Source organism: Lissotriton helveticus, chromosome 12 (assembly GCF_964261635.1).
Source record: "Lissotriton helveticus chromosome 12, aLisHel1.1, whole genome shotgun sequence".
NCBI classification, from domain to species: Eukaryota; Metazoa; Chordata; class Amphibia; order Caudata; family Salamandridae; genus Lissotriton; species Lissotriton helveticus.
The window spans coordinates 98860580-99004758 of NC_136073.1; the positions used below are offsets into that span (position 1 = coordinate 98860580).

General features: G+C 43.9%; 1 protein-coding gene across 1 annotated transcript; it reads right to left on the bottom strand.

Annotated features, from left to right (window-relative positions):
• Window positions 1-2050: 2050 nt before the first annotated feature.
• On the bottom strand, window positions 2051-109034 carry LOC144798907 (vomeronasal type-2 receptor 26-like). The gene is made up of 5 exons (XM_078670008.1): window positions 108777-109034; window positions 33329-33417; window positions 18072-18303; window positions 13107-13230; window positions 2051-3396 (listed from the first exon to the last, which is right to left on the bottom strand). The coding sequence occupies exons 1-5, from the start codon at window positions 109032-109034 to the stop codon at window positions 2471-2473; spliced, it is 1629 nt and encodes a 542-aa protein (XP_078526134.1). The 3' UTR covers window positions 2051-2470.
• Between the last annotated feature and the right edge of the window lie 35145 nt (window positions 109035-144179).

Here is a 144179-nt window from a genome sequence, read left to right on the forward strand (position 1 = left end):
GTACGCCAGAGATACTTCCTGTGTGAAAGCACATATAGGTCATGAGGGAGCTTCCATTTTCTATTTATACTCAGTTGTGCCTTTGAAGTGGGAGAAACATCTAAACACATACCTTTCAAGTACACAGATGTCCTGCCTTCCCTGCCATGGCTCCATATTCACTACATGGGGTGTGTTGCCCTTCGTGGGGGAGGGGGGAGGCAGGACACAGCCTTTTCAGGTGTTAGTGAGGCTGGGGCCAGCTACTTTCGCGCATACTGCTAGCTATGGCACATTCATTCACACCTAAACTCTCATTGTGTGTGGCTGTTTAGGGAAAGTGCACAAAACCAACTGACAACTACACCCAGTCATGGGACCAGAAACAGGTTGCAGGTACTAAATTGCTAAAGCAAGAAAATGGCAAAAAAAAAATTAAGTGGAATTTGTAAATTGTAATGTAAAATCTGACTTCACCATAAGTTAGGATTTTAGATTAGAATTACAGCGACACCAAACTTGGACAAGGTATATCTTCCAATTTGAAAAGTACTCTTATAAAGTGTATTAAGGTAATCCCAGTATTATCCTCTAGCAAATATAAGCCTTGCAGTAGTAAAAAACAACTGCAATTGTTTTTCATTATCAAGACATGTAAAACTTTAAAATATAGACCCTGATTTTTGCACCCTCCTCTAGGGGTGACATATATATATTAAAAAAGAAGACTTGGTCCTGGTAAAATGTTTATTTAGCCAGTTTGAAATTACAGTTTAAACTATGCAGACAGGCTCTACAATGACAGCTATGAGACATGTTGAAAGTGCTACTTAAGTAGGTGGCACAACCAGTGCTGCAGCCCCACTAGTAGAATTTAATGTAAAGGATCTGGGCGCATGTAATGCCACTTTACTTGGGACTCAAAAATACAAATTAGGGCTAAGTCAATATTATCATGTTTAGAGGAGAGAGTACATGTTCTTTAGCACTGGTTAACAGTGGTAAAGTGTTTAGTGTCCCAAGGCCATTACACACAAATTCAGCAAAAATCAGTTGGTGGAAGGCAGAACATTCGGGGGAGACCCTGCAAAAAGGGCCATTTCCACCAATGTGGTTTCTTCTTACTGGTGAATGGCCAAGAAGAAGGTGTTCCTGCTCAACATTTTATTGTATCTGTATTGTTTCACCAATGTGTAACAAAGAAAAATAATTCTCACAAAAGTTGCTTTCCAGTCTTAAAAGCTGAACTTCAATTAAACAAGCTACAGTACTTTAAAAGTGGCAGAAAGGCTGAATCATAATTTCGGAAAGAAAACGATTAGCCTGGCCCCAGTGTAGAGATGTTTCTTTGAAGTTAAAGATATCTTCACCAGTCTACAGGAGAACACTGCTTCTGGATATTTCAGTGTAATGGTATTCTCTTTGGGGGACATAAATCTGGGGGTCTCAGCATCTCAGTGGAATACAGCTGGTGGCCTGATCCATTCCATCAACAGTCTAAAGCACAATCTAGAGTTGAACCAAGGATTCAGGTAGGCTTTTTTCTTCCTTTTATACTTCCTGATACTTCCAGATGTCTACCCTAGTCACCTATCTGGAGATTGTGATTTCCATAAGTGCAGTTCTTGTTCAGGACCAATCCCAAAATATGAGCAAATGTACAGGTTATAGGTTTGTATTCAGGGAATCAAAATATGAATCTCTAACCCGTTCCCTCGTGATCCTACAATTCTGACAAGGATCCAGCACTCATGAGCACCCCTCTATGCAGCAGAAGATAAGAGGTGGGCATAACCCACATAATTCCCTGTAGAGTAATCACACAGAATGACCTAACAATACAATAAGATTACACAGAATTACATGGGAAGAGTAAGTTTGCATTTAGCGCTGTTTTCCTAGTACCACAATGCCCAATCATGTCCACAATGGACAGAAGGAAGCAGTTTGCATTTCAAAATAGTGCAGAGAGTGAACAAGAACAGCAGCATGTGCAGCTGCTCATAATTGCTAAATGTGCACTTAGGGTAGAATTTACCACACAATTTACTCCAGGAAATTAGCACTTGTTTTTTAATATAAAATGCAGCCTTGCGTCTAAAATGTATTTTTTCCCTGCAATTACTCTTAATTTAATCTCGTTATTATTGGTATTTCTGCTAAAAAAGTAGTGCAACATTATCAATATTACTTTGATTACTCTGGTGTAATTAAAACCACTCCCAGGCCTTGAGAAGAACTTCAGAAGACCGATTTGCATTATTCTACTCAATGGCTCTACTGCATTTTAAGTTAATGGTTCTCAGGACAAACCATCCTTTTTATTTCTCCTTGCAAAAGCATCAGATGCATACATTTGTTTTAAACATATTTATGTGTTGAAATGTAATGACTTTTCCCAATAGCGAAATCGCTGCGGTTTGTCAGATCTCAGCGTATTTTTGAAAGCAGCCCTAACATTCAATATTATATCAGGTAATAGCCCAAATCTTTAGGATGATTTCATCTTATTACCTGTTGTCCTTTTCCCAAGTAACTGTTCCCTTGTATTCAGATCTGGTCTGATTAATATAATGTAACATTTTGGGAAGAATATGCAAAACAGTAACCCAGCACTTGAACATATAATTGCGAATATCTCCACCGCCACCATGTATTTTCCCTGATTGCTTAGATAGCCAAGAATGAAATACATCCAAACACTAAGGAAGAGAAACATACTAAACGTGATCCACTTGGCTTCATTAAAGCTGTCAGGTAATGTCCGTGCTAGAAAAGCTACCAGAAAGCTGACACAAGCCAATAACCCGATGTATCCCAGCATGCACCAGAAGGCAATCTCTGAACATTCATTGCACAGTAAGATGATTGTCCCAATCTTTAGTTTCATGTTCTTCTGGGGAAAGGGAGGGCAGAGCAGAATCCAAGAGACACAGATGAGGACTTGACCAAGTGTGCAAAGGGACACTGTAGCAATGGGAACCTTGGGGCCCAGCCACCTTCTCATGTTACTGTCTGGTTTTGTGGCTCTAAAAGCAATGACCACCATGATGGTTTTGGCCAACACGCAGGACACAGAGAAGACAAAAATAATGCCAAAGGCTGGTTGGCGGAGCAGGCAGATTATTGTCCGAGGCACTCCAATGAAGAGAAGGCTAGAGAGAAAACCCAGCACTAGCCCTACCAAAAGAAAGTAAGTGAGCTCCCGGTTGTTGGCTTTCACAATTGGTGTTCCTCGATATTTGATGAAGACACACAAAATTGCAGCTGTTAAAGTAGATGATAAAGAGGCAAGGCCAGCCAGGATTGCTCCCAAAGAGTCCTCATAGGAAAGATATTCTATTATCTTTGGGACACATTTACTTCTTCCCTCATTGGGCCACAGTTCATCTGGACACTGCCAACAGGCACTGGAATCTAAAAGAGAGAAATAAAGAGTTGCCATACAGAAGACATGCAACCAGTACTCAGGTCTATAAAGGCAAATTACAATTTACCCATCCTAGCCATTGTCCGAGAACTATTTTGAATACAATAACACCATGTATCAGCAGTGCCATGGAACTTTTATGGGCAGCACTTTTGCCCCAAGCGTATCCGGGCTCTATGTAAGTGATTTCGAAGAAACCCATATACAAAGTATAACAAACCCTTAACAACAGAAGATTCTTTTTTGGAAAGCTACATTGACAATATCATTGTAATATTGGAAGGTGACAAAACAAGCTTGGAAGAATTCCACAGGTGGCTGAATACCAGAGATGAATGACTCAAATTCACCTACACAGCTGACAACAAAAGTCTAGATTTCCTGGACATAACCATCTATGCAGAGAACGGCACCTTACAGACTACAGTCTTCTTTAAGTCAACAGCAAAGAATAGCCTGCTTTCTTATAAAAGCTTCCATCCTCGTCCATTAAGGGAAAATCTACGATACAGCCAATTTTTGCACCTGAGGCGCAACTGCAGTAACATACATGACTATAAGGGAAAAGTGCAAGACCTGTGTACCAAACTGAGAGCCCGAGAATACCCAGAGAGGATAATCAAAAAAAAGCAAGAAGAGGGCGATAAATCAACCAAGAGAATGCCTTCTAGACACCACTCCAAGGGCACCAGAAAAAGACATAGTAACCTGCGTAACCACTTACAATGTAACATCAAACAAAGTGAAGAAAATTGTCAAGAAGAACTGGAGAATCATCACATCAGGAAGTATCACCTGGCCTAAACCGAGGTTCGCAAACAGGAGAACATGAAACCTTAAAGACATACTGGTACACACCAGACCACCACCACCAAAAAGAGGAGACCTCACCTCTCAACTATGGAATAACCCTCCAGTTATGGGTCATTACCCTTGTGGCTCCTGCTCTGTGTGTGAATTAACCACAACAACAAAGACATTACAACTTCTCCCAAACTTCCAATGGACCATCAGATATCACACCAATTGCAACACTACCCATGCAATTTACATGATTACCTGCCTCTGTAACTTACGTTACATCTGGATGACCTGTCGAAAAGTAAAACAGAGAATAATAGAACACAGGAGTAACATCAAGTGCAAGAGGAATACAACAAAAATGAGCAACTATTACATAGAGACCCAACACACAGTGCATGACTTACGATGGGTCATTCTGGAAACCCTAGCTACAAAAAACCACAATGCAGAGAAGGTCCTATTCGAGAAGGAACAAAGATGGGTCCACCGTCTGCAAACAAATATTTGTGGGCTCAATGATAACATTCCGTGGCTCAGCCTCAACCACTGAACAGACCTAATCTGACACAAATATGAACACTAAACACGCTAAGAGGAACCTAATAACGACTAAGCTCTAACGGCCCCGGGGACTCCTTAGAAACCATGGATTAGAGAGCATCACTATCTCAACCCTTGTCAAACTCAATGAATCATACCCTAACAGTACGATTGTCTACTTAATGAAGCAGTCTCTAACAGTATCAATACCATATTTGAAATACAGTGCTCACTGGACTGGTTGATCTATGAACAGGATGGAAATTATATACCTTATTCACGAAACCAACCATTATGAGTACCCTATACTGAATTAAGTTTCCTACCATTGATCGCCACACCCCCATCAGGTTCCACAATAGCAGTAATACTCGTGGCAGAGCCAGCACAAGCAGCCTGACCTTGTCACAAGCCAACACTCATCTATAAGTATGTAGCACTTATTAATTTACAAAGAGACTCCATTGAGTGGCTGGTAATAAAGAATAAGATCTTCTGCCCCCAACTTGTAAATTATACCAGGCTCATTTTTTCGCCTCATTTCAGTCGCTCCAATAAGCATAGTCTTTTTTCCATTGCTAACAACATCACCATAAGGAGACAGGAAACAATCTCCTTTCTAATCCGGGTTCAGAGAGGCAGAGCAAGCACAAGTCGTGCACCCCATGTGCAAGAGGTAGAACCTACACCAGCGAGAAACGACCCGACAGAACCGTAACGTATCATTGTTGTGACAGTTTGTAATGCGTTAAGTTTAAATGTGGTTTCCCCAGCAGGTGCTACCATCTCTGGACACCCGATGAAGTCTTAAACAAACAATATTAAGGTACGCAAAAGAGGGGATAAGCGGGGAAAGACTGCGTGCACCACAGCTGAGACCACAAGCCAGCTGCCTCCGCCACAACGCTTTATTCAAGTAAGGTGCCTGTGGCGGTCCTAACCTCAAAAATATTGGAGACATGTAAACGAGTAATAAAAAGCGCGCACCACACGCCTCGATATGGTCGATGCCGATAAAATCACACAAGCTGCCTTAACTGTACTGAGCTGAGACTATTAGTACTTCCATGATGACCCAGCCACCTCCGCCACGATAAACGCTTTATTCAAGCAATGTGCCCATGGCGGCTCAAACCTCAAACATAGTGGAGACATGTAAACGAGTAATAAAAACCACGCACAACACGCCACGACATGGGCGATGCCAATAATATCACTCAAGCTGCCTTAATTGATCGCCACACCCCCATCAGGTTCCACAATAGCAGTAATACTCGTGGCAGAGCCAGCACAAGCAGCCTGACCTTGTCACAAGCCAACACTCATCTATAAGTATGTAGCACTTATTAATTTACAAAGAGACTCCATTGAGTGGCTGGTAATAAAGAATAAGATCTTCTGCCCCCAACTTGTAAATTATACCAGGCTCATTTTTTCGCCTCATTTCAGTCGCTCCAATAAGCATAGTCTTTTTTCCATTGCTAACAACATCACCATAAGGAGACAGGAAACAATCTCCTTTCTAATCCGGGTTCAGAGAGGCAGAGCAAGCACAAGTCGTGCACCCCATGTGCAAGAGGTAGAACCTACACCAGCGAGAAACGACCCGACAGAACCGTAACGTATCATTGTTGTGACAGTTTGTAATGCGTTAAGTTTAAATGTGGTTTCCACAGCAGGTGCTACCATCTCTGGACACCCGATGAAGTCTTAAACAAACAATATTAAGGTACGCAAAAGAGGGGATAAGCGGGGAAAGACTGCGTGCACCACAGCTGAGACCACAAGCCAGCTGCCTCCGCCACAACGCTTTATTCAAGTAATGTGCCTGTGGCGGTCCTAACCTCAAAAATATTGGAGACATGTAAACGAGTAATAAAAAGCGCGCACCACACGCCTCGATATGGTCGATGCCGATAAAATCACACAAGCTGCCTTAACTGTACTGAGCTGAGACTATTAGTACTTCCATGATGACCCAGCCACCTCCGCCACGATAAACGCTTTATTCAAGCAATGTGCCCATGGCGGCTCAAACCTCAAACATAGTGGAGACATGTAAACGAGTAATAAAAACCACGCACAACACGCCACGACATGGGCGATGCCAATAATATCACTCAAGCTGCCTTAATTGTCGTCCCTATCTGTACAATGTGCTTGAGGTAGGAATTAGAGAATACTCACCTTTAACAACTCGCGCAACACACACCCGGAAGATACACATATATCCACACATAATGCAACACTCATCGAACTCTTAACTTTAAAGGCCAATTCTAGTCAACAGATAGCACTGTGAGATCAAAAAACAAGAGGCGAATGCTTCTATCTTAAACTGCGTCGCTCAGTGTGTCACTGCCAAATAATCAGCATAGGCCCGCTATCACATTACCCTTTTTTTTTTTTCTTTTTTTTGTAGAGTTTTATATAGCGCGAACTAGACCCGAACCGAATCAGGTATCAGAGCGCTTTACATAGCACCAGTTACGTTACATGAGGACGGACACACATTCATTTTAGGCACGGGGAGATTAAGTGATTTGCCCAGAATCACAGGAGGTTTTGGCGTCGTTACCGAGACTCGAACCCCGATCCCCAGGTCCGAGGTCGAGCACCTTAGCCGTTAGGCCAACTCCTCTCCCAACCTTCACCAAATGAGTTGTCAGGTTGATGTATTATATGAAGAATGAACAATGAGAGAACCTTTGCCATATGGGACTGAGTGAATTTTGATATTGTGTGAAAAGAATTGCCATTTTTTAGTTTCTTTCAATTTCTCCTATACTACGGTACATGGGCAGCACCCATCATAGATATTGCGCATATTGACGCTATCCATATATGTTTGTCTGTCTTGCCTTCCCCTTCTTTAACAGGTGCTAACAGACCTTATCAGAGTCAGGACAATATGCCTAGACCTACCCTTAAATAAAAGGTTACTTTTTCACTACAGTTTCTAGGTCCTGAAGAAATCCTACCAGACCCCTCCTGGGCTAACTAAGGCTGAAACATGTCGACCTTTTTATGGACATTAAACAGTGCGGAAGCCTCCTAACTCCCCTTCCTACGCACGCCAAAATATTTTTAACCAAGCCTGGTTTCCAGACCCAATAACATTTCGCTTTGTCTGGTCACCCAAGCTTTTTTAAAGAATCTTTTTCACTCACACTTTTATCACTAATCACTACTGCACTAACCAGTGGTTCACCTCCAGGTGGAGGAAGCATGCAGACTAACCCGATGATGATGCTGTCACGTAGCTAAAAAAAGAGGCAGAAAACCAAGATATACTGCCATTCAAGCCTTAGTACGTCAATGAGTTTTTTTTTATCAGTATCCGAAATGAATAACAAACAAACCCTGGTTACTCAGGACAAGTGATACTTTCCACCATTGATTTTTTGTCTTTAAGAATAAGGAAGCTGAATGGATCACAAACTCATCCTTCTCCCCCTTTTGATTTAACGCAATTACTCTAAAGACATATGTGCACAGTTCAATGCATTTATTGGAGAACGTGCACCTGAGAATCAGAGTCTTCACGTATACCAGACTTGGCAGTGAATGCTATGCCAGAGGCCAATCTGGAGAGATTTTTCCAAAATACATTTTTTCATTAGAAGGACAGAATGGAATGGGAATAGATGATTCTCGGAGGAATTTTTGTAGGTGTATTACAATATGTTTTATTTAGAAAAATGTAGTTGTACCTCATATTCATGCCACGTATACTGCCTCCTGCAAATGAACTTCACATAGACACCACATGTACTGTCTACATATCATGCAATGTCAGTGCATGACACAGACAAGAGAAAATAAGGCAAATGTTTTTGTAAACAATGGAAAAAATCTGCTAGCGTCTTTTTTGAACAGGGCAAAAAACTGTAAACAATGGCAACCACTAATTTTCAAAAGTTTTTAAAACACTCAAAATAAACCATAACAAAAATACGTCTTGGTTCAAAGGGGTATCCTTTGAAGCCCCCAATTCCGAAACCTCACTTCAGTATAGGTATTAGGTGCCACCCAACCACAAGGGAGAGATCTGCTTGTGGGGACGCAGACCCGGAGAACCATGGTCTGTGTGGTGTATATTGCCAGGGAAAGCTGTTGCTCACAGGGAGGTTTAGTGCCATTGGAAAGGACCAAGTGACTACATGAATTGTGGCTGGCCTGGGATGCTGGCCTGCGTAAGTGTGGCATCCTGAAGTGTACTCCCCAAGGACCGATTGGCTGGTCATATGTTCTCTCAGAGATCTAAAGGACATCAAAGATCTCCTTTAAGGGTCCCAGGCCATATACTGGTGACATCTGGAGAGAGGTGCCATCATAAGTTCCCACATTGCCTGCTGAATTTCATCGGACAGCTCGGTGTGAGCTTGGAACTAAGTATAGTGACTGGAGACCAGAGTGCCCAGTGCAGAGCTACAAACTATTGACCTCATCAAAGGCACAGTGGCCCCCATACTGTGGGGACCTCAGCATACATAAGCGTCTTGGTGGTGTATGGATCCACTGGTTGTGGGATGCGAAGTGGCCAGTTTTGTTAGTCAGCTCAGTTCAGTTCAAATATACTTTTATTTAATTTCATTAAAAAAAAATCATAAAAGGGTGGGATGACCTCCATGGATAAAACATGCAAAGATGTACATTGTTATTATATTTAGAAAATATATAAAAAGGTGATATTTTTTAAAAGTATGTACACATAAACGAGACTGTCGAAGGATTTCGGAGCCAAATGTTGTTACACTGCAGTGCACCTTATCTGTCGGGGACCTGGTTTCCTAGCCTATATTCAAGTCGGATTTGAACTTGCGAAATGTGACGGGGGATTGTAAACAATTTCTTGAAAAGAATTGATTGTTCCAGATTCAGGCCTGTAGCATCTTTGCCGTTCAAGATTTCTGTGCCATATGAGATGGAGGGCAGGAATTTTGCTGCTATAACATTTAATAGGTGACCAGTGGAACAACCTGCAAGCTTGTTTTTTAAGATTTTGAAGGCAAACTGCAACTGTTTAGATTTCTTGCGACCTTGGGACAGGTGAATCGTGAAGGTAAGTTCGCGATCAATTTGAAAGCCTAAGTATTTGTATGAATCCACCTTGGTCAAAGGTCGCTTGTCCAATTTCCAAATGAATTTGCGGTCGGCTTTATGGAGTTTGTTGAAGCAAATCACCTTTGCTTTCTGGTGATTGATGGTTAGTTGGACCGAGGTGGTATAAACGCCTAGTGATTAGCTGTTGCAAACCAACTGGGGTTTGCGCTAGTAAAACAATGTCGTCCGCATATTTAAGGCTGGGTGTGGGAATTGTGCCAAGTTTCGGAGGGTCAGATTGGATTGACCAAAGTTGCTCGTCCAGATCAGCGGTGTAAATGTTGAAGAGGCCGGGAGCCAGCACACACCCTTGTTTTAGCCCATTGAGTTTGTGGATCTTCTTAGTAATGCTGAGCCCATCTCCTTTCCTGATCTGGACCCACGTCTGAGAGTACAGGTTGATTATGACCTCCAGCAACTTAGCTGGGACCCCCAGTTGTACATTTTTGCCCATAGCTGGCTTTTGGGACCTTGTCGAAGGCCGCTTTAAGGCTGATGAAACATGCATACAGTGGCCTTGATTTTACGAGGGCTTGATTGGCCAGAGTGAAATGTTTGTCAGAGTGCCCATCCCGGCCCTGAAACCAGTTTGCATGTGAGGAATAAGGTTTATTCGCGCCGCCCAGTCCTCTAATTCTACCAGCAGGTTTGATGCATATATTTTGGCCTTCACATCGATTAACACGATCAATCTATATTTTGAAGGATCAGAACGAGAACCCGATTTGTATATTGAGCTTAGAATGCTTCCCCTCCAGTTTTGTCCGTCATGCCGCGTCGATCCTGTGCAGCATGCCAACTGCATGCTCATTCCGTACAGAGTCCAATTTACAGGTTGTGACCCTCGGAGGTGGGGGTGGTACCCACTGCAGTGTCTCATTCAACCTCATTGAGATATTGCTGAACTTCTGCCTTGGTGTGTGACCGGAATAGTTCAGTGGAAGCTACATCAACCTGCACCAGAAAAAGTACCTAATTTCCAGGGCAGTACAAAATTTGCACCTCTATCTTCTGTTACTCGAAGTATCTGATCCGACTCATCTCATCGTGCACCAGAACCTAGTGCTCCGATTGCCTAGGCAAGACTCTGATCAACATGTACCAGACAGGGTATCTCCTCAAGCGGAGAGGTTCCTGTTTGTGTTATTCCCCATTCACTGTTTGTTCCCTTGCTGGCCCATCATGGTCGGACAACTGCCCTCTTCCCCTCAGGCCACCCCAATGACTTCTTGGTGCCAGGTAGGAGTGGAGGTAATTGACTAGACTGGAGGAACACTTCACAGAAAGTTCAGGACCAGGTCAAGAGACTGTGTGACCCCACCCTGTGTTTCACAGAACTGGGTGGTGCCTGGAGGGTCTGATGGAACCCTGTCTGTAACAGATTGTTGCCAACAGTCTGCTGCTGGTTCTGAAGTTACTGGGGAACTTCCCAAGTGGCACTAAGTCCCCCTTGTTTACGTCTGCATGTTGTTTATTCCTGCTACCTATCTCCACCTGACCCAGACTATGTGTTTCCTCTGCTGCCTGTGATCTCGTATCCGGACGGAGGTGCTGGTGATCCTCCATCTGGGTGTATAGGACAGTAAGGGTGAATTGAAGGGTGGCGGGATAGTTGGAACCACAGGGTCTGCAGTTTGGTTTCCATTGACCAACTGGGGATCAGTTTCACTACATTAGGGTATTGTGTACTTATGTGAGACAGGGTGTCCCGTGTGGACTGGGCTGGTACCTGTGGCATCGAGTAGCAGTGCAGAGTGTGTGTGTGCATGTAGGAGTGACAGTCTGTGGACTGCATGTGATTTATGACACTGGTCAGCGGTATGGTTTCATACGCTGATATCTTGCCAAACACACTTTAAATTACCATTGGTTTTACCCACGTGGCCCTGACCTGTGGTGCTGCTAAAAAGTGTTATAATTCCATGTAATTACATATTTATGATGTCGTTGTGACCCAGTGTTCACCCTATAACTATGTGATATTGTAGAATAAGAATTGTGGTAGTGGGCCTGGGCCTGACAACTTGTTGCACCACATAAGGGTGTTGTGAGGGGTTCATGTTAGGAATTTTACCATATGTGCATACTATTGATATCTTATCAACACTGTTGGGCCTAGTACTGCAAGTGATATTACTGAGTGTAATTTATGCCCAGAAAGACATGTAATTCATGTTGCATTGATTAATGTGTGTGTTGAATACAAACTACATTCATGAACATCTTGTGTGAAATTTCTATTTTGTGTCCCACAGTGTACTTACCCTGATTGTGTGCTGTGCCTTTGCTTTACACATTGCCTCTCTATTAAGCCTGACTGTTCAGTGCCAAGCTACCTATGGGTGAGCGTGGGTTGTACAGTGTGTGTAATCACCTGCCCTTGACAGGGACGGTGGGTTCTTCCAGACTGGGGCATCCCTCAACCAACTAAAAAATGTAAATCTCCGCCAACTGTGATTAATGATAAGGTTAAACATTCGTTGTCTAAGATTCAGTTCTTAATATTATTGCACATTGACTCTTATGGTACACAATTCATTTATATTGACGAAAACAACGGTTTACAACTTCTTTCTTAGCCTTTCTGTAATTGGCAGTATGATTTATAATCTACATTGATAGTGTCTCTTATTTTCATAGTCATAGCTCTTGCAATTATTGTGATTTTTTTAGGTCTCTCTGCCTTTTCAAAAGGACAGAATGTAAAATGTTGGGTGTGGGCAATTGTTTGAGACAAACAAGTCGCAGTATAAAGTGAGAGGGTATTTTACAGTTACTATAGTCTTGCTCTTGTGTGCATATATGTGTAGGTATTTATACAGTGCAAAATAGGCTACTGAACAGCAGAGCAGTGTACAACATTAAATACCTACACAGTCACATCATATTTCGCCTATTTACACTTGTTTTCCACAGATTTCTATTCAGGGCACAGGCAGATTTTGCAATTTCCCAGAATCATGATTTTCTACTAAGTTTCAAAGTCAACATTTGAAAACCAATGAATCAAATTCCAAATCCGATGAACCGGGTCCAAGTCTCGGTGTCAACTCAACATCATGTGATCCTGTAATTCTGGCAAACCGCGTAATCTACCCATGCCCCCGTGCCTAAAAACATGAATGTGATCTTGTGTAATATAGCTGGGGCTCATGTAAAGCGCTCAAATATGTTTGGGTCAGGTTTGTGCTAAATTTGCACCCAAAAAATGATAATAATCAATTTTGTGACAAGACCACATCCCCACCTGTCTCATTGGAAACCTCTCCTTCAGCACAGGGGACACAGTCAAAGCAGCAGATAGGTCGACCTTTCTGAGCAGCTTTCCTGAACCCGGGAGGGCAGCTCTCACTGCACACAGACCTTGGAACCTGCAGACAAAAACAAGAAAAAGTACATGACCTTGAGTAATCACTTCATCACATTTTCCCGGAAAAATAATACTAGGTTACTAAGTAGGAAGAATTGTATTAGAGATTCGGGAGAAAATGACCCGTATGTTGATTCAAGCGTTTAATAAAAAGGGGGTGCTGGAGAACTGGAACAATTGTGAGGGATTACCCTCTTTTATAATTTGGTGAGTGAAATTGTGGGAAAATTAAATGTTTTTCTTACGTATGAAGCTAAACCTGGGAAAAATGTTATACACCCATTACATTTGTGAAATCTGTGAATTTCACATGCGCAATTTGTGCAATGTTGTAAATTCTACAACTGTGTCATTGTGCATTTATTTAGCTGAAGACTTGCTCTTATGGAAAATGACTTGCAAGAGATATCAGCACCAATGAGGGCTTACTACGCCTGGAAACATTGTGAGTTTTATGGCAGTTTGCTCATAGTCAGTTCAACCATAGACTTACTGACTCCTTTACCTTCATGGTTTGCCTCCTTCCTTTACCACAGCTTGAAGAGGATAGCCTCTTCAAGTAAGGTTGAGCCTACTAGATAGCACATGTTCTGTCTGTCACAAGGCATGTTGTTGCTTACCATGAAAATAGAGAAGTTTGGAGACTGCCCATTGTTTACCATTAGTTGGCTTTCCTTGTCACTCTAATTTGCCTGCTTCATATTCGGGCACCCGCTTGTCAATGTTGTGTTTGTCCCTCTCCTAGATATTGTCATCTTTACCAGTTCTTTCATAGGCTGGCCGTTCGGTTTCCATTGCTTGCTTCTCAAGCACAATGTTTTAGGTTTTGCCAGCACAACACTTGTGCTGTGCTTGTGAAATCTCTTGCATTTAAAAAATAATCAAAAAGGGACTTAGAGCCAACCCATTACTTTCCTTTATTTACCACTGGCTGGTTGACACGTGCGTTCAACATCACATTACTTAACCTTGGCTGGCTCCCACATGGATTTCATTGGTCAGCACCTCCTCCTAACCTCCGTCTTCTACTGGGCTTGGAGATGAGTCACTGCCATCCTGCCTTGGAGCCAGGCACAAATACTGCTTCCACTAGGCAGTGACTTTACATTTCAGGCTCCTGCAGTTCAGGGACTCTTTATTTACTTTTTGACATGCACTCTTTGAGTGCATGTCTCAGCAGTCCCTCTTGTTCAGCCCGCTTATAATGCAGTGTATGCTAACTCATACACTCGGTTGCACGTACATTGGTTGCTCCATCACCCAATTTTATCTCACTTTTTTCACTACATACACGCACTGCAGTCCCATCACCTATTATTAGATCACTACCTTACCACCGTACGTTGACCGAACTACGGGCTATTTGGGTTATGAAGGATTTTCCAACTTTGCCTCATATAGTACCTATAGTTGTTAGCCGGTCTATGAGGAGTCCCAAATGATGAAAGGCGGTACAGAGTGGTGACTGATGGGTATACTCATTAGTTGAGGGTAACCTAGGATTGTTAAGAGTACACTTTCCTCCTGTTTATTGTTTTGGATTGGCCTATGGGAGGGCCATAAGGTGGAAACTGCGCAATGTAAACATAGCTCTTAAAGAACAGTGCTCGCTTTCTGTTTCTAGCACTGCCACTTCTACCAGTAGGCTGGCTCCACAAAAGCAGTGTTAGGGTAGCAGCAACCATATCTGGCAACACACTGTTGAAGTCTGACAGCATGCACAGTAGGGTAAGTATTGATACTTAGCCCCTGATGCAGTGGGGTGTGGTTTTGAAGCTCCCTATGCAACTGATCCCCTGGACTCACTGAGCTGAAGATTCACCTCATCTCATGTGTACAGCATTATTAATCACAGCACACAGACAGCCTCACCCATGCATTGCACTCACTTTTCACAGGTGTGGCTGCCAGATGTCAACCCACTACTGAGACTCTTGCCTTTTTCATCCCTACCATCAGACGTCTAAATGTCATGTACCCATCAACTAATCAAAGCCAGCCCTGTTTGACCATCTCATTATAGTGATAGACCATATCCTTCTCACTGCTGTTGATCACAGCTATTTTCTTCTGGGCCCACTTACCATCCACTTGACTGACCAGAGCAGTTTTGAAATTTGGATGGTTATCATATTTGCAATACACACTCAGGCCCAGACTCATCAAGCATTTGTGTGGCCCTTGCCTTGCACAAAGTGTTGCAAGGGCAATGCGAAGGGTTCACTGATATTTACAAAGCCACGGACCGGGCGATTTGCACTGCCGTGCATTGCTTTATAAAGAAATGGAATGCAACACGAGTGTTTGCTGTACGTTATGTTACATTTTCAAGCTGGAAGGCATTCCATGGGTGAAGTACATGTGTTCTCATTTATCCACCCATTGATTTTGGTGCATTCTCAAATTTACTAAACTAGTAAACCTGGAAATGCATCAAAATGCTACGCTATCCCCAGGGAGATGCACATATATTTATTTAGCCTTGTTATTTCCTCTTTCCACATGTGCAGCACACATAGAATGAAGAAAATGCTTCTAAGGATTTTTTTGTGTTTCTTCCTTCACAAAAACAATCCTGGCTATAACGCAGGCACCCTTGCACTGAGGTTTAAGGGAACCTACTTTGGTGCTAGGTTGCACATAGTGCATCAGCGCAAAGAAACAGCAGCAGTGCTCCATAACTTTGTAATTATGGGGCATTTGAGCTTTTTCCCTTTCCTGCAACGCTGCAAAGCACCTTTGCTTGCCACCCTGTGTTGAGTAAAATATTAGTAAATGTGACCCTCAATTTCCTTTCGCTTCTTCACCCTTATCACTGTAGAGAAATCACAAAATGTTTAAATCTTCGGAAGTCGTAAGTGCAATATGTACATAAATGGGAATTGGTTTTTTTGGGTTCAAAGCAGAATCTTAATTTTTTCACATTTTAAGTTACATAGATGGTACTCCGAGATGATTTTCTGAATTGTGCAAATAGGACATGGTAAATTAGCAAGGTGACTTTGTTAGTAATGGAAACCACCATGTTATGCAGGCTGGTCACACATTGCTTAGGTCATTTTGTACATTACAATATGTGATCCCCCCTCATCAAGCACTTACATATAAACTTACACTGACAGCAATGTTTTGGTTATAAAGTATGACTATATTTTTGTGAGGTACTTTGTTCTAGTTTTGTATTATTAGATACTGTTATATACAATTTGGCAACTCGTTTTGAATAGGTTCAATATCTTTCCCGATGTCCATTACAATCGTGCAGTTGCTGTTGTATTCTCAAACGCACTCCAGTGATGTGTATTAGCAGCATTTGACTGGCCTACAGGGCAATCAGGCAATGCCCAATAGGCTAATCTGACAAGTCAGTGTGTGGGTTATTTTTTTTAGCAGTTTGTGGACCTCTTCTATGGCCAATTGGGCTGGTTTTGACTTTTGGCTTCCCTGATATTACCACAAGTACTGCCTACAGCAAACATAAATCCAAATAGTATCCCAAGGCTTGCAAAATACCATACAGTGTGTCTTTACAAGTACAAAACTGGCCTGGTTTGCCTGGTTTGCAAACCTGGACCTCTTTTTTAGCAACCTTGTTTTTGTCCCAGACCGACACTGGTATTTAGTTGTGTGAAACCAAGAAGTACAATGTGGTATTTGAGACAAAAGTGAAAGTTGTGATGCTACATGATGACACTTCAATAAAGTTGCAAAACCAGTATAAATGTTGGATCTTTTGATTGTTTTATATCCAATAATACGATATCCTATTTATATAGGACACATCACAGACGGTATTGCCTCACGACACCTAAAAAATTAGCTATTAGTATATTGGGATGTTTAGGGTTCGATTGAAGACGAAGAAGTACCATCTGCCCCAACGTCCCAACGCTTGTCTTTTGTCTTTCTCCTTTTTGATTGCAGAACATTTTACCCTCAGTGGTGGAATATTCTAATAGCATCATAGACCTTCTAACTCAGGCTATACCAGTTCTTAAAGGTCCTGTAACTTGGACTTATAACTCAGGGAGTGGGCCTGTGACAACCAGTGGCAGAGGACCATGAGGCTGTGTTAGAATATTTAACGGATGTGTGTTTGATTTAACATAAAAAATGACAGAGGGCTATTGTTAGCTGGTGCAAGCCATCTCCGTGCATTTTATGTTTTCTCTTTTTGTTTTTCCATCTTTAATTTAGAATGCTATGTCGTCTGTTGCTGGAATGTTTCAGCAGCATTAATTGAGCTTCCTCATAGCACATACCTAGAACTTGGAGAGAGGGAATTTGACAACTGGTGTAGTTCTCGGCAGTGGTACATAATGCTATAAGATGATAACAACTCGCAGTGATTCAACCTCAGAAAGATGAAAGACAGACTTGGTTTGCTCGCCTGAGGTATCATTTGCGACTTACAGGTTACAAAAATACCTTTACGTTGTGTGTGTAACTCACTGTGATAACTTTCTGGTTTTTGACTACTGATGGGAATATTGAGAACCAATCTTAACACCTCCACCCTGGACCGCTGATCCCAAAAGAGTGAAGTTGTATTAGGTTTCTGGCTTTTTTGGAAATTGATCTTATAATATTTCAAATCCACTTTAAACCTGAATATTTTCCACAGTTTTTGAGTGTGATCATCAAACTGTGTACCTGTCCATATGTGCCTATTTGTTAGCATATAAAGTACTTTTCGAAGGTTCCCCAACCTTGCAAGAAGGCGAATAAAGACATGTGTTCTAGCTGGTGAGTGGAAGGTTTTGTGCCAATTGGTCTTTTATAAGAACATGAACCCTGGGTTAGGGAGCAGGAAAGTCTGTGATTCTTTCATGCATTTCTTACTTCAGTTCTTTCCAGGTTCCACTGGATGGCTTTGGCACTGAAGTACAGCTTTTGCTCAGTAGGTAAACTGGAGTCAAATTTCCCAACCTTCACATAGTGAATATTGCCATCTTCCTTCAACTGCCAGTTGATGATGTCGTAAGTGGCTGGAGGATCACCATTTTGGTCGAAGTACATCTCCTCTCCAAGTTTGTTCTTAAATCGCACGTTCTTCAGGTAATGGAGAAGCTGGAACATGGAAAGGACATAAGAAGGACAGAAATAACACACAGGTTTATGAAGATGTTCCTTAAAGTTGAATATCTTGAATATGTTTATGGGATATTCTGAATCAGATGAATATGTTTATGGAGTCATTTGTGCTGTGGCCTATCTGCAAGGGAGTTACTGCCACGGGTGGACAGAAGACACTACGGGCCATATTATCAAGCAAGGGCGATACATTATCGCCAGTTTTATCGGCAGGAAACTGCAGCTAAAGCGGTGATAATGGGCTTGATAATATGCCCTTGTGAATTCCCATAGAAGCCCAGGTTCTGGTGTTAACATGGGCTTCTATTCACAAGGGCATATTATCAAGCCCATTATCGCCGCTTTAGCGGCAGTTTCCTGCCGATAAAACTGGCGATAATATATCGCCCTTGCTTGATAATATGGCCCTACCTTTTCTGCATTAGGAGGTCCAATCTATATAAATTTTCTATCCTGTGGTGTACCATGTGAGGCTTGGCAAACCAGAACAGGGAAAATCAATTATTTCCCTCACACACAGCCCCCAATTGGAAGGGAAGGAGTAAAAAGATGGCGACCCATTCAAAATGATCCCTGCTGAAACAGCAAGGATCGCTTAATTAGGCAGACATTCCTGTGCCAGGAGGGTTTATGTGGGATCTCTCCTAATCCAGCAGACCCAGTTGATCTCCAGACCTGACTGAGGAACCAAAAGCAGCCCTGGAAAAAACACTGAAACCAGACCAGCTCACTTCATGTCCTTGCACAGCCTCTCTCTCTTTCCATCCATCATTTCTCTCTTTTTCTCTCCTCTTTCTCTTCTCCCTCTCTAATTACTTTCTCTGTACCTTCCCCCTCTTCCTCACCCCCACTTTTTCCCTCTTTCTATAAGCCTCCCAGTGCCTACTGCAATTATCCTTGGGGAGCTTGGGAATTTGAGAGAGGTGCCCTGGACTTTCAATAGTGCCTGGAATTTCCCTGGTATGTTGCAGTCCAGGGCCCCTGTCTCAGATTCCCAGGCTCCCCTAACTGAATGGCCTCTTTAATCATCCTATTTACCCTTTCCACAAGGTCGTCAACCTTAGGGCAATAGAGGGGTGCCTTTACACGACTGATAGAGACATTTTCCAAAAACAGTGTCATCTCTGTGAATGTAGAAATACAATCAGAAAAAAATGTTTCTGCCTGTGTAAATAATCAAGAGTGCTAAACATCACTAATATAGGTGCCGCCAACACGAAATACTGGCCTACCAGAATATAATACAAAAGTACACTAGATACAAAAAATATCAAATTTATTCAATAAATATAACATTGCAATTATATGAAAACAAGATATGTAACACACCATAAAAACCCAAGCACATCCTACACTACACACACACAATCGTTCATACAACCAAGTACATACCCACACATACTCGTACGTCCTACAAAATGATGGTTCAAAACTTTCAGTGTATCAATATATACATGGAGACAGCCCCCCCCCCCTTTTTTTACATGCTACTATCCGGGAATACTGCCATTACCATGTTGGACTACCGTACCAGCCTCAGGAGTTGGACGGGAGTTTGATTTTTCTGCACCCGACCCTAGGGTCCATCAGCACCCTACTCATTGATTATTAGCCTACCTATCTTTTCCTCCCATCCAGGAGAGGGCAAGCGGCCACTACATGGTATCATCTATGTCCCTGGACCCCCTAGTGCCTTATTTGGTGTTTTGCTCCAGATGACTTTGATATTATCACCACCAGACCCAGGGATTCCATTAACACATTTTAGCGGATCTACCCACGAGCCTATTCATCGCCCTTTGACCCTCGAAGTTGGTTGCCATGTTTTGTGCTTTAACCAGGCGCTTCCTCCCTTGCTTGTAATTGACCACTGTGCCCTGAAGAAGGTGAAGACCCATATCGGAGTCACCCACCAAAACGCGCATCGGCGCTGGAGCTTCTGTGTTAATCTGTTTTTTCTCTCCCAATATTCACCATTTGCTAATAAGGAATTGAATTTCAACTATGAATTGTATCATTTTTTGCCCATCATTTATTGATCAACTCTGGAAATGGCTTATTTGTACCATCTTAAGGGTTCTGACAAAGTCATTTATTGCCTCATGTAAAAAAGGGGGTTTTTGTCTTCATGTATATATTGATACACTGAAAGTTTTGAACCCTCATTTTGTAGGATGTATGAGTATGAGTGGGTATGTACTTGGTTGTATGAAGGATTGTGTGTGAGTAGTGTAGGATGTGCTTGGGTTTTTTATGGTGTATTACATATCTTGTTTTCATATAATTGTGATGGTATATTTATTGAATACATTTGATATTTTTTATATCTAATATACTTGTGTATTATATTCTGGTAGGCCAGTATTTCATGCTGCCGCACCTATATTAGTGACGATTAGCACTCTTTAATATTTACACAGGCAGAGAAATATTGTTCTGATTGTATTTCTAAGTTTCCCCTTTTTCCTCTGCCTGTTATAGTTTCAGGGGCACCCTTCTGTGTGAGTGGTTTATCTCTGTGAAAGTAAACTGTACCCCGTTACCAGAGATTATAGTACAGGGATGCATTCCTTGGAGAATATAGCATATAGATATTCTATCAATGTGGTGATATACACTTAGTAGTTACCCAATGAGAGTGATAATCCACTAATGCAAACTTGTATTTGAGATGTACATTAAAAAAATGTATTGATCCTATGATGTCCAAACCTAGATTTTCCCAAGGTTTGGTGGGGACCTCGACTCGTATAAGGGCACATTTATCTATGATCTGAGATTTGTCACTGGCACAGCAGGCTAAGCAGTCCTTAACTTTTTCTTCTACCATGGAGTCCATGTATATTACCCGGTAATCATTCCAGATCTTGCTTTTGGTCATACTACGTCCCAGGTGACTCTCATGGGCAACATCAATAATGCAATCCTTCATGTTGCTAGGGAGTACAATTTTTGGGAATCTTAGGATCATATTTCTAGCCTAGAAACACACCAGTGCATCCTTGAGAGTCCTTGATGCAAATGATATGATCCGTTCCATCAATAATTTGAGTAAGAGACACGCTTAAACCTCTCCTACTAGCATCCATAGTCAAGAAGTTCTTAGCTTTTACCTCAAACATGCCGTAATGAGGGGCACTAGAGATTGCTTCTTTTATTTGGTCAAAATCAAATTTGCATTGACTGCTCCACTCAAAAGGAACTCCTTATTTTTGGTAAGGCTATCATAGAGTGGACCTGCTCTGAAAAGTTAGGGATATCTTTGGACATATAGTCTACTAACCCCAAGAAAGATTTGAGTTCCTCCTTGTAAGATGCTGTAGGTGCTAGTTTGATAGGGTTTTCCAGTCTAAACTTAGGCTTAAAGGCTTCTTCAGAAATGTTGTGTTCCAGGTATTCAATCGATTCAGCCCCAATCTTGCATTTTTCTAGCTGTATGGTGTTGGACTTGGGCCTTTTTGGCAGGTTCACCCCTGAACTTTTTGCCTTTAGCCTCTGGCATAGTGGTAGTGATTTTAGGCCCCTCACACTTTAGCACTGTTGCCCAGTGTAAAGTGCGTGCGCACTCTGAGTACGTGTGGTGAGATCGGCCTGCCCTCCCATAGGAATGCATGGGGGATATGGGTGTCCATGGTAATTCCTGATATGAGAGGAGTGCAGGGTCAAGTTGAGTATGTGCGAACTTGTGAGAATAAATTCTGCGCAATATTGTGTGCAGATTTATTGTGGTTAGTTTAGAAATGCCACTTTTAAAAGTTGGTATTTCTGTGTGCTGTGTGATGTGAATTGCCTGTCTGGCTTGTGAGTGACAGGTGCTGGATGATGTGGCTGGCTCCAGGATGAGTCTGCCCAGTGGTGAATAGGGAGATCTGCATGTAGATGGGAGGGAGGATTTGCACCTGGGACCTGAATAGGGCTGGGCCTTCCCTCCACAATACTGGCTCCACCTCCTGTGGTGCGTCTGATGTCCCTGGCCAGTCCTGTGAAAAGGAGAGAGGAGCTGAGCAAAACAAAGTGCTCCTGAACCAGTTGTATCTGGTTCGCCCATGCCCTGCACTCTTAAGACAAAGGATTTTGTGGTATAAATATAGGGGCTGTGACCTCATCTAAATGTTCACGTTTTTGGACTTGAATCTGCCAGAGGTGTGCTGCTGCTGGGGCCCAGGGGAGGGCTTGCCTCCTAGGGCTCTGCCCTGCCCCTGGATGCCTAGAGGACTTCTTTTTGGGACCTTTCTGCCCTGCTTTGATTCCAGGACCCTAAAGAGATTTTGGCAACCCTTTTGCGCCCTGGGAGCGCTGTGCTCATTTACTTTGTTAGCCCTGTAGGAGGGAATCCCCAGCCTAGGGATTCCCCCTCGAAACCTGCAATGCAGGTGCCCCCCCCCGCTTATTTTTGGGATTTCAGTGCGCAGGTGCCCTCCTTGCGTCTTCATTTTTTTGTAACTTTTTTTGAGTCTAATGCGGGTGCCCACTCTGCTTATTTGATTTGCAATGCGGGTGCCCACCCTGCTAGCTAGGGGGCCGCTCCAACGTGGCCACCATTTGTTTAAAGTCCCCGTGAGGCATATTTACTTTAAGGGCCATAATTGCTTAAAGGGCCATGACTGTTAAAAGGGCCAGAGGGGCCTATGTTCTTTCCCACGTTTGCCCTCATCATTCCAGAGCCTCCGTGGCTTCAAAAGGGGCATAGTGGTTTCAGAGCCTAGATGGCTCCAACGTTTCGGCCCCATCATTTCTAGAGCCCGTGCATGGCTCTAACGTCTTGCATATTGTTTCAAGGGCCATTGAGAGCCCATGCCGTATTTTTACCTGCCACAGCTGCACAGCAAGTAGTGGGCAGCTGCATCGTTTAGGTCTTTCTTTCTTTAGGGGGACATGATGAAGTTAGGAGTGAGACGCACTCCTTCGCCCCCATCTATTCACAGCTGCGCAGCACTAAGTGCCAGCTGCAACGTTTAGGTTTGCACAAAGTGCGCACCCTTGAATGTCACTGCATTGGCAGCGTGCCCTGACTTTGGACAGAGGGCATTTGAGCCCCTTAGAGATGGCCAGTTGGCCAGGGGGACTATTAGGTTTATAGGGCGCCAGGCCCTAGTGTGATTTATATAGGTGCTGGAAAATGCAATGTCTACAGTATGTTTTATGCACCCTGATTTATGCTTATAGATGTGATTGTGTGATTATTAGGTTTTACCTACTGTCATATGTTTTATTTGATTCTCTACTGTGGTCTAGGTTTGATTTATTCCCTACTACGGTTTATGTTAGTGAGTTTATTTCCTAATGTGAGTTATGTTTTGGAGATTATGGTCTACTATGTTTAGGCTTATGAGGTTGGCACAGAATAGATTTCTCGCCTTATTTGATACTGTGCATGATATGATTTATGTTACAGGTTGACTCTGAGTATAGTGTCTGCCAGTGATTACTGGTTGTGTTCTGACTGTTACTTTTTTTACCAAGTGATGATTCTGACAGTGGCCCACGTGGCCCTGTCATGTGTAAATAATCCCCTGTAAATATTGCCCGTGCCAGTTGGCACAGTGTATATTGTGTGATTACCATCTAATGTGTTTTATGATAATACAAAGGCTATTTTTATATATAACCTTGTGTGGAGTTCCTTTTGTGGTGTGCCTAGTATGTTGTTACTGTGTGTGTTGTGCAAATGCTTTACACATCGCCACCGGGATAAGTCTAACTGCTCATGCCAAGCTACCAAGGGGGTGAGCAGGGGTTATCTTTGGCGTGTAACTCCCTTCCCCTGGCTAGAGTGGTGGTCTCTGCCTGGCTTTGGTGCAAGCCTTAGCCAACCAGAGATCCCCATTTCTAACATATGGTGAATCAAAATGTACTTAGTGTGCCTAGCACTTCTTCTAGGATTTCATTGTGTTCCTCTTGGCAATTGACATAAATGTAAATGTCATCCTGAAAACAGAGGACCTTATGGGTCCCCTGCAGTATGTGCTGCATTATTTTCTGGAACAGAGCAGCGGATACTAACCCAAATGGCATTCGCCAGAATTGGTATGCGCCAAGGGGAGTTGAAAACAACATTAAGGTCTTAGAATCTCTGTGAAGAGCTACCTTGGGGTAGGCAGACGAAGGTTCTATTACACAGAAATAGCTTGCTCCTTGAATGATGCTCCACATTTCATTATTGTTTGGTAGAGGGTGCCTGTATATCCAAATATTTGTGTTTAGATCTCTTCAATCAATGCATAAACACATATTCTCACCCCCTTCTTTAGAGGGGATTACAATAGGGGCCAACCATTCAGCAGATAAAATCTTCCAAATCACCCCTGAATTTTTTAATTTGTCTAATTCTATTTTGAGAGGGTCCCTCATGACTAAAGGAATCGGACACACTTTATTTATAAATGGCATTCGTTTTAAGCTTCATCTTGTGGAGAAAATTTTTGAGTAATACTAACTTACTTGTGAAGACATCTGGAAATGTCTTACATATTGGTAAACATAAACAAGAACTTCTCCAAAACACTTCATATATTGGAATTAACCCTGGGCAAAGCACTCCTCTATCCTAGCATAGTTTGCGAAGTTTGCACTATTTTGCACTACGCGAACTGCACGTGGCACAGTGCAAACACGCGAAGCATAGCGTAGCGTAGCTTAGTGCAGTGGTCATTTTTTGCTTGCTTGCGGTCCTCAACGTCAAGTTGGCCACTGCGAGCAAGCAAAATGACATCCCGGCGAGACTTATTCCTCGTTCGCAATCAGCAACATCAAGTTGCAGATCGCAAGCATGGAAAATAAACCTCCAAGCGAGATTCTCAACGCGGAGAGGTCAGGTTTCTCATTGCGAGTGGTCGCGTATGCTCGCGACCGCTCATGATGAGAAACTACCAGTCCGCGTTGAGAAAGCTGCCGCCTGACTAAAAATCTACTCGAGCGGCAGAAAACTACAGCTCGCACTGTGCAAGATGTCGTTTTCAATGATTACACAGTGCTTGATGCTTGTCCGCACTGTGCAATCATTGAAAACAGCATCTTGCACAGTGCGAACAGGGTACTCGCAGTTCGTGTAGTGTTACATGTAGCTCGCATAGTGCGAAGTGCACTTTGCGTAGCTTCGCGTATCGCTACTTCGCGAACTACGCCCAGCCCTAGGAATACAACATGTCTATAACATTCAAAAGGCCATGAACCAGACCGGTGGTTTTTGAAAATTAGTTATCTAACATATAAAAATGTTATCATAATTTATTCATCTTTTTTTAATAAGAACATCATAATGTTTTTTTAAAACATGGGAAATAGTGCATACAATAGAATAGTTGTATGCATTCAATTGGTGAGCACCGGCAAGTAAATGACAACAATACAATAATGCACATACATATGAAGCACATAATATATTGCAGTGCAAAAATAACCTACATTAATCAAAAGACTATACAAAACAATTATACAGACAAAAAACATTTAGCATACAGAAAAAAACATCAACATGAGACAAAATGATTGCTCATTGTATAGATGTATACGGTGTGATAAATACCATATTTAATGAACAGAAATGCCAGACGTGCATTTCAGAGGTAAACAGTAGATGGAATAAACCTTCATCAGGGTGCTGTCTGTTGGATAAGTTCAGTGGCAGGAGGCCATCCACTCAAAGTATAATCACACTGAGCTGAAGACTATACAAGGGGCTCACAAGGTTCACAACCACTGGTTGTGAATAGGAGATCACAGGGATGGAAGAACACTGTGCTACAAACAAATTAATGGTGTGGCATCCACATCTCTAATGTGTATAACTAGAGTGCCACCGGAACTATAAAACGTTTAGTCATACTGAGAAAAAGGAAAGAGCAACAATTTCTCAAAAAGCCGATATACTAGATCAGCCGAGAGTGATCCCAACAGATATGATCAATTGAGGCTGAGTTTAGAAAGGTCCGAGTCTGGAGACCTGATGATAAATGGAAACTCCTCCTGGCCTAACAGGGGCCTGTGAAATGTTTTACATATTTCCATGCCCATGACGAACCTGTCAACTAAACTGGCTTGCTCAATGGTATTGGGATCCAACGTGATCCCTAAGTCTTTCCGATGATTCCAACCTAGGAGATTGGACCCATGTTTGGAAATGAACACTTTACCCACAGTGGTCCTGTCTTTGACGGTTATACACATAAATAAGATCACTGCCAACGGAATGGCATCTTTATTGTAAGCTTCAGGGTTCACATTGGAGGGAAGGAAGGTGTATTTCTTAATAGGGAATTTCTCTTTAAACAAAGAATCATTTATGAAGATGTAAGGGGAGAAGGAATCTGCAAAAACCCTGAATGCAACTCCATCTAGAGCTTTGTCACACACAAGATATCTTAAGTCAGCATTTGAAATTCCATCACAAACTTGAAATGCAATACTTTTCTTTTCTACAATTTAATCATTGACAATGCGAGTGACTTTTTTACTAATATATTTACAAACTTTTGTAAAGTGTCCTTTCTTGTTGCACTTTCTACATGTTGCCCCTTTTACTGGATACCTGGTTTATTTGCTTTGTAGCTGGTGTTCCCACATCTATAACATCTCAATCTTTCATCCTCCAATTTCTGTTTAGGTACAACAGAAGAGCTTACTTTAGTTTTCTCTCCTTTCTCTACAATGTTACGTTGTTGTCCATTACTAACTTTGTATCTAGAGATTCTCTCACCTCTTTCATACAGAATCTATATGTTCTATACTTTTAACTATAATTATGTCTTGGTTAAAAGCTGGATTTTCAGCTAGCAGTTTCTCTTGAACCTTGTTATCCCTTGTGCACTTCGTGCATCTTACTAGTTGGTCTCTTATAAGTGAATCAGTTAGTGACCCAAATTCATATATAACAGATAACCCTCTAAGAGCAGCAATGTCATTGATCACCTTATCATTCTTCCCTTGTGATCTAGAAAATGATTTGTCTTTCTAAAAGAATGTTAATTTTTTCTCCAAATTGATCTTCCAGTTTCTTAAGCGTAATTTCTCCTCCAATGGTAATCAGATAAGACTCGAATAACAGTAACCACCTCTTCCACAGGATATAGGAATGGTGGAGGTTGAGACATTGCAAAGCAAGCCATGAAACAATTATATTAGAACAATGGAGTAACTGACAAAACAGACCAATAATTCTTGTAATACTAAGAAGGAGAAGAAGATGCAAAGTCACATATATTAGTATGATCAGTGAATAAAGTTTGTATGGCAAATATAGATCAGGCTAATTTCGAGGTACAAAATTAGTTATCAAATGGGGGGGTGATGAATCAACTGATCCTTTCATACCTTCTCTTCCTGTCTCAAAGGGCAAAGTAAGCTCACTCTACCCCAACAAAAGAACATTTACAACTCGGACTCTGAGTGATCATATTTTAATGATCTTGTTACATTATGTTTTTGTGTTCATTTTTAACATGTCCATGTACTTTTCATTTAAAAAACACAAGATTGAATGTCTATCAGATGTTCAGTAATTTAGCATTTTTAACACTCAATGACCCAGCTATTGACAGACTCTCTGAAAAATCATGCTCCTGCGCATAGCACTTAAAAAAAAACATGAGCACAGACAGACTCTCTTCACAAACACACTTTAAAAACTCAAGCGAAAAAGTTTACAGGATCTTCTGTCGCTTTAACATTTGAGATCGTTTTTTACTTACAGACTCTTAACCAAATATGTCCTAGATTTAAGTACTTAAAGGGATAATCAGAAAAGAATCATATGATTTTCCACATTTAAACACTTTCAATATCAGCATTTTAATATAAGCATTTAAAAAAAACACAATAGAGAAAGTCCACATGATCTTCCGTACTTGAGCAACTTTAGCATTCCATGACCTCTTGGCACTGACAGACCAGTGTTTACTTTATAAAAAAAAATATACACGTTCAAGGGCCCTCGTCAGGAGGCCACTGCAGCTTGCACCACCCATTGCCCCTGATAGCACTGCCAAAAATGGTCCCCACACAACAACTAACCCTCATACTCTTACAAGTGTGAACATTCTGACTATTTCAGGCCCCCCCAAAGCTATAAGAATGGCTTGGGCGGCATGTATTAGTCATTTTTATTGTATATTGAATTAATAAACTACTATTCTATTGCTTACCTCTAAATTAGACAAACAGCATCACCATGTTTCACAAGTGGCAGTGTTTACAATTAATTGCTAATGTTGATTACCGGGAACTACTGGCTCAACTTAAGCACTGTGACAGACTCCTTGCAAAAATATGTCCCAGAACCAAGCACTTCTTTTTCTACGAATCAGTTATTCCTTTAATTATATATCAGTGACACTTTGTTTTGTTTTCTTTTTCTGAATGCATGTAACAGTCTTTAGTGACTCTGCATGAATAATTAATAAACTTGAACTTAAACTTGGGGAAAGATATTTGTTTTTCCAACAAGTTGGGAACCTATGGAGTATATCATCTTGCTTGACCTCAGTGCCACTTGTGACACTGTTGATCATAACATCCTTTTTTCAGGATATTATTCTTGTTCTGGACACTATACCAAGAGGTAGAGCCCCAGGACAGGATAGCATACCAGCTGATATTTTCTTGGAGGATAAGAAAAAATGGTTTAAGTACTTCCTTAGATTGGCAAACGCCATATCACTCACAGCCCCCATCCCTGAATCTTGGAAGGTAGCTGAAGTAATTACTATCTATAAAAAAGTGACAGAGACCTGTCTGCTTACTATAGGCCTATCAGCTTGATTGACAGTGCCCAAACAAATCTTTGCGTGACTGGTCTTGGCCAAGACTCAGGAGTGGATGAATGAAAAAAAATATCCTAAGACCATCGCAAGCTGGGTTCCATAGGAAAATAAGCACGATAGACCAGGCCTCTTGCCTTCTGCTTTTATATTCGAGGACAGTGGTGATAGGAGGAAGAGTTATGCACAATGCCGGGGTCAATCTAAAATCAGCTTTGAACTTGTCCCCCACAAGAAACTAAGGCAGGTATTATATGAAATTGATTTGCTGATGGATTTGCTAAACCTGTTGATTTGCTTGCATGAGAGAAATGTTGCTGAGTTTGTTGGGGGATTCATCAACAAAGGTGATCACTAAGTGTATGTGTTGGCCCCCACACTCTTTTCTTTATTTCTTAATGATATTGCCCTTTTCCTATCTTCTGTTACTACAGATGTACCTACATTGGCCAGTTTACAAATGCCCATATTGTTGTTCGGGGGCTACACTTTGATAACCTCTAAGGCACATAGTGACTTACCAGCGCTACTCCACTTTGAGGGCTTTTGTAACTCTCGCAGATTAGAGATGAACACTGCAAAGACCAAGCTTATGTTGTTCAACCAACACAGATCTTTCAAAGGTAGAGTAATGTTGGGTGGTATCCCACTTGAGAGGGCAGGGGTCCTCAGATATGTGGGTGTTACTCTAGCTGCATCAATGTTGTGGAAATTTCATTTGGACTTATTATCCCTCAAGCATAGGCATTTAATGGTAGCCATACCTAAAGAACAGAATAGTTCATTTAGCCAATCAACTGCCCCAGCCTTACAGATGTATGATGCAAAAGCTTTGGGTTCAGACATATATGGCTCTGAATTATGGGGATTTCAGGTTTCAATGATCTATCCAAATAAAGGAACAAGTTCCCAAGTAGCCTAGTCTGTCTCACCCCCAGTATCCTGACTAAACCATGGATGTACGATATGGATAGGAAGGCAATAGTTAACAAAGTAATATTGTACCTGTTCTTATTTTTGGAGAAGGTCATGGGCAAATCCAGAACTAGTCCATTATGCTGATGCGCTGGAGAATGTAGTGAGTGCAGATTGTTATATTGTGTGACTCCAGCAAATCAAAAAATTGTGACCAGCCATTGGATTAGGAAAGCTATAATAATAATTCATATTTATAAAGCACAACTATATCACTCCTCAAGGTGCTGTGGGCCATCGGGGATATTGAGTGAGCTATTGCCCAGAGTCACATGATGCTGAGTTGCCACAAGGGATCAAACTGCAGGCCCCTGTCTCCAGAGTCAGCTGCTCAAGCGGCTGCGTCACCTCTCTCTCAGTATGGAAAGATCATTCTGGTGAACAATTACCTTCAGCATAATTTCTGAAAACTAAATACTGGTCTTGACTTACCCAGATGAGTTCCCGGAGACAGTAAGCTCTTCACTGACTGGGAGATTTCTTGATTTAAAAAACTGTAGACTCTTGGAACCATATTGGAGCATTATTACCCTGCCCTTGGACAGGAAACTATACTTTCAATTCCACTAAAATTGTTCACTAGCAAATGGACCTTGACTAAGAGCCTGTTGTGCCCTGCCTGCATGCCTTCAGAAAAAACAACTGCAGTAGTCATGTTTGTCTGATCGGGCTATGATAACTTGGTCAGAAATGGATAAAGCCAATATGTCAGCTATTGGGCACACAAAGCAGTTGTACAGCACTTAGGATCTTAAGATCAGATCCCCGCCCACGGTATGCCTGCTCTATAGCCAAGTTTTTAGGTCGCATTTGGATACCAAGATCCAAGTTGCCTACTTTATAGCACACTCAGATTGACTGCGATTTACCCCCCCCCCCCAATTATTTCCTCCTTAGCAGCATTGAGGCATTTACATGTTCCCTTAGATCTCAGCCCCAGGATTATTCTTTTACTAAGGTGTCACATTGTCTGTTAAAAGCTCATAGATCCTGTCTTGCGCCATGTAATGTGCTTGATTTATGACGGATTATATTATATGTACTTTGTACTTATACATATATGTTGGTTTAATCATTCATATTTGTATTACTGTGTAGCATCATACATTTATACATTTATTAAATGTTTTAGGTCGGTGTTAGATGATGTAATTTGAAATGTATATTCTAACACCTCCTTTTTTCCATGTTGTGATGCTTTGTTCTTTTAAGTGACTTTATTGCCAATTGTATTCTTGTTGGTATTAGTATTGCTTTTATATGTTTTATGTATGTCTGTATTCTCTGCTTTTATGCCCTAGTACAGAAATAAAGCTATTTTGAAATGAAATGAATTTTAGTTATAAGGTAAAAAAATAAATAAGTAAAAGTGCTAATTGGGCATGTAATACTGTAATGTTAATGTAGAATGCTAAGGAAATACATGTAGTGCTCAAATATCTGTGTACGTATCTCCCTTTCAACATTTAAATAAAGGAAGTCCTATGACAAGCATAGAAAATGTGAGGAATAATGAGGAGATTGTAATTAAATTGACGTTGCAGAGGCTCGACACTTCTCTGAGAAGAGATACCAAGAACTGCTCACCACAGGTTCTAAATACAAAGTCACAGATGAAATGAAGCCATCAAAGTCAATATATTTCTCTGCTGAGGTCTCTTCATAAAAAGTAGAATGCAGAGCAACATGCCAGGACTCTCCTGGGTTATGTGAGGAGATGGGTCCTCGCCGGTCAATTCTTCATGATATGCATGTAAGGAGGCGTAGAACTTGACAGATTCCCCGACCAAAGGCAAGAAACACCACCCCTCACGAAGAGAAAGCAACCCTTGCCAATGGGCCCATTGACACCTGACCCCACCTCCTTCCAACTCCTCCTCATGTGGGCGGACCTAACACTGCACTCTGAAGTGGAAAGCATACATCAGTGGCTCTGATGAGCCTGTTTCCACCTCTCCCTCATCAAGGCATGCCTCAGAAAACCGGAACCACAAGGCTCACTACCCAGTGAAAGAGACGGATACAAAGGCAGGGAGCTGGACTCCAATCCGGAGGTAGCTGTGTATGCGTTATAGCAGACACAAGGATGTCAGAGGACTGCAACAATGAAGGGTAAGGGCAATCCTTCACAAAGTATAGTTAGTCTGTCAATAGCATAGAATGAAGTGCGCAAAGGAATCCAGTTCTTTGTAAGGATTCGGCAGTAGAAGTGAGCATAAACAGATGGGAGAACTCCAGACTGCCCCCAGCCCAGCTATCTCCTACTCTTTGCCAATTTGTTAAAGGAAATCCACAAGGAGAAGATATAGCTTTGAGTCTTTATTATAAAACAGACATCTCCGACACAACGGTAACTGCCTACCTTTCGCCCTTCACCAACATTCTTATGTGAGCTTCACATCAACATTCTGAACTGTGAATGGAACACAACAGAGGAAGGTAGAATAGAGGGGGATAAAATGGGGGAAAGAGGCACAAGGAAATGTCCCATTCCAGAAAAGGATTACAACAGATCTTACCTGCCAGGGTTTAATATTCTGGAGGGCAACACATGTGCTGTTGGCAAAAAGACCTTCTCCAGGCACACATGACTGCATGCGAAGTAGTGCATGAGCCACTGCATAGACGGCATTGTAAACGTTGTAAGTAAACCTCAGGTCTGAGTCATCTGGGTATTGGCTGTTTGATGGCTCCATCTTTTCATAACCTGAGCAGAGGAATTTTCCTGTAATGTTTGTGGTATTATCCATAGTTAATGTATTTCCTGGATTAGGCCATTGGCAACCAAATGCTGCTTCCCAAAACCGTTGCACAAACATATCATTTGGTGAATTAAGAGGATTAACCTTCAAGAGGTGCTCTGTAAATCCTGGCATGTGTCCCTCATGAATGGCAAATCCAAGGGTGCCACTAAAAGAGCTGGCAATCTCCTTAGGTATGTAAGTAGGCATGGACCAGGCTTCACTGCCTATCCATGTCTTCCCGCTAATCTCTAGCCTTGCATACTCAATCATTAAGTACTTCAGGAATGTTGCAGATGTGAAACTAAGAACAACTTTAGCTGATGAGCCTTTGATCACTTCCAAGATGCGGTTGATTTTCAGGATTGATGTGAAGTTAGGATCCGGTAGGGTCTCATGGAAAGCAATACAGATTCCAGCTGTTTCAAGGTCCTTCTTCAGGATATGGGAAGCCTGGAATCCATAGTCATCATCGCTGATCAATATACCCACCCAGGTCCAACCAAAGTGTAATAAGAGCTGGGCAATCCCATGAGCCTGATAATCATTGCTTGGAATAGTCCTGAGAAAAGATGGAAACTGTTTTTTGTCACTGAACTGGGAATTGGAAGTAGAATAGCTGACCTGCAAAAATACGTTTTTTATTATTATTTGGTATAAAGCATAACTTTAGAAGTTTCCTAGTGCCCCTATTTGTTGTGTCAAAGGAAAATCATAGTGATGTCAATTAAGCTTTACCTGGTTGCCCTTGTACCTGCAATTGCACCCATAGGACTCTTGTATCTCTCATGAAATTTTACTCTCAAATCTAAGGACTCTGTTATGCTCCACACTTCACTTGCCATAAAAAGCAATGTACCTATGGTTGGAATTCTGCTGCACAGTAATTGTTTACAGAGACACCATCTAGGAGTTTCAAAAAACGTAACTGTGTCCTTTCTTCTCCTCTTTCCAAATGTTCTCTTTCTCTATTGAATTGCAAACTGCTATTACAGGCAGTTCCCCAGCACGTTGGCCAGCACACAAACAGTTTGCACAAACAGCTTGCACAGCATTCAAGTGCTTGTGCGTGCACAGTTTTATTTGTAGCACCTAAGAATATTGGGCCAGATTCACAGAACTAACTCACTACAAAATCCTAAACTTACTACCATTTTGGTATTCACAGAATGCACTTACTCATTTTGGTATTCACAGAAGGCACTTACTCATTGATGAGTAAGTGCCTTCTGTGGATCCCAAAATGAGTAAGTTACTCAAAATGAGTAAGTTACTCAAAATGAGTAGGTCACTCATTTTGGTATTCACAGAAGGCACTTACTCATTAATGAGTAAGTGCCTTTCGGTATAATACCAAAATGAGTAAGTGCATTCTGTGAATACCAAAATAAATAGGTGCAATATGTGAATACCAAAATGGTAGTAAGTTTAGGATTGTGTAGTAAGTTAGTTCTGTGAATCGGGCCGGCCCATTATGTGCTATCTTTCATTATGGTGCATTATTAAGTTTGAGATGAATTGGTGATTAAACGGGGAAGTGAATATTACTGAGATCTTCTATTGTAATTCATTTTACACTAGTATGGGTTATTACATTCAAATTAATCTGATGTAAATCTAATATATATACTTTTAGATCTTTTATTATTGTGCCATCGTTCTACTATTATTAACCATTCATTTATTTAAAGGGGACCTTGAATTATTTCAATAATGTTATTATTGTTTTTTATTAACCATGCCCTTTCCACTCTGTTATTTACCTTTACACTTCCGTATAATGTACCTTCAAGTTTACCTTACCTATATTCATCTATATTTAATAGGGGTGGGTGATAAATTCTGCTTTGCCTGTAGGGTGTGTGGAGGTTTGCTCACTGCTTGTTACATTTGTAACACAGAGTTATGGAAAAGCTCCACCAACAACCGCATGGCAGAATTTTTTCATGTGCGTGGCTCTCCAATAGTAAATTGGCAGGCAAGAATTGGTGTTCCATAGAGATATATCCTCAACGTGGGGTGTTGCGACCGTTCCCAATGAGAAGGCTCCTGCTGAGTAGAAAATGTACTTGATCAGTAACAAAGAAGCAGCGCCTACTGGTGCTTCGTGTGGTGCCAATTGCATTAATTGTGCAGTGCAGTGCGGAACAAGCTCCCGACACTGAAAATCAACGCAATCAACATGGCGTAGAATCTCACAGAGTTTAGGAGTGGGTGTAATTTATGTAATTTCACTCCGCTGTATTCCATGGAGCTACAATAAAACTCCAAGAGATTCTGTGGAGTTACATGATCATGCTGAATCGGTTTGTCTTGCTGCACATGCTGATTTTTAGCTGCAGGAGCTTGTTCTGTGCTGCATAATCAGCACAGACTGCATTACGTGGCATGCCAGAGGGCACTCCGTCTTTGAGCTTTCTCACACAAATAGTCGCAACCACCCATGATCGCCCATGTTGGAAAAAATCTTACTCTGAGATGCCAATTCTCACTCGCCAACTTTCGGAAGCCGAACGCAAAACTCCTCTAACCCCACAGGCGGAGCAGAAATTATTGCCCACCCCTGGTTGACATGAAACTCATTGGAACTCCACCCCTAAATTCAGAAGCCCCTTCCTGGTATTGCAGGAAGCGTTTTGCTGTCTTGAGCACCTCAAGCTACTTGAGAGTCACCATTCAGAACTAAACATTTTCTTACTTGCCCTATGATCTGTGTTACTTTGTTGTGACAGTGGTCCCTTTAATATGCTACACAATGGCCTTGACTATGAGTTTGGTGGTAAATACAACCAAAGTTGCACATACTTGTGATACCACAGGTTTCGATAAATAACATGCTGCAAACAGCACTGATTATGAGCTCTTACTGTGTACACTGGAATCACTATTTAGTGCATGTGTTAAACAGCGAATGTGTGTTATTTAGCGCATATGGTAACTACTCAATGTGTTATATAGGGCATGTGCTAAATGCCTTACCCATTGAAGAGTACATGCATAACACATTGAGAAGTGGCCATTTTCAGGCACTGAAAGCTACTGGAGTATGGAAATGAAATCCTAGAGAACAGAAACACGCAAAAGAACCTGAGGACACTGCAAAAGTAGACCAACAACTCCTTCCTGTGTGGGAGTATACAGACATTCATTTTAAGTGTACAAAGCACCTTGAAACAAGACAAACAGAATCCACTATCATCCTCTGATAACACTCATTCACCACTCATTAGAAACATGCAAATTCTTCTATCATGGACTCAGGGAAAAGTGCCTGTTTATGGATCCTGAGCTGGAGGTCCTGGCCAAAGAGGTGGTAAACATGACTGTATAATGTGCCCTACCATGCAGAAGATGCCACCAAAAACAAACAAAAATATGCATGTAGGAGATAATGACCAAAATCAATACTGAATCAAAATATCCACAGTATGTTGAGAATATTAAAAACAGGTTCTAAACCTTTAACTTCTATGTACTTAAGCGAGTGTACTTATGTACGTTTCCAGGCACTAAAGCTTGGCCTGGCAGGGCAACTGGTGGCAGTTCTCCACCTCAGCTCAACTCAAGCTGTAAGAAACAATTATAATGATCCTCTATGTCAAGAGTGGAAGACATTAGAGGATGTCCCCAGGTTTGGGGGGTTCCAATGTAACATTCATGACAGTGTAAATGTAAATACTGTGGTTGTTAAAAAGTTGACTTGGCTGAGAATCATTATCATTATGAAAAGTGCTGATGTAATTTGTTACACAAAAACTGGCCTTTGACTGGTGAGGAGCTCAAGAAGGAGCTCTGAGGCTCGGGATTGCAGTTAGTACAGAATCCCATGTTAGGTCATGCACTTGTTGCCCATCGGTAGCCACAGAAGATCAGAAAATCACTTTGAAGGGCCGGCCTAATCTGGAGTGAATCCCCACATTGGGAGATAATACACGAGTCTCGGGATCCCAGACAGGCAGCCGAGCTTGCGTCGCCTGAGGGGAGGAGTCTGGCGGATTGCGGCCAGAGCACGATATTGGTAATCTCGGGATCCCAGACTGGCAGCCGAGTTTACGTCACCTGAGGGAAGGATTCAGGCGTATTTCAGCCAGAACGAGATATCGGTATTTTGAATATATAATTAAAAATATATATTAAATGATACAGAAGCAACTGGTCGGACTGGGATCTCAGTAGGGGGTAGGAGAGGTAGCCCCGATAATATGCATCCCTGGAGTGAAGGTGGACTGCCCTGCTGCTATGTACGCTATGTGACAAAGGAAGTCTCCCTCTCCAGAGCCATGAGGATGTCTCAGAGGCCGCCTCTCCACCAGCAGCTGAATTCTGCTACTATGAGGTGAAGTGAGATGTGGTGTCCTTGAGGAGAGGCTGCATTCTGGAGCTGGGGCGCTGCCCGACCAAAAGTCTATGGGGAGCGTTGGGTAAGCCTTTTTTTAACTGTTGTGGGCTGTTGCCACGCTCTCTGCCTGGAGTTTATCGAAGCTGGCCGCATGGTGGATTTCCCCAGCCATCTTGAGCACATTATTTCTCTACTACACCATACAAAATGGCAGATGTCCGATCACCTAGCTAAACATAGGCAATGGAAAGAGGACTACGTTGTTAGCACAAACGAAATGAACAATGGACTACATTTGCCAACTGAGATCTTCTCTGCTAAGGGGGGGGCATCTTGGAATGGCTTAGACCAGTTATTTTTCTCACTGAAATAATTGATGGCTTTGGAATAAGTACAGGCAATATATTAACTCTACTCTCTAGACAATTCTTTGGTGAGTTTTTTCTCTGAAAGTATTGTCCTAACTGGTCACATGAATACAGGAAATTCAGGATAGTGAAGACACTTACACGGGACTCCCTCAAGGCTCGTAGTTTGTGCAAGGCCTGCTGAAAAAGGTATTGAATTACAGGATCCCTCACATTGGGTGACACTTTTGTAAGACCACCCACTGAGTGCTGTATATCGCTGTCTTTAAATATGGCCGGAATCAATTTGAAATCAGCAGGCAGTAATTCCTACACCATAATATACCCTATCCATGAACACAGCCCAAAACTTCAAACAAAAATGTATTACAAAACCCCTAAATACACTGATCTTTGACCCATCCTTCAATTTAAAAAAAGGCATTATTGTAAATGACCTGATTTTTTTCACAAGATAAATTGTGAAATAGCTCACTGCCATTATGAAGTTGCTCAATATACAAAACATATGTAATATCCCACATGGTACTAAATTATTGATCCCTCACTAAGATTATGAGATGAACACTGTATAACCACCTATAAGAATAGTAATGTGCTTATATGAGCATCCAATAATGATTTGAAGAAATTTGACTACTATTTTGCAACCCTAAAAGATTGTGTGGGTAAAAATGCTATCACAAGTCCCCAACAACACTTAGTTTGACAAGCAGACACCCAGGTCACCACAAACTCAACTAGTATAGACTTCTTATTGTCAGAAGACTCCCAACAGACAGACCCTATATTAATGACAATTCAAACCCAAGACATTAGCTCAACAGGTTTAGAATACGAATCGCTACACTACGCTAATATCGTGCCTACGCTATTTCCTGTGGAAAGATCTGCACCTCTTCTGCAGGATATGGTTACTTGCACAAAAGTACAAGCAGACAGTGTGTCACAGGACATTCTAAATGTGTTACACGAAATTAAGAACATTTTACAACTAACAGCAAGTACTCACTCCAAAATCAGGTTTATTCAAAAATCAGTATAGGACTTCAGGAGAGCGTAAATGGATAACCATGCCACTGTCAAATAGACAAAACCGACCACGCAAACATTTTAAATATCTATTGATGATTAAACCCATGCCTTACTTCTTTCCTATGAGAGTGCATCCAATCTCCCATTAGAGATGAGTGAATTAGATCAGTCCCAATCTATGCAAATAGAACTACTTTGCCCTATAACAGAAAACTCAACCTTAATAATCAGAAAGAAGTACCTTTAACAACCATTAATCAAGTGATACATTTTGGAAATTCAGGGAAACTGCTATTATGCCTACTTCTCAACTGTTGATCAGCAGTGAAACATGCCTCAGACATTGCTGCCCTCAACCAATAGGCATGATGTTGACATGACAGTCTTAACCAAATCGTTGCTTGCTGAGTCTTCTTCCCCTTACATGGATGTAATGGTGCCTCCGAAATATAACATTTTGAGGCTAAACAGTCTAAAAAAAGCAGGGGGTGGTATTGCTTGCATACATTGCTATGTTACCCAACTACGTTCTGACCCCCTTGAAGCTTGTGAATACCTCGGTCTTGCTATCAGAACCGTAGATTAACCCTGGGCGCAAGACTACGCTCTGCCCACAGAGTGTACGTAGTGTTGCCTACTTTGCTTTTTGCAAAGTAGGCGTAGTAGGCAACACTACGCACGCTCCGTGGACGGAGAAAAGTTGCCCGCCACCCGCCTCCCTCCCGCCCTCTTCTACATACATAATTTTAAGTAACAAGTACAATAAAAGTACATAAAAGCACTTACCTGGTCCGCAGCGTCCCGGGGCTCCCTCTTCTATTTTGCGCAGACTTCTCTCATCGAAATGCGCATGCGCGGGCGGCCGCGCATGCACATTTCTCACATGAAATGCGCATGCGCGGGCAGCCGCGCATGCGCATTTCGATGGGAGAAGTCGGCGCAAAATAGAAGAGGGAGCCCCGGGACGCCGCGGACCAGGTAGGTGCTTTTATGTACTTTTATTGTACTCGCTACTTAAAATTATGTATGTAGAAGAGGGCGGGTGGCGCGTAGTGGGGCTACACGAAGCGCGTGAGCAGGCGTAGCATCATGCCCACTTCACGTAGCTTCGCGTAGCCCCACTACGCATACTACGCCCAGGGTTACCGTAGATAATCAAATGTGCAAATTGCACGCATTCTACCATCCAGCAGGTAACAATTCCCCTTTCATAGACCAGTTAATGGATATCATCACTGCTAAGTCTAACATTCACACCAGTGTTATATTCCTTGTTGACTTTAATTTACATAGGGACAACAGTAATGATAAACAGGTCAACATACTCAAAGATTTCCTAGCAGACCAAAATCTTACTCAAGCCTGCACACTGCTGACACGCTTGGAAGGGTCAACATTAGATTGGGTCATTTCTAGAAATAAGGCTGCTCTAATACACTCAGTTGATCCATGCGATTGGTCCGATCACCATGCAATAACCTTTCAAGTATCTATCATAAAAAAGTAAAATACCACGCAACCCATCAAACTTAAACAGTGGGTTCGGTACACTGGAGACTTAAATGATGAGCAATTAGTGGCACAATCTGAGAAGGATTTAAACCTGCCTAACAAAATGGTGAACATTATTGCATTCATGGAACACTATAAATCAAGGATTACAAATACAATCAACACCACCGTGGCTTTAAGACTGAAAAGGATTTCAGAGAAAGATAAAAATCCCTGGTTTAATAGGACACTAAATGAAGAAAGGCAGAATCTTAGACTAGCGTAAAGGAAGTGAAGACAGCACCCATCATCCCCCCAGCTAAAAACTCTCAGGAAAGCTAGAAACTATTGCAATAAAAGCATTCTCAGATCCAAAAAGGAATTCTTTATGTCTAAACTGGAAATGCCAAAAAAATACCTCGTAAACTATTGATATGTTAAAACAACAATCTAATAAATTGGCCAGATACGCTCAAGAATCAATAATATCCCAACTGAGCTGTGAGGAATTCTCAGCCTTCTTTACATCCTAAGCCAACTCTTTAGAAAGGGAGCTTTAATAGCAGCAGACAACCTCTCTAGCTCATTGTCATCCCAGAATGATCTTCCCACCCACACCACGCAAAATATGACTAAGAATAAAGCACAATGGTCGTCCTTCAAGCTAAATGACCAGAACGCCATTGCCAAAATTCTCTCGACTATAAAACTGAATAACCACTACAATGATCCTCTCCCCTCAAAATGCTCGAAAATTGTCAACCACATCGTCATTCCTCTAGGTAGACTCTCTATCTCAGGGCTCCTTACCAGACTGCCTAAAAATAGGACAAGTCCTCCTGATCATAAAAAAACCTACAGAGCACCCGTCTGATCCAAACAATTTTCGTCCAGTGACCAATATTCCATTATTGGCCAAACTATTAGAAAAATGGTGCAACAACAGCACATTGCTAAATTTAGTCTGCTTGATGGCTGCCAATCTTTATTCAGGCCAGGCAACAGTACAGACACAGCATAACTATATATAGTGGATGATGTCCTAGGGTGTTCCTCTTGGCCTGTCTTCTGCTTTTGACATGGTAACTCATCAAAACTTGCTAGCCCGTCTTGAAAACAGGATGGGATTATTGGGAAATGTCCTTAAATGGTTTAAATCCTTCCTACAGAAAAGAACACAAAGATTCAAGGTCAACCAGGCTCTGACACCACCATCCCCTAATTCACTTGGAGTTCTGCAAGGCTCAACATTATCTACATCACTATCCATCCTATATGTCGAACCCCTTACAGAAATTTTCCAGCAAAACCAACTTCTCCTATCCCATATATGAAGGCAAGACCCAGATTTACATTAAGATCTCTTCACTGGAGGAGATCAAGATCATGAATAATGCCTTAAAGGTGTTATTACATTGGTTAACTAGCAATCATCTTAAACTAAACTCTCAAAAAATGGAATTCCTATTAATATCCTCCCCAAAAAGCTCCTCGGATGTTAAGGAATGGACCAAACTGATCATGGCGCTAAATTTCACCCTGGTTTTAGTTGACTCAACCAACTCACTTGGTATCACACTTGATAAGGATCTAAACATGCAAGCCCACATCAAATCAATGGTGAAAAGTGCCCGTTTTCACCTAAACTCCCTTAGAAAATTTAAACCAATCATTGCTACATCAGACCTCAAATTGGCAGTTCAGTCCTTAGTCATCATGAGGATTGAATACGGCTGTACGACATTAACAGGACTACCCAATATCTTCACAGTATCACTAAAAGCTTGTCTCAATGCAGACAACCGATTCATAACTGGTTCTAGAAAATACTACCACATTTCCCCACACTTGAAGGCTCTAAACTGGCTGCCATATAAAGCAAGAATTCATCTTAAACTGGCATGTATTACCCTCAAAGCGCTCCACTACAAAACACCAATGTGCCTAGCCCAGAAAATTGAGTTATATGGAGGAGGTAGACCATCCCAGAGTGCCAGAGACCTGATATTCAAACCTACTATCTTTCAGTAGAAGAAAACGTACAACAGAGCTTTCCGCGGAGCTGCCCCCAGAATTTGGAACTTGATTCTTCCAACATTAGAAGAATACCAAACACGTCAACATTCAAGAGGGAAGCGAAGATCTTTCTAATGAGCAATTCCTACCATAACCAACTACTGATCATCTACATTGCTGTCAGTTGCTAGTTGTTGCCTAGTCCTTTTCAGGTATGGATTCAGCTTACTCCTGAAGTATCCCAGAGGTACCATAACAGACCTCGCCACTGATCAGGGAGTTAGTGACAATTAGATCTGGCAGAGACGTTTGCCACAACTGCACAGTATATAACGGTAAACTCTCTACATCGCAATGAGTGCACTTAGGCTGTACATTAGCATACTAAGTCATTCCTACTGTTGTTATTTTCATACCCTGGTACAACACGTTCTAATTGTTACTGTGTTTTGATATTTTTTCTTTCTGTTGTGTTCTAAATGATTGATGACATGTAACTGTAAAGTGCTCTGAAACCCAAGGGTCATGTTCGAGCTAGATAGATAAACTCTGAATAAATGAATAAATGAAACGCATATTCACATTGATCCACGTATATGTCATACAGGCTAACAACTCTCCAATGATACTGCTGACAGATTGAGATTGGACTAAAACAATCATAATGCACTGTAATCTTGGTGATGAAGGACTTATGTCTCTGCCCAGTACCTTAAGGGTGATATGTTATCACAGAATGACTAATGTGGCTTCTTGTTAGGATCATAACTTTGTGGTTTCATCCTGTACACCTAACACACCAGTTCAGTTCAGAATACACAGATCCACTTCACACAGCTTTTGCAAATAAATAGTGTGTTTCATTTCATAGTTTCATCACACCACATGAGTGCAGTCAGTTGACCCCAGGGTATCAGGAAATCCCACTGTAGCACATATGTTTGCTTTGCTGGCATTAGCTGTGTGGGTGACCAAGGTGAACAGTATATGCTGCTCACTCCCTCTCTGGAAAGCATCCATCACTTAGCAGAGTATTTTGTTAAACAGAGACTGAGTAAGCCATGCACCAAATCTACTGTCCCCTGCGTAGTACCTGTTGCAAAGAAGTATAGCAACTCTAGCCTTTTCAGCAAGGGATGGGGGTACAGTGGATCCCTATTTTGGACTCCAGGGTATCAGTAATAATGGACATATGTTTTGTATGGTGCTGTGTCAAGCCTGTGTATCTTCTGGGCCTCAAGCTGACTAATTTTGATGAGTTTCAGCCACAATCTGTCAAACATTCTACGTTGCAGCACCAGTCCGGGTCATTTATTGGTGGCCTGGTTTCCATCCTCATGCTGCATGGTTTGTTGGAGTCGAACATGGAACTGGCATGCCATGATATGGTGGCCTAACAGTGCTGCATCCATAGGGGCAGATTTATGAAGGCCTTGCGCCGCCGGTGCGTCATTTTTAACATGGGAAAAAGTGACGCACCGGCGGCGCAAGGCCTTCATAAATCTGCCCCATAGTGTTGTACTGCAGAATGTAAGTATGAGCTGCTGCAATCAACTTGATAGGGCTTCACCTGCACCTATCCCTGGATGTTAATGTAGGTCTGGCTATGTGTACTCGTGTGTGTTTCAGACTTAATTATGTGCAGCTTAATCAGTGCATGTACCATAGCGCTTTTTGGGGGGTTTGTTTTGCATTATTGTGTTGGTCATCTTTTCTTTCATTCCTTACACTTTCATGAATTTTTACCACCTGCTTTTGACTGTTGGTATTTTAAGGTGAAATTTTCCACTGGTTTTTAATGTTCTCTCATATTTGTATTTGGGTGCTATTTACCACATGCTTTATTTTTCCTATCTGGTAAATAGTACATGTGTTAATTAGCACATGAATTAAATACCGAACATTAACTTGAGACGTGCTATTTAGCACGTGTGCTAAATAACACATGCATTTTTGTAACCTGTGATCATACAATTCCTTAAATTCATATGCTATTTTCATTTGCATGCAGTGATTACCACTAGGCATAACTCATAATCAGGGTGAAAAAGTACTATTAACATCTTAGGCTCTGTTACTGTTGCATTCTCGATGCCTTTAACTTTCAGCCTGTGTCCATCCCACACCAATCTCTAGCCTCCTCCTTTGTTTGTTTGCACCTTTTCAGCCAGCATCCAAACTGCACCTAACTCTGTATGCACCTTTCCCTAGCTGCACCTTTATTACCCTGCACTTTTCTCAGCACAGTCCCCTTCTAGCTTGCAGCTCTGTAGTATCCTTTAGGGTGAAGTTTGGACAATGAACTATCCCACTTGCAATTCACGCATGGCTAATCAGAATATCAATATGAATATTAGTCCACTGCTATCTTTTTGGCCTACAGGAACTGATTTATGTATGAAAAGGCTAGAATAGAAGGCATATTTTAAAAACTATGTAGCTACAATTGAGGAAAAGAACACATTATCTGCAGAAAAAAATGAATATTTTTTACACTCTATTGGGCCTACTGGTTTAAACACATATAATGACATTTTAAAACAGGATGGTGAAGAGGATGGGAATGTTTTTGTTAAGGCCTAAAATGAATTGGACAGTTATTTTGCTCCAAAAGTGTTTATTGGGGTAACAAGTTACACATTTTTACAGAGGAAACAGGATAAAGAATTATTGATTGTTAGCATTTAGCTGCACTTATGAAACTAACATAAGAGTGTAGGTTTTGTCAGATCCTGCAATTCAGGAGTGACTGTGGATTAATGGTGATAGTGACTTAACCCCTTCACTTATTAGGCCTCCCCGCTAAACTTCTCATGACTATTTGGGTTAGTTTGTGCTTAGGCCCCCATACCTTTTTGTTCACATAAGATATCCACACCAAATTTGTTTCCCTTTTTTTCAAAATGTTGGGGGTCAGAGTTTGTGGATTCTACTGGAGGGGACTGAGAAATGAGCCAAAATACAGCTACATTTTGTTTTTGGGGGGGAACATTTTGAAAAAAAGTGCTGCAGAAGACGGTGCCTGTTTTTTTCCCTGCAAATTGTATCAACAAAGTGTTTGTGGTGATAACATTTCCATTTTCCCAATATCTACATCTGTGAGTACCCAAACTAGCATGAGAATTAGAGCATTTTTGTCAAACAGACCTTTTTTACACACTGTCTAACATTTGGAAGGCACAAATGCAGAGAAAGAGGATTAGTAATAACACATGTTTTACTATTCTGTGTTCCCCGAAATCTCCCGACTAAAATGGCATAGTGCCCATAATACAAAACAACCCAAACCACAACATGGACACATCACATTTTTCACTGAAAACTGACCCTATTTTGCAAAGTTACTAGGTGTGGAAATGGGCCCTACCTCATCCAGCACCTAGGGAAACCTAGCAAACTTGTATAATTTTCAAAAACAGACATCCAGGGGGATCCAGGATGCGGTGACTTGTGTGGCCTTCACCAGGTTTCGTTACCCAGAATCCCTTGCAAACCTCACAATGTGTCTACAAAAGCACATATTCGTCAAATTTCTATGATGGAATGTTTTGGAATCTGAGGGGAGCCACACAATTTTAACCACCCAGCATTCCCTCAAGTCTCCCGATAAAAATAGTACCTCCCTTGTGGCAGTGGGCCTAGTGCGCATGACAAGAAACGCCCCAATGTCCTATATGGACACATCACATTTTTCCACTTAAAACTGACTCTTTTTTGGGAATGTGCCTAGCTGTGGATTTTGGGCCCTAGCTCAGCCGGCAATTAGTTAAACCTACCAAACCTGTACCTTTTTTAAAAATCTAGGATGAGCTTACATGTGTGACTCTCTCTCTACTGTTTTGTTTTTCCCAGAATCCTTTGCAAACCATAACATGTGACTAAAGAAACACATTTTCCTAACATTTCTGTGATGGAAAGTTCTGGAATCTGAGAGAAGCCACAAATTTCTTCCACCCAGCATTTCCCCAATTCACCCTATTAAAATGGTACCTCAATTGTGTGGGTAGGCCATGCTGCCGCAATAGGAAATGGCCCAAAACGTAACATGGACACATCACATTTTTCCTCCGAAACCTGACTCTTTTTTTGCCGTGTGCCTAACCGTGGAATTGGGCCCTAGATCAGCCGGCATCTAAGGAAACCTAGCAAACCTGTATATTTTTTTAAATCGAGACACCTAGGTGTATCCAGGGTGGGCTGACCTACATTGCTCTCACCACATTTTGTTTACCCAGAATCCTTTGCAAACCTCAAACCTTGACAAAAAAAACACATATTCCTCACATTTCTATGATGGAAAGTTCTGGAATCTGCGAGGAGCCACAAACCTCCATACACCTGGCATTCCTTCAAGTCTCTCAATAAAAATGGTACTGCACTTGTATTTGTAGGCCTAATTCCCACAACAGGAAACAGCCCAAAACATATTGTGGAGACTTCAAAATTATCTATAACAAATGACCTGGTTTTGCAAGTAGGTAATCTCCTTTTTTGGTCCCGGGGTCAGTAGCCATTTAGGAATGTTGGAAAGTGGGTTTTTGGTAGTGGTATATATGTACCTACCACTGGAAATAAGGCCACTATCACAGTGTAGGGCTCAGTAAAGGTCTCAATAAATTATTCCTGAGCTCAACCCTGGTTAGCTTGGCTGCAAGCACGCAGGATTAACTTAGAAGACAGGTATGTAAAGCGTTTAAAAACACCAATTCATTAAATACCTAAGACACAACATTGAATAAAAATCTAACACAAATATGTTTATCTTCAAAACAAAAAAGATGCAATGGAGAGAACCATTCATATGATTTTTTTAAAGAATAAACAGCTTTATAGCACTTAGAAACTTATAGTGCCACCCTGGGACAACTGGTTGCACTTGAACGGGACAAAGTCAAACTTTCAGGCTGACCATAATGGAGGCCTGTGCGGATACACTGAGTGGGAAGCCCCCGTCAAAATCGTACTTAGAAACTTTTCTGGAGCTTTATCCTCCGGGGTCCCTCGATGCTCTTCATCAGTCAGGATTTGGCTTGACTTTCAGGGAGCTCCCGGTCACAATCTGGAAATCGGACCTACGGAGCTCCTCAGCTGGATGAAGTAGGAATCTGGGCCAGGTCGCGGTTTAAGGTAGCCAGCTTGTCTTTCGCGATTGAGTCGTTCACCCTATGGAGCTTTTTTCCGAAGTTGCTCCAAACATCTGGAACTTCTTCCTGAAGTTCCTCTTGAGGGTTCAAAGGGCCCAAAATACAATTGAATGGTCTGGAAGCTCTAAGATGGTCCTAAAATGTTTGGGACGACAATTCCCAAATTGCACCTGATCAAAACCATATATATTACACTGGACGCACTCCAGGCAGCGGACTTCTGGGGGTGATGATGCAGGTGAGCTTCTTTAACCTGTAGCTTGCAAGAAGTCTACTCTTTAATCCTTTAGAATCAAGATACATCCACAGGGCTGTATTTCCAGATGATGCAGCAGGCAAGTCAGTCAGAATGCAGGGCCTAATGGTGCAAATCAAGTTTCCAGCATGGCAATCCTTCTTCTTCTCTTCGTTTCAAACAGCGGATCCGAGGGGCTCTGCATCTGTCACATATTTATTCAGTGTTATCTGGGATCAAGCAGGAGAGCACTCCTGTCCAATGAGGTGCAAGGGAACACCTACCGAGCATGACCACTTCCTCCACAGTATGGTATATTCTTCTCCCAGAAAGCACTATTCCCCCTAAATTCAACATGGCTGAAATCTCAGCAGAGGAGTAAGAACTAGTTAAAGTAAAATCCAGTATGGCTTATTTCCATAGCTCTCCATTCAATAACATCTGCAGAGTCCTGCCGTAACCCCTTGGCCGTGGGGGTAATTCCCCCGCTTTGCTGGGGGGCGCGCACAACGCCCCGGTGCTCGAGACTAACTCAGCTTGTCATGAGCCACGGTGGCCGTGTGCTCATGATGAGCTGAGCTCGTTACGGCCACACCCGTTTTCTTAGAATGCTCAGCACAGCGAGAGAACTAGCCCCGCATGCGAGCGATGGAGCTGTTATGACGAGCTCAGCCCATCATGAGCATGGGAGGGGTTAAGTGCCCTATCTGGCTGGGTCAGACGGGATGGGTAGATGGACCTGGAATTCCCCACCAGTTCTGTTCATCCTTTGAAGCTTCATGCTTTACGATCCCTCCCCCCTGCTCTGGCATTTCTGTTTAGCAGAGCCATCTCCACTAGATAGCCTCTCCCTGGGTGAGCCACTTATCACTTCATTAAACAACCTTTCTAATCCTGTTAACTCTGACCAATCAGATAGGACAGCAGGACGGCAGAATTTTTGGCTTACAAATCAGACAGTCATATAACTTATTTCATGCATATGTTAGGATAAATTCAACAATGGCATTTTGTTGGATTCATCAATACCATTCTCCTAAGTCCTTGAATGATAATTCATAGAATTTCTAGCAATATTTATGCTAGGAATTTACAATGGGTAAACTGCAATGTGCAATTTCTCCTTCACCAGGACACATACAGCATCTTTTATAAGGCCCTTCTTATAGTTACATGACCCCCCGCCCCTGGAACACCTAAGGGAGACCTTGGGGTTTCCGAATATGCAACAATAATGTAGATCCACACTCCATAGTGCTTCTACCACCAACGTTGATTAAGGAGGCACTTAACTACAGAGGGGAAAGTGAAATGTGCAATTTTTCTCCCATGGGCATGTACAACATATTTTATTAGGGCCCTCCTTAAAATGTCATGACCTCAACCCTGAAACACCTAGGGGAGAACCTAGGGGTACCTAATATACCAAAATATTGGAGATTATCACTTTTTAAGTGCCCCAACCACCAAAGTAGATTTTGCAGTGTCTTTACTTTTAAAAGCAGTGCTTGAACATTGGCTGCTTTTAAAAGTACCTCTGGCACTCAGCAGTGTGTCCATGCAAGTGCAGAAAGGGGTGCTGGCTTCTAAACTGCTCTATTATATGCTAAGGTCGCATAGTTAGTTTTAATCCCCCTGCCCTATTATCTACTAGGGACATATTGGGTAGGTCATGCCAACTGTAAATGTATCCTAATATATAGTGTACCCTAAAGCATGTGCATGTTTTTAACATAGCACTGCCCCTGAGCCTGGTTATACAGAGCCCAGGGATAGTCAGAGTCATTTACCACCAGTACCAGTAAGCAAACATGAGGGTGCACAAGGCACACAGGATGACTTTGCAATAGGAAACATACGAAACACAGACATTTCTGAAAACTAGACACCTGGGGAGTCCCGGAAGGTGTGGTTTGCATGGATCCCTTAACTTGTTCTTACCCAGAATCCCCTGCAAAGCTCAAATGTAGTCAAATAAATCCCGTTTTCCTCATGTTTCTGTGTGAAAAAGTTGTTGGATCACCCCGCCGGCACACATTTCCTTCCACCTTGTGTTCTCCCATGTCTCCTGATAAAAAAGCTACTTCACTTGTGTGGATTGGCCAAGTTCCCGTCACAGGGAGGGCCCAAAATGTATTGCGGAAACATCAAAATTATCTATCAAAAAATGACCTGGTTTAGCAGAGGGGGTTTTTGGTCCCGGGCTCAGTGGCCGTCTCGTCAAATCTACCAAACCCAGACATTTGTGAACACTAGACACCTGTCTGGTCTGTTACTGCCACTGTTATTGGTTACTGTTGGTGCTGCTGTGTTGGTGCCTTGCTTCTGCCCTGGTGGGACTCGCTTACCCAGGGCCCACCTTGCCTGCCAATCAACCACACCTGCAGACAGGGGGAGGCACATTGACATTGTGCTACATAGCACAGCTTTCCCCCCACAGCACTGGACTCTGTTGGATGCTTTACATCTGCCCTTGTGGGACTCACTGTTCCAGGGCCCACCTCGCCTGTCCAACTGACCACAGCATCAAACAGGGGAAGGCACATAGATTTTGCGCTACATTGCGCTGCCACTCCCCCCACAGTGCAGGATATGCAAAGGCCGCACCCGGGCAAAACCTATGCCATTGTTGGGCTCGTCTGTGCCGGATGAGGCTGAGCTGGGCCCCATCTCTTGGCTCGGCGACATTCCGTTTTGTATATCGAGCTCAGTCTGTCTGAAGAAGGAAAATAGTCACAACTAAGATTAGTAAGTAGATTTATTCCTACAATTTCCACTGGGATTGAGCTCTTTTGATGGGATTTTCCTCTTTGTCTCTGCGCAATTCTACATTCTGCTTTCCACCTGTTGGTACCTGTTGGTATCAGAAAAGTGCTATAATGGGCAAAAAGAGGGTAACTTGTAATAGGGTAATTAGGGGAAAAACCCATGACAATAGACTCATTTCTGGTAAGAATGGTAAATGTAGTTTTGAAACAAATTGACCTAGCAGATAGGTGTTTGTCATTGGGGTATACTGGAACAGTCCCTCTCTCTGTTGTAGACTTATTTGACATGGAAGAGCTGAGGTCTGAACCCACTGTTAAGGCCAGCTCTGCCCCTGTAACCAGAATTCAGGTTGAACCCTCAGTGGATATTGTTGTGCCCAAGCCCGGTGAAGATATGTTGGTTATTACATCATGAGCACACCCACCAGCAGCAAAGCATAAGCAAAAGAATAGGCAGGCCGTAGATTTGACTTCTCCTTCTTTAACTTCAGGCTTGGCTGTTAGGAACTGTATGGGTGGTAATGTTATTAGTGACTTATAACCACTACCCCAAAGGGTTTCCTGGCCCAAGGCAAGCACAAATTCAATGTCCCGGAGCAGCAACCTGGAATAACCATGTCTTAAGGTTTAAATAAAAGGTAAAAAATGACTTTAGAGTTTCTAAGCGCGAACGGTAAAGAGTTGCACAGCATTGGAGCCAGGTTGGCAAAGGAATGGCCTTTCGTACATGTTAAATAAAACCTTGGTACAGTTAACAAAGCTTGCTTTGAGGATCTCAAAGACCTAGTAAGCTGATAAAGAACTACCAGTTCTTTATCAGCGTGGTGCCGGACCCAATTTGGCCTTAAACATATAACGCAATGATTTGAACTCAATACGTTTGGAAACCATAAGCCAATGTTTCCACCTGGATTCCTCCTGGGACACAGCATTTAAAAAATTCTTAGCAACCTTGAGAGAGTGTTTGGACCCTTTAAGAAAGAGACTTGACAAGTTGTTGTCAGAAGTTTGGAAATGTTTTGACCGTGTGCCACGAGCAGCAGATAATACTACAAAAGGAGGCTATGATCACGCCCAGGAGTGTCAATATGGCTGCACTTAGTTGTCTTCAGCCACATGGACTTCTTCTACTGCAATTAGTACCTATGCATCATCATTGAAAGGTAAAGACACATGAGGCCTGGAATGATTCCACAGTCTGATATGCACCCAGTTGTCTCTGCTCATGTACTTAATCCATATAGTACTGCTGCCCTTCTGGGGGGATCGCCCACCACATCACATGAGCCCCAGTCTGTGACTCACCATTCCCAGTTATCAGTGATTAACCTTCCACCTGCTTGCTGTCCATATGTTGTTGTTTTATCACGTGTCCCCTCATTGTTAAATTATTCTCCAGAGTCATCTGCTCAGCTTCAAAAAAAGGTGTGTCACTGGCTGGCTAACCAGTCAAATGTGATTGAGCAGGACTATAAAAACATTGTATTGGTGTAGTGTGTGGCTTTGGCTGGCCCTTCTACTAAGGCCATCCAAGTGGACTGCATAATTGTGAACTTTAGGCATCCAGGGCACACAGGGGAAATGTTCTCCTGAAATTCCCAGCACTTCGTGAAGAAGGGTGCTATTCTTCCTCTTGCTTTCTTTTATAGGTCTCACTAGCTTGAGCGACATGTAGTCCTGCCTCAGGGCCCAAAAGCTTATACAATTCCTGACAATTTCAATATCAGGTGTACTAACAGATTTGACTTCTCCTTCTTTAACTTCAGGCTTGGCTGTTAGGAACTGTATGGGTGGTAATGTTATTAGTGACTTATAACCACTACCCCAAAGGATTTCCTGGCCCAAGGCAAGCACAAATTCAATGTCCCAGAGCAGCAATTTGGAATAACCATGTCTTAAGGTTTATACAAAAGGTAAAAAATGACTTTAGAGTTTCTAAGCGCGAACGGTAAAGAGTTGCACAGCATTGGAGCCAGGTTGGCAAAGGAATGGCCTTTCGTACATGTTAAATAAAACCTTGGTACAGTTAACAAAGCTTACTTTGAGGATCTCAAAGACCTAGTAAGCTGATAAAGAACTAACAGTTCTTTATCAGCTTGGTGCTGGGCCCAATTTGGCCTTAAACATATAACACAATGATTTGAACTCAATACCTTTGGAAACCATAAGCCAATGTTTCCACCTGGATTCCTCCTGGGACACAGCATTAAAAAAATTCTTAGCAACCTTGAGAGAGTGTTTGGACCCTTTAAGAGAGAGACTTGACAAGTTGTTGTCAGAAGTTTGGACATTTTTTGACCGTGTGCCACGAGCAGCAGATAATACTACAAAAGGAGGCTATGATCACGCGCAGGAGTGCCAATATGGCTGCACTTAGTTGTCTTCAGCCACGTGGACTTCTTCTACTGCAATTAGTATCTATGCATCATCATTGAAAGGTAAAGAACACATGAGGCCTGGAATGATTCCACAGTCTGATATGCACCCAGTTGTCTCTGCTCATGTACTTAATCCATATAGTACTGCTGCCCTTCCACGGGGATCGCCCACCACATCACGTGAGCCCCAGTCTGTGACTCACCATTCCCAGTTATCAGTGATTAACCTTCCACCTGCTTGCTGTCCATATGTTGTTGTTTTAGCACGTGTCCCCTCATTGTTAAATTCTTCTGAAGAGTCATCTGCTCAGCTTCAAAAAAAGGTGCGTCACTGGCTGGCTAACCAGTCAAATGTGATTGAGCAGGACTATAAAAACATTGTATTGGTGTACTGTGTGGCTTTGGCTGGCCCTTCTACTAAGTCCATCCAAGTGGACTGCATAATTGTGAACTTTAGGCATCCAGGGCACACAAGGGAAATGTTCTCCTGAAATTCCCAGCACTTCGTGAAGAAGGGTGCTATTCTTCCTCTTGGTTTCTTTTATAGGTCTCACTAGCTTGAGCGACATGTAGTCCTGCCTAAAGGCCCAAAAGCTTATACAATTCCTGACAATTTCAATATCAGGTGTACTAACCGATTTGCACCATTAGTCAATCTTGATGATCAGGATTGACAGCCCACAGGCTCCCAGAATCTGCATGCATGTGGGTCCCGAGAATCAATTCTGAGATATCCTGGTGTAGACAATCAGCAAGTGAATAGTGATGAGACCACTTGTGTTTCTGTAATTATGGTCAATACAGCTAATAATCAGTTATTATTATCTCGTATAATTCTCCTGGTGGAGATTTAGGGAGGTACCAGTTTGTGGAAAATATAAGTGGCTACAATAAATTTGCTCTGATTAGCTGGAATGTGGCAAGCTCAAAAGCATGATCTACAACCCAGACTGGACTTCTTTATAAACAATTATGGTCTAGTTGTTTTTCAGGAAACTTGGACCTTATCACCTATTGTATGTAATGGTTTCTCGTAGTATACCTGCCTGGCTGTTTCTTCCCCTCACGGAAGAGCCAAAGGTGGCCTCGCTTTTTAGGTTAAGCTCAATCGTAGGCTTAAAGTATCAATTATGAACACGGTTAGCCCCCCTTATCAGGCTTTGCTTATTCATGATTGTAAGAGCTCTTTTAGTTTTTATTTAGTTAATTTTTATAACAATGATTGAGTCGGTCACCATACAAGTCCGATAGTAGTCTGTTTCATGAGCTATTTAAATTTATTGCAACCATGATCCCCTTCGGAAAGGGCATCCCCTCCCAACTGCAAACCTAATTTGTGGGGGTTGCAATGCAAAGATGGCAGGTGAATCTATAAATCTGGGCTCTCGAATCTTTGGTTTGGACACTGTAGTGTGGGATACCTGGGTTTGTAATTTAGTGATTTAGTTGCCCAACTGGACCTTGAGGATGTCGTTAACTATTTTCAGGGTCACTGCCTGTATAAGGCAACATACAGAGACAGGAGCCAAGCATCAATTATTGATTATATATTTGCTTCTAAAATCTTCCTGCAGTGGTGCGTATATGGCCAGTGATAGAAACCCAATTGAGTGATCAGAATGCCCTATTAGTTGAAGGAACTCTTCCGTTTGACAGGGATAAAAGACAGTCAATGTTTTATGGTATTAGTAAGCACATCAAAGATGGCTACAGGGTAGTGTGACATCTTAAAGATCCTACAGCTGCATTAAAATGTCTTCTAAAAAGAACCACCAAGTATTTTTGGTAGTTTAGTTGATGGGTCTAGGGATGAGCTATTTTTCAACTACCAGCAACTGTGAGATATTGTAAATAATTCTTTATTGAAACACTCTTAAAACTGTCTGACCACCTACATACGTTCGATTGGAATTGCTCAGCAGCTAATCAACACCTGAGCAGGGCACTAGCTGGGTCTCCTAGGCAATTCAGAAAAGGGGGTGGTGATGAACAGAGTGTCTGAATTAAGCAGACCACTCTTACCCAGTCCAAAGATCAGGGCTTGATCCATCACCATTATTTAGCTCACTGCCCCATCCCAGCTCAGAACCTGGCTATATGCAAATTAGTCTGTCCCTGGCCCAGTGCATCATGGGAACAGGGCAGACCAAACTACCAAGCCAATTCTTCACCAGAAAGGAGACAAGCTTCCGGGGACCGGTTTCTGGCATTTCAGCCTCGTCGGCCCGGCTTGCTTGAATCCTGATGGAGCAGTGAGCAAGGGACTCATGTCTGAGTATACCCTGCCACACCTATAGTGGCCAAAGACGATTCAGAAAAGGGGGTGGTGATGAACAGAGTGTCTGAATTAAGCAGAGCACTCTTACCCAGTCCAAAGATCAGGGCTTGATCCATCACCGTTATTTAGCTCACTGCCCCATCCCAGCTCAGAACCTGGCTATATGCAAATTAGTCTGTCCCTGGCCCAGTGCATTGTGGGAACAGGGCAGACCAAACTACCAAGCCAATTCTTCACCAGAAAGGAGACAAGCTTCCGGGGACCGGTTTCTGGCATTTCAGCCGTCGTCGGCCCGGATTGCTTGAATCCTGATGGAGCAGTGAGCAAGGGACTCATGTCTGAGTATACCCTGCCACACCTATAGTGGCCAAAACGATTCAGAAAAGGGGGTGGTGATGAACAGAGTGTCTGAATAAAGCAGACCACTCTAACCAGTCCAAAGATCAGGGCTTGATCCATCACCGTTATTTAGCTCACTGCCCCATCCCAGCTCAGAACCTGGCTATATGCAAATTAGTCTGTCCCTGGCCCAGTGCATCATGGGAACAGGGCAGACCAAACTACCAAGCCAATTCTTCACCAGAAAGGAAACAAGCTTCCGGGGACCGGTTTCTGGCATTACAGCCGTCGTCGGCCCGGCTTGCTTGAATCCTGATGGAGCAGTGAGCAAGGGACTCATGTCTGAGTATACCCTGCCACACCTATAGTGGCCAAAAACTATTCAGAAAAGGGGGTGGTGATGAACAGAGTGTCTGAATTTAGCAGACCACTCTTACCCAGTACAAAGATCAGGGCTTGATCCATCACCGTTATTTAGCTCACTGCCCCATCCCAGCTCAGAACCTGACTATATTCAAATTAGTCTGTCCCTGGCCCAGTGCATCATGGGAACAGGGCAGACCAAACTACCAAGCCAATTCTTCACCAGAAAGGAGACAAGCTTCCGGGGACCGGTTTCTGGCATTTCAGCCGTCGTCGGCCCGGCTTGCTTGAATCCTGATGGAGCAGTGAGCAAGGGACTCATGTCTGAGTATACCCTGCCACACCTATAGTGGCCAAAAACGATTCAGAAAAGGGGGTGGTGATGAACAGAGTGTCTGAATTAAGCAGACCACTCTTACCCAGTCCAAAGATCAGGGCTTGATCCATCACCGTTATTTAGCTCACTGCCCCATCCCAGCTCAGAACCTGGCTATATGCAAATTAGTCTGTCCCTGGCCCAGTGCATTATGGGAACAGGGCAGACCAAACTACCAAGCCAATTCTTCACCAGAAAGGAGACAAGCTTCCGGGGACCGGTTTCCGGCATTTCAGCCGTCGTCGGCCCGGCTTGCTTGAATCCTGATGGAGCAGTGAGCAAGGGACTCATGTCTGAGTATACCCTGCCACACCTATAGTGGCCAAAAACGATTCAGAAAAGGGGGTGGTGATGAACAGAGTGTCTGAATTAAGCAGACCACTCTTACCCAGTCCAAAGATCAGGGCTTGATCCATCACCGTTTTTTAGCTCACTGGCCCATCCCAGCTCAGAACCTGGCTATATGCAAATTAGTCTGTCCCTGGCCCAGTGCATCATGGGAACAGGGCAGACCAAACTACCAAGCCAATTCTTCACCAGAAAGGAGACAAGCTTCCGGGGACCGGTTTCTGGCATTTCAGCCGTCGTCGGCCCGGCTTGCTTGAATCCTGATGGAGCAGTGAGCAAGGGACTCATGTCTGAGTATACCCTGCCACACCTGTAGTGGCCAAAAACGATTCAGAAAAGGGGGTGGTGATGAACAGAGTGTCTGAATTAAGCAGACCACTCTTACCCAGTCCAAAGATCAGGGCTTGATCCATCACCGTTATTTAGCTCACTGCCCCATCCCAGCTCAGAACCTGGCTATATGCAAATGAGTCTGTCCCTTGCCCAGTGCATCATGGGAACAGGGCAGACCAAACTACCAAGCCAATTCTTCACCAGAAAGGAGACAAGCTTCCGGGGACCGGTTTCTGGCATTTCAGCCGTCGTCGGCCCGGCTTGCTTGAATCCTGATGGAGCAGTGAGCAAGGGACTCATGTCTGAGTATACCCTGCCACACCTATAGTGGCCAAAAACGATTCAGAAAAGGGGGTGGTGATGAACAGAGTGTCTGAATTAAGCAGACCACTCTTACCCAGTCCAAAGATCAGGGCTTGATCCATCACCGTTATTTAGCTCACTGCCCCATCCCAGCTCAGAACCTGGCTATATGCAAATTAGTCTGTCCCTGGCCCAGTGCATCATGGGAACAGGGCAGACCAAACTACCAAGCCAATTCTTCACCAGAAAGGAGACAAGCTTCCGGGGACCGGTTTCTGGCATTTCAGCCATCGTCGGCCAGGCTTGCTTGAATCCTGATGGAGCAGTGAGCAAGGGACTCATGTCTGAGTATACCCTGCCACACCTATAGTGGCCAAAAACGATTCAGAAAAGGGGGTGGTGATGAACAGAGTGTCTGAATTAAGCAGACCACTCTACCCAGTCCAAAGATCAGGGCTTGATCCATCACCGTTATTTAGCTCACTGCCCCATCCCAGCTCAGATCCTGGCTATATGCAAATTAGTCTGTCCCTGGCCCAGTGCATCATGGGAACAGGGCAGACCAAACTACCAAGCCAATTCTTCACCAGAAAGGAGACCCCCCTTTTTATGAATCGTTTTGGCCACCATAAGTGTGGTAGGGTATACTCAGATGTGAGTCCCTTGCTCACTGCACCATCAGGATTCAAGCAAGCCGGGCCGAAGACGGCTGCAATGCCAGAAACCGGTCCCCGGAAGCTTGTTTCCTTTCCAGCACAGAATTGGCTTGGTAGTTTGGTCTGCCCTGTTCCCATGATGCACTGGGCCAGGGCCAGACTAATTTGCATGTAGCCAGGTTCTGAACTGGGATGGTGCAGTGAGCTAAAAACGGTGATGGATCAAGCCCTGATATTTTGACTGGGTAGGAGTGTTCTGCTTAATTCAGATACTCTGTCCATCACCACCCCCCCCTTTTTATGAATCGTTTTGGCCACCATAAGTGTGGTAGGGTATACTCAGATGTGAGTCCCTTGCTCACTGCACCATCAGGATTCAAGCAAGCCGGGCCGAAGACGGCTGCAATGCCAGAAACCGGTCCCCGGAAGCTTGTTTCCTTTCCATCAAAGAATTGGCTTGGTAGTTTGGTCTGCCCTGTTCCCCTGATGCACTGGGCCAGGGCCAGACTAATTTGCATGTAGCCAGGTTCTGAACTGGGATGGTGCAGTGAGCTAAAAAACGGTGATGGATCAAGCCCTGATCTTTTGACTGGGTAGGAGTGTTCTGCTTAATTCAGATACTCTGTCCATCACCACCCCCCTTTTTATGAATCGTTTTGGCCACCATAAGTGTGGTAGGGTATACTCAGATGGGAGTCCCTTGCTCACTGCACCATCAGGATTCAAGCAAGCCGGGCCGAAGACGGCTGCAATGCCAGAAACCGGTCCCCGGAAGCTTGTTTCCTTTCCAGCAAAGAATGGGCTTGGTAGTTTGGTCTGCCCTGTTCCCATGATGCACTGGGCCAGGGCCAGACTAATTTGCATGTAGCCAGGTTCTGAACTGGGATGGTGCAGTGAGCTAAACAACGGTGATGGATCCAGCCCTGATCTTTTGACTGGGTAGGAGTGTTCTGCTTAATTCAGATACTCTGTCCATCACCACCCTCCTTTTTATGAATCGTTTTGGCCACCATAAGTGTGGTAGGGTATACTCAGATGTGAGTCCCTTGCTCACTGCACCATCAGGATTCAAGCAAGCCGGGCCGAAGATGGCTGCAATGCCAGAAACCGGTCCCCGGAAGCTTGTTTCCTTTCCAGCAAAGAATTGGCTTGGTAGTTTGGTCTGCCCTGTTCCCATGATGCACTGGGCCAGGGCCAGACTAATTTGCATGTAGCCAGGTTCTGAACTGGGATGGTGCAGTGAGCTAAAAAACGGTGATGGATCAAGCCCTGATCTTTTGACTGGGTAGGAGTGTTCTGCTTAATTCAGATACTCTGTCCATCACCACCCCCCTTTTTATGAATCGTTTTGGCCACCATAAGTGTGGTAGGGTATACTCAGATGTGAGTCCCTTGCTCACTGCACCATCAGGATTCAAGCAAGCCGGGCCGAAGATGGCTGCAATGCCAGAAACCGGTCCCCGGAAGCTTGTTTCCTTTCCAGCAAAGAATTGGCTTGGTAGTTTGGTCTGCCCTGTTCCATGATGCACTGGGCCAGGGCCAGACTAATTTGCATGTAGCCAAGTTCTGAACTGGGATGGTGCAGTGAGCTAAACAACGGTGATGGACCAAGCCCTGATCTTTTGACTGGGTAGGAGTGTTCTGCTTAATTCAGATACTCTGTCCATCACCACCCCCCTTTTTATGAATCGTTTTGGCCACCATAAGTGTGGTAGGGTATACTCAGATGTGAGTCCCTTGCTCACTGCACCATCAGGATTCAAGCAAGCCGGCCGAAGACGGCTGCAATGCCAGAAACCAGTCCCCGGAAGCTTGTTTCCTTTCCAGCAAAGAATTGGCTTGGTAGTTTGGGTCTGCCCTGTTCCCATGACGCACTGGGCCAGGGCCAGACTAATTTGCATGTAGCCAGGTTCTGAACTGGGATGGTGCAGTGAGCTAAAAATGGTGATGGATCAAGCCCTGATCTTTTGACTGGGTAGGAGTGTTCTGCTAAATTCAGATACTCTGTCCATCACCACCCCCCTTTTTATGAATCGTTTTGGCCACCATAAGTGTGGTAGGGTATACTCAGATGTGAGTCCCTTGCTCACTGCACCATCAGGATTCAAGCAAGCCGGGCCCAAGACGGCTGCAATGCCAGAAACCAGTCCCCGGAAGCTTGTTTCCTTTCCAGCAAAGAATTGGCTTGGTAGTTTGGTCTGCCCTGTTCCCATGACGCACTGGGCCAGGGCCAGACTAATTTGCATGTAGCCAGGTTCTGAACTGGGATGGTGCAGTGAGCTAAAAATGGTGATGGATCAAGCCCTGATCTTTTGACTGGGTAGGAGTGTTCTGCTAAATTCAGATACTCTGTCCATCACCACCCCCCTTTTTATGAATCGTTTTGGCCACCATAAGTGTGGTAGGGTATACTCAGATGTGAGTCCCTTGCTCACTGCACCATCAGGATTCAAGCAAGCCGGGCCGAAGACGGCTTCAATGCCAGAAACCGGTCCGCGGAAGCTTGTTTCCTTTCCAGCAAAGAATTGGCTTGGTAGTTTGGTCTGCCCTGTTCCCATGATGCACTGGGCCAGGGCCAGACTAATTTGCATGTAGCCAGGTTCTGAACTGGGATGGTGCAGTGAGCTAAAAAACGGTGATGGATCAAGCCCTGATCTTTTGACTGGGTAGGAGTGTTCTGCTTAATTCAGATACTCTGTCCATCACCACCCCCCTTTTTATGAATCGTTTTGGCCACCATAAGTGTGGTAGGGTATACTCAGATGTGAGTCCCTTGCTCACTGCACCATCAGGATTCAAGCAAGCCGGGCCGAATACGGCTGCAATGCCAGAAACCGGTCCCCGGAAGCATGTTTCCTTTCCAGCAAAGAATTGGCTTGGTAGTTTGGTCTGCCCTGTTCCCATGATGCACTGGGCCAGGGCCAGACTACTTTGCATGTAGCCAGGTTCTGAACTGGGATGGTGCAGTGAGCTAAAAAACGGTGATGGATCAAGCCCTGATCTTTTGACTGGGTAGGAGTGTTCTGCTTAATTCAGATACTCTGTCCATCACCACCCCCCTTTTTATGAATCGTTTTGGCCACCATAAGTGTGGTAGGGTATACTCAGATGTGAGTCCCTTGCTCACTGCACCATCAGGATTCAAGCAAGCCGGGCCGAAGACGGCTGCAATGCCAGAAACCGGTCCCCGGAAGCTTGTTTCCTTTCCAGCAAAGAATTGGCTTGGTAGTTTGGTCTTCCCTGTTCCCATGATGCACTGGGCCAGGGCCAGACTAATTTGCATGTAGCCAGGTTCTGAACTGGGATGGTGCAGTGAGCTAAAAAACGGTGATGGATCAAGCCCTGATCTTTTGACTGGGTAGGAGTGTTCTGCTTAATTCAGATACTCTGTCCATCACCACCCCCCTTTTTATGAATCGGGTCTCCTAGGCATGCAGTGACAATTCGGGATGCCAGAAGAATGTATAAATTGATCATTGAAGAAAGGAAGTGCGCATTGTTTTATACAGGTTGAGAAATGCTCCCAATGGCTGCTGCACACAACAGCAGTAAGATAGTTTGGAGAACAGTAAGCAGGCTTTCTCACAGAGATTCCCCCTGAATCCACATCTAAATAGCAATTTTTCTGGGCCGGAATAGTTTAAGCATTTTACTAGTATATGCCATCTGGAGTGGGATAGAGAGTATGAGGATGCACCGCAATAGTTCACCCAAACCCCCTACAAATCACTGTGCAGGAAGTTGAAGCTGCTGTTTGGGCTAGTCCCAGTGGTAAAGCGCCGGACCCAGATGGGATCCGTATGGATTTTTTTAGTGTACTTCTGACCTATGGGGACCCTTATTCGTGAATTTATTTAACTGTTCCCTATGTTATAAGATCCCAAAGTCTTGGTCTCTCCCTACGATTGTGCTGATTTTTAATAAAGGTGACAGGGGGTCACCTGAATGTTATTGGCCAATTTGTCTTGTGAACAGCTCCGTTCAGATAAGTCCCTTGAAGAATAAGTCACAAATACCCAACACTGTGTAAAATAGGTAATAAACAAAGTGTGGCTTTATCAAACGGAAACTAAATCTACTGGTAGTCTGAAAGGAAAAGTTAAATAATACAAAACACACAAAGACCTGTATTTAAAAAAAACCTTACCACTCACTTGCCAGAGACAGCTAGTCTCACCAGCACATACACTGCACAGACACAGCAGTCACTAACGGTATCCCACTAGAAAGGAAAAACAAAAGAAAATTACACACAAGACAACACAATACACATTGTACACACATACAAGGAGAATTTCACATACAATGAAACAGAAGCTAAATGTGCTGCTATTATTACACCATTTTCAAAAAATTCATTCATGCAAGGCAATGATACTCATTTGGAATAAACAGTGCAAACAACTGGTACTTCCCAAACTAATGCAACTACACAAACTGCAGATCAACTAGAAATGCAACCGCAAGCAGGAGATGCAAAGGAAAACAAAACCTTTGCACCAGAATAAAAAGGAGAAATAAAACATCACGAACACAAATGCAAATGAAGACAAGAAATAAAACAGTTAACATTATAAAACACTATGAAGTCTGCCCATCACCATCCACATTCCAGCCACACACATCGCCAGCAAGAAGCCAGTCAAAACACACCATCAGCCAAAAGCTGGTTGGCACACACCAACAGTCAAATACCAGCTCACATACACCAACAGCCAAACGTCAGTCTATGCACACTGGCAGCCATGCACCAGTCCTCGCACACTACCAGCTAAGCATCACTCCAAGCACACCGCCAGCCAAGCGCCAGTTCATGAACACCGCCAGCCAACTGCCAATCCATGTACTCCACCAGCCACGCTAGGCCAGGCCGGCAAATTCTATTCCGTTCACGGAATTTGCGGAATTTTGGTAATTTCGCGTTCAGCGTAGAACGCGAAATTGCCCGAAATTCTGCATTCCGCGACTTCGAGGAATTTTTTGCTTGTCCGCGTTCACAAAATGCGTGATCGCAAGATATTTCCCCTCGAGCATGCAAACAGCGATTGCGAACAGTAAAAAAACTTTGCGAACAAGCAATTCCGCATGTTCACGGAATTTCTGTGTGTTCGCGGAGATTATTTTCCGTTTTGTGGAGATTTGCGTAACGCGATTACGCAAATTCCACCCACCTCTACTCCACGCACACCGCCAGCCAAGTGCCAGTACATGCAGACCAGCAGCCAAACTATAGAACACATACAAACACACAGACTCTTTCCCTGCTGTCTAGTGGCTTCTGCTAACCTTGTGGGCAGGTGGACCTGAAAGTATAATGGCCAAACATTCAGCCAAAAAAGGGAGCGACCCTTGTCCAAGGGACCACTCAACAAAACATTATGCACCATTAATTATAAAATCCCTAGTGGTCTAGTGGCTTCTGCCTTCCCTGGGGCTAATGGGGGCAGAAATGGGCTGAATATTTTTCCCCAAAGGGGAGCAGCCCTTGGCCAAAGGGCTGCTCCCCAAAGCATTCTGCACCATATTCAATACAATCCCTGGTGGTCCAGTGGTCCAGTGGCTTCTGCCCCCCTTGAGGGTAGATGGGCTTCAAAATATGAAGCCCATCTGCCCCTAAAGGGGGGCTGAAATGGCCAAAGCATTCACCATTCAAAAGAGGAGCAACTCTTGCCCAAGGGATCGCTCCCCAAAACATTATTTGTAACATAAAAAGCCCACCTTGGTGGTCTAGGTGCTTCTCCCCCCTCTGAGGGCAGATTGGCCTAAACATATAGGCCGATCGGCCCCCAAGGGAGGCAGAAATGGTCAAAATATGAACCCTCAGAAGTGGAGCAACCTGTGCCCGAGGGTCACTCTCTGTAATCATTATAAACATAAAATCTCTGGCTTCTAGTAAGTTTTAACCGCTGTGAGCTAGATCGGCTGAAAAAATGGCCTATCTAGCCCCGGGGAAAAACATTTTTCTCCTAGGGCAGGGCAGCAACATTTGCATAATGGGTTGCTCCCTTCACAATGCACCAAAAAGTAATCTCTGGGGCCTGGCAGGTTCCAACCCACTCCAGGGGGCAGAGGGATAACAAATCAGCCAATCTAGCCCTCAGGGGCACCGAATAATGCATGTAAAATGCCCCCAGGTAGCCTAAGGTGTCGCTTCCCTAAATCCACAAAGAAAAATCCCTAGTGATCTAGTGGCTGGATTTATGCTCCATGATTGTGGGCCTCAACCACGATCATGGAGCAGGAATCCATTCAAAACATGCACAGGGGAAATGCAACTCTCTTTCCTTACCCCCTGTGTCTATTTCCACAAAACAATTCCTCCCTCGCCAAGGAGAAGGACTCACAGCAAGCGTCCTCTGTGAGAAGTTGGCCTGGTATATGATGTCCACAGTTCTGTGGGCACCTTGTATCAGTCCAAACAATCCCTTATGGTGATGGTTGTAAGTCAACCTTATAGAAAAGCTATCCTAGGGGTAGCATGGACTAAGCAGCCTTAAAGGCTTAACTCAAGAGGGCATGTGAAGCCAGCTGTTTTACCACATGTAATCCTGTAATACCAAATGAAAGGACACCACACAAGTTATATATTATAAAAATATATGTATTTATTCTCAGAATAATCCCCACTACTCTTTAAGAGCAATGAAGCACAAGCGTTTAAACAAAAGCACAATATAACATATACAAGTTGCACGTTTTTGGATGAGGCCGGTGGCCACTCAAACCATATATCAAAAAAGTGGTATAACAATCACTAATCGATCGGGGGTAAGGCCTAGGGCCTTAGGAATCGCTTGGACTACACTGGACTAACCACAGTTAGGACGGGAGTAGCCCGCGGGATTCGGGTGCAGTGCAGAAAGCACACGCATGCACCAATGCAAAGTCAATGGTGCGTAAAAGTTATCGCTTTACAGATTAAAGAGTCTTCCGACAGGACTAGGACTACCAAACTTTAGAGTTAGGCACTAGAGGTGTGTACCAGTGTAAAAACACCGGCGCTAGTAAGTTACCTCACCCACAGGAAGCGGGTGCATAGGTGCCAAAGTGTGTGGGGTTTCGTCACGCAGTTCGATGGTGCCTGAAGATGAAGATGCTGCAGGCGTCCAGAAGAGAAGTGTCCAGTGCGATCCAAGGGTGGATTGAAGTTGAAGGGTACCTGAAAGCAGAGGGGACAGAGTCTGGGTCACTGGGCAGTGACCAGGAAGGAACCAGGAAGGAACCAGGCAATGTCGGGCGCAATCAGGTCGTTGTCGGGTGCCTTGTCTTCACTGCCACGTGAACTCTGGGGCACCGAGGATGTCCTGGAGTGATTCACGAGCTGTACCACAAAGGCTCTCGCTGTCGGCGGTGTCGGCTTCACGATCGGAGTCAACAAGCCTTGGAAAAGGCAACCCACGCAGGATTCAAAGATGGCTTATCACTCTGACCAGCAAGGTCTGAGCGGGTGCTCCTTTTCAGGGGAGCGAGTGCCAATCTGGAGCAAGCAGATCAGTTGTTCAAATTCAAAGGTTCGTTGGTTCTGGGGTCTCTAGCCAACGGGCAAGCGACCGGACCAACGCGTTGAGCAGGAAAATGCAGAAGGGCCCCACGCAGCACTCGTCAAGTGTGGAGGGGTGAGCTTCAGTGCAAAAGCTGGTCGGGGCTGGAGCTTCTCAGGCTCCAATGCACAGCTTTGAGGGATCCTCGGGGGCTGCACGGTCAGCGCTTCGTAGTTACTTCAACATGGCCGCTCCCACACTTCAGGTCACCTCCACGGGTCCCAGCTCTGCATGGACTGTGGATCGGGCTGTTGGAAGTCAGGATAGCTGGCTCTTGTTGGTCTCTGTTGCTCGAGTTCCGGCGGGAACTGCAACAAAGCAAACGTTGAGGTGCTGGATGGTGCCTGTTTGCACAGGGTGGTCACTCCTTGACCACAAGGGAGATTCTTCAGTCTTCTGCGTCGAGTGGGATGTCGAAGGGTCCAGAGTTTCTTTTCATAAGTTTCAGTCAGGATAATCTGATGTGCATTGGCACTGCTCCCACCTATATTCCAAATCTGGGGGCTGGATTACCTGCTAGGTCCCTCCTATGGGTGGGACCCAGGAAGGGGGTGGTTACACCCCTTTCCTTTGTCCAGTTTGCCGCCAGGACTGGCGCTGGAGTCCCCCAGAACCGGGTTGACTGGAATCTGCACAGGGACACCTTGTGCGCCCCAGGCAGTGTCTAGTTTCATTCAACCCTCCCTGCTACAATCCACTATCTCCTGTCTGGGGTGGTGTAACACCTCCCTGTGACAGGAGATCCTTTGATCAAGCCTCTTCTGTCGAGTTTCGGTCAGCAGCAGGAGGCTAGACTAGTGTCTGTGGCAGCAGCATCCATTTTATGATGCTGGGGCTCTGGTTATGATTAACCGAATTTGCAGTAAGTAACATGTCTTCCCCTCCTGGAGGGTTGGGACGCTGCCCCCACTGTCAGAATCGTCGAGGGGGTAGCATTCCACGTTGTACGACACCAAACACGACATGTTTTGATAAAGCCAAACCGGAGTTGCAATAACCGTAAGGATTATTATGCACTTAAGAGTATATGGTATGGCAGTATCACTGGAACAGCTATAGGGAATTGGTCCCGCAAGCTGCAGACAGGCTCAGCTCATGCCAGAGCACTATCTCACATAAAACCAAGCACTCTGCCTCCAGGATTGTTAAGGCCTGCTATAGGAGTGGCTGATAGGTATATATGTGTCCAGATATAGGTTTAGACATAGGTATACTATATATAAGCAAGTGATCAGCCAGTTGTGTCAATTTAAGAACCAGCCAGGGATGGCAAAAGCTATGCTTCAGCCCCTGGTAGGCCTTGGATGCCCCTATGCCCTGGGCACCCATAGTGCACTGTACAGGGCTGACAAGGAGTTCAGTACCAATATGGTTATGTACCTATAGTACATGTCTGTGAATTTAGAGAGAGAACAGCAGACTGTGGGTCTGATTAGCAGGCCCACAGCCACATTAAGTCAAAAACCAGTGAAGCAAAATGCAAAAATTGGGGTTACCATAGGATAGCAGACCCTACTCTCCTACACAACCCCCCCCCCCCCAAACGCAGGGACATTAAACTTAACCTTGACCAGATAAGTCTTCATGTTCTAAGTGGAAATACCTGGAGAGACCATCTGCATTGCCATGGTCAGTTCCTGGTCTGTGCTCCACTGTAAGGTCCATCCCCTGTAGGGAAATGGACCACCTGAGCAGTTTGGGATTTTCACCCTTCATCTGATTAAGCCATAAGAGGGGCTTATGGTCTGTCTGAATTAGGAAGTGAGTGCCAAACAAGTATGGTCTCAACTTCTTCAGGGCCCAAACCACAGCAAAGGCCTCCCTCTCAATAGCTGACCAACGTTTCTCTCTAGGGGTCAGCCTTCTGCTAATAAAAGCAATGGGCTGGTCTTGACCATCTACATTGAGTTGTGAAAGCACAGCTCCCACCCCCAACTCAGAAGCATCCGTTTGAACAATGAACTGTTTGGAGTAGTCAGGACTCTTCAGGATAGGTGCAGAGCACATGGCCTTCTTCAGGTCATCAAATGCCTTTTGACAGCTAACTATCCACTGAACCTTTTTGGGCATCTTCTTGGATGTCAAATCATTTAATGGTGTCACAATGGACCCATAGTTCTTTACAAAGTTCCTGTAATACCCAGTCAGGCCCAAGAACTCTGACTTGTGTCTGGGTAGTTGGAGGAGCCCAGTCCTGTATGGCCTGGATCTTGCTCTCCAATGGTTGAACTTGACCCCCACCTACTAGGTGGCCCAAGTACACAACCTTGCTCTGCCCTATCTGGCACTTGGTAGCCTTGATAGTCAGGCCTGCCTTTTGCAGGGCCTCCAGAACCTTCTTCAGGTGGATCAGGTGATCCTCCCAGTGTAGTGTAGTTCCTATAGTCCCAATAGGCTCTGCGCATTGGAATAATATATTCAGCAGTGTAGACGTAGGACTGAGGTTAACTGGGTCTCTACTGACTATATTAGACTTAAGTTTTTGCCAGCTAGCTCAGAGTTCACTAGAAACATTCTCGAATACGCGAGGAGGAGTTTAACCTCCCTGGATAGACAAGAAGGGATTTAGGGCCAGATGTAGGTAAAAAATATTTACCGATTCTTATTTACCGATTTTTACCGAATCGGTAAATAAGAATCGGTAAATAAGAAGGGGGGTATGTAGGAACATCCAGATGTTCCATTTACCGATTTGTTAAGAATCGGTAAATAAGAATCGGTAAATACAGTTTCAGTATTTACCGATCTGTATTTACCGATCGGTATGTCCAATGCATTTCTATGGGCCAAAAGTCCCATAGGAATGCATTGGAAATACCGATCGGTAAATACCGATCGGAAAATACAGATCGGTAAATACCGATCGGTATTTCCCGCTTCGGCCAGCAAACAAAAGTGAAACTTAACACAACAGCCAATCAGGTGCAACCACCCTCCCCCTTCCTGGCAGGAAGTGTGCACACAGGCAGCTGCAACTAATTAGAAGGTTCTGGAAAGGCAGTTGGAGCAGAGAGACTGGGAGCAGCAGCAGGCAGAGCTTGTGAATTGAGAAAACTTTAAAATGGAAAGCAGCAGGGAAACTGAGCAGTCAGAAAGGAAATGGAAACTTAAATTCAGTAGTACTGAGCTACAGGTGCTTGTTGAGGAGGTGGTCAAGGTACACCACAGACTTTTTGGGAAACTGTCCCTCACTGTGGCAGAATCAACCAAAAGGAAAATATGGCTGGACATCCTAGATAAAGTTAATGCTGTGGGAGTGACCACCAGAGTGACTGAAGATTTAAAGAAGAGGTTCTATGACCTAAGGAGCCTCACAAAGAAAAAATTGGCTGATCGCCACAAACAGTCACAGAAAACAGGTGGAGGAAAGAACACTGCACCCCCACTCACCGAGCTGGAGGAGCTGGTAGCCACAACCCTGGAGTCAGAAAGTGTCCATGGACTGGGAGAAGTGAACAGCTCGGCTAAATCTGCACAAAAAAAAGGTAAGATGCATGCACAGCAATCCCCCTCCCACCCCCATCCATCCCTCACCCCTTGCAGCTAAGTTACCCCAGTCCCATGGTGTGTGTGCAAAACTGTAGCAATGCATCAAGGTACACGTAGTCAGTCATTGAAAGAACAGGTGACATAGCACTGTAACCAACAAGTGATTTAAATGATTGCAGACAAAATGAAGGGCAGGCAGCATGTTCAAAGTGCAATGTGATATGTTTAATTGTAGTGGCTGTGACACATTTGCACCTAGCTGATATGTGCTCATATGTCCACAGGTCACACATCCAGAAGGCAGTCTGAGGAGGCAGAAGGCACGGCACCCCAGAGGGATGACAGTCAGGATCCAGGGCCCAGTGCATCCCAGGACACAGGGGTTCCGAGTGGGCAGCCACCCTCCCAAGAAACAGACATCAGCGAGGAAATGCAGGGATCACCAAATCGCTCACAGTCACCACTATTGGTCTCATCACCTGAAATGCCTGCATCCCTTGAATTGGTAACACCTGTTGCACACCCTAGCAGGAGGCATGTTGTTTCCCCACTGCTGGAAATGGAGATAGGTGCTGAGGAAATGGTGGGTGTAGAGTCACATGACTTGTCTGAGGCTGACATCACTGCCACACTGCAGCCTGGCACAGAGCCTGTACCACCTACCACTAGAAGGCGCACAGTACAAGGAAGGGGTGTAGGTGCACGTTGGGAGGGGTCCAGTGTCTTCCAAGGCCTGGAGGGATCCATGGTCAGGATCCAGAGGATGCAGGGCAAGGGCATCATGGCCTGTCAGAGACAAATGAGAAACATGAACATTAACATTCATGAAATTGGCAAGGGCATACAAGAGCTTGTGGAAGTGAACAAGTGCATGGCAACAGGCATACATCAACTGTGCACTAAACTTGACTCAGAAATTTCGGCAAGGCGCAGGGACACGCAGCGCGCACAGAGAGCTGAGAAATCCTTACACCGCCTGGCAACAGCCACATCCCTGCTATGCAGGCGTAGCATCAATAGTCAGAAAGTCCTGACTAATAATAGCAACCACTTAACAAGGGGCATAGCTGGAATGACTGGTGCGCTGGAGGCCCTACTCAATGCACAAAGTGCACAAAGTTCTGCTCTTGACGTGCTGGAGAGTGAACCTAGCACCAGTAGGAGCAGCACAGCTAGCCCACATGGTGTTGAGCCAAGGAGGAGCAGCAGGTGACAGGGTGAGGCTACAGGCCAAACGCCCAGTGAACAGGCAGAGCCACAGACACCTGCCAGTGCAAAGCGTGGCCGCAAATGAACAGTTTTTACTATGGCCTACTGAGTTTGGACATTTGTTTCATAGTTTTAAAAGTTTCTTTTGCACATTTGTGCCATTTAAACCTGCCTAGTGACAATCTGCAGCTACGGTGGGTGGGTTCAAGACCTGTCTGAGTGTGTTTGCTCACTGTGAGCATTGATGGCAAATGCTTACTGTGCCGCTTTTGTTCTTTTCCATCTCTTTAAGAAATCTAATTAAACAGAAGCTTGTGCTTTGACTATAGCTCAGTGTCTTCACTTACTCAGAAATAGTTGCGTGTAATCTCCTCACGTCGGTATCTGCCATCACTTGGTGTTGACACTCCTGCAGGATGTCTTTCAGGCACAGCATTGTCGTCGTCGTGATCCTCAAAGTCACTTAACTCCACCTCAGTCCCCTTCTTAACAGCCAGATTGTGCAACATGGCACAGGCAGCAATGATCTTACAGCATGTGATGGGGGTATACTGCCTTGCACCTCCACTCTTGTGCAAGCATCTAAACCTGCTTTTCCAGATGCCAAATGTTCTCTCAACAACATTGCGTGTGCGCTTGTGTGCCCGGTTGTATCTCCTTTGGCTGGGGGTTGAGGGGTTGAGGTAGGGGGTCAGTATGAATGAGCGGAGGGCATATGCACTGTCTCCTGAAATGAAAAGGGAATAATTTACTCACATGCATACATGTACTGCTAATTGCAATAGGTCTGATAGGTGTTGCACACTGTGTCTTACCTAGGAGGTAGCCTTCACCAAATTCCCCTGCAGTCAGCCGTGCATAGATGCCACTGTTCTGAAATATATATGAATCATGGGTACTTCCCGGGAATTTAGCAACAAGGTCTGTGATGTAGTGCTTAGCATTGCAAATCACCTGCACGTTGATGGTGTGGGTTGATTTCCTATTGCGGTAAATGTATTCAGTGGCAGCAAGGGGACAAATGGAGATGTGTGTGCCATCAATGCATCCGATGATATGGGGAAATCCTGCCATCTGGTAGAAGTCCGATTTAGTTTGTACCAGTTCAGCATGGGTGGATGGAAAAGAAATGTAATGGTCCATCCTGTGCAACATGGCGTCAAGGAATTTGTGAAAAAACCTTGAGAGGCTGCTCTGGGTCACCCCTCCCACCGCAGCAACCACGCTCTGGTAGCTCCCTGACGCCAGCAGGTGGATGCTGCACAGCACCTGTACATGTGTTGGAATTGCATGGGCCCTTAGGGTGGGGGGCTCCAACAGTGGTTTGAGGTCCCTGATGAGCTCCAAGATGGTGTCTGGAACCAACCTGTACCTTTGTAGTATCTCTTCCTCTGTGAGCATGAACAGGGTCACCCTCTGCCTGTAAACCTGCTCCTGTCTCAGCCATTCCCTCTCTCCTTCCTCCTGTAGCCTTAGCCGTCTTGCAATGACATAAAATGCCGCCATTTTGCAAACAGCATTGCATTTTGGGTCCATTTTTATAGGCTGTACCTGGTTAACACCTGATTTGAATCCATGGTAAATACCGACTCTTAAATACCGATTTTGGGCCAAAATCGGTATTTCAGAGCCTCCCTACATCTCAAAGTTCAATTTTACCTATTCTTAATTACCGATCGGTAACTTTACCGATCGGTAACTTTACCGAGCGGTAACTTTACCGATCGGTAACTTTTCCGATCGGTAATTTTACCGATTCGGCCTATTGTCTGTCACCTACATGCCGATCGCCAAATACCGGTCGGTAACGGCCGAATTCGGCCGTTACCGACCGGTATTTGGCTACCTACATCTGGCACGTTGTTTCTGACAACCATAAAACATGACAACTTTGCTCTCCCTGATTAAGAGTATATCTCTAGAGTCGTATGAAAACAAAAGACAGCTATTTCACTCAGTCAAAAGGTGCGTACTTAGTTTCACCAGATTGCAGAGAAAAGAGAGACGGGCGTTTTCAATAAAAGGTATTATTTATTGAGCAGTCTCCCTTCTCATACAAGAGAAATGAATTGCTACAATTGCAATGCTTATAGTAAAGTAAAGTGCATACAGTAGAAGCAGGATTATAAAATAATACTGTAAAAGCATTGATATGGTTTCTTAGCCATATGATACTTTAAAATAGATAAAAGATATACATACATACATATATACAGTGACTAATCATACTCAACTGGTGCTTCTAAATACGCCTACCCCGGTGTACCTGGCCTAAGCCTAATACGTGGGAAGGAGTAAGTAAGTAGCAGTTTAAGTTAAGTTTGTTTTGCCAAGAATCTGACTCAAGAACTCTCTGTAAGGGTTTAGTCAGTTCAGTACCTGGGTATTAGAAGGCAGGAGGGCTGGTATCTCTCTCTCTGGACTCGATATCCCAGTCACCCGCAAGGGTAAGCTGGAAGCGCCGGAGCTGGATTTTCTCGGCAGGAGAAAAGACAGCGTCTTTCTCAGCGCGTCAACAGGGAGGGGCAGCGTCCGTGGGCTCTCGCATCAGCTGGGCTCAAGGGCAAGTAGATAGCTGCTCCAGATTCACCACCACCGTGTCTTTGCTTAAGGCAGCGTTGGTATATGTATACCTGAAAGGTGCCGGGTTTGACGTAAGGCTGGACATAAGACGTCAATAAAGATGTCACTAAGAACTGGTCGTTCTTACAGTGCTTTACAGGAGTTCTCGGACGAAATCAAAACAAAGGCAATGGGGATTTCCCAGGTTGCCGGAGGCTTGGTTTGTTTAGAGAACTCGGTGTGCCTTCTAGGGGGCTGGAGGAGTAGGCTTGCTTAATGTGACAGCATGTGCTACGACTGAATTATGAATAGGGTTTTTATGCCGTTGTAGGGATATTATTGATTTACAACCGAACAAGGGCGTAAAATAGAAATATCGATTCCGGTCCCTAGATAAACACACTACACCAGGTAGAGCTAAAGACACCAATATCGTCTAGATATGCTGCACAAAAGTCATCCAACCCAGAAAGGACTTGATTCACCAACCTTTGGAAGGTGGCAGGTGCATTCTTCAAACCAAAGGGCATCACCACAAACTGATAATGCCCACTGGGGGTAGAGAATGCTGTCTTGGCCTTTGACTCCTCAGCTAACCTGATTTGCCAATAGCCAGCTGTCAGATCAAATGTGCTCAGAAACTTGGCAGAATCCAATTTGTCAATGAGCTCATCTGCCCTTGGAATGGGATGAGCATCTGTCCTAGTGACAGCATCGAGACCTCTATAGTCCACACAAAATCTCGTTTCTTTCTTTCCATCTTGGGTATGAGATTTTGGCACAAGGATTACTGGGCTGGCCCAGGGGCTCCCTGATGGCTCAATCACTCCAAGTTCTAACATTTTCTGCACCTCAGCCTTGATACAATCTCTGACATGGTCAGGTTGCCTGTAAATTTTATTCTTCACAGGTAGGCTATCACAAGTGTCCACCACATGGGTGCACCAGTTAGTCTGACTGGGTGTGAGTGAAAACATGTGTCTATGGGCTTGCAAAACTTGTCTGCAGTTCATCTGTTGCTGGTCAGTGAGGCTGCCTGCCAAGGCTACTCCATCAACTGAGCCATCATCAGGGTTTTGGGAAAGCAGGTCTGGGAGAGGGCCACTCTCTTCCTCCTGTTCCCCATCTGTAGCCATGAGCAAGCCCATGCTTTCCCTGTCAACAAATGCTTTCAATCTGTTCACATGGATCACCCTGTGGCGGTTCCTAGGGGTTTCAAAGTCCACCATGTAGGTGACTTCCCCCTTCTTTTCCAGTATGGTGTAGGGTCCAGACCATTTGTCCTGGAGAGCTGCTGGGGCCACTGGCTCCAACACCCACACCTTATGCCCTGCCTGGTACTCAGTCAGAACAGCCTTTTGGTCAATTCCAAGCTTTCTGTAATTCTTGGCTGGCCTCCAGGTTTTTGGATGCTTTCTCCATGTACTCAGCCATCCTGGAGCAGAGACCAAGTACATAGTCCACAATGTCAAGTTTAGGCTTTTTGAGAGGTAACTCCCATCCTTCCCTCACAAGACACAATGGACCCCTCACAGGGTGGACAAACAAAAGTTCAAAGGGGATGTAGTCAACCCCCTTCTGTGGGACCTCTCTGTAAGCAAACAGTAAGCAGGGTAAAAGGATGTCCCATCTACGCCTGAGCTTTTTAGGAAATCCTTTTATCATTCCCTTTAGGGTCTTGTTGAACTTTTCAACAAGCCCATTGCACTGTGGGTGATAGGGTGTGGTGAACTTGTAGTTCACTCCACTCTCCTTCCACATTGCCTTTAAGTATCCAGACATAAAGTTTGTACCTCTGTCTGAAAGTACCTCCTTTGGAAAGCCCACTCTGGAGAAAACTCCAAGTAGGGCCCTTGCCACAACAGGAGCTGTTGTGGTCCTCAGGGGAATTTCCTCTGGGTACCTGGTGGCATGATCCACTACCACCAGGATAAATCTGTGCCCAGAGGCTGTTTGGGGATCCATTGGTCCAACAATGTCAATCCCAACTCTCTCAAAGGGCACCCCCACCACAGGTAGTGGTATAAGGGGGGCCTTTGTTGTGCCACCTGATTTGCCACTGGCTTGGCAGGTGACACAGGAGCGACAAAACTCCTTTGTATCCTCTGACATATGAGGCCAGTGAAAGTGAGGGACAAGCCTGTCCAAAGTCTTGTTCTGGCCTAAGTGTCCTGCAAGGGGAATATCATGGGCCAAGGTTAGAAGGAAGCCCCTATATTGCTACGGTATGACCAACCTCCTGGTTGTGCCAGGCTTGGGGTCTCTAGCCTCTGAATAAAGGAGCCCATCATCCCAATACACTGAATGGGTACCTTGATCATTCCCTGCAGCCTCAACAGCAGTTTGCTGTCTGAGGGGTTCAAGTGAAGGGCAAGTCAACTGAGCCTGCCCCAGGTCTGCCCTTGAGGGTCCCCCTGTCCCCAGAAACTCAACCTGATCAGGTTCAAGCTCTTCAGAGACAGTCTCCTCTTGGATCACAGAATCACCCTCCTGTGAGGTCTGATCCTCAACCTGGGGCAAGTGGGAAGGCTCTGCCTTCACCCTCTTGCTCCTCCTCTTGGGTTGTGGTTGGTCTATTGTTTCAAGATCCACCACACGTTCAGGTAGGCACTTCTTGGCCTGGGACCTGGTTATAGCAAGGACATGTGCTGAAATCCCTAGCATTTCTGCATGAGTCCTGTACTCCACTTCTGACCATACTGATTCCTCCAGATCATTGCCCAACAAACAGTCAACTGGGAGGTCTGCACTAACAACAACTCTTTTGAGGTCAGTTACCCCTCCCCAGGAGAAATTACCAACAGCAACACTATTTATAGTAGTGGTGTTGCTAGCATTGGTCACTAGGTAATTCTCACCTAGTATCATCTGTTCAGGGTCCACAAAGTTAGGTGTCACCATAGTGACACTGGCACAAGTATCCCTGTAGGCCTGAGACAGTTTCTCATTAATTAAAGGCGTCTGCCTGTACTTGCCCAGGTTACTAGGACTCACAGTAGAGGACATAGCTATGTTCCCCTCACAGATCAGAACTGCCTGAGTAGGGATCCTGACTAGGCCAGTCTCCATCTCAGTACCCAGGGTTAACCCCACTATAGCCTTGGGTTGTGTACTACTACTGCTAACTGTACTAGGGGGTGCAGGTGTCTTAGGGACTGCAGTAGTAGCAACTGGATTTCTCTTAGTGCATTCAATTCCCCAATGTGAAGTGGACTTGCAAAAGTTGCACCAAGGTTTCTTTGGGCCATCATTCTTCTTTTTCTTGTTCCCATTTTGGGAACCACCCTCCTTACTATTAGTTTGGGGGCCTGTAGAAGACTTCTGGTCTTTATCTTTCTAATTACCACCCTTTTGATCTGCTTTCTTCTGATCACCTCCTTGGTTCTGGGGTTTCTGCTTAACCCTTGTTCTTACCCATTTGTCTGCCTTCTTTCCCAATTCTTGGGGAGAGGTCAGATCAGAGTCTACAAGGTGTTGATGCAATAGCTGCTTTTGACAGTTATTAAGGATCTGCTCCCTCATTATAAGATTGTACAATCCTGTATAGTCTGAAACTTGACTTCCCTGCAACCAACCCTCCAGAGCCTTAGTGGCACAATCAACAAAATCAGTCCAGTCTTGAGTCTGTGCTTTTTGGGTGTCTCTGAACAACAACCTGTATTGCTCAGTGGTTAGGCCAAACCCTTCAATAAGAGCACTCTTCAAGACAGAGTAGTTTTTAGCATCCTCAGGTCTAACTGTGAGGAGCTTATCTCGCCCTTTCTCAGAAAAGGAGAGCCACAAGATTGCTGCCCACTGATCTGAAGGAACCTGCTGTACCATGCAGGCCCTCTCCAGAGCAGTTATCCACTTGTGGATGTCATCCCCATCTCTGTAGGGGGGCACAATCTTACTGAGGTTTCTATTGTCATAGGACCTGTCCTTATCTCTTGGGATAATGCAGCCACCAGTGGGAGTCTCCCCACTTAACTTTTGCTCTCTTGCAAGAGCTAGTCTAGCCTGGGCCAGGGCTAATTCCTCTCTTTCTATTTGGAGATTAACTGCTCTCATCCTGGCCCTATGCTCTTTTCTTTGAGGGGAAGTCATTCCTCTCTGTGATTCCCTTGAGGCACTAGAAATGTGAGAATCCCTGGAAGGGCTTCTCTCTCTCCTATTGCCTGGGAGAATCCTGTTATGTACTCTGGGGAAGTGCTGGCCCTCTCCATTTCCATGTAGGTCCAAGTTGGCTTGGCTAAGCCTTCCAACTGGTACCTGGCTCACCCTTTGATCCACATCTGAATCTTCACCATTTGAATCTGGGTTCACCTCCTCATCTTCTACATCTGGGGGGGTGTTCTCAGTATCTGGGGGTTCACTCCTTCTCCTGATCCTGAGGGAACTACTATAACTCTCTCAAGGTCATCCTTCTCCAGGATGGCTATCATGATAGGAATGGTAGGGTTGTGACCCTTTCTCAGCTTCCTTGCAGTGCACAAGGCACTCTAGTCTTTGTATCTGAATTTGTCATAGCTGGAGGTTGCCTGTGGAGGGTCAACCTTCACAGGTAGAGAGCCTGTAGCTTCACCTGTGCCAGACATGACTCTAGTGTGGTGTAAGTGATGCACCTGCCTACACTAAGTGTTTTCCTACTGTACCTTACTAGTGAGTTGTAGTCAGGGTGTGCTAATCCCTTTTCTCTACAACTACTAAATTCAGTAGAACTTAATATGCTAAGCTTTGTTTATATGTACCTAGGTACTTAATGTGATCTTTCAATTTGATATAAAGATTGCAATGGTAAAACAAAAGCAAGCTCAAATCCGCACCGCTGCTCACCAATGTGAGAAGTTGGCCTGGTATATGATGTCCACAGTTCTGTGGGCACCTTGTATCAGTCCAAAAAATCCCTTATGGTGATGGTTGTAAGTCAACCTTATAGACAAGCTATCCTAGGGGTAGCATGGACTAAGCAGCCTTGAAGGCTTAACTCAAGAGGGCATGTGAAGCCAGCTGTTTTACCATATGCAATCCTATAATACCAAATGAAAGGACACCACACAAGTTATATATTATAAAAATATATGTATTTATTCTCAGAATAATCCCCACTACTCTTTATGAGCAATGAAGCACAAGCGTTTAAACAAAAGCACAATATAACATATACAAGTTGCACGTTTTTGGATGAGGCCGGTGGCCACTCAAACCATATATCAAAAAAGTGGTATAACAATCACTAATCGATCGGGGGTAAGGACTAGGGCCTTGGGAATCGCTTGGACTACACTGGACTAACCACAGTTAGGACGGGAGTAGCCCGCGGGATTCGGGTGCAGTGCAGAAAGCACACGCATGCACCAATGCAAAGTCAATGGTGCGTAAAAGTTATAGTTTTACAGATTAAAGAGTCTTCTGACTGGACTAGGACTACCAAACTTAAGAGTTAGGCACTAGAGGTGTGTACCAGTGTAAGAACACCGGCGCTAGTAAGTTACCTCACCCACAGGAAGCTGGTGCATAGGTGCCAAAGTGTTTCGGGTTTCGTCACGCAGTTCGATGGTGCCTGAAGATGAAGATGCTGCAGGCGTCCAGAAGAGAAGTGTCCGGTGCAATCCAAGGGTGGATCGAAGTTGAAGGGTACCTGAAAGCAGAGGGGACAGAGTCTGGGTCACTGGGCAGTGACCTGGAAGGAAATAGGAAGGAACCAGGCAATGTCGGGCGCAATCAGGTCATTGCCACGTGGACTCTGGGGCACCGAGGATGTCCTGGAGTGAATCACGAGCTGTCCCACAAAGGTTCTCGCTGTCGGCGGTGTCGGCTTCATGATCAGAGTCAACAAGCTTTGGCAAAGGCAACCCACGCAGGATTCGAAGATGGCTTATCACTCGGACCAGCAAGGTCTGAGCGGGTGCTCCTTTTCAGGGAAGCGAGTGCCAATCTGGAGCAACCAGATCAGCAGTTCAAATTCAAAGGTTCCTCGGTTTCAGGGGCCACTAGCCAACGGGCAAGCGACCGGACCAACGCGTTGAGCAGGAAAATGCAGAAGGGCCCCACGCAGCACTCGTCGAGTGTGGAGGGGTGAGCTTCAGTGCAAAAGCTGTTCGGGGCTGGAGCTTCTCACGCTCTAATGCACAGCTTCGAGGGAGCCTCGGGGGCTGCACGGTCAGTGCTTTGTAGTTACTTCAAGATGGCCGCTCCCACGCTTCAGGTCGCCTCCACGGGTCCCAGCTCTGCATGGACTGTGGATCGGGCTGTTGGAAGTCAGGATAGCTGGCTCTTGTTGGTCTCTGTTGCTCGAGTTCCGGGGGGAACTGCAACAAAGCAAATGTTGAGGTGCTGGATGGTGCCTGTTTGCACAGGGTGGTCACTCCTTGACCACAAGGGAGATTATTCAGTCTTCCGCGTCGAGTGGGATGTCGAAGGGTCCAGAGTTTCGTTTCATAAGTTTCAGTCAGGATAATCTGATGTGCATTGGCACTGCTCCCACCTATATTCCAAATCTGGGGGCTGGATTACCTGCTAGGTCCCTCCTATGGGTGGGACCCAGGAAGGGGGTGGTTACACCCCTTTCCTTTGTCCAGTTTGCCACCAGGACTGGGGCTGGAGTGCCCCAGAACCGGTTTGACTGGAATCTGCCCAGGGACACCTTGTTCGCCCCAGGCAGTGTCTAGTTTCATTCAACCCTCCCTGCTACAATCCACTATCTCCTGTCTGGGGTTGTGTAACACCTCCCTGTGACAGGAGATCCTTTGATCAAGCCTCCTCTCTCGAGTTTCGGTCAGCAGCAGGAGGCCAGACTAGTGTCTGTGGCAGCAGCATCCATTTTGTGATGCTTGGGCTCTGGTTAAGATTAACCGCAATTTCAGTAAGTAACATGTCTTCCCCTCCTGGAGGGGGGGTACGATGCCCCCACCGTCAGAATCGTCGAGGGGGTAGCATTCCACGTTGTATGACACCAAACACGACATGTTTTGATAAAACCAAACCGGAGTTGCAATAACCGTAAGGATTATAATGCACTTAAGAGTATAGGGTATGGCAGTATCACTGGAACAGCTATAGGGAATTGGTCCCGCAAGCTGCAGACAGGCTCATCTCATGCCAGAGCACTATCTCACATAAAACCAAGCACTCTGCCTCCAGGATTGTTAAGGCCTGCTATAGGAGTGGCTGATAGGTATATATGTGTCCAGATATAGGTTTAGACATAGGTATACTTTATCTAAGCAAGGGGTGATTACACCACCTTGCCCCAGCTAAGTGATCAGCCAGTTGTGTCAATTTAAGAACCAGCCAGGGGTGGCAAAAGCTATGCTTCAGCCCCTGGTAGGCCTTGGATGCCCCTATGCCCTGGGCACCTATATTGCACTGTACAGGGCTGACAAGGAGTCCAGTACCAATGTGGTTATGTACCTATAGTACATGTCTGTGAATTTAGAGAAAGAACAGCAGGCTGTGGGTCTGATTAGCAGGCCCACAGCCATATTAGGTCTAAAACCAGTGAAGCAAAAAGCAAAAATTGGGGTGACCATAGGATAGCAGACCCTACTCTCCTACATCCTCTCTCCTTGAACTTGCTGGAATCTAATGGCATCCAACACGCCCCTGGTAGTTTCTGATGGCATTTGCATTCTGTGAAATCGCTGTCATCATCAGAATGCCAATAGGTGGGTTTGGGGGTGGGAGTGGAAGTGCTTCCGCTGCCATCCCTAGTCGGGGCCCATAGATGGAGGGCCCATGGGGGAGCTCAAGCACTTCCCCGTGGGTGGGTGCTAGGACGTAACAGTTCCATCCTCTTCACACGAGCACAGTGGCTGAGGAAGGAACCGTCCGTCCATATCAGCCATGGGGTTAAACGCTATTTTAGCCATTTTAAGAAAGGTTGAGATGTTGAGTAGATGTGGTAATGCTACTATGAAAGAATCCAAGTCTGTTATGAAAGAATGTGAGACTGAGGGAGGTGTGGCCAAGATGCACAACCAGAGTTGTGCCAGAATCTGAGCTCCACAGCAGGCCTGCTATAAAATCATGCATCATCCTTGGAATGACTCCATCCACACACAAAAAACATCTATCTTGCCTTGGGAATGAACTAGACCAGCTGGAACACTGAGCCCCAACACATTATGAGGAGAGATAGGCAAAATAATGATGATCCAGGGAGGCACCTGAAGTACCAGCTACACCAGGAAGATGGTTAGGAGACAGGGAGCCAAAGTGGCTAAGAGAGGAGGATGTCCAGTACTTAGTAGGAAAAGAGTACCAGCACAACTATGGCCCTGTGGAGCAGGAGAAATGGCCAGGAATCTTGTAGGCCCTGCACTACGGGGATTACCGGCTTCTGGAAGCTGCATGGGCAATGCGCCTTGAGTGGGTGCAGTCGTCATGAACCTGCCCTGTGAGGAGACATCGGACTGCCTCGAAAGATGTGAGGAGGTGAAACGGCATGGCCAGCATGTCTCCCCTGGGACACACTGGGCCTCATCAGACATGGGCCTCTTGCCTTCCCTACCCCATGCACATGGTGCCAAAAAACAAAAGATGACCTGAGACATTCATGGGTTGAGAGAGACCACCACCGTCAGTTCCCTCACATATAGGGGCAGAAGGGAGCAGAGAACAGCCTGTTCTTTGTACCCTACTAAATAGTCAAATGGCTTGCATTGAATATGTGCAGCAAGAAACCCTATTACTTGCAAAAAAATAACATGTGCAACAGCACTTACGCATAGCAATCATGGACTTTACGAGACTTGGAAAACTAGAGCATCCAGCTTGTTTCCAACACTCAGTGGCATCACCTAATTACAAACTGAGCCACACCCTTCATGAGCTCAAATCACATTGGGGTAAAGAGAAATGCACAGTGGATGACGCCCCACAACACAGGAGTTTACATAATAGGAGCAGTTACTAGCCCCTTGCCCTCCTTCCCCCATGGTGGTGTCACTCAAGGCAATAGAGGAAAGTGGCCCAAGGGGGTTAAGAGTGTGGTCAGAAGACTGGAGAACTGGGAGACTGTCTTGGAACTACAACTAGGAGCACTTCTACAACACGTTATCCTATCCTGACAACCTCTTATTTCCTTCCCATCACTCACTGATGTGAACAGAGGAAGTGTGACCCTGAGATCCACAATCAACGTATTCCTACTCATGAGACTAGACCAGACAAGTACTTGGTGAACAACTGGCTGTGGAAACTAGCTGGTCCCATACCACACATCAACAGTCAACAATGGTGAAACCCAAACAAAGAAAAATGTCCTCTCCCACCACAAAGGACATTTCTGAATGACTAGCGCCACCTACACCAGCAATATGTGGCCTGTGGAGTCACTTGGAATCCGTTCTCAAAAAACACTCAGGACAGTATGAAAAGATTTTACAAGCAGGTCTGGACACTAAGGCATCACTGGAGACCAGTTTAGATACAGTCATCACAGAGGTGAACTTACTACAGACAGACCAGAATTTAGTGGAGCGAGTATACAAGATAGAATTGTCTACCACTACAATGCAACCAACACTACAGGTAGCGCAGTCCAAGATTTGACTCACACGAATAGAAGTGACTCAGTTACAGATGTGTGCAGAAGCTACTGAAGGCCTCTTGAGGTGCAGCAATATCTCTTATTTGGGTATACTTGAACAATCCTTGGGATTGAACATGAAGCTCTTCTTCGAAAAATGGTTGTTGGACATGGTATTCGAGGGTCGTGTCCATTGAAAGGGCACATCATATCCTGGTATGTCCACCACCACCTGGGGTGAACCCCCACCCAGTTATTACCAGACTTCTAAACTACACAGACTGGGACCTCATTCTGCAGATATTTACAACTAAAGGCCCATGGATCTCTGAAGGTGCCCCCATCACGGCCTACCCAGACCACATAGCAGAAGTACAACAGTGCCACAACTCCTATATGGTGGTAACAAGACAATTCCGCCTACGAGGCATGAACTATGCCTTGTTCTTTCTGGCTAACTTGAGGGTGATGGATGGAGAAACAACTCACTTCTTCCAATTCTGCAATGAGGCAAAGTCCTGGCTGCAAAAAAGGGGGAACCGCTCCTCACAGTGGGTGAAAAATTGAAACATAGATGGGAATGTAACCACCAATGGAAGAAGAAGACTCTCACATCCTCTAGGTTTCATCCACCTAGAAGAAAGCAGTAAGTGAACATGCACAAGTAGTTGTGGAGGTGATACAACATAGTCAAAACCCCTTCTCCATCCTGGACTTGGATCATGGATCAAAAACGGACACTGGAAATAATGCATCAAATGTCTTGCAACTCAACGGAACAGCCCTTACTCGCAGCCTGTTGGACGACATAGCCTAAGCAATAGACAATGGTGCTCTAACCTTGAATAACACTTTCAGATGGTACACCACCAAACTACAGGTGACACATGGAACTATGATCTGATTGTGATGGAAGTCACACAGAGTTCTTAAGGGCCTGGGCTGAGAAACAATGCAATGCCACCCACACACCGAACAGTATGCGACAGGCTCTCAAATGAAGGTTAACTTTTGCATGTGTTTAGAGTATTCAAATGGAAAGAGGCATGAAACATGACATGCCAGGGAGAGAGTAATTGGAATGTTGGGCATCAAAGTTTACCACGTTTTTAGTGCAACATAATTTGAGTTAATCACAAACATTGCCCTGGCAAGGCATCAAAGGGTGCCATGGACCCCCCAACCAAAAGCCCACACAAAGACAAGATGAAAGAAGATAGCAGATAATGACACAGAGGGAAGCCCGTATGATGCCACCAAGGGATGGCACATAGACTCACAGTAGAGAAAACAAACAGCTAATGACATCCAAATGTATCATTCTGACCTATAACATATGGGTAATAGACACACCCCACAAACAACATGGGGTCTATACATACCTCAAATGCAAAATGTGTGTCTTCAAGAGACTAACCTTACCATGCAAAAGGTAAGGGAGCCACATATATGGCACAACCTAGCCAGCATATGCAAGTGGGGATATTAATAAGAATAGCACTAGAGGTGCCACTGGTGGTAGGCACAAGTAGGGTAGACCCAGAATGCAAATATGTCTTACCCGATCAGTGTCTATACAGAGACTCTCTGATCCTAGTGTCGCTAAATGTGTCCAACCTAGACCACTCTGGCTTTTTGGATTGATCAAAAATGGTACTATCACATGACCCACTGACGCTGTGTATATGGGGGGGATTTTAATTGTTTTCTACATATAGACATAGACCAATTATCACCACCCCTACAGGGTGCTAGTTGCACCAAAATGGCACATTCTTTTCAACAGTAGGGAGGGGACATACAGGAGTGGGATATGTGGAGGATGAGAAATCCAACCCATAGAGAGAACTCCTTTTATTCCCTGTGCACTGACTCCATATGGGGCTGGACCTGTTCTTCTGCACTGCCACAGTGCATGTGATAATAGTCAACAATTAATAACTAGCCCATACAATTTTGGACCGCAATCTGTTGAAAATGATATTACAGTGGAGCAAAGGCAGAGCCAAGGATCCAACATGGAAGCTTCAATCAGTGTCAATATAATATACTCCCATCCAGGACACAATAGGTACTCACATCTCCAAGTACTTCATGGAAAACAAGTGTGCAACCCAATTCAGGGTAATAGAGTGGAAGGCCTTCAATGTGGTGATAGGGGTACTCTCCATAGCTACAACATGGGGTTAAAATGGACTGTCATTTTAGGCCTCTCAAAAACCGAAGGTAGCCTGCAGCAACTTGAAACAGACATGCCCACAAACCCAGTCAGGAACTCACAGCTTGGTGCCTTATGACTTAAACATACAACCCTACTAACCAGATTGGTAACGCAAGACTATAGAGATTATGGGCCTCATTTACAATTTTTAGACACACGGCAGCGCAGCAAGCCACCATGCGTCAAATCAAAAGGACAGGAATGCACCATATCTACAGAAAACACCACATTCCTGTCCTTTCCCCTGCGCTGGCGCATAATGGGCTGCCATGTGCCAACGCAGGCAAACATGCATCATGGTGTTAGGGTATCTACTGATGAGCTGATTGTTTTTGTGCAGGAAGGGATCACCTTTCTGTACAAAAATAATCACAAGAGGTGTTTTCCTCTTTTTATGTGCGCTACAGAATGCAATACACATAGAAAAAGGAAAAATGAGGAGAAATAAAAGTATTTTTTTTCATTGCGACTCCCTTACGCCTCCCCTGGGAAGGCATAGGAATTTGACGTATTCCCAGGTTTACTCCACCTACAGCTCTCACCTGACCCTAAAACTTCTACTAATGAAGCACAGGCGGAGCTATTATTGCTGGAGTCCTTAACAGAGGTATTAGTTGTGGGGGTTTCCAAACAAGGCAAAGAGCTCAAAAACGTGAAGTCATACAGACCCCTGTGATTGCTTAACTACAACTAGTAGGGAAAGTGCTTGTGAACAGACAGCTGCCAATAGTGGGGTCTGCCGTCCACTCAGACTAAAATGGTGTCATCCTTGACAGGAAGACATTTTCAATTATCAGGAGACTACAAAGCCCGATTGGAAGAACACAAAACAGCCAATACAGATAGCCTGGCAGTGCTTTCCTACACACAAGAGTCATTCAATACCCTTGGATGATCTTATCTCCTTAACAGTACTGAAGAGTCGACATGTATCCCACATTTCTAGAGTTGATTCTTACTCTATATAGTCAAACAATTGCCACAATTAATACAAGCCGAGTCATATCAGCCTAATTCACTATAGGCAAGAGTACACACCAGGGTCTTCCCATCAATTTTTGGACTGGCCATGCAGCCACTGGAATGTTAACTCCATACAAAGGCCGCTGAGTAGGAGTTACATGCAACCAGAAGATGGCTTATCATCTCGTTAAATGCAGATGATGTCCTGATTTATCTACATAACGCACATGAGACATTGTCACAACTTGAGGAACTGCTGGCAACCTTTTGGTGATCTTGGGCCTCAAAATCTACTGGTCCTGCTTATTTCCCCTAGGATTGATACCTGTAGATCAAAGGCTGCTGACCTCTTGTCAGACTTGACTGGAGAGTTGACATTTTCAAATACCTAGGCTTACAGATATCACAACAAAATCAACTAAAGGATGGAGGATGATCAAGGCACACATTAAATAGGTTTCTCGGAACTCAAGATTCCACTTCTGACAATTTAATCATGAGCATCAATCATCCCACATCGCATGCATTGTATGTTCAGAGGCACACCCAAAGCATATCCCCACTGATGCCAGATAGACAAAGAGTTATATAAAATGTTTGGGACAGCCAGGCTCTATAACTTACATGAGTGACGGTAAAGAGAATCTCACCAGACATAGTAGACCATCCGATACCATGTACACACAAACTCTTCCTCCTGGGGCTCATGTTAATGCCCAAAGAAATGACGAACTGTTTTGTAAATTTGAACACTTGGCATTTATACTATTTTAAAGATGTATTGCAATGTCTTGGAAAGTGTGTGCAGCCCTGGAACTGCAACTGTGGTCAAGAGACTTATGGTGGAAAGTGACTAGCTGAGGTGGGCAAAGGTAGAAGCAAATAAACTAACACTACTTAAACTGAAAGACGGAGGGGGACCCATAGGTACATTATTATTAAAACATTAAAAAATATATATCTTTAATATCGATATTTTTGACAACAATATTTTTTTTCTTCGATATTTTTGTACGTACCTTTATGTAGGTAGGATTTCGATATTTTTTACTTCAATATTTCTGTGTCAATATTTTTGTAGGTTGATTTTCTGTCCGCCGATATTTTGTCAGACATTCACATATGGGATGTGTGGGACAGGCTGATGGGATGGGAAACTGATCTATACATGAAAGGCATATATGGTGGACAATATTGAATGCTCACACGGATGTTGCACTGTTAAAACTAAATAGATTTATACAAAAAAGTGAATGAATGTGAGACTTTGGGTAGAGCTAAAGAGGGAGGAATAAGCAAGAATGACGTCTTATCCAAAAGGAATTCTTTCTCTACAGTGACTGCAAAAAAGGGCATTTCAAATGCGCAGAGTCCTTTCTTCCAATCACTGGTTCTAGACTGTAGGGTATAATAGCCCTTTCTGTGGGTACAGGACACTGTCCTTTCAGGTGCAAGGGTCAGCTCCTTCATCCCTTCCTCCGAGGATGGGCCATCAAAATACACACCTACCCTTCCTGTGTTTGTGGCTGTCTAGCATGAATGCGCAAAGTGAAGATTTTACCCATCCAAGACGTGTATTGGAGAAAGGCTGCAGGCACACAGAGATGTAAGAGCAGAGAAATGTCCACTTTCTAAAAGTAAATTCTATACAAAAGTTCCTCAAGAATTTGTTTCAATAGTTATCAAATTATTTCATCCAGTCACAAACAAAATGAGTGAACAGTAAAATTAATACAACAGGCATTTATTCAAAAAATTTGTATAACAAGAAGTAAATTCAATTCCATATTTCACAATTTCATAGTAGTGTAACACCCTTTTGTCAAATAGTAGGAATCCTAATTTCATGGAAGTTTTTCATCAAACAGATACAAAACTGGTGTAAATCAGTCGATGTTTCGGTCTTTCATTGGTCACACAGATCCATAAGACCATCCTCAGAACACAGCGTTGCTCAGTATCCAGATATTTCTATACAAAGTAAAAACAATATATAAAACAATGAATAACCACTGGGTTCTCCAAAAATGTCTGTATATCGTCTGCCCACACCGCAGTCCATCATCAGGGACTGGCCTACCAGGCAGCCTACATAATAAGACAGGCCTTCAACTACTTAAAACCAAACACCAAACGGTCTCCACCAAAACTGTGATATATCACCAAAGTGCCACTCAGGCACACCATAGTGACCAACAAATTGTCAAACCAATTGCTGTACAGAGATAGAGGTGCTCAATTAAGCACACAGGAATACATGGCAGATTAAAGAAACAGGAAAACGATAAAAAGTATGGTTCTTACCAATTAAGTTTCTTCCAATAAAGTTTTCAATCAGTGGCACTCCCGTCTAACAAATTTCTTAACTGCGGGGAGAGGGGATAGCATTAATGACCGATACCCGATACCGACAACAACCAGAGTCTGTACTTTCAAGCTCGGTTTCCTCCGTTTACTTATATGGTACGGGAAATCTATCTCCTGACCCACGGCTCCTCTTCTTGTCCGAGGTTTGCACGCAACCACACACTGCGGGTGAACCTTAAATCTCATTCATGTTGGATGACTTCACAACGTGACCGCCATCCTGGTAGTAATAAACGACTAGTGCGGAAAACCGACAAACGTTCGATGGTCCTGATCTATTTGTTAACTTCACTCGTAATTGAGTAAAGTTCTCCCATAGTGCCCAGCTATGTAGAAAGGGCCATAATTCCACCTTGTTTAATATAATTAGCAATCTTCTAAAACAGTCACATTGTTACGGACCAAATATACTCAAGTTGCAGAAATTGTTTACAAGAGTATATATGACATCATTCAAAATCTACCGAAATTTACACAAGCCATTTCTTTTTTTTTTTACTCCTTTTTTTTTTCCTTTTCTAATCTTTTTTTTCGTTTTTTTTACCCCTGAATACTAGCTTTGCATGCATCCCAAACAATAATACATGAAGTGGAATTGAGATTAATTTTAATAAAATCTATAAGATGTAATTTGAGCTGGGAAATAAACGCTGTATTTGTAAATAAATGCCTGGGAAAAGAAAACATCCTAGGGCCTTTATGGATTTGTGCTATATTAAACAGGAGCAAAATGGGATTGTGATCTGAGGTGACTCTTGGGCATAGCTCGATAGAGCTGGTGTTCACAACATTAACAGAAGCCCAGGCCATGTCGATACGGGAACAGAGTTCATGAGGAGCAGAGTAATAAGTATAACCCGCCACATTTGGATGGATACTGCGCCAGACATCTCTGATATTATGAATGCGTCCTATTTCTAGAATAGCAGCGCGGGATCTGCGCATCCATTGAAAGGCGCCGCGCCTGGTGGTGTCTAGTTGGTAATCCATTATAAAATTAAAATCACCCATGATAACAAGTTCTCCCTCCCACTCCAAAAGTTCCATATTCAATTGATAAAACAAAAGAATCGTCAGAATATGGGCCATATACCACACAAAAAACAAATTTACATTTTTTCATTTAATAACTGCACAAAAGCCCATCGTCCACTTTTATCACAAACAGTTTTACAAATTTCTATTCTGAGACATCTATCTTTAACAATAGCAACCCCCCTAATTGAGGCATTGAAAGTTGAGCAAATAATAACCTCATAGCCAAGTTATCCCAATAGCTTTCTATCCTTATAAGCAATATGGGTCTCGGATAAAAAAACTAAATGTGGGTCATACAGTACTAATTCTTCTCGGACCAGGCGTCTTTTATTCTTGTTGTTAAGACCTGCAGCGTTCCAAGCCAGACATCTTAGCCGTAACATTTAAAGATATTCAAATAACTTATCATTCTGCAAAAATAAAACGGATAAACCTCTCACAACCACTTCCACCAGATCTCCTTCTCGAGTTGATTTTTCAAAAGAACCCCCCTCCACCCACCCACCCCCTGAGGGAATCACCCCCCCCCCCCCTCTCCCTCGCCTCCCTCGGGATGGAACACCCCTCGGTGTTCTGCTGCCGCTGGATTGGCAGCTACCACAAGGGAGCAGCATGAGGCTCACCCTACCACCTGACCTAGGAGTACATAAAAAAAAGGGGAAAGAAAGTATTATAATAGAATCAATGAATAAATGTGCATGAGATAAGAATAATACATAAGTAAAAAATCTAGGGGCATATTACCAAGCAATAGCGATAATTATCGCTATTGCTTGGTTAGAGAGAAAATTTTACCGCTAAGCTGTGGCGAATTTTACCGCAGATAAACCTTAGTATTACCAAGGTTTATCGCAAATGCGATAAAAAATGGCCGCAATGCATGAATATCGCTGAAAAGTCCGCGATATTCATGCATTATCGAGCTAATGCTCTTAGCCATGTTATCCACCTCCCATTGGATAACATGGCTAAGAACTGCTCAGGGGTAGGTGTTAGCTTTTGGAGATATTCGCGCTTAGCGTGAATATCCCCAAAAGTTGGTAATAGGAGATAGCGATGTTAGCGACTGTTTCCAGTCGCTAACATCTTGGCACGCCCACTTTGCATGTCATTAGTGATAAATATCACTGACATGCAAAGTGGGGCCCAAGATGGTCGCTATCTCCTACTAGCTGTCGCTAACTGGTGTTAGCGACAGATAGGTAATAGGGAGATAATTTTATCTCCGCTTTCTTGGCTTTTAAAGCCAAAAAAGTGGAGATAAACCCCCTTGATAATATGCCCCCTAATATTTCCTTTTCTCTAAGTTAAGTGAATGTGGAAAGTACACTCTCGGCCTCCCTTTCGTTGGTGAAAAAGTAAGTGTGACCACCCTTAATAACCTTTAAGCAAGCAGGCTCCTGTAGAAACACTTGCCCACCAAGAGATTTAAAAGGATCAATAAGCTTGCGAAGCTTCCACCGTCTATCCATAGTGGCCTTGCTAAGGTCAGACTGAACAAAAAAAAGACAACTTTTCAGTTATAACAGGAGGATTTGGCCTTGCTTTTAAAGAGACACTATTAAATCTGTGGGTACTCTGTGTGGACGAGTCCTCAATTCCAATGTATTTTTTATTATCATCAAAGCCTCATTTTGGGGGATGCTGGTGTGTAAACTTTCGATGTCCACTTTCTAAAAGTGACAATTTTAAAATACTAATGTTAAATACAACTTTACTAGTAAAGAGGATTCATCATTAACATTCAATAGATATAAAAAAGGATACAGCTACTCCTTTCTATAAGGTATTACAGCCTAAAATATATTAGGAATTCCCAATGTTTAACATTAGAGAGAAGTAGGCCTCAGAGTAGTGAATGATGAGTTTAAGCACTTTTCACTACCAGGGCATGCAAAACCTAAAAATGTATGTCCTACCTTTTATTTACACTGCACTCTGCCATATTGGCTACCTACGACATATTTTAAAGGCGACACATGTAATAAAAGGGGAGTTTAAGGCTTGTCAAAGGGGTTAAAATGCCAAAGCGAACGTGGCAGCAAAACTGCACACACAGGCTCTGCAGTTGCAGGCCTGTGACAGATTCGAAAGGCTACTGCCTACTTTTATGCAAGGCACAATCAGTGCTGCAATCCCCCAAGCAGAATTTAATGTAAAGGCTCTGGGCACATGTAGTGCACAGTAGTATGGGCTTACTGATGAAGAAAAGATGCCAAACTTGTAAAAAGCATTTATACCATGTTTAGAGGAAAGAGCACATGCACCTTTGCACTAGTCAGCAGTTGTAAAGTGCTGAGAGTCCTAAAGCTTACAAAAAGAATTCAACAAAAAGAACAGGAGGAAGGTAAAATGTTTGGGGTGACACTTCAGAGGGCCATTTTCCAACATCATTTCATGTAAGCGGAGGCCCCACTAGAATTTCCAGATGAAGTGGAAACTAGGTGCTGTAATACAATGAGGCAAAGCAGTGTTAATAATGGTATCTCCTCTTGAATATTATTTAGGACTTTAAGAAGATGGGGAATTTATGGAAATGCATACAACAAGCCGTACAGCTGATGTAAGGAAAGTGCTTCCTCTGCCCATTTCCCTTTTTACTAACTAGTAAACAGAATAGGCAAAAATGTGCATTTTTTTTAAAAATCATCTGCAAAGCCTTTTGCAGCCCACAATGGATGGTGAAAATATTACTTGGTTGGTCTGCCTGTACAGTTACCTTCACTGGCATGTAAAATGCATGTAAAGACAGTGAGCTTGTGGTAGCTACACATACTACATCCTGTCTTGGTGATTGGTGTGTGCTCAAGCCAGTTGGTTGTCTGTTTTCATAGGACTGAGTAAGTGAAAATAAGTGAGGAATATGCAAAATGAGACCTCCACACTACTGCCTGTTCTGTCTAAATAGATGATTAACAATTTGAAGTGGAACCACATGAATGTTTTTTAGATGATTTGAAAGTGTAAATCATGACCGCAGGTGACTAGCTACTGTTGTTATGACAATATTTAGAAGGATTTTTGAGTACTTCTGATAGGATATGTTGTTCCTTAAGCCACAATGTAATTGCAGAATGGATTTGAAATGTTAGACCGATGAAGGATTCATAGTCTCTTAACCAGGAACAACAATTGTTCAGGAGAAATATGGCCCATGGTTTTAGGTGCAGGCATGACCAAGGAACACTCATTGTTGTGGCTGCTAGAAACCACTGGACAATGATGTTTTTGTTGAAACAGTTTCCAAATGAAGAGTTTGTGTCATTATTTTTTTTAGAAAACAATACCCACCAAAGACTGGAAACAAACTCTAATAAACTGACAGTCTGGGAAAGGTTCTAGATACAACCTTTCTCATTTTAGCAGACATCCAAGGGCATGAAGAAACCCTCAGAATCTTGCAATATCTTGAACACTCTTAAGTACAGAAGATGCACATACAAATCAGTCATCTATATATGGAAAATCTAGAATCCCTCTTCATGAAGTAAGGTTACAATTGGTCCCAGAACAGGCATGCACACCACTGGAGATGCTAATACCCCAAAGGCCTTTACTTCCTTGATAGTGAACCAAACACAGAACATAAATGAATGTGTATTTGAAAGTATGTTTCTCTGACATCTAGACATATGTGAGAATTGTCCCCTTGTGCACGAGTAGATTGATGAAGTGTAGAGAAAGGATGTGAAATGTTATGTTGGTCACATGCCACTTGACATCTGAGGTTGATGACTGGTCTTTAGTCAATGGATGGTTTTGGAAACAGAAGCTATACTATGAACTCAATGAGACAAAAACAAAAGGAATCACTGAGCAGCACTTCTGGGCCTAGTCAGAGGTATGAGCAGGGCCAGTGGAATTATGAGACTGTTTATCTGCACTGACTTTCGCACAATTATACATTTTCCGCATTTGTCACATAATCCATCATCTGCTGCATGATCTGCAGATCTAAACAATAGAAACCTTGTTTCTAGCTCAAACGGCTCAAACGTTACCAAAAATGCAGGGACCAGTGTTTGAGCGAGGTTGAAGGCCCTTTGCAGACAAAGAATGGTCACCTGTTACTAATTGCTAAATGTGGGTGTAAAAACCACTCTTGCTTCTTTCTGTACTTCTCTTGCCTCTTTTTGCATTTCTCATGCTTCTTTCTGCTCTTTTCTTCCTTTTCCGCACTTCTCTTGCCTCTTTCTGCACATCTCTTACACTTTCTGCACCTCCCTTCTTTCTGCACCTCTGTTGCTTGTTTCCGCACATTTCTTGCTTCCTTCAGCACTCTCTTTCCCTCTATCTGCACGCCTCTTGCCTCTTTCTACACCTCACTTGCTTCTTTATGCACTTCTCTTGTTTTTTTCATCATCTCTCTTGCTTCTTTTTGCATCCCTCTTCCCTCTTTCTGCACCCCTGTTCTCTCTTCCTGCATCCCTGTTCTCTCTTCCTGCACCTCTGTTGCCCATTTCTGCTCCTCACATGCCTCTTTCTGCACCTCTTTGGCCTGTTTCTGTACCTCTCTTCCCTCTTTCTGCACTTCTTTTGCCTCTCCTGCACCCCTATTGCCTCTTTCTGCACCTCTATTCTTTTTGCACTGCTCTTGCTTCTTTCTGTACCTCTCTTGCAAATTTCTGCACACCTCTTGCCTCTTTCTGCATTCCTCTACCTTCTTTCTGTATTTATACTGCCCCTGTCTGCCCCCTTGTTCCCTCTTTCTTCACCTATTCTGCCTGTTTCTGCACCTCTATTGCCTCTTTATGCACCCCTTTTGCCTATTTCTGCACCCCACTTGCCTCTTTATGCAACCCTGTTGCTTTATTCTGCACTTCTCTTGCTTTCTGCACCTCTTTTGCTTCTTTCTGCACCCCTCTTGTACTCTTCTTTCTTCTTTATTCACCTCTCATCTCTTACTGTACCTCTCTTGCCTCTGTCTGCACCCCTCTTGCCTCTTTCTGCTCTTCTGTTGGTTCTTTTGTACTGCTCTTGCTCCTTTCTGCACCTTTCTTGCCTCTTTCTGCACCCCTCTTGCCTCTTTCTGCAGCCTTCTTCCCTCTTTTTGCAGTTTTCTTGCCTCCTGTACATCTGTTGCTTCTTTCTGCACTTCTCTTTCCTCTTACTGCACCCCTCTAGCCTCTTTATGCACCCCTATTGCTTCCTTCTGCACATCGCTTGCTTCTTTTTGCACCTGTCTTGCTTCTTTCTGCACCCCTGTTGCTTCTCTTTGTACCTCTCTTTCCTCTTTACACACCTCTCATGCCTCTTTCTGCACCTCTGTTGCTTGTTTCTGTACTTCTCTTGCCTCTTTCTGCACCCCTTTTTCCTCTTTCTACACCTCTGTTGCCTGTTTCTGTACGTTTCCTGCCTCTTTCTACACATCTGTTGCTTCTTTCTGCACTTATTTTGCTTCTTTCTGCACCTCTGTTGCCTCTATCTGCACCTCTCTTGCCTTTTACGTACCCCTCTTGCCTCTTTCTGCACCTCTTTTGCTTTTTTCTTCTGCACCTCTCTTGCCTATTTCTGCACCTATGTTGCTTGATTTTGCACTTCTGCACTCTCTTGACTTTCTACACCACTGTTGCCTGTTTGTGTACCTCTCTTGACTGTTTCTGAACTTCTCTTGCCTCTTTCTGCCCTTCTCTTTCCACTTTCTGCATTTCTGTTGCTTCTTGCACTCCTCTTGCCTGTTTCTGCACCCCACTTGCTTGTTTCTCCACCTCTCTTCCCTCTTTCTCTACTTCTCTTGCCTCTTTCTGTACCTCTCTTGCCTCTTACTGCAGTTCTCTTGCCTCTTTCTGCACCTCTCTTGCTTCTTTCTGCACCCCTCTTGCCTCGGTCTGCACCCTTCTTCACTTACTCTTTTCCTTCTTTCTGCACCTTTCTTGCCTCTTTATGCACCTTGCTTGCTTCTTTCTGTACTTCTATTGCTTCTTTCTGCACCTCTCTTGCCTCTATTTACATACCTCTTCCCTCTTTCTGCACCACTGTTCTCTCTTGCTGCACCTCTATTGCTTGTTTATGTACCTCTCTTGCCTGTTTCTGCACTTCCCTTGGCTCTTTCTGCACTTCTCTTCTCTCTTTCTGCATTTCTGTTGCCTCTTTCTGCACTAATCTTGCCTGTTTCTGCACCTCGCTTGCCTGTTTCTACACCCCTCTTCCCTCTTTCTGTACATCTCTTGCCTCTTTCTGCACCTCTCTTGCCTCTTACTGCAGTTCTCTTGCCTCTTTCAGCACCTCTCTTGCTTCTTTCTGCACCCCACTTGCCTCGTTCTGCTCTCCTCTTCACTTATTCTTTTCCTTCTTTCTGCACGTCTCTTGCCTCTTTCTGCAGCTCTTTTGCTTCTTTTTGCACTTCTCTTGCTTCTTTATGCGCTACTCTTGCCTCTTTCTGTACCCCACTTGCCTCTTTCTCCACCCCTCTTCTCTCTTTCTTCACCTCTTGCCTCTTTCTGCTCCACTCTTGCCTCTTTCTGCACTTCCTTTGCCTCTTTCTGCACTTCTATTGCCCCTTTATGCACATGTGTTACTCTTTCTGCACCTCTCTTGTTTTTTTCTGCACTTCTCTTGCTTCTCTCTGAACTTCTCTTGCCTAATATTGTGTGCTCATATGGGAAGTGGAAGCTGTCAAGTTTAAAGGTCTGCATGCTCTTGTGACTGAGGTATATGTCTACTTGTGTATGTATTCTTACATGTTTTATGCATTTGAGATGGTAGCTTACAAAGTGGATAGCTTCTCCTGTAGGTGGTCAAATCTTCTCAGTTCTGCTCTGTCATTCAGTTGCACAGGTAGACATGTCTTATGTATATAGGCGCTATAGATCCCCTCAAATATACTATTTAATACCCATGTGCCCTGTATTATGAGAAGAAAGAAATGCATACACATTTCTGTACACACATTTACAGAGTATGCTGTTTGAAACACAGGTATTCAAGTATTTGTATGTCACTAGGTAAAAGCAGAGACACACGCATTCATACCTTCACAAACTTGGTGAGACTTACAACAGTAATATGGTTAGGATTGCTGTTTTACATTTGGTAGACCTAACATTTTGAGTAGTCTATGAATAGTGAACCTTCAAGTGAAAAGTCAGGTTTAAGACATCTTTGGAGAAGGATTAGTGATTAGGCTACTTTGCATGAGTCTATGGAAAGGTTCAGTCGAAGTAGGCCTCGTTCTGCACCTCTGTTGCTTCTTTCTGCACTTCCTGTGCTTCTTTTTGCACCTTTGTTCCTCTTTCTGGACTTCGGTTGCCTCTTTCTGATTTTTCTTGCATTCTCTGCACCTTTCTTCCTCATTCTGTACCTCTCTTGCCACTCTGCACTTCTTTTGCTTCTTTCTGCACCTTGGAGTATATATATATAACATTCTCAATATTTTTTGGAACACTCACACTCACAGGATGATGTCAGTGATGTCATTTGAAATGTCATCAGTGATGTTACTGACCATGTCAGGAGTGATGTAATATGCGATGTCATCAGCAGGGCATTGCGGGGGCGCGAGTTATAGTTAGCTTAGCTAATTATAACATCCGAAAGTAAAATGTCAGCCTAACTATAACATCCCTGAAACCCGTGTTTTTTGTCAGTGAAAACATATTTATAAATATATCATCAAGGTATATGCATGTGGAGTTAGGTATAGTCAATCTATACTTGCTTACCTTTCAAATGTTTGTTTTTTGAGATTGTGCCCACAGTATGTGGTCCCATTGAGATTCCTACGTAGATATCCTGGGGGCACACTAAAATAAAGGCATTTTTGCTAGAACACTCTCCTACTATGCATGACTTCTCTTTCTGTTTGGCTGACCTTCAACCCACTCAGTGAGGATTCACATTGTAAAGGTGGCCAACAGTCAACTCTGAAGCACTATCAATGGTTTATGCACTGCTCACTAAGCCATGTATTGATAGTGTTCCACTACAGAGATGTTTGTTACCCACAGTGCATCAGCAGTGCCACCTGTAATAACATAGAGTCACCCAACACACTGAGCTTTACAGATATAGTTTGCAATAGAAATTCTTCTTTATAAGTTAGATTTGTAAACTGATTTTTTTCCCAATTATGACAAGAAAAAACAGGAGGAATGGCTAGAAAACATGAGCAACAAATTAGTAAGCAATAAAAAGTCCTAAATCCTTATAAATAGGCATGAGTATTTTTTCTAAAGATGCCATAGTTAGGATAAGGGTGCATACCTCGAGGCAGTGGCTTCCTACAATAAGGACTGAGATGAGGACGAAGAATGAGAAGGTAATGAAACATTTCTCAAAAAATGGTGGCTGTCTTTTCACTCAACTCAACGTTCCCAGCTTCTTTAGGCGTCATTCTGCCTAAGTCAAATAGTAGACTTTAATGGTGGCCATTATGCTCTACAAATAATGTGAGGCCAGTGTCCCGATTTAATTTACGTGGTTACCACGATTTTCAACATCAATTGCAGGAGCATATTGCATTCTGTGCAAGATTACCATGTAAACTTTGGCTGTCTTGGAGACCACATTTAGCAATTCAGGAACATTAATAAAATGGGTACTACACATGTGCCAAAACACTTGTGGTATATTTGAAGTAACTATTCATAGCTACAGATCCATCATGCCAATTCAGCAGGGTGGTCTTAGTTCCATAAAGTTGTTCCTATCATTCCAGTGGGGTCCACTTGGTTGAAAAGTCCCACCATTACAGATGGTAACTCATAATTGGGCAGGCCATCTGTGGGTAGTGTGGCTCATTAGTGAACAAAACAAAAACATTTTCTAAGACCCTTTATCTTTTCCTCCGCAGACGATCTCGAGGGAATTTGGCGAATGGGGCATTTGACATGGGTCTTCAGTCCTCATCTCCTTACCATAACATAGATGATGTTGACACTCCTTTCAAAATGTTGCTAAAGCTAAAGTGGCCGATATTGTGTTGCCTAATGACTGATTCGTACTGTAAGACTTTAACAGAGTGTGACCTGTAAACATAAAACAAAGTAAACTGCTTCTAATATCCAATTACGAATGCAATTACAACAAATTGAAAAGCTATTCAATTTTTACAATGATATTGCCATTAGAATGAAAGTATTTCCAACATTTTGTTTTGCAACTGATATGCTATAATAACAGATGCCTGTACCACCAAATTGTAAGTATTTATAGGTAAGTATAACCCCTATCGCCACTAGGTTGTTATAGTTAGGACTTGATTTCTATTAAAAAGCAGTTTTTCAGTTGCCTACATCATTGGCGCCGGTTGACGAGTCCTCACAAAATGTTCCCCAAAAAATCAACACTCCCTTTAACTTCTGCCTGGAAAGTTTTGGGGTGGCCTGTCCAGCGGGGGCTAAGAAAAAGAGGTGTCGCAAAATGTGTTTTCTCCATGTTAATTCCCAAAGGAGTTTTGAACACGACTATAACCCGAACTGTTGGATGAAATTTCACTGAATTTGGCAGAAAGGTATATTTTGTTCCGCAGATCGCAACTTTTGTAATTTGATTTAAATCCATTCAGTAGAAAAGCAAATTTGTATATATAGGGACGCGGATCATCCATGGAGCAACCTGCGGGGGATCCTTGGATTCACATGCCAAAGCAAAGTCTTGATTGGCTGGCCGCACCTTCACATAAAAGTTGCGGCCACCATTTTATGTGTTGGGGAACGGTCCCCTTGACTTTAACTTGTTTTTATATTAAATGAAAGGGTTAGGTGAGAGCTTTCCTGTCCTCTTCTGTGTGTCTAAAAAGAGGGCTAAGCATGTGTACTAGGGTTGGAATTCTGTAAAAAACTCCGTGGATTCTTTGCCGGGCTCAGCGTGGCCCCACATGCAACTGCGAAGGGGATCTGCACTTCTCGCCATGAACAAAAAAACTATATATACTCACCCACCCACAGGGACGCCCATACAGACACACTCAATTTCACCCTCAGACAGCTGCTCTTACACTCAGTGTGACACCTAGACAGACACTTCCACATCCACTCTGACATCCAAGCAGACATTCTCACACCCACTCACATACCCAGACAGACACCCTCCCACTTACTCTGACCCCCAATATGAATACTCTCCCACCCCGTGACACACACATACACTCACACCCACTGTCACAAACTCATATAGATACTGACACACCGAGGCACACACTGACATACATCGACACATCCAGACACATACTGATGAATAGATTAATACATCCAGGCACATACTGATGCAAACACTGATATACCAAGGCACACACTGATACAGAGACTAATACATCCAAACACACACTCATGCATACACTTTCATACCCAAGTGCACAGTAATACATACATTATACTACCCAGGCACACACTCATGCATACAGTGACACATACAGACATACACTGATCTATAAATCAACACACCCAGGCACACACTGATCCATACACTCATACAACCAGGCATACACAGATGCACACACTGACATACCAAGAAACACCCCGACACACCCAGGCACACACTGATGTATACACTGACACACCCAGACAGGCACTAATGCATACAGTAACACATCCAGGCATGCACTGACACATACACTAACACACCCAGGCACACACATATAGATACATTATCTCACCAAAAGTGAACAATTGTATGCACACTATCTTACCCAGGACCACATTTATGTACATACTGACACACTTGGAGACATACTGATAAAGACACTTACACACCCAGGCAGATATGAATGCATACAGTAACACACCCAGACACACACTGACACATATGCTGACATACCCAGGTACACACAAATACATAAAATCACATACCAACACACACATTAATACATCCACTATCACACCCATGAACATACTCATGCAGACACTGACACACTGAGGCACACACTGACAGATAAACTGAGATACCCAGGCACACACTGATGCATACACTGGTACATCCAGGCACATACCAATGCATACATTGATACATCCAGGCACACACTAATACAGACACTAACACATCCAATCCCACACTTATGAATACACTTCCATACCCAGACACACAGGAATACATGCACTAGCACACCCAGGCAGTCCTTTATGCATACATTGACACACCCAGGCATACACTGATGTATACATCCACACACACATGCATACACCAATCCATAAACTCATACATCCAGGCACACACTGATGCGTGCACAAATACACCCAAGCACACACTAATGCAAACATTGACCCTCCCAAGCTCACACTGATAAATACACTGACATTCCAAGACACACAATGATGCATAAAATAGCACACCGAGGCACACACTTGTATAAACACTGACATACTCAGGCACACAGTGCTAAAAACACTGACACACCCAGACACACACTCAGGCCTACACTGACAAACCCAAAAACTCACTCATTCATACAGTAATATATCCAGGCCCACACTCATGTATAGAGTAGTATACTCAGGGAAACACTATTCCATATACAGACACAAACAGATGCACAGTGATGCACATATTAGAACACCCAGGCACTCACTGATGCTATATACTGACACTCCAATTCACACACTTGTGTATGAAGTTACACAGCAAGTGACTCATATATACTTAACATATACTTTAAGGAAATAAAAAGACAAACACAACTTTTCTTATACGTAGATGGTGTGGTTCTAAAAAGAACCTTTTTTATTTTTCAAAAGAAGGTTTTTTTATTTCTATTTTTTGTAAATTCGCAAACAAAAAAAAGGTGCACAACTTAACAAAAACAAACATGACTGAAAGTAACAGGCTTTCTAACTACAGAATACTGTTGCAAAACTGCAATACTACACCCAAAAATGTAGCATGAATGATTGTTGATGGCATCCAAATATTCTTGAACAGATGTTGTTTTATGGCCAACGGGCATGTAGCTTTGCAAGCAGTGGTAAGTATTACTTTTATTTGATTTCGTTAAAAATCGTAAAAGCATGAGAAAAACACATATTACATATTTATTAGCTAAGGTTAAAATCTATGAAATATAGACAAGTAAAGCCAAAGTCCTTTCGTAAGCTTTGGTCACTGCAACAGTTAAAACGATAGCAATGCAAGAATTTCATTGCGGTTCGATATGAAAAGAGCAGCATTTGATACCTGTACAGAAAGGGAGTGACCAGTCAGTCATATGCCTTTGCCGTGTGGACTATTGTCTTTTTTGTCCAGTTCTTTGGCTGCTATTTTCCAAAAGGTGATGGCTTGACATGACAGCTGAATTGACAGTACACCAAGGCATTGTATCATTGCAGCTCTGCACGATCTCAATTGGTGCTTCCTAAAAATCTCCCGAAGAACTGTTTTTCGATGTTCCAGTAGCGCGGGGCAGATGCATAAAAGGTGTAATAACGACTCTTCTCCTTGATCACACAGGCGACATTCTTTTGTAGGCCATGTAGACTTCCATTTCGGGGTTAAATCCTTTATGGGGAACGAACCCAACTGCAACAGCGTCAAATGGTGCTTTTTGTGGTGCGAGAAGTGTTCGGACAAGTACCAGTTTTTGAAACCCCAAAAACTGGTATGATTGAATCACTGCCCATGCGTGATTTGTCTTAGCAAAGGCAGTTTTATACGTTAGTAGCGAAGTTCGCTTTATTGCGCTGTTCACCATATTTTTTAACCCGGAGTATGACGTTGTTATATGCCATGCCTCTTCAAGATGTAAATCAGCGAGTGATTCTTTTAGGACTGCTGCAATGGAGTTTTTTTTCCTCGCCTGATTTTCGATTTCTTCCCAACAGCAGTGGGCTAAAGTGTCATCTTCCGCTTGCCTCATCCGCCAATAATATTTTACCATCGCCCCTTGTCTTACTGGTTTCTGCTTTTTCAGCCCGTATTCCAATCAAACTTGTGCCTGAGAAATGTGTCGAGGAATTAAAAAGAGGCGCTTGAAAAAACTCGATTGGGCTAGATTTAAGGCGGCTGCATCTTTGGTATTCATAATTTCCGACCCATATGATATTGAGGGTAAAAATTTGGCTGCGATTATCTTAAGCAACTGGTGTGTTGGGCAACCTTTTAGCTTCTTCTGTAAAGTTTTGAAAGCATACAGGAGTTGTTTTGCTTTGGTATTCCCTTGGTCCAAATATAGCTTGTATTTAAGTGAGTGGTCAAGTTGGAACCCAAGGTATTTGTATGAGTCCACCTGGTATATTGGTTTTTCCTCCAGTTTCCAGGTGAATTTTCCTTTTGACCCTTTTTTGTGGTGACTGCTAAAGCATAATACCTTTGCTTTCTTAAGGTTTATTATTAATTGAGCAGAGGTAATATAAGATCCTAGTTGTGTCATTGAACGCTGCAGGCCTATTGGTGTTTGTGCTAGGAGCACAATATCATCTGCGTATTGAAGGTTCCTGATCGGTGTTTTGCCTAATTTTGGTGGGTCGATTTGCACTTGTTGGAGGCACTTCTCAAGATCAGCTGTGTAGATGTTCAATAAACAGGGGGCCAACACACACCCCTGTTTTAGACCGTTTGATGTTGGGATCTTGTTTGTTATGGTGCGGCCATCTCCTTTCCTTGTCTGCACCCAAGTATTTGAGTAAAGATTGATTATTGCCTCCAAAAGTTTGGTTGGTGCCCCCCAGGTTTTCATTTTGGCCCACAACTTCTTTCTCGGAACCTTGTCGAACGCTGCTTTAAGGTCATTAAAGCATGCGTAAAAAGTTCGAGATTTTGCGTAGGCTTGATTAGCTAGTAATGTCACAGCAGAAATATTTGTAAGGGTGCCCATTCCGGCCCGAAATCCAGTTTGGGTGTTCGGTATCAGGTTTATGCGTTTGACCCAATCCTCTAGATCTGCCAAGAGATTTTCAGCATATATCTTGGCCTCAACATCGATCAGTGCAATCAATCTATAGTTCGCAGGGTCTGCACGTGAACCCGTTTTGTATATAGGATTTAAAATACTTCCTCGCCAAGAGTCGGGGATCGAGCCAGTTGTTAATGCGTATGTAAACAATGGAGTTAGAATCCCAGTCCAAAATGGAGGATCGTGCTGGAATAGTGCATTTGGCAGGCCATTAGGACCTGGTGCACCCAAGAGTGGGGTAGCGTTATATGTCTGATCAATATGGTCTCTCCAGGTATATTCCGTTATGTCTGAGTTAAAGTGCCGGTTCTTGCCATTTGTTAACTGGTTGATAACTTCCCAGAACTGCTTAGAGTCTCTCTGCTTGCTGGCGAAGAGAAGCAATGGAAATATCGGAAAAAGTTACTCTAGTTATTTCATGGCCCGTTGAGTCTGAGTTGTTTCTGAATTCTATACTTTCCAATTTACAGGTGTCTATATGACTCAGTGAAGGAAGTGCCTTAAATAATTTTAATAGTACGCCTCTGTTGAGGATATCTTGAGTTCCCCTCGAGACATAGTGGGGGATAAATTCCAACTTAATGTTATTGTCGACCTTGTCCGGCCTTTTTTTGCAATCTGTGCTCATTTCACTTTGTTTCACCTCGGCAATACGCTTCGAGGGCGTTCAACAAAATTGCTGTACGTTACGTGTATTTCTTAGTGGATGCGTATCCATGGCATTTGCCGGTGATGTCAGGCGACTTCCCAGATGGTATCTGTTTATTTGTTCAAGGTTACTCCCCTCCTCATTTCCCCCCTCCTTAGGCAGGTTGACACGTTTTATGCTGGTTGCGGTAGATTCCATCGTACTGGGCCCTTATGGGGGTAATGTTATTATAGGTTGTGTGGCCTGAGTTGTTGAGAGCCGTTTCTTTCCCTTCCCTATAGGCTTAAATATGCTGTAGACTTTTGATATCTGGCAATTTTCCGTTGTAGATTGACTGAGATTTTTCAAGGTGATGGGCTTTTGAATTGATGCGATCGGATGAGCCACTGGGCTTGCGTTCTCTATGTTTATGTTTGTAGCATTAGCTTCGTATTGTGTAGCTTCTGGCTCTAGCGTCGTGTAGTTTTGGGCCTGTCTTATATGTTTTCCCTTTCTGGCCTTTCTCAGGCGTTTTCTCTCTCGCTTGCTTAGAGGTGCCATGCTGTTTGTTTGGTTTGCCTTTCGCTCGTGACTTTAATCCGCTTGTGGAGCTGCCAAGGAGTGTCTCTTGTCCGTAGTGTTTGATTGCTGTGGTGTGTTGGTAATACCCGGTGTTTGGGCTGCGTTAATCTCTATGACTCCTACATTTTCCTCCGTGCAAGGGCTCAGGCGGGCCTGATCCTCTTCCCTCTGTGTTTCTTTTGATCTCTCTGTTGATGAATTGGTTTTTGAAGGGGTAGCCCTAATAACCCCTAATAATTCGGTCATTATGGTTGGAACTGTAGGTAATTGGTCTATTATTTGGGCGCAATGGCAGTGATAAGATTGAAAGGTTGTTTCTCTGTCTGCCTGCACCCTTGTGATCATTTCATTAAACTTTTACAGCTTTTGTTCCACCCCCCTGAACATAAATAGCAAGCGTGTTTAGGAGATCCACTTGGGTATCTAATTTATCTGCATGGTAAGTCATACCTTTACCAATGGTATCCAAAGTGTCTAGCAGGTGTATCCATACTGTTGATGGTGGAGAGCTTGTTCTCTGATCCTGAAGGCAGTGGACATCTGGAGATGAAAAATCCGGTCCGCCTGAAAACTCCCTTGATCGAGCCCTTCTTTGTGACAGTGGCATCGTCAGAGAATTATCAAGGTTCTTGTCCTTAAGATACTTGTCATCATGCTGATTAAAGGTCATGAGCTCATGACTATTTGGATGGTGTGTTTCCAATAACCGAGATGGCGAGGAGAATTGGTTCTGCTTGTTTGTGTGCATTTCTGCGCAAACCTGCTCTTTTGCAGATTGGGCCGCCTGCTGCTTATCTCTATTTCCGTGAGCACTAGAGATGTTTGGGCACGTCTGTTTTATTGGAATGGTCTCATTGTTACTACTGGGACCAGTTAATGACTGTTGAAGCTTCTGCAGCAGTTGTGTCTCTGACAAGAAAGGATTATTATGGATTAGTGCCTCCGTTATCTTTGCATTGTGGCTTTGTCCGCTTTCTTGGAGCGCTGTGGAAGTTTGGAATTGCCTGCCTTGAGCTTCAAAATCTAATGTGCATCGAATATCTGGTCGTGTCTCCCCAAGTTCTTCAGTTGAGGATTTGCTGCTTTTATCGTTTGTATCTCGAAAGACGTTTGTTTCCGTTAAGTTTTGAACTTCTATGATTTTATTATTGGGATTGGGATTTTTTTGATTTGAGCCTATAAGATCTGTTGAAGTATTGGGGTCGTTATGGGCTTTAGTTTCCTTATTTCCCTTAGTTGTTTTAGTTGCCACGCTTAGGAAATCTGTGATCAATGACAATCTGATGCTATTAGGGCATGAGTGGTGCCTTGATTGTTCTGGTGTGGCTGATGGAGTTCCTTTCTTGCCTCTGTCTTGGGCGACATGAGGGGCTGACTCTGTGACACTTTTGCTACTGCTGTGGGTAATTCGCTTCACACTTGCCGAACCGGGGTTTACTGATGTAACGGACGTGACAGCGGTTAAAACTCCCGGCACCTGCGGCCTGTCACCGTCTCTGTCACCGTCATCATCAGCTTGCCCCCGTCCTGCATTTGTCCCCTCTGGAGTTGCTCCGGATGTGATTTCTGGTGTAAATTTGAGTGAAGTACTAATATCCGCCTTAACTTAACTCTACTCGACTGCTAACAATGACGCAGACTGTAATATTGACAACATTGTTAGTTACTCAAGTGAGTCAACCCTGTGTTTCAGCATAGCAGAAACATTAGCAGCAATAAGTGCAATAAAATCAGGGAAGGCACCTAGACCAGACAAAATGCCAGGTGATTTGTGGAGACATAAGAAGGGGATATGGGCCCCCTATATTAACCTCCTGTGTAATGCTGTTGCCTCTGGTGCACCAATTCCTGAAACTTGGCGGGGCAGAAATTGTAACCATTTTTAAAAAGGGTGACCGTCAGGATCCGGCGCAATATAGGCCGATTAGTTTAATAGATATTCTACAAAAGGTTTATGCCCATCAAATTTTAAACAAACCGAGTATCTGGATCAAGGAAAACCGTATTTTAACTAAGTATCAAGCAGGTTTTAGAGAAAAAATGTGTACAGTTGATCAGGTATTAAGGTTCCTGAGTATAATTTGGTAGTATATTGCAATTAAGAAAACGCACTTGTATATTGCTTTTGTAGATCTTAGGGCAGCTTTTGATCTTGTGCCCAGAAACTCCTGTGGAAATCATTAATGAATCTGGGCGTTCCCGGGCAAATCCTCGTGCAGATCATTAGACTGCATGAGGGTAACTTCGCACGGGTCAGATGGGGGCCTAACGGTGAACTTACAGATCGTATACAAGTTAACAGGGGCTTAAGGCAATGGTGCGTGCTGGCCCCAACGCTGTTTTTGCTATATGTGAATGACATTCCAGAATTCCTCTTGGGTTGCGAACATGATTCTCCCAAGTCGGGGAGGGTACCAGCACCGGCACTTCTCTTTTCCGACGATACGATCTTAATATCTCAAACCCCCAAAGGTCTGCAACACTTACTTAACACTTTTTAAATATACTGTGAACAAAAGGGCCCGGAAATCAACTCTACCAGAACTAAATACATGGCAGTCAATCCTCGCAAACTTTTCAGAAAAACCTAACTGTAAAAAATGAGAGGATAGAACTTGTTCCAAATTTAAACTAGTTGGGTATTAATCTAGATACAAAGCTGAATTGGAGGCCACAGTTGGAGAAAAGTAAAACAATCTTAATTCAAAACTCAGTCCCTATAACGAGGAAGCACAAGAGCAGCCAATCCAAAGCAGTTTCTCCTGCTCTGGAATTTTACAAGTACAGGGCACAATTGGCCTGCCTTTATGGGGCTGAATTACGGGGACACGCAACAAAGAATGCCTTTATGGTACAAGAGAATACATTCTTTAGAACCCTACTAAGTATTCCTAAGCGTACCCCTTTAATACCTGTAATAATGGATTTAAGTATACATCGTACTGACGAGCAGGCGGCCTTGAGGCCATTACTGTTTTGGGTCCGACTGTGGGCTACAGAAAAGCTTGTTCATTATAAGGAAGGCCTAAAGTAAATGTTAAGAATCAGAAACAGTGAAAGGTTGCCATGGTTAAATCACATCCAGGACTGGTTTTATAAACTGGGCTTAAAACATTTTTGGGAGGACCCTGAAGCTTTGGTTATGGGATCTAAAACATTGTTGAAACAAACTTACTGGACGTTTGTCCAAGACTCTTTGTCCCATAACCCTAAACTGGGGACCTTATCTGTAAGGTACCTAAATATGAAGTCAAGTAGTAAATTTGAGTCCTTCATGGATGAAATAGAACCACAACTTGCTAATGCTAAATCTCTTTATCTTAAATACTGCTACGGCATCTTAGAAATTAATGCAAATACTGTTAAGTGGATGCTATTCTTCTGCCCTGTTTACAAATGCCCTAGGAGAAAATGGATTAAACCCATTTGTCAATTGTTAGGCATCAGATCTTGTAAAGAGGCGGAAAGAATACTCCAAACTGATACTGAGCAATCAGTTGCGTTTAGTGTGAGCAGGTATCTCTTCTGTGTACACTTAATAAGAAGAGAAGGAGACTGAAGTTTTAATTGTTTCCCAAAATAAGTACCTATTAGATAATAAATATAAAGCCAGATGCAAAATGATTAGTTAAGTGGCACAGAACCCTGCACTGGTTTCTGATAGTTATTGAATGTTTTTTGATAGGAAGCAATTGTTTTGCAACTAGTGCTTTGATGTACTATTAGCACTTTGAATTTATTGCAAAACGTTATCGCTGAATTCCCTGGTACAAGGTCCTGAGAGGGCTTTTTCTCTTTTATATCTTTTATAAATCAAAAATTTATATTTATTGTTTTAGATCCTAGGAAAATTGCTAATAGGACATTGATAGCTATTTATAATTGTATTTATTCCGGGCGGGTCAGGCCTTGATGTATTGATGTATTGTTGTATGAATGTTTTATATAGTACGCAATCTTTTATGATTTCTAAATCGAAATAAAGATATTGAATTGATACTAGGATGCATTTTGTTGTGGCGATTGAGATTTCTCAATTCCTTGATGACACAGTTATGAAAAATTTCTACCTCATCTCTTGGCATTATGGGCACAAATGTAGATGGTGGTTTAAAGGGGGATAGGCCAGGCATGGCAAGATTGATCCCTTCAGTGCTGGAAATGGATCGTGTATTGATTGGGTAATCTGTTGTTTCACTTGCTTCTTCAGTCACTTCATGCAAAGTTCTTAACAGTGGAACATCTCCTGCTTGTAAGACAGTAGGTTTAATCTGGCTCTCTTTCAGTTTTTCAATATTGTTCTCATCAGTATATTGTTTGATAGTGTGGTATTTTATAAGCTTTCATTTCCTGTGCTATTCTATTAGCTTTAATTTCCTTATAAATATATACATATATATAACACTGAATACTTACATTTAATACTTTCCTTAACTTATTATTTACTACTACTACGCCTTTACATTCATGCTTTAATGATGAAAATCGTTGTAAAGTCATCCATGGCAAAGGCATACTCGTGGTAAAAACATTTGTTGTAGAGGCAGGTGCAATGCCTGTGATGTAAACGCATCTTGTTGTTCATCCTTTGATGAAAAGGCTGTTTCCCACCTCAGGGTGAATGGAACCACACTGTGTACTGGGCAAAGGTTTATTCTCATAAAACCCTACGTATTAATGGACAACAAAGGCCACCAAGCCTTCACTGCCTGCTCACATCCATCAGGCTTATTACTGCCCGGCAATACATGGTTTTCAGAAATGATTATTGTGTCAAAATAAATAGATAAATAATAAATACATTGGCACAAGGTTTTTCTTAGGAACCTGCCACTGATGCTTCAGAATGTTAATACTGTCGAATACCAACACTGCCTTGTCCTGATTCTCTTTTCCACATGCTCTTCACTTCCTGTTTCTTAATTTACTCTTGTAGGAACCTTTTGCATCCATGCTCTCTCCTTATGTCATTGTTTTTCTCTCCCTCTTTCCTTTTCCCCTTTCTGTCATTCTCTCTTGTTTTGGGTCAAAGTCTGTAGATAAGAAATAGATCTTAGTCTGTGTAAATTGAGTGCCAGTGCCCACCACCTGCAGCCAAAAAACATAAGCCTTGTTCTTCAATTTTTCCTTTCCTTACTGGATTCTGTGTTTTGTTTTTACTTTTACCTTATCAACCAGTTTTACCATCTCCAGTTCATTTCAGAGGATGTTGCATGGCTTAATTTCTACTCCAAATGAGACATCACTTAACATTTCACAGAGACTGTATGGCAAACTTCTTACCTGTGGATGTCCAAAAAGCCCCAAGATACCAGCAATTGCAGCTGACCCCATGGATTCATATGCTCCTATTATGACTGGAGGCATAGGTGTCTTCTGGCAGTGATAGCCGGGTACTGGCTCCTCTTTCCCAGATAAAATCCACAGGGCTCCATATATAGTTTTAGCCATGTCCTTGCATGTGTCTGTAGTTAGCATCCCCAAACTAACGTTCTGGAGGAAGCTTGTGTTTTGGTTGATTTCTCGAATGGCGAAGGACATGGCTTGTGCCCAGCGAAAGCCTCCGATATTGTACTTAGGACTGAAATAAAATAAGCAATAACAATCATGGGAATTGGATTCTGCCTGTTGTAGCCCATCCCACTGTGATCTTACTAGATCTTTCCCATACATATTTTAGGTCCATATGTCTGATGTCCTTTGCTTCCTCCAACTCCAGGAAAGATATGCTGCTATCTATACAATTGGGTGGCTTGATTCACTGCTTAAAGAAGGTATTCTGGGGTATCTTTCCATCCTATGTAATGTCACTATGATGTCATGGGTAGGGATTGCGCTTTTGACGAAATATGACCACAGATGAATTTACAGGAAGTGACATCACAAAATGTTTAACAAGATGATATCAGAGGAAGTGTTCACTTTAATAGTGCAGCTGATGATATTGCAAGAAGCGAAGGGCTACAACTTTTCAATCTGAGGTAAACACAGTAAGTGGTATAACCACAGTAATAAAAATACAACAAATATAACATTGATCAAAATGTGGAATGAAATGTAGATGCAGCTAGAGAGCTACATTATCCATTAACTGTATATGTGAATTATGATGTTGCCGTGATGTGAAAGGAGTGCGGCAATCTTATGCTGTAGACCAGGCCCTATTATACACAGGCATGCCATCATATGTCACCAATGGTCATGTGTGCTATAGATATCACCTCATGCTCAGGAACTGCTTCATATGCCAAAGAGTAGACTCAAATGTCCAGATACAGCATAATAGGTTCAGGTATGGCTTACAAGTTGCATCCTCACAGGGCAAGGCACATCCTGTGTCCTTTACTGCCTCATAGTTTTCATTACAGCCTTTTGTGCTACTGTTCAGCCTCATGGTCTGAAGTACAACTTCATATTTCCAATACAGTGCCACAAGGCAGAGAGGGAGTCATACACACAGGTTTACCTTTATGTTCCAAGGTCAAGCTTCATATATTAAGCCAAAGCCATATATGTGAGGTGCTGCTTTGGAGGGCCAGCTTTAGTGCTTGTGCCACGCCATGTGTCAATCTCTCTTGGCACCAGACATGACATCCTTTTGAACAGATTCACTCACATCCTCCCTCTAAGTGTGTACATCATCACTCCATAACACCTCTAACAAGTTTTAAATTAATCTTGTAGCATTACTCATATCAATGTAGGGTGCAGTTGCAGCTCCTCCACTATGGCAGAAGAACATTGCCCCACTGCTCTGGGAGCAGTAGTTAAAAGAAAACTAAAATGATAATAACCAGCATTATTATTATTTTAGTTTTGCATTTCTTGGTGCGGGACGGGACTAAACTGGCAGAGCAAGGGACAGGAGGAGGAGTGGTGCTCCACTCTGAAGTGTGCATAACTGTTTGGCCGGTTCTCTCGGGCCGACCATAACAGTCATGCGCACTCTGTGTGTCCTGCACCCAGGCTGCATTACAGACTGTCTGCTGAACATGCCCAGGCCCCCATTACCCTTCTGAGCACCATTCCAAGGTGCTCAGACCAACATTGTGATTGGCTAGGGGAGTCAGGAGCCTGGGTGCTTTTTGCTTCAGAGGAGCGAGTGGCGGCAGGAGTGGACCATGAGGCAGCAGCCGTCCGGCTTGCCGCCCTGAAGGTAAGTGTTATCTGTTTTTTTAATTCACATCCCCTCTCCCCGCCACCTTCGGTAAATAGTAGCCACCACTGGTAGGGTGTCAAATCATATTACATTAGACAAACAATATTTAGAGGCACTGAATCATACAAGTGTGTAAATCAATGCATATGAAATGTTACTTAAGACAATGAGGGCTAGAAGGTGTTGGTGTCACACATCATCCATACTGGTAGGCAGTAGATTTTAAGAGTGCTTGGTCTAGAGGAGCACAAACTGTGGATGTAAAATGTACCACAGGTATTGGGATTGGCTTCACTAATAAGAATGTGTTTCTGCTCAAACAAACCCTTTTTAGCATCTTTAGGCAAACAAAATATTGGGGAAAAACAGAAGGTTCTAAGCCTATGTCTTTCAGTTTACAGGCATTATCTTGGTGCCAGTTCATCGCTCACTGTGCTACATTAGAAGTCTTGAAAATTATTACCTGCAAGTAATAAAATATATTTGTGATGAAAGCAGTAGCCCACTGAGCTGCCTACAGAAAATATAATTACATATGCTTTCTAGTAGGCGCTACTTTATGATGAGTCAAAACACCCACTATAGAAAAATCTGATTCATCCAGAAGGTGCAGTATTCACTGACAATATCTTTACATTTTTAATATTGCCTGAGATGTGCCGGCACACAAGGAACTATGGGGTGCTTTAACCACACAAGATATTTGAAAATGCAGGCAAGGGTAAATTGTTCTCCTTGGCGGAATCAAGCAGCACATTAATTAAGTCAACAGATGAGTTATCTCGAGGAACAATAGAGATTAAACATGAATGCTTAGGATGTTCAATAGGGAGGGTGGTGTTCTGCAAGTAATTGTAATTTATGATGTTATATGAATTTGTCTAATTCTCATCAGAGTGATTTTTAGATGCAAGTTATGTCTTTATTTTGGCAAGTATATATGGCTTATTATTTATATATATCTCTCAAATTTCTTTTCATTCACAGCCCTGATGATGTCCCAGATGGGGACGAAACGCATCGGCTGTTAAATGTGTTGGATTGTTATACAAGGTCAAATTTATGATTGTAGTTTTTTTAAGCTGAGTAACCTGATTCACTTCAACTGTAAAGCTGACTGACCTGAAGACTGATCTGAGAAATAAAAAATTAAAAGTAATATCAAATGTTTAGTAGTGCTGGTTTTAAGAACCATTTTTGAGATTATGTGAATAGAATATTTGACTTTTCATTTTTTGGACGTAGCACACTCCCTTCCGCTTTCTAGTATTTGAAAATGCAGCACAACCGTCTCCCTGAAAGAGCTTGGTGGCCAGTGCTGTGGCACTTGTCGCACCATCTGAAAGCCTTCACTGCTGCCTTGTGTATGTCAGTCAGTCAATCCATCTTTTGTCATGTAACACCCTCAAAATAATAGAATACAGTTCATTCAAGCAAGATACTGCAATGTTTAAGTCTCAATAAAAATTTAAACAATAAACCGCTATTTGACATATGAGATATTCTACAAGCAAAACGTGTACAAAAATGCATAAAACAAGAACCATAAACAACATAGGGGCTGATTCCAATGCAGGCAAGAAGGGTCCCGACCACCCTGCCCACATTGGGATGCGCCGTTCGGATTCCTTTATGATCAAGTCATTCAGATGGGCTCAGTTGAAAACGAATGTGACTCAGTTTTCCGGATCGCTTACGATAGGCTCAGAGAGCCTGTGCACCATTTGGAAACTCTTCAGTACTCCCTCGGCTGGCTCCTTCTGGCCGAGGGAGTACAATGGCAGTTTCCCATTGCCTTTTTTTTGTTTGCCTTTCTGACACAGAAAGGCAGTGGAAAACTGTCTTTGGGGGCCCACATTAGTGGGAGACTGCCAAATGGTGGCCCAGTTGATCCTTGTACCCCATGCATTCCGTTCGAAATGCATGCGCCCATTGTTAAGCATAGGATTTTCATCAAACAGGGTTTGGTTGCATCCTACTTGCAGATCTGGAACCAACGACAATAGGTCGTTCAGTTCCAGTTCCTGTCCGATGTCGGACAGGCTCCGGTACATCCAACATCAAAAATCGGCCCCATAGTGCAAACTTGCTGTTGGATCTTAAAGTGACTTGTCCTTAACATTGAATGAATGAATGAATGAATGAATGAATGAATGAATGAATGAAAAAGACATTTATACAGCGCACGTTCACCAGCGGCTTCTTGGCGCTTTGAGACTTACTGGCACAGACAACAGAGCAGGAGGAATTTAGTCAAATGCCTGTACAAACAACCACGTCTTCAGGGCTCTCCTGAACACCTGGTAAGAGGTGATGTGGCGTAGGTCGGGCGGAAGAGAGTTCCACAGGCGAGGGGCTTATGATGCGAATCTTAGGCCCCCAGTTCTCTTACGCTTGAACACGCAGGGGGAGAGGAGATTGAGACCAGCCGACCGAAGTGCTTGGGAGGGAGTGTATCGGTGAAGCAGAGCGCCAATGAAGGAGGGTCCCTGATTGGTAAGGGCTAGGTAGGTGGTGCAGCCAATTTTAAAGAGACTGCGCTGAACTACCGGGAGCCAATGTAGACTTTTCAGGAGCGGTTTCATAGAGCAAGATTTGGGCTGCCGAAAGATCAGTCTGGCCGCCTGATTCTGGACAAGTTGGAGTTGGTGGGACTGGTAGAGGGGAATCCCGATGTAGAGGGAATTCGCATAATAAATGCGGGAGACTACTAAGCCCAGAACGATATGGATCAGGGCCTCATGGGTAAGGAATCTGCTAATCCTCCTGATGCGGCGCAGATGGAAGAAGCTAGCCGACAACACAGATTTGATTTGGTGCTTCATGGACAGATCATTACTGATGGTAACTCCGAGACTCTTAGCCGTGTTCGCCGGGCAGGGGGCTCCTCCCAACGTAGACGGCCAGAAACTGGGATTCCATGGATTATTCGGAGGTCCAGTGAGCACCAGCTCAGTCTTGTCTGGATTAAGCTAACCTGATTAGCATTCATCCAGCTGCTGATGAACACCATTGTGCTCTGAAAGTTCTCTATTGAGGAAGGGGAGGAGTCAATGTCGAAGATGAGCTGCATGTCATCTGCATAATTAAAAATGACCACTGATTTTTCCCTGAGTTTGGCAATCAGCGGGAGGGTATAAAGATTAAATAATAAGGGGGAAAGGGAAGAGCCCTGGGGAACACCACAAGTCAGGTCCTTCACCTCGGACATGAAGGAACCAAGACGAACTGCTTGCTTGCGGTCTTGCAGGAATGAGGTAAGCCACCTAAGCGGGGTGCCCCTGATGCCGGCGTTCTCGATCCGTTGAATAAGGATGGAATGATCAACGGTATCGAACGCCGCCGACAAGTCCAGGAGCACCAGAGCTTGAGAGATGTTCCGGTCCGCTCCCTTCCTGAGTTCGTCATGGACTGCTACCATGACCGACTCCGTAGAGTGCTGAGGTCTAAATCCTGTCTGGTGCTGGTCCAGAAACCCGGAGCCTTCGATGAATGAGCCAAGACAACTGGAGACATGGGCCTCCAGTAGTTTGCCCAGGAAAGGAAGCAGGGATATCGTCCAAAAATTGCTTAGGGTGGCCGGGTCCACCCCTGGTTTTTTCAGAATGGGTGTGAGGATGGCTGATTTGAAGGGGCTAGGAACCATGCCCTGGTTAAGAGAGTTATTAAGTAGGGAGAGGGGGACCGCATGGAGGTCGACAAAGACCTTCCGAGCCACATGGGCTGGGCAGCTATCAGAGGGAGAGCCAGAGCGGACTCTACGAAGGAGCGGGGGAAAGGTATCAGTGGTAACAGGGGGGAACTCCAACAGTGAAAGGGGGTTGATAGGTGGGCTGCCTATGTTAAATCCGGATCAGGGCTAGGGATCGTTTCTTTAATCAGATCTATCTTCTCAACAAAGTAATTGTTGAGAGAGTCGCAGAGGATCTGAGAGAGCAAAGGGGGCATCGTGACCTGGTCAGGTTTTACGAGCTCGTTAACTATCGTGTAACTAACATTCAGTACAGTCACACTAATAATACTAGACTCCAAAATTCCTCAGAACAAACACAAAAAAAACAAGAATTGAATACAATTCCACATACGATGGCAAGTAGTAACAAAAGTACCCAGCCCTGCAGCCAGGTCATACACAGCATTGTACACCCATACATATAGACCATGAAATATTTTAAACATAATATACAGTGCATTCAACCTAGTTATAAAGATCTATAAGATCTTCATTGATTAATACTTAAAAAGTGTCCAGGAGTCTGTTTTAATATCACAAAAGATTGTGAATTGTGACGAATATACGCAGTCTTCACATCAAGACATAAAAAGACTGAACCTAACTATGTAGAAGGTAATTGTGCCAAGGCTAAAATACTTGCCCACCACATTATGCAGCATTACTGCAGCCACAATGAATCTGTATACTGTAAGGTTGTAATACTGTAATGGCTGTATATAACAAATAGCTGGTCTACATATTTTAATATTAAGTCATCTAAGTAAGGGGAGGAAACGTTTACTTGGCACTGTGTGTAATTGACCAAAATAATAAACGCAACAAAGTCTGTGTAGATTCTGAGTCACAGAGACAGGGGGCAAAGTCCTTTTCACAGACAGTTTCTCTAGGATAAGAGATCAGCAGATTAACAATATTGAAACTGGACCTTACCAAACAGTACCTTTGATAACTTGGAACAGCATAGAAATATGCCTTTATACATTCAGCAGTAATTAGTGGAATGTGAGCCATCACCATTCTCTTACAACATCAGATGATACTTTTTTCCTCCATATTAAGAACAAACGATACATTTTGTCAGAAACTCTAGCTGATAGATTGTCACTCTGGGGACCATCAAAGAGTTTCGGACATACTATTATATAAAATTGATCATTTACATAGGTCACCCATTGCATGTTACAGGTTTTATCTTGCTGCATGCAGTCAGCAATCACTGCTTGATTAAGTGACGCTTCTGCTCCAGACCAAATTGACAACCACAACATAGAAGATGTAATCTTCAACATATTGTAAGCTCAATTCCTCAGGACATAAAAAGGTGGGTACTGGTCGCGGCTGTTGCACATCCAAAGTGGTGAGGCGGGGGTGGAGAAGGTGTTAAGAGAATAATAATTAAAGAAAACGTACCTGTACTGGCGCCGACGCTTACGGCCACCTCGGTGCTCCTCTCCTCCTGGCAGTCATGGAGGCACAAAGCACAGGCTCCCCACCTAATCCAGACATTAATATCATGCTATACCAAGTATTAGTGGTACAAAAGGGGGTGGTGATGGACGGAGCATCTGAATCAATCAAACACTCACACCCAGTCAAAAGATCCGTGTTTAATCCATCACCGTTCTTTAGCCCACTCTGCCACCCCAGTTCAGACATGGCTATATGCAAATCAGTCTGACCCTGTGCCTCATGGGAACAGTCCTGCCCGAACTGCCAAGCCATGTCTTCCCTGGACCGGAAACAAGCTTCCGAGGACCGGTTTCTGGCATTCCAGCCGTCTTCAGCCCGGCTTGCTTGAATCCAGTGGCAAAGTGAGCAAGGGACTCACGTCTGAGCATACCCTGCCACACTTATGGCGGCCAAAAGTGGTACAAAAGGGGGTGGAGATGGACGGAGCATCTGAATCAATCAAACACTCACACCCAGTCAAAAGATCTGGGTTTAATCCATCACCGTTCTTTAGCCCACTCTGCCACCCCAGTTCAGACATGGCTATACGCAAATCAGTCTGACCCTGTGCCTCATGGGAACAGTCCAGCCCGAACTGCCAAGCCATGTCTTCCCTGGACCGGAAACAAGCTTCCGAGGACCGGTTTCTGGCATTCCAGCTGTCTTCAGCCCGGCTTGCTTGAATCCAGTGGCAAAGTGAGCAAGGGACTCACGTCTGAGCATACCCTGCCACACAAGTATTAGAGCAGTGCTGGGATTGGCCTGAGTAGACTGGTCTAATGCTTGCTCAGGCACAGGGAGCCTGTGCCATTTCTCCACCCAGCTGTGGATCCCAGCTAGGTTGGAGAAATGTACGTTTGCATGTCAATTTGGCCTCCCAAGAAAGACAGCTGGCCAAACCAACATGCACACTTACCATGCCCCACTCTGCTCACCTGCCATGACCAGCCCACCCTAGATTCCATGGATGAGTCAGTCAATGAAAAATAAAATTATAATATTGTTTTACTATCATTTTATTTTTCGCTGACTAACCAGAGGCACGCTCCGCCGGCATTACGGAGGGGCCGCCCCTGGTGGGGACACTCATAGGAACACATACCAGCCTGAGCAAAAATATGTTTTCACTAACCTGAGATTATGCAATATAACAGGGTCACCAAATACCTGCACCATACGTAGCAACTGATATTCATTTGTCCTTAAGAATTTTGATTAGTACATCCAAAGGCAACACGTGTGTTTATAATGTAAAGCAGCATAGCGTGAACCGAGTTGGTTGCTGGTGTAGCAACCAACTACACGGTGTGTTCGAAGAGCATGATAACGTACTGTGATGAGGTGATATATGCAGTGAATGGGCGTGTCTGTAGTTGGGTGGTGCAATATGTGGTGTGATCTGTTATATGGAGAATGTTGGTGTGCATGTGGAGTAGTTCTGTTAATGGTGAGAGACAGTGTGATGTGGCGTTGTATGGCACAATGTGGGGTTGTGATGTGTTGTATGCAGTGACTGGTTGGGTGGTACCATGAGTGATGTATTGTGAACGGTGAGTGACAGCTTGATGTGGTATTCCATGGCACAATATGGGGTTGCAAGGTATTATGTAGAATGATATATCACACAGCCGATGAGCACAACTGGAAACATGCCCTCCGTTGCATATGAAACAGGCAAACTTGCAGCAGGACCAAACATTATTTTGGAGTGACATGAGTTTGCTAACCTATTTATTGCATAATTATCAATAACACACACTCTTGGTGTTTGTCAGAACCATTCTGGTCGAACGTTAAGGTGTTGGTGGAAGGTGTTTGTAGAAATCAGCTGTGCTATTCGGGCATGACTACTAATTAAGAATATATGAAATCACATTCTTATCTGGTGACTTTTCATTAAAATTACGCAAACAGACAACATTACACGTAGGGTGAGAAATGTTGTTTAGCTGTATAGCCCATGAAATGTTCATGTGAGGGCATTCTTCCCTTTGTAAATGTCACTTATGATCCCAGCAGAATGCTTTGAACAGTAAAAGTCTCTAGGAGAATTTCCTGAGCTCCCCCGAGCAAAAAATGAAATAAATTAAATTAACAAATTGTTAATTTCATGGATTTCGAAATTTATGAATGTCACACGTTTTTTTTTAAATTCTTTTGCCCCTGCTTAGCGGTCTAGTAACGAATTATCACTGTACTTTTTTCACTCATTATCTTCAGAACCAATCCATACAGTAGTCGACATGGTGTAGGCATCTAAAAGGCAAACACATAGGCCCAGTTCATACCTTTTTTAGAATAGGAAGGTCTCAGCTCCATACTGTATTTCAGTCTAAATCAAAGTTAAGGGATGGCTGGGGGCTTTCCATGTTGCCGTGTGAATTCACTGATGGCCCACCAGACCAGTTGCATCTTCTGTCTATTAGCAGGGGTGATGTGGCGAGGACATCCATGTGCCCTAAGAACGTGATAGTGCTACTGTGGGCAGATTCATCTACACCTTCGATTCTGGATCACTAAAACAGCAAGCCACCCTTGCATCTGCATCCCAAAGTCTTTAGATGCTCCTAGGTATTTCAAAGCTTGCGAGCAGGTCTTCTTCTTGACCTCTCTAATTTGAAGAAATCTACCCTGCTGCCTTCACTCTCTCCTGGTCAGTGTCCACCTTTCCGAAAGATCCTACTTATGTTCCATCACAGTACCTTTAGCAGGGACAAGCCTCCATTAAATCTTTCCACAGTGACCTCATGGTCAATAGATATCTGAAATATAGGTCTCCTCAAACCTTTTTGCTTTACTTATGAATCTTTCTTTTGACAATCTTTGCATCACTCTCTTGCACATTTTCTAAATCTCACCCCAAGACATTATTTGCATGGAGTTTATTTTTCAATATTTAATTCTTCTTAGGAGAAGTGCAAGGTGAGCTCTCTTACCTGTAGCAGGAGATTGGCTTTGGGGCCACAGAGAAAGGTATCCCGGGCCATTCCCGAATGGAGTAAAAATTCACAGGAAAGCTCCCAGCAAGAATTATATCCCCTTCCTGAAGGGCCCCCATTTCCTGGGCACCTTGAAGCCAGCAGCCCTGTGGTTTTTCTGCCAAGCTGATGGGAGCCAGAGGTAACAGCAACAGTGCCAGGCTCAGCAGCATCCTACAGCAAATCTCCTCCACGGGTAAGGTGAGCATTACAGGCCCAAAGATTGTGTGGTTTCACTTCCGGGGAAGAGGCTAAGAAGGAAAGAAAGCAGCCTTCTCAGTTTCTAAGTCTACACAACCATTCTGCAGCTGTGCCAGTGCTTAATTTGAGCAGGTGCTTTCAGGTGCTCAGCACTGGCACTTCTTTCACAGGGCCGGGGCTACAATTTCTGACCCTGCAGGTGGTGGTCTCAATGTTAATTGTTCAAATTCAAAATAAAAAGAATAACATACATTGCATGGTGACTGGCTGGTAAATGTTCATAGACAGGCCAGCATACGCCATTGTGTAAAAATCCAAGAAGTCATCGACAAACTGTGGCTTACATTCTATTACCCGAGTCTGCTACACCCTGCCACTGCCTGAGCCTAAGCCTCCCATTGGATAATTGTAGCTGGGGGCTGGCTCATGAGGGAGATGAGGCAAGGAAGCTGCAAGAGCGCATTTGGAACTTGGGAGTGAGGGCTCTTGAGGAAGAATAAACTAAAGTAAGTGTGGACTCCGTAGCCAGAGTAGAATATCCTGCAGCCCTGAAATGCTGCTATCCTCAACGTGGTCGATGCGGCTGTGAACCAACACAACTTTTGTGCGCCATGGTGTCACATGTAGAATCTGTGCGCTGGTAATTGCTGAGTGTGCGTGAGTCCAGTAGGCACCACAGCCATACTTACTGTCATTGGCAGCATTAAGGCTGGGGACAATGCCTGTGCTGTAGCAGGCAGGGTTACAGCAAGCTGAGCAGTGGATGCTGATGCCGTCGCCGTCCCTGGACCTACTAATTACAGGCAGCACTAGCAATGACATCACTGCTGTGCTCGAGCAGCCGTCTGTTCCGCAATAAACCCAGTCATACCGCACTGAGTAATATATGCAAAAAAAAGCATTTTCATTTGGTGCACTCGGTGTAGATAAGAAAGTAAAACACGCCATCTTCCACTTCTTTAAGAATGACAACAGGAAAACGCAGAGTTCAAAATAGCAGGGATATGTATAGGCTTACGGCAGGGGTCACAGGCAGCAGCAGTGTTATAGATGAGAGAGAGAGTAGGGGGAAAGAGGAGAACGAAACAACAGGAGAAGAGGATAGGAGAGAGATAAGATGGAGCTAAGTAGAAGAAAAGGAAGGCAAATCAGATACAAAGAGAAAGCAGCCATGATGTGAAGAAGAGAGCATTAAGAAGAGAGGAGATAGAATGAAAGGATGTAAAGGACAGGACAGAGGAAAAAAAGCAGACAAATGATAAAACAGAGACCCAACTAATTAGTGCTAGAAGAGTGATAGTAAAGAGCTAAGATCGGGGGGAGAGAGAGCAGATCATGGATAAAAGTGAAGAGGAAAAAGGGCAGGGGTAGAATGAATAGAGGGCAAATCAGAAATACAGGGAATAAGGTAACACACCAGGTGTGACAAGGATGATAGAAAACAATTAGAGAGGTGAGAGTATAGACTCTTAGAGCAAAGACTTAGGGGACAGACAACAGATCAAGGTTAGAAGATAGAGACTGAGACAGGGAGAGTGTTGAAAGTGGGGCTCCCCGGAGGAAGAAGTGAGCTGTGGCCTCTTTGTCAAAATTTGCAGCACCTGCACTTTTCTTTTTACAAATTAAGCACTGTCTGCTGTGCCTATTGTAAATGCAGGCGTCACACTCACTAAATCCTTTAAGAATTATCGGCCAGATGTACAAAGGGTTGTATAGTTTTGTGAATGGTAAAGCCCTTTTTGCTATGTACTAAATGCATTTAGCGATTTGAAAAAGTGTCTCTGAATGTATTTATTTATTTATTTATTTATACAATTTTTAAAGCGCTGCAATTACCCAGGGGTGTCTCGGCGCTGTGAGCTATGTTTGATACCACCAATGTGAGATCACTGAAAACCTGTCGTTGTACTATCTAAATGATCAGGTTACTGAAAACCTGTCGTTATACTATCTAAATGATAAGGTTACTGAGAAAACAACCATGTCTTTAGTTGCTTTCTAAAAATAATCAGGGTGGGACTAGTTTTTATGGTAAGGGGAAGAGAGTTCCACAATTTTGCAGCAGCAATGGTAAAGCATCTGTCTCCCCAGTTAACTCTCCTCGTTCTAGGTATGTTGAGCAAGTGGGCAGTATTAGAACGAAGCGTTCTGGGGGTGGTGAGAGGTTTAAATGAGTTCCTGAGAAATTTAGGTCCAACGTTGTTAATTGCCTTATAGACAATACAAAGGGACTTGAATTTTGTGCGACTTCTGATCGGGAGCCAATGCAGTTGTTTCAAATGTTTAGAGACGGAGCTGAATTTTGAAATGCCCAGTAAAACTCTGGCTGAGGCATTCTGTATCATCTGAAGTTTAGAAATGACCTTTTCTTGTGCGTTCAGGAGGAGGGCGTTACAATAGTCAGTTCGTGAAAACACCAGTGTTGAGATTAGTGTTTTTCCTGCTATTTTTGGAAGATATGGAAGTAGTTTCTTGATTTTCCGTAAGGTATTAAATGATGAGGAAACTACCGAGTTCACATGATGGTGAAAAAGGAGTTTATCGTCAAAAATGACTCCTAAGTTTCTAACTTTACTGACTGGTTCAGGTGGAACGCCCATTTCCTCCTGCCACCAAAGGGGGGACCACAGTGGCTGGATCTTGCCAAACAACATTACTTCAGTCTTTGTTGAGTTTAATTTCAAACAGTTGGAAGACATCCAACTGCTGATGGCCCTCATGCCATCTTTGAAATTTGCTGTTATTGTGGGACCGTCTCTGTGAACAGATAATACCAACTGGGTATCATCTGCATATGTTGTTAAATTGATGTTGTAGGCTTTTATTACCCTCGCTAAGTCCGAAACATATATATTAAAAAGGGTCGGACTTAGCGAGGAACCCTGTGGAACTCCACAAGGAAGAGTAAAGGTGGGGGAGGTATATGTGCCTAATTTAACTGCCTGTTTACAGTCTGCCAGGAAGGATGTAATGAGATCCTTGGCTTTGTGTTTAATACCGATGGCCTCGACACGGTCGATCATGGTAGAATGATCGACCGTGTCAAATGCCGCCGATAAGTCCAATAGAATCAGCACAGCTTGTCCGCCGTTATCCATCGTTGATCTTATTTCGTCTGCTGCCTTGATCAGGGCAGTTTCTGTCCCGTGACCTTGTCGGAAACCGAACTGAGTGTCATCTAAAAGGTCATGATTATGAATATATTCGGACAGCTGTTTGTTCATGATGGATTCAAAGATTTTAGCTGGGAACGGCAAGGATGCTATGGGACGGTAACTGGAAGGTAGTGAAGGGTCAAGTAATGTTTTTTTAAGAAGGGGTTTAATTATAGTATTTTTCCATATTGTTGGGTATGAGCCTGTTAGGAACATGGCATTACAGATGTGAGTTAAAGGTAAAGTAATGATGTCTGGGATAGTATTGAGTATAGAAGGGTGGCAGGGATCCAGTGGGGAGCCAGATTTAACTGACAAAGTGAGTTTATGAATGTGTTGAGGAAGTATCTTCGCAAATTCCATGAGAGCTGGTGAGTTCAGATTTGTTTGTGTAATAATTGTTTCGGTGATAATAGGTTTTGGGGTGAAGTCCTTAAATATGGACGTAACCTTTTCAGAGAAAAAGTCCGCCAGAGCATTACAAAGAGTTTGAGATGTCTCAGTGGGTGGGCTTGGTGGTGATGCAAGATGATTTACTACTTCGAACAGTTTTTTCATGCTGCATTTGGCCTGGTCTATCTGGATGGTATAGTAGTTGTTTTTTTCTATAGATATTCTCTGCTTATAGTTGTGAAGTGCAGCTTTATATGCTGTTTTATCTGCTGAATTATATTGTTTGTGCCAATGGCGTTCTAGGTTTCGGCAATGTTGTCTTTGTAATCTTAATTGTTCCGAGAACCAAGGAGCCGAAGGGGTTTTCCTGTTGTATTTAGCAGTTCTGGGTGGGACTAGTGTAGTAAATGCTTCTTCCAGAATTGAAGTGTACTTGTTAGCTGCAATGTTTGGATCTGTTTCGGTGTCTACACCCGAAAATGCATCAGTGAGAATATGTGTGAGATGTATCTGGTCAAGATTTCTCCAATCTCTGGTGGTTTGATATGGGTTCGGTGATATATTTTTGTTTGCCGGGGTTTTAATTTTGATATGAAATAAAATTGCAGAGTGATCAGACCATGTTAATGGTAGTGTTTTATTTATAATGATGTATGGATTATTGCTGAAGATACCATCAAGCGTATGTCCTGCTATGTGTGTGGGAGTGGAAATCAGTTGTCTAAGTTCAACAGATAGTAATTCGTTAATAAGCTGGAAGGTGTCTCTGTCGGTTAGGGATTTAAGATGGAAATTAAAATCTCCTAGTAAGGTGAAATATTTGTTTTCAACAGCTAGTTCACTTAGATGATGTAATTGTGATAAGAATGCAGTGCGCGAGCCTGGGGGTCGATATAGTAGAGTACCCGTAAATGACTGATTAGCAGCAAGCGTAACCGTAAAGGCGAATGCCTCGCAATGCGCATGCTGCAAATCAATAGCTTTGACACGGAGGCTGTTGCGGTATATTATTGCAATCCCACCGCCTTTTTTAATCGAAGTACGGTCCTGCCTGTAAACACAATAATCTTCTGGCATGGCGGCTTTAAAATCTGGTCCTGATGCATCATCTCCCCAAGTTTCCGTAAGGAACAAAAGGTCAAGAGCATATGCAGTGATTAACTCTAGTATGTCTATTTTGTGGCAAGGAAGAGAGCGGACGTTCACAAGCGCCGCCTGTATAGGTTTCTGGTGTGTTGTTATTTCCCGAGTATTTTTTATGCAAAGTGTTCAGGTAAACGGGCCTCCAATCGGATCTGCATATGAGCATATCGGTGGATCGTGAGCCTTACATAAGGTTTTATTTAGGGAAATGAGTTCACTGGAGGTATATGTAAGCCGTGATGAATCAGAAAGGGCAGGGGGGGTGGCCCTGGGCTCGGTACAGGCTCGGACGGGCGCAGACAGGCTTGGCTTTGGTGCGGCTTCGGCGCGCGCCCGGCGCGCCCGCTGCGCCAACCCGCTGCGCCGTCTGGCCATAACACACATTATATTGGGACGTGAGGAGGGTGGGAGTCCGGCGCGACTAGAGCGCTCCCCCAGCCACACCTAACATGGCGCCCACCGCCGCCAGACGCCGGTTTGAAATCGGCTAGAAAAGGCAGGGATGAAGGTTTTAAAGCGTGTGAAGGGTGTCAGAGTTCCTATTAATATATTTCCAAAATTATCCTGATGTTAAAGCCCCCAGAAGAAAATTTTAAAAACCATCTAAAATGCTTCCTATACAAGTCAAAATGCCTCTAAAATTAGTACAAGCAGTGTTCTCACAAATAATGTCAAACGGCAAGCTCGCAGCCCTAGTCGCAATCACTAGGGAGAGCTTCTGAAGGCAAAGCGGCCACCGAGAAGCCCCAGTTAAGTACTCAGGGAGGGCGGGAGTCCGGCGCGACTAGAGCGCTCCCCCAGCCACACCTAAGATGGCGCCCACCGCCGCCAGACGCCGGTTTGAAAATCGGCTAGAAAAGGCAGGGATGAAGGTTTTAAAGCGTGTGAAGGGTGTCAGAGTTCCTATTAATATATTTCCCAAATTATCCTGATGTTAAAGCCCCCAGAAGAAAATTTTAAAAACCATCTAAAATGCTTCCTATACAAGTCAAAATGCCTCTAAAATTAGTACAAGCAGTGTTCTCACAAATAATGTCAAACGGCAAGCTCGCAGCCCTAGTCGCAATCACTAGGGAGAGCTTCTGAATCACTAAATGTGTTTAGAATGAATACTGATTTCCAAATACCAAAAAAACATGCTATGTACCAATGCTTTGCAAATGAAATTCGGTCACAAAACATTGATATTTTACCGACACCTAAAAGAAGATGGTAACCCATTCGCAAAAACAAAAGAGTCCCCATAAGACTCCTTGAGTTTGTTTAAGACCCACTCCTGTTCATTTCCATTACAGAGATAGCAGCGTGCTGGGTTCAGGAGACCACCATGTCTAATATTGCTTTGTAATAAAGAAAACGTTTTTTAAATACAGCCCATTTTCCTTAAATAAACTGGGACTGTGTTTAAAAAGAAAAGTTTACTTTTTCTTTTGTGTTTGCTTAAGAGGAGGCAGTTTTCAACTGCCTCCTCTTAAACAAACCTTTTTTTTAGTTGACAAAGGCAGAGAGGTACCAAGTTACCCTGGGCGTTGAGAATCTCGCCGGGAGGTTTATTTTCCATGTTCGCGATTGGCAACTTAATGTTGACGATCGCGAACGAGGAAAAAGTCTTGCCGGGATGTTGATGTTGCTCACTCGCGGTCGCTAACTTGACGTTGAGGATTGCGAGCAAGCAAAAAATGCCCGCTATGCGTTTTTGTACTGTGCTACGTGCAATTCTCATAGCGTTTAGTTGCGCTAACTACACACACTCTGCGAGCGTAGCATAGTTTTCCGCCCAGGGTTAGTACCAAGGGGAAAACTTTTGTGAATAGCTTACAAGCTCCTTTCAGGATTCTGTCAAATATCACTAATTTTTGATTGAATTTCAGTCGCAAAAAATTGCTACGCATTATTTGGTATTGGAAAGGACACCTAAGACACTCCCTTCCCAATACCGATTCAGTATCTTGCAGTGGCGTTGATAGAGGGTCCCTTCGTTTGCTGCCCAGTGCAGCAGGTAAGAGAAGGGGGTGCTGGCAATCAGACGACGAGTAGGGGGTGGGGTGATGCTAGCAAAAGACGAGGGAGAATGAAAAAAGAAAACTTACCTTGCATTCGCCGCCGCCCCCCTAAAAATGAGCAACCCCACCCTCACCAGCTACGCTACTGGTACCTAGCCATTTCTAAATGCATTAAGCAATTTGGAAACATTTTTCTGAATCACTAAGTAGGTTTAGTACATATGAAAATTGGATTTACTTCTCCCAAAACCTATAATAAACCGATTCCGAAGAATTGTGAATACTAACACGGATAGCTTAATTTTTTAAGAGAATTTTCTGATCTGAGTAAATGCTTGTCCAGCGCGAGCCAATCACTGCTATTATATATGAGGACAACATGGTCTGTGTTTGGAAATATCTTTCCTCCAATATGTGAAACCCAAAAATAACTTTGCAATTGTCTGAAAAATCTAATGAACACATTTTCCTATTGCCCTTACTAACTTGATCATACAACCACGTATGGTTATATGCATACAATAAATGGATGCAAATTGCACGAATGTTATAAGCGAACGGTGTCTAAACAAACAATATGACGTACATTTAAATAATGTCAAAGTCTAGTGAGAACATGTTTTTGTAGAATGTGAGTAGGAAATACGAACACTGTTTTGGACTAAACTTGGGCACAAAGGTGCTGAACATTTTTTGAACCAGGTTGCATTATTACTTATCTCGTTTCTTTTCTTTCGGTTTTTGATACAAGACAAAGCTAGCTCCAAAGCAAGGCGGCGTGTTGTAGTTCCAAAAGTAGTATCTGAACCCCAGATCCTGTAAATTCACAGAACACACTGGTTGTGTCAGATCTGGTTGAGTTTAAGCTACGGAAACCAGGATTTGAAGTGTGGGTTAGGCACACTGACTATATATGTATATATTTGACAGCACAGTTATGTGTTTTTACATCAAGGGTATTTGTAATTAGTAAACAGAGGGAAGGCGTTGAGGTGCCTTCTCTGAAGCAGGGCATGTTTCCATGGGCTCTTCTTCCCCTCAGAGGCAGGAGTAAACCACCTTAAATGAGCATGAAAGGCCTTACACATGTACACCCGAACCATTAATACCCGCGAGTACCATGCGACTGCTGCTCTGTAGCTCTTGGTGAAATACTGCTGTTGCAACATAGTTACACATATACAAAAATTAAGAAGGTTACATTATATTCAAAGGGAAACATTCTTGCCACGGCCCCTTTTATCCCATATAAAGTCACCTACCTCGAGCGGCTGTTACAGGGCTGGGCAAACGCATGGACGTGTCCCGAGTGCACGTGCACAGGATCTCCTCTGATTGGCTCCTACTTTATTGAAGCCCCCTGGTGCCCCGGCCCACGGGTGCCAGCGGTCCAATGAAGGAGCTAGGAGACTGCCCAGCGCCCACACAGCCCTGCGTCAGTGTGCTACTGCTGACACGAGGGCACCGGTGCGGGCTCTGGATACAGCCTCTCTTTATACTTATTCACGGACCAATAGCAAGTCCCCAAGGGTGAAATCCGTCTCTAGTGGGGCGGTGGGAGGTAAGGGGGAGCTGCCATTTAGCTTGTGATTATTTCTAAATTGACGCTATGCTCAAAGGAGCCTGGAGTAGCATCATTTTGGCTCCACGCTTCTTGCAGAAGTAGGACATGTGTTTGCTTTAGGCCTTACCTAGTCGTGTGATGAAATACTAAAAGTGGAAATTGGTGCACTACCAATAAAGAAAGACCATTCATTGTGCAACAATAGCATATATGGGTGTGTGTGTGCATATATTAAAGTTTTTCTTTTCAGCAACATCAAGTTGCAGTCTGTATGATTGCACATGTGCTGGAAGACATTGTATTATAGATGTATATTGCAAGGTGGCGCAGTAAAATTGAACGGAGAGCATACTTCAGGGACTAAGGAAACAGAGTTACGCATGTTTAACGTTGCGAATGAAATGTGATCATTTAAGAAAATGTGCAAGTTTACTTGACATATATATATATGTATATATATATACATATATATAAGTACATGAATGTATATATATATATATATATATAGAGAGAGGGAGAGAGAGAGTGTTTAATTGATGATAAAATCAAACATGCATAAAGGATTTCATTTAGGGTATTATATGTGCACTGTCTAATTAACGTGCAATGATAAAGAGGAAGTTGTTCTTTGTGCACTTTAATTAGGGAACCCATCTTGGGATTAGTGAGATTCCCTTAGATTTAGAGAGGTACAGACCTCATGCTATACTAGGCTCTCACTTTAATATGACTTCTATAGAGGTTCTAAGAGCTGACACCTTTCTTCCTTGCTTTTTGATTCAGTTGGGTTTCCCCAATTTAGAGTGTTGTAGGGTTTGTTAGATGCAACCGTTTTTTGTTCCTGCGTAGGCAGCGCACATACGCTTTCTCTTCGAGACATCTAGTAATCGGTATAGCAAGGATAATCCCGCCTGCTGCTTTCAATTGGCCTAAATAGCCGATCACAAATGTTTCCGCAAAAAACTGAAAACTTGGCTTTTTCCTCACTAAGCTATTAGTCTCCGATTGCTGTCTGCTTTACTGTCCCTTCGTTGCTAGCGCCATGAGACCTCACGGTGAGATGTGCGCTATACAAGAATGTTTGACATTGACATATACGATTTCCGGCCTCCCTATTGGTTGCTGGTCCAATGCATCACTTCTGTTTATATCGGAAGCAGCACCGACCAACTACAGTTTCATTGCGCTGCAGCTGTTGGTATGTCATGTTTAGGAACTCCTTGTTTAAACAATTTTAGGCTTTGATTATCAGAGTTAGGATAATTTTTCTGAAGTTAGGCATGCACAATGCGCATTGCGCTCTTTCACTTTCCTAGTTTTACTTCCATTCGGAGCGTTTATAATTTTCAGGGCGGTCCGCTTCGGCCACGCATGCTTCTTTACTTAATTACTGTTCCTTTTTGGCGCAGTCCTAGTTTTACTTCCACTGTTCCTTTTCAGCGTGTCTTAGTTTTACTTCCATTTGGAGCGTTTATCATTTTCAGTGCGGTCCGCTTCAGGCGCTCATGCTTCTTTAATTAATTACTGTTCCATTTCGGCGCGGTATGCTTCGGCCATGCTTGTTAAACCATGGGCTTACTTGTAGGAAGAGGGTATGCCAAATGAGCGCTCCCTTAAAGTAGCCAAAAGAATACGCCTAACTTTCACTCATTGAGGTGAACACTGATTTGGCTGCGCAATCCGAGACCACAGAACTTCCTGGTAACACTGATCATACATCGCTATAAATCCTGGTTCCACACAGTCGAGATCACAGACACAAGAGCGTCTCTCACCCCGACTACGGATTTCTCCATTTCAAAAAGGATCTCCTTTATTTTGGTATGTTATTCTCACCAGGATATTCCTATTTTCACGCTTAAACTCTGAGCGGCGGTGATGCAGGAGTATGGGGGGTGAGGGGGGGCTGCATAGGTAGGTTATTTGTTTCCTGTGTCCAGGGTGGGGGATCTTGCTGGTTTGTGTGGTGGTATGTTTTAGTAAAGTTGGGGATGCAGAAGTCAGGGCAAGTGGGGGGTATGAGTCGCTAGTGATACCCAGGGAGGGTTGAGGGGTGCAGAGATAACGTCCCTTCCTTGACAATGTTCGGGGGTTGTGTGATCTTCGTAATTTTTTATTATTTAAACTCGCTGGTTAAATTTAGTTATGGTGAAATTAAGTGATCTGCTCACAATCACAGAAGGTTAAGCCTCCCGTGGAGACTCGCACTGTCCTCATCTTCAAAGTTGGCTGCTGTCTCTGTCACGGGTGTTATGGCACATCCTCTATCCTTGCATGCATCAATTGCCCCAGCCCCTCCTGCCTTGGAGGAGCACTAAAGGCTGCCTTTGGGCTAGTTTTGGTAGCGTCCGGGCTACCAGGCAGCAGTGGTCCCTGGTTGTCAGGGTAGCGGAAGCTGAGTTCTACTGAGTGAGGAGATTAACGTGCTGCTGCAACAGAGTGTGTGCCATGGATCGGGCTGAGGGGAAAAAAGAAAAATGCTCTGTTTCGTTTGTATTTTTTGCGGGGGTCTGAGGGTGCGGGTGAGATGTGGAAGTGAGGTGAGTATGAGTTCCTGCCTCTCCTCCAATTTAGAGTACTCTGCCCCGCTTTTGTATGAAAGACGAGAACCGGCCTTTCTTTAAGATACGACACTGTCATGTAGTGCTTAATGTGAGAGAGCTGGAGGCAGGATTCCGCCTGTCAGGGAACGTTACTGAGCGTGGGCACTTTTCGGAGAGATGGGGATAGGATGCCATCATTTATGGGCTTTTGGGACTGTGCAGGCATTGAATGTATGACTTACAGTTAGTTGAGGCAGTGCCTGAGCTCGCCTCGCAACATTGGCGCTTCAGTCTCAGATCAATTACATGCTCTATTAATAAAAAGCAAGTGTGGCAGCGATTGAAGGTGGTCGTTTTTTTATCGCCATACCTAGTCATTGCTATGGCTTTGCGGTCACACCTGCAGACTTTTAAACTGGGGGCTCGGGTTTGCGTTCTAGTGTCGGATTCCCATCCTGTGATCCTGGGCAAATCACATAATAGCTGGATATTGGTATTAATGCAGGAAAGTTGAGAAGATGAGCTGAGCTGTTCTAGCTGCCTAGTAAAAACCTAGCTGTTCATGACTACAATTTCTTTATTTGATCCTTGCCCCATGCATGCATAGTCATCGAGCAGGTCAACGAGGAATTGCGCTTTCATGACACAAAGCAGATGGCTTCAGAGGATTCTTTTCAAAGGGGTATCTCTGGAATGTGCTGTTGTTTTGCAGAATAGATGAGGCAATGGTTTCTCTCCTCCAATCTGAGAGAAAAGCAGGGCCTTAAGAGATAATAAATACTAAATGAGTGTGACCTGGTTAGACCTGTAAGGCTTCTGGTAGTCTTCATCCAAAGTTTTGCCTTCTATTATAATATTGCTGATCTTATTTTATCTGGTCTTGGGACTCTGCACACTTTACTACTGCTAACCAGAACTAAGGTGCATGTGCTCACGTCTTAAAACATGGTAACATTGGCTTATTACCAAATGACATATTTAATTTACTTATAAGTCCCTAGTGAAGTGGTACTACCTGTTACTAGGGCCTGTACATTAAATGCTACTAGTAGGCTTGTAGCACTGATTGTGCCACCCACTTGAGTAGCCTTTTTCTCAGACTTGCCATAGCAGCCTGTGTGCGCAGATTTAAACTGCAATGTCGACCGTACAAAATAATCTTTTTGTTAGGCCCAAACAATCCTTTTTAATACATATTAACCACCACTAGGTTAGGCTCGGAACAACCCAAAGGGCAGGATGCAGTGGGGAACATCCTTTACAACACGGATGTTACACCGCAGTTCCCTTACGAGGCAACTTTTACAACACAAGTTGTAACAACGAATTGCGCTGGTGTGCGCTCCAGGGTAGTAAATAGTTTAATTTACTATCCAACTCCTTCCCTACTATCCATGGGGACTGGAGTTGGAATAGTAAATTAAACTATTCACTATCCAGCCCCCAACAACGCAAGTCGTGGTAACAACTTGCATTGTAAAACATGCGTCGTAAAGTACTGCGATGTAAAACATTGCATTGTAACAACGTACATCCAGATGCAGTATGTTTAAAATGTTGAGCTTGTGCTTTTAAGTTTTACATGTCCTGGTACTACAAAACACTTACATTCATTTTTCACAACTGCAAGCCCTACCTCTCCCAAAGGATAACCTCAGAGTGGCCTTATTACATTTATTAAGCAGTACCTTACAAATGGGAAATGGTAACCAGTTCCTATTTCATGTCCATGGAATGTTTGTGAAAGGTCCTTTCTTATGGTAAAGTCAGATTTTAAATTACAATATTCAAAATGCCACTTTTAGAAAGTTAGCATTTTCCTGCCCTTGCCATCTAGTACCTGTAGCCTGTTTCTGGTCCAGATGACTGGGTGAAGCTGACAGCTGGGCTTTGAATATTCCTCCTAAACAGTCACACACAATAAGGGGTTTAGGTGTGCCTGGATCAGCCATCACTGGCAGGATGGGACGGCGGAAATGAGCTGGACACAAACTTACTTACAATTGAAAAGGCTGTGTCCTTCCTGCACAAAAAGGGCTGCATATCCCTTGTAGTTAGCCTGGAGCCATGGAAGGCGGGAAGCTTGTGGACTTCAAAGCAAAACCTCTAGAATCTTCTCTCATCTCAAAGGAAGGCCCAGCTATAAATATTGGGCCTCAGACACCAACTCTTCAGTACACTTCTGGAACTGTGAATACTCTGCCTGGAAGAAAGACTGCTGTGCTCCTGAAAGGACTTCCACTCTGCTGGACTGCTACTCTGAAAGACTGCTACCCTGCTGTGCTCACCTGATGCCCACTACCCTCTCTCATGGGTGTGAAGGACTGGACCTACATTTGGGGAACTCATGATGCCAGAGTGACACAAACAGCTAGCCAAGTGGCATTCTGATTAGAGCCTTAGGGACAGAAGTTTCCAACAACTCTGAACCAAGCACCGGGACTCTGCCATTTGTGAGACATTGTATAGAAAGTGCGTTCCTGGTTGAATGGGGTATATGCCCTGGTCAAGCAGTAACCTCAATCCTAGTCAGAGCAAGGCACAAGTGCACTCTAAATTGACCTCTGCTCACCCTCTGGTAGCTTGAAACAGAGCAATCAGGCTTACCTTGGAGTCAATGTGTAAAGCATTTGTGCAACACTTCAAACAGGAAAAACACCAGACAAAAAGATTCCACACCAGGTTAGAAAAATAGGCTTTGATTTAATGAATAAAACACGACCAAATGAACAAACATTCACTCAGTAGAACTTGAGATATTGAATTCGAAAATTTAAAGTGAAAAATAGCACCAAAAAGCACAAAGCACTATGGCGGGAAATCTGGTCATTCAGGACTGGGACAAAGTCAAATGTTCAGGCTGGCCACATGGAGCACAGATAAGCTACAAGGACCTAGACTTTAGGTTCTGGTTGAGGAGTGATGTGCAGATCCACGTCGAAGATGCATTTCACAGCAGAGTCAAAACATTGGTTCCAAGAGGCAACAAGGTTGTGGTGCAAGGTCTTAATGCATTTACATCAATCCTGTTGATGGGGCTTACAATGTGAAAGCTGTTGTCAAGGGTGCAAAGGGTGCAAGGCGCAGCTGAGACAATGCGTTGGTTCTGATGAGGGGTGTATCTGCGATGCAGAGATTTGCCATAGTCATTGAAGCTTTCGTTATCAAGGGATGCCAGGAGCTCGAGTTGGGAAAAGCAGCGCGCTGTGTCGGTTCTGAAGGGGATGCATTGGTCACAGATGCGTGATGCAGCTGCGATGCAAGTCTTTTGTAATGAATCCAATGCAGGCAACCTCGCAATGTTTCTGTTCTGCTCGAAGATACACTTCTAAAGGTACAGGACTGGGATGGCATCACTTGGCAAGGCAGACTCGCAGATTGCAGAGTCCAAGAGCAAAAGAAGGTAGGTTAGAAGTTTTTCATGTTCATGAGACTTCAGACCAGGAGAGCAGTCACCTAGCCCTTGGAGTCACTCTGGGTTCAAGTGATACAGGTCCTGTCCCCTCCCCCATGCATGAGGGCTGCAGGCAGGAAGTCCGCACAGCAAGGCAAGAGTATAGCAAAATAGAATTCCAGCGGAGTGGCAGACCTTTCGGCAGCAGTATGTCTTCCTGGAAGAGTTTTCACAGGTCCAGAAGTGTATTGAAGTGATAGTGTCAGAGGTCCAGCACTTATAACAAGTTTGGCCTTTAAAGTTCACAGAGGCTGTGCCCTTCCCACCCAGGCTCCAGACTCAATACAGGGAAATATGCCATCCTAAATGTTAGGACAGGACACAGACTACTTAGGTGTATGTGAGGCTGGAGCCAGCTCATCCCTCATATCCACCCAGAATGACCCAAGTCACACCTAAGCTCCCATTATGTGTCGCTGTCTAGAGGACAAGACTTTCTAAAAGTAAACTCAAAAGTACTATCTAAAAACACCACATGCACATGAATCCAGTCTGTTTTAGAATTAATTGCTTTCTCAGTAGAAGCTTTTAATCACAATCATGATTCTTGACCTTGATTCTTGATTCTTGACCTTTTCGCTGCCCAGCCTTCCCCCCATGCCACGCCCTTTATTGGCTATTTGGTGTATTTCACGCTTAGGCCCCCATAACTTTTTGTCCACATAAGGTATCCACGCCAAATTGGTGTTCTTTTCTTCTACCAAGCAGAGGATTCTAAAGGTACAAAGCGTTTGTGGATTCACCTGTAGGCAACAGAGAAATTAGGCAAAATATAGCAACATTTGGGGGTTTAGGGGAAAAATAGGAAAAAGGTGCTGTAGAAGAAAGCGTCAGTTTCTTCCCCTGCAAATTATATCAACAAAGGGTTTATAGTGCTAAAATTACCATCTTCCCAGCTTTCATGAACAGGCAGACTTTTGTCAGAAAACCAACATTTTCTATACAGTTTCATTTTCCATACAGCTTTTGCATTTTACTGGGTCAAAGCCTATTTTTATTACTGTTTGTGCTTTCAACCTCCTTGCAGTTAGTGGTAGAAATGGGTGTGAAACCAATATTGGATCCTGGATAGCTATACATTCCTGATAAGTAGACAAAATACTGAATTTAGCAAGGGGTCATTTATGTAGATCCTTCAAGGTTTTCCTACAGAAAGTAACAGTTGAAATAAAATTATTTTTGAAATTGTGTTAAATAGGCCACAAGTGAGGTATCATTTTTTTCAGGAGACTGAGGGAAACACTGGGTTGTGGGTAATGTGTGCCAGCACAGTGATCCAACACGTTTTCCACAAAGAAATATGAGGAAAGTGTGAATCGTTTGCTAAATTGGAGGATTGTAGGGGATTCTGGGTAATAAAACGTTGCAGGATCTAATGCAAGCCACACCACCAGTCAAGCGCCATCCATGCACACCACCAGCCAAGCTTCATCCATGCATACCCCAGCCAGATATATAATCAGCTCTGTCTTGCTATCTCCCTGACAGCAGCCATGTTCTCTTTTTTACTCCACTGTTGTGAGATCATTGCTTCCAATGACATGGCTGCTGTCAGGGACATAGCAAGACAGAGCTGATTATTTATAATCAGCTCTGTTTTGCTATGTCCCTGACAGCAGCCATGTTCTCTTTTTTACTCCACTGTTGTGAGATCATTGCTTCCAATGAGAAGGATCGTTCGGAAGTCTTTGAGCTTGTGTTGGGCTAGTTGATCTCTTCCCATGAGGTCTACTGATTGTATTGCTGTAGGTCAATTTAGTTTTAGAGCTAACTGTATGGATCCTACATGTGGCAATCGCCAGTAGGTAGTTATAGTTAGGATTGTTTTCCATAGGAAATCCGCAACATTCTATTGGGAATAACTCTGGCGCCGGTTGAGGAATTTGTGTGAAATTTTCCAAAATTTTGGTCAGCTCCGCTCCGCTCCTTCCCTGGAAGTTTCGGGGGGATTAGTGAAGTGGGGGCTGAGAAAAAAGGGGGGTCCCAAAACGTGTTTTTCCCATGTTAATTTCCATAGGACGGTCTGACAAGTCTACAGCCCAAACCGCTGAACGGAATTACGTCAAACTTGGCAAAATTGTAGGGACTGGTACGCAGATGTGACTTTGCTATGTTTGCTGAAAATTGCTCCAGTGTTTATTTTGAAAATGAACTTCAAAAACACATATATATCTATAGGCGCGCTCCCGGGTGCGCGTACCGGGGAGCGCACCCGGCGCGCGAGCGGAAAGCTGATTGGCTGTCGGGTGTCTGTCAACATTCTAAACAGTCCGGGGAGTCCGCCATCTTGTGTCTCGGTAGAATCGAGACACAAGAGGTGAAAAAAGAAAGGGGGATATAATTAAAAGGGGGCAGAGTAGACACCCCCTGACTCCCTAGTTTTTCTGAGATGGGCCTAGAAGGACCCTGAAGGGCAAATAAACGGTTGTTTTTACAACAAAAAAAAGCGGGGTAAGCGCTGGCTGCGCTCCCGGGTAAGCTCTCCGGTACGCGCACCCGGGAGCGCACCACAGGGAAAAACAGTGTAAAAAAATAGAGTAAAAAAAATTATGTAGAGTGTTTAGTGGTAAGTTAGCTCTGAAAAGAGCTGTTGTGTTCATTGGGTGTTTTTTTGTATCTACAAGTAGGTACCAATGCAGAATCTTATATTCAAGAGAAAAACTCTATTCCCCTCATCTGTAAAATGCACACCATCTCTCCTATAGATGTCTTGCATGTTGTAAAGCAAGTTGTTGTGGTAAATGGATCCCATACCATAGTCTCTCATGTAAGCAGAAACAGATTTATTTACATGTTTCCTTGCTTTCTCAATCTGTGGACAAAAGTGGTTGGACCAGTTCCATTTTTGCCTTTGGCATATATTAGAGAATACCAAGGCAGTTTTTGGAAAAAGTGACATCAATTGCCCAAAGATGCCCTTTAAAAGCATTTTCAGACCTACCCCACTCAATGTGCCTAAATCATTTCCACCACAGTGCACAATTTTAAGGTCAGGGTGTGGTAAATGCATAAAGGATTTTACCAATCGTATCAATTGGTGACTTCTCAATCCTCTTTGTCCAATCCATTCAATGTCTACATTTTGTAAATCAAGGTTGTAAATATCTCTGTTAGTTGCATATTTTTGAGCCCAGTGGACATAACTATGCCCCACAAACCAGACTTTTGTCATTTTGAAGATAGGTGTGTGAAGATAGGTGTGCTTCTAATCAGATGAGTTGTGGAAATGAAATGGCAGTTAGATTATGAAAAAAAGTGTTTGAGAATCAGTGCAGATGAATAAGTAGATATGATTGGAGCTTTCTTAAAAATCTACACTGAAAATTAGGCTGCATGTTTTTTTTGTTGTAAGAAGTCATTTCAATGGTTGAGAAAAAGTCATTTAAAGAAACATTGCATTTTATTAGCTAGTAGATTGAGAGGTGAAGTGAAGTGAAGTGAAGTGAAGGGGTTTTGTAGAGCGCGGCTGTTGCCCGAAGGCGTCCAAGTGCTGGTGGTGTAAAAGAGAGACAGATTCTGAGGAGGGGAGGGGGCAGGGAAGGATTAGTTTCAGAATAGGAGAGTTTTAAGTTCAGGCAGGCTTGATGGATTTTTTTGAAACATAGTAAAATGAACTTGTGAACTCTGTGTTGGTTTTAGAGGGAGTTACCATGGTTACTTGGTGACTGAGCACTGGGGGGATGGGTGAATGTTATGTGATTTTCAAAGTCTTGAAATCTTCTACCAATTAAAATGTGTAGTTTGGTTTTGAATTTGGGGGGGAATAATTTTAATTGGCTATGTGCAAGAATATGGCTCTGAAATCAGAGGGAATCTGTGCCATTATTGAAAGGCTCTCAGCGAAGGAAGCATTGTTCAGAGATTCTGCTTAAGAATATCTGTTGACTGTGACTGACACTGTTTGACATCTTCCAAACCATTTTTAAAGGTGAGTAATGAATCTTTTAAAAAAGATAGAGCGTTTAACGATTTTTTACAAGTATCATAGTGTGTGTCTCTGTGATTTAAGGAATGATATTTTTACCTTTTTCTATAATGTTAGCTGTGTGTTTATAAGGTAGTCTTTTTTATAAATTGTTTTTTATGCTTGGATTCAATGCTGGTTTAGAAATTGTGTGATGGTTTCATTGGAGTTGTAAATATGGTCATTTTTTTTAAGCACATTGTGCAACCTGTAGCATGGGTGGAAGGAGTGAATGTCTGGAGAGGGATGGGAATAGCAGATAGAAACCCATATGAAATGGTGGAGAGATGCATAAACACACAGCTATGTCAAAGATTGTGCACGCAGCTTGTAAATATACAGGTAGACAAAGCAATCTTTGACATAGCTGTTTGTTTATAAGGTAGACTCTCACAGTTATAAGATCTCTCACGGCATTTCATGTTCTTGTCTGGGTGTATATTCACAAGCTGTGTGCACAATCTTTGACATAGCTGTGTGTTTATGAGATAGACTCTCACAATGTTAACATGTCTCACATTACATAAGGTAAGGTCATGGGATTGTCCCATGTGAAAGGATGCATTGCTGGAAACTATTTTTTTTCTACAAATTTTTACACTGTTTTTCCCTGTGGTGCGCTTGAGGGCCTCATTTATGAGGCCATGCGTCACTTTTATGCCGCCGGTGCGTCGCTTTTTGTGACACAGCAGTGATGTAAAAATTGCACGTTGTTGAGTTATATTTACAAAGTGACGCATTTAGGTAGATGCGTCACTTTGTAAAGCCCTGTGCCATATTATATGTGCGTCAGGTGTAATGTATGCAAAGGGGGCGTATTGATGCAAAGAATGGTTGTACAAATGACGCAGTGAAATCTATGAGATTTCACTGCGTCACTTTTAGGACGCTTTTGTGTCAAAATGTTGCACCTGCCTCACAGCAGGTGTAAGACTGACGCAGGCCCTTTCACATAGAGCTTGCCCCATGTGAAAGGCTGCATTGCTGGAAATTATTGCTTTAAATGGCATTAATTGAGATAGAATATACAAAAAAAGAGAGACATATTTACAAGCTGCATGTGCAATCTTTGACATAGCTGTATATTTATAAGGTAGACTTCTTTATAAATTATTTTTTATGCTTGGATTCAATGCTGGTTTAGAAATTGTGTGATGGTTTCATTGGAGTTGTAAATATGGTCATTTTTTTTAAGCACATTGTGCAACCTGTAGCATGGGTGGAAGGAGTGAATGTCTGGAGAGGGATAGGAATAGAGGATAGAAACCCATATGAAATGGTGGGGAGATGCATAAACACACAGCTATGTCAAAGATTGTGCACACAGCTTGTAAATATGCAGGCAGACAAACCAATTTTTGACATAGCTGTGTGTTTATAAGGTAGACTCTCACAGTTATAAGATCTCTCACGGCATTTCATATTCTTGTCTGGGTGTATATTTACAAGCTGTGTGCACAATCTTTGACATAGCTGTGTGTTTATAAGGTAGACTCTCACAAGGTTAACATCTCTCACATTACATAAGGTAAGTGTTGGACCTTGGGAACCCCAAGTCACATAAGGTAGCTTGGCACTAAGTGGGCAGGCCTATCTCCAAGGAGCATGTGCTAAGTTTGCGTCATACCCTTCAGTATCAAAACATCCATCCACTCAAAGATAAGGACACTACACCGTATTTTATAAAAGTAGAAGAGTTTATCTCTTCCTTACTTTAAATGTACACTCGAACACGTCTTTCTTTGCAATACTTCAAATCACATTTGTTACCATTCAACATTAAATCATCGCATTACAGGAATTGTTACTCTGTTCTAGCCTTATTCACAAGGGCAGACTGTATTACAGTGCTAACCTTTCTTCTGTTCACCTGTAAACATGACTAATAATAGGTTTTATAATTAACTGACAGTTATACTAGGCAGCGTATAAATCAACAATAAGCTGTTAACACCAAATTCCACAGAAAGTGCTATTTTTCCTCCTGGAACCTTTCACTCTCATGGGCAGGTGTAATTGATCATTCCCTCATGTAAATCGAGCAGTTCAGGAAAACGAGTAAGGAAAAGATCTGGTCTCATATACTTTGTACAGGGAAATTCCCCCTCTGCCCTCGAGTATGAACTGTCCTCTATAAGTAGCTCCTTGAAGGTCTGGTTGAATGAAGCCGGATTATACACTGTCCCTGGGTTCTCTAAGCTTTGTGCTAATGTCAGGTAAATCCCTACTAACAAGTCTCACTCCAAAGATCTCCACACCTAACCTCGTAGAAGTGCTTCCGCTTCAGCGGTGGGAGCCCACAGAGCTTATCTAGCTGGGGCGTGAGGTTTACTCACCCAATCTCCTCTCACTTCCCCCCTCGCCAAGACTTTTCCCCAGCTTACTGATTCTCTTCATGTGACTGGGTTCACACGGCCGCTGTCAACCAGCCGGGATGTCAGGGAGAACTCCTCCCCTCACTCACTTCTGCCGATCCTGGCCGCAATTCTCAGTTGGCAGGACTACGGAGGACTTTGGAGACGGGGCCCGCTTTCTGCTAGACGAGCGGCTCTCCGTACCTCAATGTCCTCCCTTTCACCAGCGGAAATGCCGGCTCCTCCTTCAGGGCTCCAATCACGCCTCGCTTCCTCTCCCGGCACTCCTCAGCGCAGAGACAAGGCGGGGCTAGGATTCAACTTCCTCCGGCTCACGCTACTAGGCGCCGCGTCTCCCACAGCTCCTCACTGGATTTCCCACGGGCCCCGGCACCCGATCAAGCCTGTGCCCTACTCCCGCCTCAGGAACCAACAGTCAGAGGCTAATCAGGCGGCCGCGGAAAGCTCCGTTTCACGAGCTCCGCACCTCCGCCGCACACAGGCACTTCCGCGGCTCAGCTGCAGCCGGTTCAGCTACCAGGGCAACCCAGGGGGGTCCAGGAGTTTTCGAACAAGACACGGGTAAGTTCCTTTCTTCAGCAAATTAGCCCAGACGCTATTGGAGGAATGGGGCTATCCAAGAGAAGGGGGGGGTGACTAACAGCAGGGCAATGATACTTCGTGATCGTCCTGAATATCAAGCGAAGGTGAGCTCGGACCCCCTCACCTCACTCTTCCTGGTCTTGCGGGGGATGGTCAATAGAAGAGGGATAAAGTCATGAGGGAGGTCAGCAACCCCACAAGGCAGTCAGATCCCCTCTCAGTGCAATGATCTCCTCGCTCCACAGCCTCCCCTCCAGCTCCACCGGTCACCTTCACCTACTCTGACCAGCTCCAAAATGGCCGCCCTGGTTCTGGCCTTACATAGGTTGACCCTAGGAGGTCCAAAAGGGACCAGAAGGTTCTAGAGGGTTCCTATACTTCCCTATGGGTCAAGCCACAGGAGTGGCAGTTATGGTAGTTGATGTCCACCATTTTGTAGGTCTAGGTGAATTCTAGCCAGAAAAGGCTCCTGGACCTGAGGTAAAAAACTATGAGGGCAAAAAGAGCATCTATCCCCCAGTCCAACACCATAAAAATCCAGTGGACACAAATAGATAAAAAGGGTACGAGGGGCAAAAAGGGGACAAAATAAATAATTAATAGGAGGAGTTACACAAAAGGCCAGACAGGTTTAACACGCGTCCCCCCCAGCTGAAAGTGGGGAGAGCTACCCAACCCCTTGGTAGTCCTCATCACTAAGGCAGAAATACCTAGAGAGACCGTCTGCATTGGCATGGTCCACTCCAGGCCCATGTTCCACACGGAAGTCCATTCCCTGTAGGGAGATGGACCATCTCAACAACTTGGGATTTTCCCCTTTCGTTTGCATCAGCCAACTAAGGGGTCGGTGGTCAGTCTGAACCAGGAAGTGCGAGCCAAACAGGTATGGCCGCAACTTCTTCAGAGCCCACACCACCGCAAAAGCTTCCCTCTCAATTGCACTCCACCTCTGTTCCCGGGGAAGCAGTCTCCTGGACAGGAAGACTACAGGCTGATCCAGACCCTCTTCATTGAGTTGCGATAACACTGCCCCAATGCCATGTTCTGATGCGTCTGTCTGGACAATGAACTCCTTAGAGAAGTCTGGGGCCCTCAGGACCGGGGCTGCACACATTGCCTGCTTCAATTTCTCAAAGGCTTGCTGACAAGCCTCTGTCCAAACTACCCGTCGAGGTTGTTTCTTAGAGGTAAGCTCTGTGAGGGGTGCTACAATAGTGCCATACCCCTTCACAAAGCGACGGTAGTAACCTGTGAGGCCCAGGAAAGCTTGGACCTCAGTCTGGGTCTTGGGGGGTTCCCAGGCCATGATTGCCTCAATCTTTGCCTGGAGGGGCTGCACTGTTCCCCTACCCACCAAGTGGCCTAGGTACACAACCGACTCCTGCCCAATCTGACATTTGCTGGCTTTGATTGTCAAACCAGCTTGTTTCAGGGCCTGGAGAACTGCTTGCAAATGTTGCAAATGGTCCTCCCAACTGCTGCTGAAGACAGCAATGTCATCCAGGTAAGCAGCGGAGAAACTCTCCATTCCGGAGAGGACCTGATTCACCAGCCGCTGAAAAGTGGGAGGGGCGTTCTTGAGCCCAAAAGGCATCACACAAAATTGGAAGTGTCCCTCAGGCGTGGAGAAGGCTGACCTTTCCTTCGCTCCATCTGTCAGGGAGATCTGCCAGTACCCCGAAGTGAGGTCAAAGGTACTTAGATATTGGGCAGCTCCCAGCCGGTCAATTAATTCATCCGCCCTAGGGATCGGATGAGCATCAGTTTTGGTAACTGAGTTCAGTCCCCGGTAATCCACACAGAACCTCAGTTCTGGAGTGGTGCCTGGTGGCGCTGCTTTTGGCACTAGAACCACCGGACTGGACCAGGGGCTGTTGGAAGGTTCTATAACTCCTAGCTCCAGCATCTTGGTAACCTCTCCATGGATGCTAGCCTTCACCTTGTCTGACAGCCGGTAGGTCTTTGACTTCACTGGTGGGCTGTCTCCTGTGTCCACATCATGGGTACACAGGTGGGTCCTTCCCGGGACAAGGGAGAACAACGTAGAGTACTGCTCCAGTATCCGGCGGCAGTCCTTCCGCTGTTCAGGAGTTAGGGATGGGGAGAGAATCACTCCCTCCACCGACCCATCCTTTTCCTGAGACAAGAACAAGTCTGGGAGAGGTTCGCTTTCCGCTTCCTCTCCTCCATCAGTCACCATCATTAAGATGACCTCGGGCCTCTCATGGTGGGGTTTGAGTCGGTTAGCATGTAGCACCCGTAGGGGCTGTCGAGGGGTCTTAAGGTCCACCAGGTAGGTGGCCTTACCCTTCTTTTCAAACACCTCAAAGGGGCCTGTCCAGAGATCCTGGAGGGCACTTAGCTCTCCAGGCTCCATCACCCACGCTTTCTGGCCAGGCTCCAACTCCACCGGGTGAGCGTTGTGGTCATGCCACTCCTTCATTACTGCCTGGCTGGCCTCCAAGTTGTCAGAAGCTTGCTTCCACAACTTCGCCATTTGGCTCCTGAAGGCCAGCATGTAGCTCACCACATCCTGGGGGGGTTTCCTGGGAGACTTTTCCCATCCATCCTTCACCAGGCTGAGAGGACCACGTACAGGGTGCCCATACAGAAGCTCAAAGGGGCTGAAGCCCACTCCCTTCTGTGGCACTTCCCTGTAGGAAAATAGCAAACAGGGTAGGAGGACGTCCCATTTCCTCCGCAGGCTTTCAGGCAGACTTCTGATCATGCCCTTCAAGGTCTTGTTGAACCTTTCTACCAGTCCATTTGACTGGGGGTGATAGGGAGTGGTGAACCGGTAGGTCACTCCACATTCCTTCCACATTGCCCGCATGTACGCTGACATAAAGTTGGTCCCCCTGTCGGACACAACTTCTTTGGGGAAACCCACTCGGGTAAAGATCCCCATCAGGGCCCTAGCCACCACAGGTGCAGTGACAGTCCTCAGAGGAATTCCCTCTGGGTACCGGGTGGCATGATCCACCAGAACCAGGATAAACCTGTGACCAGCTGTTGTCGGTGGATCCAATGGCCCCACAATGTCGATGCCCACCCTTTCAAAGGGGGTGCTAACGACAGGAAGTGGTTCCAGGGGAGCTTTCAGCTTCACCCCTGTTTTCCCACTGGCTTGGCAGGTTACACACGTCCGGCAGTAGGTGTTAGACGCCACTTTCATCTGAGGCCAGTAAAAGTGGGGGACAAGCAGAGTAAAGGTCTTGTCCTGACCTAAGTGTCCTGCCAAGGGAATTTCATGAGCCAATTCCAGCAGAATGGCTCGGTACCATTGCGGGACTACCAAGGCCCTTGATGAACCAGGTAAAGGTACCTTGGGTTCACTGTAGAGGAGTCCATCCTCCCAGTAAATGTGGTAGTGTCCCGCAACGTCCCCTGCTGCCTGGGCTTCAGCCTGTCGCCTCAGTCCCTCAAGGGTAGGCCACTCCTTCTGGCCCTTACAGAACTCTTCTCTGGTAGGCCCTCCCTCCACATGCCACTCAGCAGGGATAGGCAGGTCCTCCATAGAAACTACTTCCCCCTCCACGGACTCCTGGTCCACCACCACAGGTGGCCGATCTGTCACATGGGGTGTGGAAGCCGAAGCAGGCTTCTCCTGTCTTCGGGTCTGTCCCTTTTTGGCAGCGGGTTGGGCCATTGTTCCAGGGTCCAACCCAGGCGAACTCCCTCTCCGGGCAGTTGCAGACCTTGTGCTTACACAGGCCCAGTCAGGTGTCAGCCATCGCGGCGGGGCGCAGTACATTGGGAATCACCTGCTCTGGAGACACCAGTTGACTTCTCACCATAGTCATACTGGCTCCTGTATCTCTCAGAGCCTCCCCTCTCTGGCCATTGATGGTGATCCACTGCCCATACTTGGTAGTATTTGGGGGCACCTGAATCTTAGGAACCATCTCCCGTTCTCCCAGGGACACTAAGGTGACATCCGCCCACTCACCCCCCTTATCTAAGGGCAACTCCTCCCCGAGCGCTACA

Coding starts and splice junctions, on each gene's coding strand:
- LOC144798907 (XM_078670008.1), bottom strand. CDS start 109,034: ATGTCCTTCGCCATTCGAGAAATCAACCAAAACACAAGCTTCCTCCAG. Junction 18,304..33,328: donor CCAAGCAATGATTATCAGGC/TCATGGGATTGC, acceptor CCTTTCCATGTT/CCAGCTTCTCCATTACCTGA. Junction 13,231..18,071: donor GGAACCTGGAAAGAACTGAA/GTAAGAAATGCA, acceptor TTTTGTCTGCAG/GTTCCAAGGTCTGTGTGCAG.